Consider the following 114,406-nt stretch of genomic DNA (forward strand, 5'->3'; position numbering starts at 1 on the left):
CACCTCAAATCCACTATAGAAATTTTAGTTTGTTACAACCAATTTAGAGACACTCACAAAACCTTTGTAGTAGCTAAACTTGGCTTGCAACACCACGAGTGACCCACTCGATCTCTACACGCATGTAGTGTCGGAACTCCGACTTTCCTATAGCTTCCCACGAGAACCTCTCGATCTCTGCATCAACGGCAGCTCTAGACTCTTCCGGCCAACAAAAATGTCCACTTCAATGGACTCAAATAAGAGTTGATTTTGAATGTGTTGTGGTGGAGAAATGTTTATCCAAGAGATAATCAAACAAATGGGGGAGAGTTTGCTCTAAGAAGATCTTGGAGGCCCTTAGGGTTTTTGTTTTGATTCTCCACACATAGAACAGAAGTTAACCTGTTCTATTTATAGTTCCCATCAAATGAGGCGTTCAAAACTCTACATTGTAAGTGATCTGGAATATTGGCTCGAGCGAAGTGTCAAGCGAAGGTCGAGTGGTTGAATCTGCCTGAGTTCGCTCGAGCTGTATGTCGAGCGAAGGCCGAGCGATGCAATCCGCCCAAGTTCGTCGAGCGCTCTGTCGAGCGAGGGTCGAGCGAAGTCACTTTCTTTGACCAATCTTCAAGCCTTTCCGCAACAACACTTGTTACAACACTATTTTACACAGGTTTTCACAAGAATATGCCAATACGCTCATTTTTCCCTCAACAATCTCCCACTTTGGCATTTTTGTGACAAAACCTCTATCCTATACATATGACTTAATCCTAGCACACCCAACTAAATCCATATTCTTGAACATGTTGAAATATTTATGCACACGCTTAGCAAACGGTTAAACATACCCATTCACATATGCACAAAAACGTGTTTGCAATTCTTAAATCATAGTTCATGAATAGTCATGTCAAGTACAGGTTTTAGAAAAGAAATATTTCATTAGGCAACAAATCAGAGATTGAGTTCAAGAAACATTAGTCAAACAACAGCAGCTAACAAGAGATATAATTCAACAGACATAACCAAAAGCTGCTGTTCCCCCAAAAAAATGTGTTAGTACAAGTAACACTCCCCCTGAGTTAATACTACTGTACTACTCCCCCTCAACTATATCTCCCCCTTTTTGTCACAAGAGGCCAAGGGTCTCAATCATCACCATCGGCATCCTTATCATCCTTATTGAGCTGCCTCTCGATGTCGTTGAAGCGTTGAGTCACAAGTTGTTGCAAGTTATCAACTTTCACATTAAGGCTGTCGAGCCGGGCGTCAAGGCGAGCTAGATACTCAAGTACCTGCTGAAGACTGGGCTCCGACGAACCAGGGGCTGAGAAAGATGGCTGAGAGCTGGATGGGGCCGAGGTAGACGGCTGAGAACTAAATGGTCAGGAGCTCAAATGCTGAGAGGAGGGAGCGGGAGGGTGCTCAACACGGAGAGGGTGTAGAGTTGTGTGAGCACGACTCAGCTGGACCGTCCTATGACCAATAGGAGCCTTAAGTGCAATTCTAGGCTCCTGAGGATGTAAAGCAATAGATTGGGAGAGAGCTAGTCGGGTGATTAAACACGGTAAGGGCAAACCAGTCCGTGTTTTGGAGGACCGATACGCCTCAATAATAACCCGACACAAAAGACTTCCTAGATCAATAGAGGCACCATTGATCAAGGCATATAGCAGAAGGACACGGTCAAGATCCACATCACTATTATGACCAGTAGGATCTAAGTTCGTAAGAACAATCCTACTGAGAATGAGGTGATCAGGGGTAAAACGAGCAGTTGAAATAGGGGCTGTCCCTTCCCAACTACTAGGCCGACCACAAAGACAACTAGCAATGACTTGTGGACTGAGAGGAGATGTCCATGAGTAGGGAAACTCGAGATAGGACACACGAGGGGCATTTAGCAGAGTCGCTATCATGCCCGGAGTTACTCGGAAAACAACGTTCCGGAGACTGACTTCAAACGAGTCATCAACAGACACGTCATGAATATTGGAGTAAAACTCCCTAATCAACTCCATAGAAGGAGTGGGATGACCAGTGGTCAATGCCTGCCACTGACAAGACTCAAAAATGCGGGGAATGATAGTCTCGGTAAGCTCACCTAAGGCCACTTCACGCTCGACTATGGGAGTATGATGCGAGAAGTTCTGAGAATACAACTTCTGGGCTCTGGCACTATGGAAGTGAGCTTGAGCGGGTGCAGGGGGGTTTTGGCGAGGACGAACACGTCGAGACATGGTTTCGGCTGTAGACATAGTCAAAGACGTTAGACAAGGCTAAGGCAATGCAAAGACGTGATGAATGCATGCATGCTGACACAACAATGCCAACCGATAATGTAGGACTTGGTGCATGCCCTATGCCACTCTTCATTTTTCAAAACAATGATAAATGTCTAGTCCAAAGTGTCTCATATGCATGCCAATGCCAACTCATGTGAATGACCAACATGCATGCTAATGCCAACCATTTGCAACCCAATGCCACTTCTAAATTAAAATATCTTCAAACCCAATGCAAGCTTAGTTAAACGATGTCCCAAACTTAAGATAGACATGAAATAGATATGGGGACAATGCTATGCCAATGCATGATGAAAAAGAGAATCCAAACTTCATTTAGGCATTTTATCGAACACTTGGAGTGCATCCAAGTGGGAAACTCAGGCATAAGCCCATGGGAGTTCCAAAAACCGCCTAAATACACTCAAAAACCCAACAATGGCTCCACAATAGCCTCAATAAACCAAAAAAAATGGAAAACAATCGAAAAAAATCTCAAAACCGAATCCGAAACCCCTATGCACAACACATGAAAAACAACCAAAATACAAGCACCAAATCATGAAAATACAAAAGAGAAAGGGATTTACCTTGATTTGGAGATGATTTCAGAAGGAAAACACTCGATTAAATGAAGAAATTTGAGAAAAGAAGGAAGATAATCGCACGGGAGGGGGAAAAAGCACGAAACAGAACAGTCATCTCGAGCGGCTCGAGCGGTGCTCGAGTTTTATAACAGGCGTTCGCTCGAGCGAACTTAAAACCCTCGAGCGGCTATCGAGCGGTTTTCGCTTGAGCAGAGTCGAGCGAGGGTCGAGCGAGACCACCAGAAAATCACATTTTGCCCAGTTTTGAAGCACACAACACTCACATGACTTGGACAAATACTGGGAATGTCAATTTTCACACCAAGAGTACATGTCAAATGTAGATGAGCATCATATTCTCATAAAACATGCAGTTAAAAACAAAGTATCACAAGTAATATAGATGTGCGTGTTTAAAGCGGTCCTTGCTCAATCAAGAAATTTCAACCATAAGGCGTGAGCGGGGTTGGGCTGAACATGAAACCATAAGCGCTTGAGAAGCTCATTCAAGATATAGAAAGTCAAACCCAATGCTGCTAGGACCTGAATCTTTTTGTTTAAATACTTATTTCAGTATGTTCAAGAAAACAGAAAACTTATTCTATTTTTCACCCTTTTTTTTATATATATATTTATTACAAGTTCACTTTTTCTTTTCCTTTTGAGATACATATTTTTGCACAAACGAACTATAATGAGGTCATCTAGCTCGTGGTCAATTCTGTATGAAGATAGAGCTTCCTACCACTTTTGATTGCCTCCCCAATAAACTCACAAGTGGTGAAATGTCAATTGACTGAATTTGGAGTGAAGTGTGTGATGCCAGTCACAGATTACATGAGATACTCATGTTCCAAACCTTTGTAAAACATAGGTATATGATACAAATCTTAAAAGATACATGCATCTAGATTTTCGAATTAACAACCCCACTATTATATAGCGCAATCATGGAGTGCATGTAGGGGCAGCAATCAATGACAATGAAACTAAACAACTAACAAATACAACCCAAACATCAACAAAAAAAAAATGAAAGTGTATGAACAACATGTAATGCATGTTATGTATGTAATGCATACCTGTCAGTCTACCGCACCAAAACCATGTGTGGCTTGCGTCTTTCCCTTTTGGATGATCCACCTTGGTATCCATTTTCTTGAGAATGGCTTTTCAATTCTCTTGGTATGCCTCCTAAGCTCAAAACAGTTTGGTCGAATGTGACCAATCTTACCACAATGATGACACACGGGGCTTGCTTTGTGAACTCTTCGTCTCAAGAAGGTTGAGACATTCTTGGGATCATTCATGTAATTCTTACCCCTTCCAGAAGGATAAGCAGTTCTACTGTTAACGAATGCAGGAGCATGCACAAAGTGACTCATTAATTTAAAACAGTTTGGTCTAATATGGCCTAACTTCCCACAGTGATGACATATGGGGTTCATGTTGTAAGCACCTTGTCTTTTGGGAGGAGAAACAGACTTTTGCACTTGCATAGGCTTCTTACCCTTTTCAGATGGATGAGCCTTCCTTTTCTCAGTCATTTCAGGAACAAACACTGTGGTTCTCACATTTTTACAAAAGGCTTTTGAGTTTGAAGGAGCATCAGGATTCTCTTCAAAATAGCCTAAACCACTCTTATCACTAGAGGACTTTCCTAAACTTAGGAGTTTGTCAAGCTGGTTTGTCCCAATGGAGAATTTCTGCAAAATTAGCTCATTTTCATGAGTTGTCACTTTATCCTCCAAAGTCACATTCCTCTTTTGTAACTCATCTGTTAGACCAATGGCTTCTCTTAATTTGCCTTGAAGTCCTTCATTTTCTCTTTTGCATAAATTTATTTCCTCAATATGTGCTTTATTGAGTTTTCTTAATTTCACACATTCCTTATACAACTTTTCATAGATTTCCTGCAAATCATCTTCATCCCCAGATTCATTTTCAGAAACACTCTCAATTTCAACCACAGATTCACTGCTATGACTTTTCCCTAAAACAGAGGAAGTGAAAGCCATATAGTTGAGATTTTTCTTCCTGGGAGAACTCTCTTATGAGTCACTTGACTCAGACTCACTATCAGTCAAGGAAGCAGCATTAGCTTTCTCTTTGGCCTTTTTGTAATTCACACACTCAAGTCGAATGTAACCAAAACCATGACATTCATGGCACTGAATATTGTCATTGACAGCTCTAGTTTCTCACTTATACCTCCCTTCTCGGTTTTCTGAACTAGAACTTCCATTGAAACCCTTGAACCTTCTCTTCTCCTGTCTTGGGTTTTTCTGGCAAATATCTTCCTGAATTTTTTAGTATAAAATGCTATCTCCTTGTCACTCATGGCAAGTTCGTCAGAAGATTCACCAGACTTCTCTCTAATAGCATTGAGGGCTATGGACTTGTTTTTCTTATCCATAGGAAGAGTATGTTCATAGGTTTGTAAGGAACCCACCAACTCTTCAATTCTCATGTTGTCCAAGTCTTTGCTTTCTTCTATTGCAGTGACTTTGGGACGAAACCTCTCAGGAAGAGATCTAAGGACATTTCTCACAATTGTCCTCAGGAATTCTATCCCCTAAATTAAAATAAGAATTGACAATATCATTAAGTTTGCTATAAAAGCCATCAAAAGTTTCATCATCCTTCATCCTAAGTTCTTCAAAGTTGGTGGTCAGCATTTGAAGTTTAAAATTCTTTACAGCATTGGTACCTTCATGGGTAACCTCAAGAATGTCCCATGCCTCTTTGCAATTTTCACACATGGAGATTCTCTTGAACTCCTCCTAGGACACGGCCATGAACATTGCATTCAAGCCTTTGCTATTCCAACTACACTCATTGACTTCATTCCTAGAGTAATTTTCCACACTCTTGGGGGTTTGGACTCCTTCAATGACTACAACCGGTTCTTTCCATTCCTTTGTTACAGAAGCCCACACTCGTTCATCCACAGACTTAAGGAAAGCTCTCATTCGAACTTTCCAATACGCATAGTTGCTTCCATCAAAAAATGATGGAGATGTGAGTGATTGAGACCTATCCATTTAAACCACTACAGCAGGATCACACTCAGGAACTAAATCCTAGCGGAGTGAACCCGCTCTAATACCAATTGAAAAAGTAGTGGTTCTACCCAACACTACACCTAGAGGGGGTGAATAGGTGTAATCCAATTTTTATGACCTTTTGAAAATTATACAAACAAGCATTTAATAAATAAATCAAATAACACAAATAATCAACACATGATTTTGATCACCGAGTGGAAACTCATTTAAAGAAAATCTTCAAAATCTAAAACCACTCCGGGTGTAAGGCACCACCTCAAATCCACTATAGAAATTTTAGTTTGTTACAACCAATTTAGAGACACTCACAAAACCTTTGTAGTAGCTAAACTTGACTTGCAACACCACGAGTGACCCACTCGATCTCTACACGCATGTAATGTCGGAACTCCGACCTTCCTATAGCTTCCCACGAGAACCTCTCGATCTCTGCATCAACGGCAGCTCCGGACTCTTCCGGCCAACAAAAATGTCCACTTCAATGGTCTCAAATAAGAGTTGATTTTGAATGTGTTGTAGTGGAGAAATGTTTATCCAAGAAATAATCAAACAAATGGGGGAGAGTTTGCTCTAAGAAGCTCTTGGAGGCCCTTAGGGTTTTTGCTTTGATTCTCCACACATAAAACAGAAGTTAACCTGTTCTATTTATAGTTCCTATCAAATGAAGCGTTCAAAACCCTACATTGTAAGTGATCTGGAACATTGGCTCGAGCTGTATGTCAAGCGAAGGTCGAGCAGTTGAATCTGCCTGAGTTCGCTCGAGCTGTATGTCGAGCAAAGGTCGAGTGATGCAATTTGTCCAAGTTCGCTCGAGCGCTCTGTCGAGCGAGGGTCGAGCGAAGTCACTTTCTTTGACCAATTTTCAAGCCTTTCCGCAACAACACTTGTTACAACACTATTTTACACAGGTTTTCACAAAAATATGCCAATACGCTCATTTTTCCCTCAACAGATATCACTACAGATAGTGAAAAGGAATGTCGTGTCTCTCTTTACTGATCTCTGAACAATACCTCTGTGCAAACATTGTTGAGGTCACATGTCCATAAATAATGATGGACCACCTTGAACCTAAGGAAACCGATAGGTCGGACAAGAAGAAAGGTGAACATGGCATGAGCACGAATAAAATTATTTCTATTATAAATTATATTTAACTTATTATATGTTGTAATGTCAATTTATGTATTTATTTTTATGATATTTATTTATCAAGGTCACATGGACCACCTCGAGCCTAAGGAAACTAATAGATCAGACAAGAAGAAAGGTGAGGTGACATCTCATAAGCAAACTTTACGATCAAAATAATTAATAGAAATGCTCTATTTACTAAATTAAATTTATCAGATATGTAATATTATTAAATTATTTTTATTATAAAATAGATTTAAAATATACTATAAAATAATTTCAATTTATGTATTTATTTTTATAGTATTTGTTTTTAGTAATTATAGCACTTTTTATGAATTAATTGTATATTTACATAATTCAAACTACGACATACTTTTATTAAGAAAAATGATACACGTATAGTTCTTTTTACAACTCTTTATATAATCATATTTTGAAAGAAAATTATTTTTATAAAATAACTTACCAAATTAATTTCGTTTTACAAAATTATCCTCAATTTAAAACATGATTGTATAAAATATTATAAAACAATTTACATGTATTATTACTTTTTACTAAGTTATTAAAAATCATATTTACATTAATAATTTTAATAATGTACTCTTTATGTTAATAAAAGATACTAACTTACTTTTGTTTTATAACTCTTTAGAAAATGGATGCTAATTTTTTAAAATTGAAATTTATTTTAATGAATTATTATAATTCCATAATCCATTAATTTATAGCCTAATTAGTTGTAAAAAAAGTCGTGGATATATCATTATTAAAAAGTAATAAACTATAATCTTTTTACAACTCTTTAAAATGGAAATTAGTTAAGTTATGCGAAACTAAAATTATTTTTTCATGAAGTAACCATTAATCGATTGTAAAATAATTAAAAATGTATTATTGCCCACAAGTTTTTCAGAAAGTCAATGTGGCATAAGGCATTACAATTTAAGATAAAGAACTCTTATAAAATGTAAAAAGTTTCATTTTTATACTTTGGAAAAGGTAGCAAGTGAAAGATAGTCTCTTAAATTTCGTTTTTTCTAAGTCATAAAAGATAGGAAAGAAAAGGTCGGTCAGTGTGGGAAATTGGGAATAAATTCACGCACTCAAATGTTGCAAGTTCTTAGGATAAACTTGGGAGTATGATGCGACTATATAAAAAGTTTATAAATAGTAATAAAATAGTTTGTAAATAATAGTAAAATAATTTAAATATTTTATGAAATTTTAAAAAATGATAGATAAAAGTTGAATAAAAAATATTATAAATCTAAAATATTATTATAATATATTTTTTAACTATAATTTTTATTTAAGTATTTGAAAAAATTGAATTATTTTTTATTTTTTATTTAAAAGTTTAGGAAAGTTATAATGATTAGTTTAAAAAAGTTGTAATGATTATTTTAAAAATATTTGTATTTGAATAATATTTAAGAATGAGATAAAATGAGAATTTTAAAATGCAAATTTTTTTCAAATAAGCCCCTTTTTTTTAAGCCAAACAAACCCTTAGAAAGATATAAACTAATGCCAATGGTGATGTTACACCTACCGAGCATTCGTCACCGATCATGTAAATTTTTTTTCTATTTTTCAAACCTTTTTTGAAACACCTTAAATATTTAATTACTTCTTTAATCATTAAATAAAAAAAAAAAGTAAAATCAATACTCACTCTCTATAAATATTCTCGGACTAGCTGATTATGATTTTTCATAAACTTAAAAAGTTGTTTAGATTAAGAAATATTATTAATTTAAAAATAATAATATTATTAAAAATAATATTTTTTTCATCTTATATCTAAAATTATCTCACCTGGGTAATAGACGCCCACGTGCATATACACATCTCTCTCCAAGAAAATCTGCACGGCGTTGGTGACGGTCATGGCGATTGTGCATTAATCATTTATTTCTGAGAGGCCCAGGGCCAGGGGACTGAATTTATGGCGTTCAACCCCATTACCAACCAATGGATAAGAACAGAGAAGTTCATAACCATTGCTGTCATGTCCATCATTAAATTTCTGATTAAATGGATAGGCTTCCTCAAGAATTAATTAAGGAGTTTCAAATCTAGATTCAAATATGCCACCACTTGGATTGAAATCTGCTTTTCATCTAAAACGTGAAGAAGTGACCTGAAACTGACATTGTTCCCAATTTTGGTAAAAGAAAATGGAGTACGATGAACAGTAGTCTCCAATATACATGGACATGACTGGCCCATCCCTCCACCCACCATGCTTGGAGACTGAAATTCCAAGTACTTACTACTTATGAACAACAATTGAAACGGCACATCCCCCTTTGAATTCCCACGTCACTAAGAGAATTGATAATGTTTTTTTTATCTTCATATATAAAATTACATATTTTAAAGATTAATTTAAATATAAAGAAAAATTTTTATATTAAATTATGTATTTTTTGATCAAATAATAATAAAATAATAAAGAGAGAAGAAAAAAAAGAAAAGGGAGAAAAAGAGAGAAAAGAGAGAGTTGGGAAGAGAGAAAAAAAATAATAAAATAATATTTAAAGAAGGAAAATGACATCTTCAAACATGAATAACAACTGTTTATAATTATTTAAAATTATGAAGATAAATAAACTAATGTAGATGAAATTATGACAAGTTTATTCAAATTTAATTTTAAAAATAAAGATAAATAAACTATTACTAATACTCTAATGACTTATTAATCTCTTCTTTCAAGTTCGTCAAATCACTGGTGTGGCTTAGTTGTTATGTGTATAATTAGTAACAGATTCTGAACTCTTTGGTTTCCCTTGTCTTCCCACCAGGCATGATGATGTCAAGTTTTTGTGGGAAATTATTGGGATCGTTATAGATGACACTCGATGTTCCCAATATTTCTTGATTTTGCATCGATCTTTTGTTTAAATATGCTGTAAATTGTAATCAGATCATCCCTTCCATAGACGTCGATGTGACCAAAACCAAGCAGGCTGGCTCTGCAACCATCGCAATAACTCGCACACCAATAAAGCAAACACCCAACTACCGCACTGTACGTTTGGCCATTTAATAAACGTAAATTTACAATCGTTTTATCTCTTCAACGTGTGAGCAACAAGAAATATCTCGAAACACACGCACAATCAACATAATTTCTACGGAAAGTTGGGGGTTGGTTTCAGTGCTGCTTTAACTTGTCATTTGACTTGAGAAGACATTCATTTAATGTGTGTTCTCAACTTGCATCTTTTTTCTTCCTTCATGGCCAGCTTGAACTAGGTTGTTAACTTTTTGGTATTCTTTATAAGGTCTATTCCCGGCTGAAAGACTGTCTTATACCAATGCAGCCACAGAAGATGACTATCTATTCCAAAAAAGTACTGCTTTTGGTGTTATCATGTGCGTTGTTAGGATTCGGAAATGGTCAAGAATCAACACAGATTGTACCAGCAATAATAACATTCGGGGACTCTGCCGTAGACGTGGGAAACAATAACAATCTCCATACTTTTTTCAAGGCTAATTACCCTCCATATGGGAGGGACTTTGTCAATCATCAGCCTACTGGGAGGTTTTGCAATGGTAAACTAGCCACTGATATGACTGGTGAGTACAAAGCATCTATGCTTTTAAAATGCCCGCACAGGGATCGGATTATCTAATTTAAATGAACTTTTTGCAGCTGAAGCTATGGGCTTTAAGACTTATCCTCCAGCATATCTTAGCCCACAGGCATCGGGGAAGAACCTTCTAATTGGAGCAAACTTTGCTTCAGCTGCCGCGGGTTTCGATGAGAAACCAACAATCCTTCACGTAAACAATTTCATGTTATGCCACTCATTTTGTATCTAAGCCCTTGGTTATAAGGTTATGATTTATTGAAACAAGTGAACTCTTGTGACAGCATGCAATCACGTTGTCTCAGCAGCTGGAGTACTTCAAAGAATACAAGACTAGGTTAACAAAGGTGGCTGGTAGTAAGAAAGCAGCAGCCATCCTCAAGGATGCAATATATATTTTGAGTGCAGGTAGTGGAGACTTTCTCCAGAATTACTACATCCATCCTTCAGTCAGAAGAGCTTACACTCCAGATGAGTATTCCTCGTTTCTTGTTGGCTCGTTCTCAAAATTTGTGAAGGTACATCATTGTTGTTACTGAACATTCATGTTCTGGACAAACTAAACAAAATAACTACGTAAATTTGAAAAATTTTACTCATCATCTTCACACCACACATTACACATAATTTTTTTTTTTTATCAAATATGTATAGTATATAAAAAAAAAATAGAAGAAATCAATTAATTTAGAAAGAATAAAAGTAATTAAAAAATAAAAATAAATGTATTAAATACGGTATGAAAATGATAAATAACAAATCTCGCATATATTTATATATGGGCTATGATGGAGCACAACACTCAGAAAGTTTTTTTATTTTTTTTATTCATTTTTTTTATATTCTTAAATATTTAAAAAAAAATTCACAATATTACTTAAAAAATATTTTTTAATCACTAAATTAAATTAAAAATAAATAAAAAATTATCTTGACCCAAATGTCGGTATACCGACATTTGGTTGGGATATAGTTGCTAAAGTGACCCGGCTGCTGTGATGAAAAACAGGAACTGTATGGCCTGGGAGCAAGGAAACTCGGTGCGACTTCACTCCCTCCATTGGGTTGCTTTCCTTTTGCACTCAACTTATTCAAATTTAATGGGAAGGGATGCGTCTCTACGATCAATAACGCTGCTCAAGGATTCAATAAGAAGATGAACTCCTCTGCAGCTAATCTCCAAAAGCAACTTCCTGGTCTGAAAATTGTCGTCTTTGACATTTTTACGCCTATCTATGATCTTGTTCGATCCCCTTCAAAATATGGTAAGGATCATGTTCTTCAACAGATTTGGAAGAGTCTAGATGGTGGGTAAATACATGGAATACTTTAAGAAATAAATGGTAATCGACTTCTGCTCTTATGTTTTTGCAGGTTTTGTGGAAGCAAGGAGAAGCTGCTGTGGAAAGGGAACATTAGAGACAACATCGGCCTTGTGCAATCCGAATTCACCAAGAACTTGTTCTAATGCGACTCAATATGTATTTTGGGATAACGTCCATCCGTCTCAGGCTGCTAATCAGGTTATTGCTGATGCAATGATTGTCCAAGGCATCGCCCTCATTTGACGATGATACGTGGTTTCGTTGTTTTTTCTATCTAAATCTAAAAGATTGTGCTGCTCTTCAATTCACAAGAAAAATTGCCACAATAAAATTGGACATTATTATTTGAGTAATGTTAGTCGTTATCTAAATTATCATCGTCTCGTGATGTGATGTTATCGTCTCGTGATGTTTATTTAACATCAAGATAATGAGAAAATAATAAGAAAATATATGATGAAAAGACATGTCCCCACAACAAACAAACCAAGCACGAGAGATGGAAAGAGAAACCTGAGCATGGTCGATACAGATCTGAATGTTCTGTTTCGCATAATAATACTAGGTTCAAAATGAGGTCCTGGATTATATTTTTCTTCTTCTATTTCGCATAATGATCAAAACCTAGTATATGCTCCTAAGTATACGTTCAGAATAAGATGCTTTTCGATTAAAAACTGGGAGAAGACCTGACTAGTCAATGTCACTCGCACAGGTTACCATTTGAATATTAATATTGTCCGAAAAAAATTTACATAAATATTAATAAATGAGTAATGTTACGATTGTCGTGGAATGCATAAGTATCATGTAGTCATTTTGAAAAAGAGTAAAATTTATTATTAAAAAAATTATTATGTAAATTTTGTATTTATTTATTTTTTTTAAAATATTATACAGCACTTATATAATCACGACCGTAACTATCATTTCTCTCGTAACTATCATTTCTCTTAATAAATATCATAGAGCCCACCATACTCCCTTAAATTTATTCAGGAATATGAGAGCATATCTGAGATCTTTTACTTTTCACTACTTACTGATTGGTGGGTAGGAGGCGAGAGGAATTATGGATGAGATACATAGTCCACAAAGAGAATCACGTAATAGAGAAAGTTTCGCAATCAAACTTACCCCATCAAAGCATGTCAGGTTGTAAAATAGTTTTTTGTGATTGGAAATCTTCCCCTAGAAAATAATGGGAGAAGGGGATATCAGTAAATGCCGTGATAGTATAGTGTTACTCAAGGCTGCATCAGAATAGTCGGAACTTGAGTCCGTTCTTGATGAGATTTCACGTCCTCAACAAAAACGAAATTCGTTTTGACATAATTTAAATAAACCAAAAAAGCTTGTTGCCAGAGAAATTTAGAGAAATGAAGCATCTCATGCATGATTTAACACATAGGAGGACCATTGTTCAGAAAATATACAGTGATCCTTTATGAAAGTTTTGCGTGAACAAGCACACATAGGCCCATCTATAGTAGGATAATTCCACACTACAAGCTTACGAATCACCCGAGCATGGGGTGCACTAGGTAGAACTACGATCAACATGCAGCCCAAAATTAAAGGAAAAAGGACAAAGGGAAGAGGGATACCCCAGAAAAACATACAAAACTCCAAATAAGCAGCTGTTCGAGTTGACATGTCCTGCTAGTTATTTTGCAAAGCCGTTGCTGCTGCTAAATGCTTGCTGGTCTCATTCATTCCCATTTATTGAAAGCATAGGTGTTTCTAGCTGTTTCTTATCCTCTGCGACATCATTGGGACCCCCAAGAGTAGTAGTTGTTGCCTGTAAATAGTTATTCCCATTTATTGGTTGGTTTTTTGGTGCTCCCTCTTTCTCATCCCCGAATACATCTTTATGGTCCAAGAAGCTGGGTTGATTAGTTGAAGCCAGTAGCCTTGCCCACATCCTGTCAGTTATCACAACTTTGTTCTGTTTCTCAGTCACACGCTGCACGTACAAGATGCATTCAACATATGGCTCCATGCACACAGCTAAACATGAATAAAAGACACCGTATTTTATTTGAGTAATGCTACTCTTCATCATGAATTTAGCATCTTTAGTCATAAGAGTTGATGTGGCACAATTAAGCGGCCTTTTATGTGAATCACTTAATTGAAATGCCACTCAAAATATGCCATATGAGCTGGCGAGATTGAAAATACAAAATTCACGATAAAGAATGTCATTTCCCTCTTTCTTTTCAAACCATGAAGGAACTTACGTAGAATGGTATGTAAGCATGTCTCCCGTTAACCTGGCCAACTGTGAAGCCCGTATAACCTGCCATTGCACCATGAACGACACTGTGCGAAAGGAGGGTGCAGTACACATTATCAGATGCATTGCTTGGAACAGCACGGATCATGTAAGTGGGATCTGCAAGATGAGCAAAAAAAAATCTGGTCACATCCTTTCCGGCAGATGGTAGGACAAATCGAAGAATGAACAAATAGTTTGACTGACAAAAATTTCAATAAACTGACCTATGTATTTGAGATTTATGGCCATCTTCTTAGTTTTCGAGAAATGATCCTAGAGCAACAAAAAGATACTTGATTAATATGGAAGAACTTAATGCTGCAATCTAGTCTGTAGAAATTGACAGTATTTCTCTGGGGAAAAAGCACTTTTAAACCGCCAAATGATGTTACTCTAATCAAATAAATGGAGCTTAGGATTGTTGTATAAGGGCAAACAATTCCTATATGCTTCCAAATGCAATCTGGTCATTTCTATTTGTCAAACTGAAAAGGGGACGTTAAGCAGTCGAATTACTTTATGCAACTGGCATAATGTCCAAAGCATAATGAAGGCTAAGTTGAAAAGCCTTGTGATAGAGCTAGTCACTATGCATCTCACAACTGCAAGGCATGGCAAACAAAGCATTTAACACCAAAGCGAGATAATACATCCTAGCATCTATACCTTAATCTTCTGAGATATCCAAAGACCCACATCTGGCAGTCGCTTATTTCCAGAAGCATCCTGCTGGTCTGTGGTTCGCATGCTTTCAGAACAAACCTCCTGTTCTGCACCTTCAGCTATTACTATAACCATGTGCCCATTTTCTTTCAGTCTTTTCTCAATGTATTCTAATAGCCCACCAGCTCCTTCAAGATAAAAGGGAGACTCTGGAATCAAGCAACAGTCCACATCTCGGCTAGCTAGAGTTGCATACATTGCTATGAATCCTGCATGAGAATATCTCAGATACAATTACTAGGTGAAGCTGGTTCAAGAAACATTTTTTTATTATTTATAATTGGCCAAGTTGACTAAGAATTAATGCAAGAGAAAGGCCTTAAAAAGATATAAGGCCCTGAATGAGAACATTAATTGACATGGTTGTTTGATATTAGATGGACATGTCGTATTCAGCTCCTTCGATTGAACAAAGATGATCATTCAAGGGACCTTTGGGATTAGATAAAAGTAAAGAAGACCAAGGAGAAAAGTGAATGAAGGTAGAACTGAAAGCACCTGTTTCAAGTTCACCCAACAATTTTGTGGTGTCACATCTCGTGTTAAAATACCTATTAGAGTTATGAAGCCTACCACTGTGCCGGCCCATTAACTTGACAAGACCGATACCATTCTCAAAGCTTTCTGATTCAATATGGGCTGCATTAATAGCTCGTTGAGCCTCTTCAACAGCAGTGTCAAAACCGAATGACTTGTCCATAACCTGAACCAGAACGAGAGCAGAAGATCCAATATGACCTTTTCAGTATCAAATCAAAGTTTGCATCAGGAGAGGGGTATCTATGTGATAAGAGTAATGTGGGTCAATTATGTGTCTGCCAGATTCCAGTAATTGAGTATGGCTTGAGGAGTACCGGAATGTCATTATCAATAGTCTTGGGTATTCCTGCTACTGCAACTTTAAGGCCACGCCTTCTAATTTCCTGCATTGTACAGTGATCTATGAATTACTAACCAATTTATTTGTATATCTTAGATAAATAACTAAATTTTAATTATATTTTATTGAATATATTATTTTCAGTTTGATAATAATTGTTAGAATTGTAAGAAAACTACTAGTACTTAAAAGGATCAAAGTAGTGCCTCTAATGCCATATTAGAATTGTATCGATCAATTCTATATATCAATTGTGCTATACAAGGTGGCCTATGTATAGGAGGCCAAAGGCTATACAAGAGCCTTAACCAACCAATGTGGGGACTCACATAACATATATACACTAACACCAACATATAAACTAACAATAATGTTATAAGATAGTTGACAAGATTCTATATAGGATGAGAACTCAATGCTCTCAGAATTCACGTTTCTAGCTCATTGTGAATATCATTTCTGCCAAAAAATAATAATAATAATCTCGTAATCCCATCACTCTCGAGACACAGGCCATTAAAAATCCTTCAGTCTAGAGCATCGCAGATCAGCATCAGTGCCACATGAAACTGCATTACCTCAAAAATTACGGAAGCCCCTTTTTGAGTTCCATCTCCTCCAATTATGTATACCTGACACAGCATGAAATGGTAAATAAGTTCCAAGCCCACAAATGGGAGTTGTTTGCAAAAGCAGATGCACCAATGTAGGAACTATGAAGGAAAATGGCAGACTTGTGAACCTGATTAATGCCTCGGTCCTGAATGCTGTCAACAATTTTAGAGGTATCTTGGCCCCCTCGCGATGTCCCAAGGATTGTGCCACCCCGTTTATGGATGTCATTCACCACCTTTGGTGTCAAAGGAATTGTATTTCGGGCATAGAAACCTCTGTATCCCCCCTATATGTACAAAGAGACCTCTTTAGTGTATATCATTTGACATTCTTTTAACATCCAATTTGGAATCCGCGTCAAACATTATTATGAATAAAACACAAACCAAAACCAGAGTGAGCAACGAGATCAAAGTGTAAGTCTCTTTATGGAGGTCTGAAAGTTTGAGAGGAAGGAAAGGAAAATAAGAAAGAATGTCAATGAGAACATTTCAAGTATCTTTATCATTCTAATTTTATTTTCCTTGCACATTCAAGTTTACGTTTCTTTGTACTTCCGATGATCTGAACGGAGCCCTAAAATGGGTTTGAATGAATGACAGATGCATTTGCTCACCTCTATCCCAAGAACCTTGTGGACACCATACATGTGGTATAAGCCACAAACTATTTCCCTGATCACTGTATTTAGACCAGGACATAGCCCTCCACATGTTACAATGCATGCATAGACTTCCTCTGGTTCAAAATACACCTGATAAATTTTCAATGAGCCAATATTCTGAATAACATGGACATAATAAAAATACATCAATGAAAAAGAAAGTAAAAGTCAAAAACCTTTTGACGAGGTCCAGCACGGCGAAAATGTATCCCTCTTGGACTATTCTTCTCAACAACAATCTATACATAGGAAACAGATTAGAAAATTGCACCCTAACATTTCAGCAAAGCCTTTAAACTACAACAATTCAGATCCAGAAATCCAATTTTGACAGGGGAAAAAAGGTCAGATAGTTACTAGCAAAATAATAGCTCAATCTGAAAGAAGAATCAGTGGAGATCATTACCTTTTGAGCAACAGTATCATCCATATTAACAAAATACTGCCTGATCAACCAAAAGACAGCTTTAATGAATCTGGAATTTGGATATACAAATGCCGCAAACAGCCAAAAAAAAAAAAAAGAAGACAAACTTACTTCACAACTGAGTATGCAGGATTGACTTGTAATGGATTCGAATATGTCTGCATGATGACATTTCATGAAGAATAAGCTGTATGTCACATAAAGACCCTTCCTCTTCAGGTCACGCTTATTACAGGCAATCTCAGTGTTTACAAGACTTCACAGTCTGACTATGTGTTGATCTCAAAGTCACAATCTTTTATAAAGTACTATTCTTTGAAAAGGAACGCTATTTTATGAAATTCAAATGTCTTACACTATTATTTGCAAGCACAAAAGCTTCTTTCCTTAATTGCTTCGTTCTCTCTGTTTCTGGCCCTTGGGCCTTATGTTCACTCTGTCGTTAAAACGAACATGTACCAGATTTATTTTCTCAGGAAAAATACTTTCTACACATTAAAACAAAAAAAAAGATAAGAAAAACTAGCTGAATCCCCTTTTTAGTGATTGACCTTTTTTCACGAGAAAAAAATGGATTCGCTCAAACTACTATTAGATACTAATTTAATTTACTCTACGGCGTTGAGTATTTTTCGTTTTGAGAAATAAACCAAAAATAGCACGTAAACCTTGTCAGTTCCCTTTCCTTCTCATTCAGTTGGTTCTCTCTGCAACGAAACTCGCCGTTATGAAAAACACGCATACATAGAGCAAGTCAAAGTTATAAACTGTTAGAAAAAAAACCATGAATCTCTTTTCATTTACTTCTATATGTTTTCTCTGCAACCAAAAAGAAAATCAAACAATATTAAAGCTCAAAGCGAGACCGGAAGTGTAAATTTCCTTTTGCATTTATTTTCCTCTGTTTTTCTCAACAACCAAACACCCACACACAGAGAGAGAGAGAGAATTACAGGGATTTCAGGTATGTAATCCGTCAAGTGCGGAACATCTTCGAGAACGTAACCAGAGGGGCCGGTGACGATTTTGGGCTCGGAATTGACCAAGTTCTCCATGGAGCCATTCATGGAAGTGGGAGAGAGGGCGGAGAAGTGTCGGCGGCTGTGATTGGGAGAGGAAGAGTAAAGGTTTGTGGGGTCGAAGCACCGGAACCTTGGAGTAGAAATGGAAACGGAGCTAGAGATGGTAGAGTGACGAGAGTCCATGGAACCAGATGGAACTTGCGACTTGCGAGTGTGAGCAGGGGACTTTGAACCCAACGCCAATATTTGTAGAAAACGGTCGATCTATTATTACCTGGCGCGGTGGCAGTTAGTGGACTTTTAACATTTTAATATGAATTTTAGCATGTACAAGTAAAGTTGGTACTAATTTATATATTAATATAAAAAAATTAAATATTAATATTAAATTTTTTATATTTAAAATTTAAATTAATACTATTTTTAATATATAATTATACTTATAATTAAATTTAAATTTTCTTTAAATTATAGTCATACGTCACCCCAAGCTTCCAACCCATAGGCCCTGCCACCTTGGGGTCTTCTCCCATTACCTTATTTTTTTTTTCTTCTTCTTCTTTTTTTATCCTTCTTTTTGAAGAAATATTTATTATATTTTCTAAATGATATTTGTTCCACTATTAGGCATAAAAATTGTTGCCATGTTGGGTATTTTTTTTCTAATTTTTGTTATTTATTTATTCTTTTAAAAAAATAATTTGTATAACCTTAAGATATATAAGTTTTGTTCATTCATTTTAAAAAGTGGAAAAATTTTAGACACATATAAAAAGAGAAATTCTATATAAAAGCCTTACACCATATACTTACACTTAATCAATATATAATTTGTCATTTTTATCCTTGTATCTTAATACTTAAATATGTGTATATTTAAATAGAATGATAAAATAGTAAGTCACATATTGATTAGGTAAAAGTGTATAATGTAAGACTTCCTTGTAGCATTTCTCAAAAAATATATTTTTTTTTATAGTAAACTTTACTTTATTTTAATAGGAGTGCGTAAAACTTATACACTCTAAAACTATATCTAGTGTTACTTTATCCTTTCATTAATCGATGATATCCTTCGAACCTCCTGAATGTCAATTATTTTTAATCATGCTTGGTAAGATATATACTAAATATGTGATATAATCTTAATATTTTTTTTGTGTTTGATAAAGGGTAATGATCTTAATGCTTGAAAGTATAATGTGTAATCAATATAACGATAGATTGATGAATATATAATAGTTTGCTTAAGTAGTTAAGTGTGTGACTCTTAATTTTTATATATTAATTCATGATGTATATATGAACCGTCCATTAACCACCATATTAGAATATTTATTGTATATATGAGGGTGACATGCATATTGAACCCATCATCCTCTCTTGCCAGTTGCCAAAAATAACTTCTCTTCCTACTCTTCGATTCCGGATGTACCGCCCAATGAAAGGTTATATGATTATTCATTGACATCCTCTTCAATTTAGTGGCCGAATCAAACCGTCAAATACAAAGAGAGAGTGAGAGAGAACGTCAAATTATTAAAATATTTGTACCTAGTTTACGGTTTATTCCGCCCAAAAATACCATACAAACAATATTAAATGATATAATATAAGACTTACATGATATATTTAAATCTGAGCATTGCTAGCCGGCCTGCTCGGCATGCTCGTTTGACGTGGGATGCCACATGGCCTGCTTTCAAAATAAATAAATAAAAAATCTAGCTCCAAATTGTCTCCCTCCCTTCATCACATTGCCAAACTTATTTTCAGTTAAAAATCTTGTTCCCTCTTGGCTCCTCCTATCGCCTCCCTCCCTCTCTCCCTCCCTCCCAAGCATTCTGTCAGTTGGGACGGTTCTCTTCGTCGTCGAGCATTCACATCAACCATTAAAGATCTATAGGGCAACCAGAACGGTGATAGCATAATAGCAAAATAGAGTTTTCTTTATGAAAACTTTTACTTGCAGTCTTAGTTGGAGATTGTATATGTAGACTCTTTATTAAAAGAGAAAAAATATCATTTTAAAATAGATATTTTAATAATTTTAAAAATTTTTAAAGATGAAATTACATATACTTATATTGCAGTCCCCAAATAAAGACTATACGTAACATTACTCTTTCTTTATATATAACTATATCAACCAACTCCATCAGACAAAGTCAAGCTCATGAATGATGTTGAAATTAAGAAACCAACATGTCAATACATTAAAAGTTCACCTAATAAATTTATGTAGTGTTGGACAAAGTTGAACTATGCTAAATTTGTCTATCAACTCTTATTTGTCTTCGTATAAAATCTAACAGTCTTCTACAAAATGGATATGGAATTTTATAAAAAATTTATGTGTAATTATTTTTGTGCACTCTATTAATATGATTGCTTATGTATTAAAAAAATTGATATAGTCAGTCACATCAGTAGAATGCGTACGAAGTATGTAAAAATGACTATATATAACATTATTCGAAATTATATATATATAATTAAACTATTACTAGTAGAAAGTGGCATGTAAATTACATATCTTAAATGAATGTTAATTACCTTCAACCTTGTTAACTTATTTGCGACTCCATACAATCAATATGTCTCCGTCCATCATATGAGGTCATGTTTCATGCTGTGATATTAATTAAATACAGGTTTTGACACAAAGTGAAATGATCTCATCGCACGCATACATTTGCATGCATTATTAAATATATGACGAACGATGATTTACTTTTTTTCTATTGCATAATTAACTCCTAATGATGTAATATTGATGCTGATGGCATTGCTATAGTCAGCACGCATACTAGAAAAGTCAACTTGCAAAAGTAAATAATTAAAAAATCTATCAGAAAAAAGCATGAATAACTCCCATTGCACATAAAACAAAGTCTTCTATGACTGCATGACATATGGTCCTGAATTCATTATTAGTATTATTAATATTATTATTATGGCTCACGCACGATTTGAATAGGCTATAAGAAGACATTTAATATTGCAGTCTATGTAAATCAGCAACTTATTATTATTATTATAAATCAAGAGTAGCCATAATATTATTAGATATAGTCATAGGTATTCAAGTCTTGCACTTTTTTTTTGAGAAAAAAAAAATATATATATATATATATATTCACTATCGTGTCTCGGATTTATCTATTGTTTTTAAATAGTAATGATACAATACAATCTTTTTTATAATCATTTTTTTTAAATTGATGATATTTATATAAAATGAAGCTATTTTTACAAGTTATCCTCTTTAAAATCAATAGATAAATCCAAGACACGATATTGAATTTTTTTAAAAGATTATTTTATAAAAATATCTCTCTTTTAAAAGAGTGTTGTATAAAGATTGTAAAAAATAATTATATATGTATCATTTTCTTTTTTTCAAATCGAGCACGCTAAACTTCTACACCCTTTAACTCTAGAAATCATTTTTCTTTGCAATAGTTGTCAGATTATAAGAGCAATGTTACTGTACTCCATAATTTATACAATTCACTTTGTTTTTGGATATGATAATATAGTGTCACGTGACTTATTAAAATATATATATAAAAAACAAAATAACATTAGAAAACATAAAAATAAAATAAAAAATAAAAAACGAAAATTCTAAATTTTCACTACCTATTTATAGTTGTGTTTTTTATTTTTTAATAAATTTCGTAACATCATATTATAATACCACAGCAAGAGAATAAAGTAGGTTGTATAAATTAGCTACATAGCTTATCATGATATTATCGCATTCGAATAATCAATGGCCGATAGCTTTTCCTCCCTTTTTTTCTTGGGCTCTTCAAATATCGACCTGGCCGGAACTCCAAGGAGATGTTTTTCACGGGCTCTTCAAATATCAACTAACTCTTCTCCACTATCAACAGTAAGACATGAAAATGAAGAATGGCGAGACATTAATTTATGAGTGAATCTTATAAATGGCCAAACTGTTTTTCCCCCATCAACAGCCTTTAATAGGTGACTTTCATGTAGACAACTCATTTTAACAAATATGTGCCCCCACTCCATGATATTACGCACGTTGCCCTCTCCCAATCTAGCCTCCCACGGAACCAAAATCACTCTCCTCGCCCACTGCCCAGATCCCTCACCCCTCTTTTGGTCTATTTGTGTTTTCGTTAATGGCTTCAATTTAAGAAACCAACAATTTCTCTTGCTTGCTCTGTTTTTCTCTCTCTTCCATGAAAATAACTAACTAGTTTTATATTTTTGGTGTTGACTCTTGAGTATTGTGTGAAAGGAAGTCCTACGAATTGTTCTTATTTTTCCTGATCCGAAATTTTCCTTTCTTCTAAAGCATGCCTTTTCGCCAAGTGGGCTTCTTGTTTCGTACAGAAGTCATTTGCCTTTTGATTGTTTAAAATGTTGCTCTGCAAAAGCCATTTGCCTTTTGGTTGTTGGAAAAGGTTGCTTTGTTTTCCCCTTTTCAAGCCCATAGGGTTAGGGTTAGTAGAAAATAAGGATTCTTTTTATTGTACCGTTTACTGCAAAAAAGTTTTGAAGGTCCTAAATAAGTGGCTTTGCAAATTATGGTTTGTTTCATGAGTCAAGTTGTCCAATTTTGACTGAAATGTTAGAGGCAGAGATGAAGATGGAGATAGATGGAGATAGAGATGAGAGAGATCGGCGATAGAGATAGGTGACGGCAGAAATGACGGACGGCAGGAGAAGATGAAAGGATTGAGAAATACATGAGGGGTCAAGGGTCTATTCAGATGAAAATTTAGTATGTTGTAGTCCATTGGCTTAATGTGAAATAATCAATATTTCAAAATCTAATTGGGGGCTGTTTATGTGTAAAGAGCAGATTGGCCACTCCAACAATTGACCGCTCCAAAGCGGTTCTGTTAATTTATCTATGAAAGTGATTCTCATTCATCACTAAAGCCATTTGAAAAAAAAATACTTTAACTACAAATTGATTTTATTAAAGTAAATTTATAAACTAGTGTAATTTGATATAATACGTCAAGTTATAAAATTAAATTTATTATGAAGTAGATATAATAGATTATATAAAATTATATCAGTTTATGAGTATATTTTTAATAATTGTTTTTGTGTTTATAGCAATATAGCAATTCTCCCATTTGAATTCCTTGTGCTGCAGTGCGATCCATGTATCTGTCAGACTAGCTGCTAGATTTATGCTTTTCATCTCTGGCAATGGATAAATTTCCTCTAAAGTTTGAGGTTCAAAACTCAAGAGATCAAGCCATCAAGGTTGCAGAATGGGCTCTTAATTTGTTTTCACATCTCCCGTTTGTAGTATGGATTGAAAAATTCTGCCCATTATTTCATGTAATTTATCATTTTTGTGCTGATGTGATGTATCCAATTCTTCTCCAAACATGATGACGTGGCCAAATCAGATTGAAAGACAAAATCCATTGCATCAATGTTAACCGCAGAGGATCCAACCCTCCCGAAAACCCAACCCAAAGCCTGTTCTCTTGTTCCTGTAGCACCGGTTCTTTCAGAAAACCTCAAAAAGACACGCAGACTGCGATCCTCACAAAGGTTTCCCAGGGCTTTATTGCTATCTACCTTAACATGTACCGAGCCGCAGCTTCCCGTCTTAGGTTTCTCAAGGTCAGTACAACTATCAAACTCCGCCCCCCTGAAAACCCTAACTTTTTGTTTGGTTTACTAGAAATCGCTGGAGAGAGAATAATTTGATTAATCAGCTTCTAACTCTTAGTTATCTGGGCCTCGTAGTAAAAGGGTCGAGAAACATTTATGTTTTATTTCTTCTTTTTCCCATTAAACTTCGAATTGTTATCTGTTAGATCTGATTTTATTGTCATGGGTTAGTCAGATAATGGTTGTTTTACTGATGATTGAGTATGATTTTTTCGAAGAGCTTGAATTGGAGGAGAGCTTAATACGAGACTTCTGTTTAGGCTACAAACCTGTGGAATGGGATTATCGTTGTGGGGGCAGGGGAAAATGTGTTGCAATGTTCGTTCTCTCTGTTTAGTTGCCGAGATATTCCATTAACACTTTTGCATTAGATTCAAATTTCGAATAAGCTTTTATTTCTCTCGTATGCCAGTTATTTTTTTCAAGCTTTTCATATTGTTTTTGGGTTTTAGTAGTGTAAAAAAAATTTAAACTAAAAATTCTATACTTCTGTTTTCTTGTTGTTTTAACAACTAAATGCGGCCTTAAAAATCTCACTATCTTGAGTCTTCAATTTTGTTTCAATCAATTGTGGTTGTTTTTTGGTTGTGGGTGGGTGTTTTTGGGGGTGGTGGGGGGAAGAATGACTGTTTCACTTGCAACTACTCTTCAATGTGAAATTGGGATACATATAGGGATCTTTGCTTTTATATGCCGGGAAAAAAATAGAACTGTTGCATTTGATTCTGATGGTAGCTTCTTTATACCGATGCGCCTTTTCATTTTTATCCAATAAAATTTGTTTTTTCCTCCATGTATTGAAATGTGCAACCCATTGGTAGAAAATCATCACAGAGTATTTCTACATTGTTGAATTACTAACTGGAAATGAATTGCCCCATGTGATGAAATTGCTTGAGTAGGATCATGTGGGCACTTTGGGTGCCACTAGGTTTGCAACTTCCAGCGCAGTTACTGAAAAGCAGTCTTCAGGGGGCCTCTTTAGCTGGCTGACGGGTCAACAGTCTAGAACTCTACCTTCTCTGGAGATCCCACTAGCAGGCGTGGCCCTCCCTCCTCCGCTACCCGATCATGTTGAACCAGATAAAACTAAAATTACAACTCTTTCTAATGGTGTCAAAATAGCTTCGGAAACATCGCCGGTATGGAAAAAAGTGTTGCATCCCTTGTATTTTTTTAAATGTGTTTAACTCCTTTCTCATTTTGATGGTTGGTCTTAATCAGAACCCTGCAGCATCCATAGGATTATACCTTGATTGTGGTTCCATTTATGAGACCCCAGAATCATTTGGGGCTTCGCACTTGTTAGAACGGATGGCCTTCAAGAGCACAACAAATAGAAGCCACTTACACATTGTGAGGGAAGTGGAGGCAATCGGAGGTAACATAGGAGCCTCAGCCTCTCGGGAGCAAATGGGGTACACTTTTGATGCACTAAAAACGTACGTTCCTCAAATGGTAGAGTTGCTTGTTGACTCTGTGAGGAACCCTGCCTTCTTGGATTGGGAAGTCAACGAAGAGGTAATATTTGTTATTTACCTGTTACTTTGTCACGTTGACTAGTTGTGATTACATATTGTCAGGATAAAGAACCCCCCAATTTACACCATCCATCGTAGCCTACTGGTAGTTATCCTCCTTAATCCTGCAGGGAGGGAGGGATTTGGAGGGTGGGAGAAGTGTATGGCTGTTATTTTTTGGCAGTATGGGAAAAAAGAAGAAGAAGAAGAGTTTATGTTTCCTTTCAGAATCTTCCCTTTCCACATTTATTTTGTATATTTTCTTTGGTTTTCTTAATTTTTGGACCTTGAGTGGCCATGGGTTTAAAGATAAGTCTACCATATTCAACTTGAAGGGTTGGACACTTCTCATATTTGACCAAGTGGCATGTTGAACTCTCTCTGTTACATAACTGCTGACATTTATGAAACCGGTTAGAATGCTTTACATACTTGCTTAGCTATTAATTAATAGATTGGGCACAGAAGTACTCTACTACTTTTCCTATAGGTTTTTGTTACGAACTTATCAAATTCTTTTGCCCATTGCTTTTGTTTCCATGTCATTTCATCATTCACATGTTTATTGCCCGTGGATCCTAGCCAATCCTTTTGTCTATACTTTTCGGCTGCACCAAATGTTCTGATCATTGTTCACTATATTTTTATATAGTTGCTAAAGGTGAAGGCAGAGCTCGGAGAACTTTCTAATAATCCTCAAGGCTTACTATTGGAGGCAATTCACTCAGCTGGTTACTCTGGTGCATTGGCAAATCCACTTTTGGCTTCGGAAGCCGCATTAAACAGATTGAATGGTACCATTTTGAAGGAATTTGTTGCTGTAAGGCCAAGAAACTTTATGACAAGTGTTTTGCACTATTAATTCTTAATTGAAATATAGAATGTTGGCAAGTCTTGTTTGAATTTCCTTGATTCTATTATTTTTATTTGCGTTTCTTCCATGTGTGTTTTTGCACTTAATAGATGAAGTTTCATTCTGGCATTTCAGGAGAATTATACTGCTCCTCGGATGGTTCTTGCAGCATCTGGGGTTGAACATGATGAGCTTCTGTCCATTGCAGACTCACTTCTCTCTGACTTACCAAGCACACGCCGTCTTGAAGAGCCAAGATCTGTATACGTTGGAGGGGATTATCGTCGTCAAGCTGATATAGGGGTGTGTATCACTAATCATCCTTAACCATTATTTTTTTTTCAAAGTTCCATCCTTCCCCCCCCCCCCCCCCCCCTCCCCTCCCCCCAGGTCTTAATGTGTTTTTACTTGTCTGTTAACTCTTTGCAAGAACAGAACACACATATTGCTCTTGCTTTTGAAGTTCCTGGTGGCTGGCGTAAAGAGAAAGAAGCTGTTCTTGTGACTGTTCTTCAGGTGCTGCATTTAACCTTGGCATCTTAATGAGATTTTATGGTTGGGATCATCCATGCGTCATATATCTGTTCTTGCATCCCCCCCCCCCCCCCCCCCCCCCCCCCCCCCCCCCCCCCAAAAAAAAAAAAACACACACACACACAATAAAAAAAGGCACCGCTTGTGTGGGGGAAAAAAAAAAAAGTCATTCTTAAATGGCTGTGAATTAACCGGCAAGAATTCTGCAGATGCTTATGGGAGGAGGTGGTTCATTCTCTGCTGGGGGCCCTGGAAAAGGGATGCACTCACGACTATGTAAGTTTTACCCAGGTTTTCTTGGTCAATTAAGCTGAATATATTTACTTCTATTTTGGTTCTGTTTAATTATGTTTGTATTAATTTTTTTCCCCTAAGACTGGCCTTTGATCTGGTTATGTTTACTTATATTTGATTTTCACAAGGTGTATGTATGCGAATCTTTCTAACATCTAAATTTTTTTGTGTATTTGAACACAGATCTGAATGTCTTGAATGAATACCAGCAGATCCAATCATTTTCTGCATTCAACAGCATCTTCAATGAGACAGGATTGTTTGGCATTTATGCTAGCACTGTAAGGCATATACCATCTAAACTTCACATCATTGTGTTGACTCCACATAAATTCATCTAGATGGTCTGTATCGAAGACTTTATTTTACTTCTTTTTTTTTGGCTTGACATTGCAATTTGATTTATTGTTATTTGTGGTATCTTCAGATATAGCATTTTTTTCAACAAAAAGATTAATGCTGTTCTAGATTTTTGGACATGATTTAATTTATTTTGATGATTAGATATTTAAAATTCTTATTGCTACCATTTTTATTTTCATTACTAAGCTCGTGGATGCTCAATTTGTGGACACAGGGCCCTGACTTCGCGCCAAAAGCAGTTGATATAGCAGCAGGAGAATTAATCTCAATTGCAACACCTGGAAAAGGTTAGCCTTGCATTCCTGTCATTGTGTCTTTTTCTTGGTGAGATTTATGTCATAAGTCCTATCCATTGTCTTTGATTTTCCTTTCTTCTTTCTTTTTATTCCTGTGTTGCAGTTACCGAGGTGCAGCTTAATCGTGCTAAAGAGTCCACAAAATCTGCTGTCTTGATGAATCTGGAATCTAGAGTAGCTCCCCAAACCCTCTCTCTCTCTCTCTCTCTCTCTCTCTCTCACACACACACACATATTAAGTTAATTTTGTTTATGTTTTGTGTTGCGCCTTTGCTGTCTGCCCCGGGGCACATTTTGATGAATTTATTATTTGGTTTTTGTTTCTCTGTTATTGCCTTTTAATTGGTGTATTACACAGATGATTGTATCAGAGGATATAGGGAGGCAGATTTTGACTTATGGAAAGAGGTATGTCGAGTAGCTGGACACACCCTTTCTCTTCTATATGCATACATGCACAAACATTTTTCTTGGAGCGATTTCTTAACACCTTTCTGCTTGTGCTATAGTAAAATCATATCATTGCAACTAGTCTAACAGACTTTAATTTTTTAGTACATGATATTTGTTGCAACAGTGACAAAAAATAAGACAAATAGAAGGAAGCGTCTTTCTTGTTTGTAGACTATCACAACATAAAAATTCTAGAGGAAAATATGCTTTGCACCCTTAAACTGATAACCTTATTTATTTTGTGGTACCTAAACCGTCAAAGTTGAGACATTACACACTTCAACTACCTTTTTTTAGTATATCAAATAACACCTCATCCTACTCTAGCTGTTAAGATGGCGAAAAACTGGTGATGATCTTGATCTAAATATTTTGTAACTTGATAGTTTTGAGAGCCAATTGTCTCAACTTTGATAGTTGAAGTACAACAACGGCTTTAGTTGTTTTCTGAAAGTCTTGCTGTGTGTCTTATGACATACTGAACAATGGTGATAATTGTTTCCTAAGATCAGAATATATCTGCTTTCTGCACTGTATTGATCTTGCGATCGCAAAATGTTTGTATAATTAGTTGTTATAACTGGTTTTGACCTTGCAGGTTGCCTGTGGAGCATTTCTTGAAGGCTGTGGATGAAATCACATTGAAGGATATTACTATCATATCACAGAAGATCATTTCTTCACCTCTGACAATGGCATCGTATGGGGATGGTAAATTTTTTTTTTTTTTTAAAGAATATCTTATCTCTCTTTTTCATCTCTCTCTCTCTCTTCTTTCATGTGGCATGGGTTAATAAGAATATTTCCCTTTTGTGCAGTTCTTAATGTCCCCAGCTACGAATCTGTTAGCAGCAAGTTCCATGCAAAATGAGTCTCTTTGTTTCCATAAAAATTTTTTTTAATAAAATATTGAAAGAAGAGATTTTTGGTGATTGTAACAATGTATCTCTTCGACAAATTAATGTTGTTTCTTCACGTTGTTGTCGTTCATGACAATGATAACATGTCATACCATTTGTTTTTGTTTCATGCTTATAATTTAAACAGCGTTGTGGATTATGCAATACGTATATTCAAATTAGTCGTAGCCGAAAGGACGAGAAACTTATCTTTAGAGCCTTGGTCATGGAGTCCCAACTTTGTTGCCGTCGGCCCAGTGAGCATCGTGAATAGTTGGCGAAACCAAACCGAATGCGTAAAATTCTACTTGAGATACAAAAACTTCAATGAGAACAATAAAAAATAATTAATATTAATAGGATTCAAAATATAGCAAAACAACCAAAAAAAAAAAAAAAAGATTTTAAAATGCCCTTTAAGGTTTTACAATAAGGGAAATATTTTAGACATAAATAGATATATAAAATAAATCTAAAAATTAATATAGTTTGATGTGATATATCAGATTATAAAATTATTTTTATTGTAAATTAGATTTAATAAATCTTATGAAATTATATGAATTTGTAGGTTTACTTTTGTGTAATATCTTTGTGTATGTAACGATTCTTTTCAAAGTTTTGAATACCATTTCGGTGATCATTTCAATTAAGGTATTGAAACAAAATATTTCAGTATTGCCATGTTTCGGTGTACCGTTTCGAGATTAATTATATATTATACATAAATATTTTATGTATATATAAACTAACAACTAATAAAATATATATATGTAAATGTGTATCATGTATGTGTATATATAGAAGAATTGAATATTTATAAAATGAATATATGTTGAAAAAAATCACAAACTTGAATTAAGACATAAAAATAAAGAAACAAAATAAAAGAATAGATAAATTATTAAAAATAATTATATTAAAAAAATATAGAATGAGGGGACACATTTAAAGTTATAAAAATTAAAATTATAGAAATATATTAATATTTTAGAATTAATTAAATATAGTTTGGATTTAAAATTTACAAAAATACCATCTAAGTATAAAAAAATTACAAAAATAACCCGAAACGGAATGGGGCCGAAACGTCAATTCCGACGAAAATAATCAGATTTTGATCAGAATGGCTGAAACAAGACTGAAATGACCGAAATTTGAATTGAAACAGAATGAGATAGTAGAGTGTACCGGACACTGTACCGAAACAGCAAATGGCCGGAACAGAACGGAATTCAAAACCTTGGTTCTCCTACAATAAATTGCATCAATTTCTCGTCTTCAAATTCTTCAATATTGCGTTACGTTTAGATGCTGAGATTAGTTAAATTAATTTGTGAATAATAATATTTTGTAGATTCTATTAAATTTAATTTAATTTTTTTAAGTTAAGAAGAGTTTAAATTTTTAAATTAAAATATATGAAATAAGTTGAAATGAATTTAATTTTTTTATAAAAATTAAACAAGTAATAAATTTTATTAATAATTATTTTAAAATAAATTAAAATAAATTGAGTTTAATTCAACAATAAAATACAACCGTATCTTGTTAGCTCTCAAAACTTACCATAAAGCCATAGCTCGTAGCTGTGTATTTTTTTTCCTCCGTTCGGCTCATCGGAGCTCATATCACCAGCCCATTATCAAAACGACGTCGATTACTACATTGGCCATTCCCACTCGATACTCTTCAAAAACTGCGGAGCCACCGAACCAGTAAACCCACGCACGTAGACGAACCGGCAAACGCCACCATGAAACCCCACCTCCACGCTTGCGCCACCGCGTTTAACAACACCCGCCGCCACTACGCCACGAAATACACGGCAAAGGTTACCTCCACCTCACCCACCGGACGCTCTCTCTCCGCTGAGGTCACCCCTATCCCTTCTCCATACCCCACCGATATCCGCGGCTACACGCTCCCCCGTCGCCACGTCATCTGCAAGGCAACTCAGATCCTCCTCCTCCAATCCCGTCCCTCCAAGTCGCATAACTCCGGCCGAAATCCCTTCCTCGATCTGTCCAACTATCTCCACTCCCTCCCTCTTCCCCTCACCGCCTCCGAGGCCTCCGAAATCCTCAAATCCCTAAACGACCCCTCCCTCGCTCTCAGGTTCTTCCAACTCTGCCCCACCATTTCGCCTAATTTCCAACACGACTCTTTCACCTACACCCGCCTCCTCCTCATCCTCTCCAAGTCCTCCTCCCCGGACCGCTTCGACCTCGTCCGCTCCGTCCTCTCCCAGATGGACCTGTCCAACACGCGTGGCACCATCTCCACCGTCAACATCCTCATCGGCTTCTTTGGCAACTCCGAGGACTTGGACCTCTGCACATCCTTGATCAAGAAATGGAACCTCACCATGAACGCCTACACCTACAAGTGCTTGCTCCAGGCGTATCTGCGCTCCCTCGATTCTGACAAGGCTTTCGACGCCTACAACGATATGCGTCGCCGAGGCTACAAATTGGACATTTTTGCGTACAACATGTTGTTGAATGCTCTAGCCAAAGATGAAAAGGTCTGCATTAATACATTCTCAATCGTATTATGTTGAGGAACATGTATTCGTTTAGTGTTATACTGTTATGTGCTAGTCATTAATTTTTATTTTTGATTTCGTGATTCGATTTTGCTATTTGAATGAAAGGAATATGAGTCAAGATTAACGAGTAACATCAAAGATTGAGTTGCTGCTAATATTTAGGAAGTGAACTTTTTCAGCAATTCTTGTGCCTTACTTTTTCAGTTTGATTGGTCCTGATTATCTGATCTGCAGAATTGTGACAGGTTGACCGGGCTTACAAGGTGTTTGAAGAAATGAAACGGAAGCACTGTGAGCCGGATGAGTTTACATTCACAATCATGATCAGAATGAATGGAAAGATTGGTAAAGCTGATGAAGCATTGTCTCTCTTTCAGGAAATGCTAGCAAAGGGCTTCGCCCCAAATTTAATTGCTTATAATACCATGATCCAGGCACTTGCTAAGGCTCGGATGGTTGACAAGGCCATTCATCTCTTCTCTAAAATGGTAGAGAATGAGTGTCGGCCTAACGAATTTACGTACAGTGTCATCTTGAATGTTCTGGCTACAGAAGGGCAGCTTGGTAGACTAGATGAGGTTGTGGAAATATCAAAGAAATACATGAATAAGTTGATATATGCATATCTTGTAAGGACACTGAGCAAGCTGGGCCACGCAGGTGAAGCTCACCGGCTATTTTGCAAGATGTGGAATTTCCATGATAGGGGGGATAGGGATGCTTACATGTCCATGTTAGAGAGTTTATGTAGTTCAGGTAAGACAACTGAGGCGATGGACCTGCTGGGCAAGATTCATGAAAAGGGAATCAACACCGATACAATCATGTATAATACCGTTTTCTCAGCTCTTGGCAAGTCGAAGCAAGTTTCGCATATTCATGATCTTTTCGAGAAGATGAAACAAGATGGTCCTTCGCCAGACACATTTACTTATAATATTCTGATCTCCAGCTTTGGTAGGGCTGGGAAGGTCGATGAGGCAGTTAGAATTTTTGAAGAACTTGAGAATAGCAATTGTACACCTGACATTGTCTCGTATAATTCCTTAATCAATTGCCTTGGGAAGAATGGTGATCTTGATGAAGCTCACATGAGGTTTAAGGAAATGCAGGAGAAAGGATTAAATCCCGACGTCGTCACATACAGCACACTCATAGAGTGTTTTGGCAAGACGGATAAGGTCGAGATGGCCTGCAGGTTGTTTGATGAGATGATTGCCGAGGGATGCTGTCCTAACATTGTAACGTACAATATTTTACTCGACTGCCTTGAGAGGTGCGGGAGAACTGCAGAAGCAGTGGATCTGTATGCAAAACTTAAACAGCAGGGGTTGGCACCAGATTCGATTACATATGCAGTGTTGGAACGGTTGCAAAGTGGTTCACACAGAAAATTCAGACTTCGCAGGCAAAGTCCGATTACTGGTTGGGTTGTTAGCCCTTTGAGATGATGAAAGCTTGAAATTTTTTTTGCAGTCTAGCTGACTAAATTGCTCTGCCTCTTAAGAGGCGCCGGCATCAAAAGATAAACAATCTTAAATCTTCTATACACATCCACAGGGAGGTTTTATGTTCAGGAAAGCGACCTAGTTTTGGGTTCGATTCAATTTATGATGCAAACTTCTTTTTTTCTTTCTTTCATAATGGCAGAGACAGTAGAGTTTGTATTGGTTACGTGTGGATTTCGAATCACCCAGGTTACTTTGAATTGAACACAACAGAGCATTAAGTGGTAGGTAAGCATGGTGTGCTGTTGCTCTAATGTAACTGTAAAGGAAGATTGCTGATTCAGTCCATGCATCAAATCTACTTTACTGGATGGTGTTTGAGATATGGTTATTATAGATGTGATTGAAGTGTTAGGTTTAAAATCAAACTTGAAAAAGATTCTTTTCAATACGACGCTAAGATGCATTGAATTAGATCTCCCTTTCGATAAAAGAAGTTTTACAAGTTGAGATTGGACGCCTCGTAGAAATTTCTCTATCCTGGACGGGGCAGTTCGGCCCCACAGCCCACTTTAATCCCATCCCATATTAAAGGCCCGCCCTACCAACTAAAATGACCCACATCCCAACTTGACCCAACAACCTTTATCCTACTCCATACCAGAAGCCCATAACCTAATTTCCTTCTCAACCATCACAATTCACAACCCCTTACCAAACTAGCAGACCCTCCGCTAAAACCACCACTCCCCATCACGTCCTTACCAACACGAAAAAGAAGAAAGCAACCACCAGGAAAAGATAAATAATATTCGCTCAAAATATTTTCTTATTTTATTAATATTGAACACTGTAAAATAGTTCGCCCGATAAAAATTTTCAAAATTATTGTCAGAGGATCTTTGCTTTTTTAAAAGAAGAAAACGACCAAACAAACACCTCATATGATCTGTTATAAGCTAATAAAAAATTAAACAAAAGTTGGCCAACCCATTTCTTTTTTCTTTTTCCCTTTCTATTGAATTATCGTTGTCATTACTCATGTAGGACCCTAAGCAAACACCAAAATCAAAAGAGCAACTCTGTCTAGAAGTCTCTTAAAATACATTACATTAATTAAAAATAATAAAATTAAGGATGAAAATAGCATTTCTGAAAAGAGAAAGCAATTGCATGAGTTCGATACGACGTCGCATGAGGATCATCCTCACTCAACTCCCGTAAGATCTAGTTTACAACTTTACACAGCGGAAAGAACAAGGTAATGAAAGCTACCACGTGTCTACTCGTACGGTCCGAGTTGTTACACATAAGCCACTCTCCACCTCCTCTCCTCTCCTCCCCCCGGTCCTTCCTTTTCCGAACGTGAACGGCACTCATTCAATCGTGTCTGAAATGTACGGCTCAGAGCACATCATCGAATCCTATTATAACGGTCCTGCCAACGGGCCCCAACACAATCCCTCTCCCGGCCACTATATATACCTCTCTTCTTTGAACCAGAATTTTTCATAGAGACGAATTCATATTATATCTGGATTGGATTGGGAAGAAAGTTTGGAAAGGTCAGGAAAAAAATATTTTTTAGAATAAGCGAAGAAAATCAAGATGTCGTGGCAAACATACGTTGATGAGCACCTGATGTGCGAGATCGACGGCCAGCATCTCACCGCCGCGGCCATCGTCGGCCACGATGGCAGTGTTTGGGCACAGAGCTCCAACTTCGCTCAGGTCCTCTATCCTTCTTGACTCCGTCTTAGATCTAGTTGTTTAGTTATTCGGTTTTCTTCTGCTAGATACTTTTCTGGTTGTTATTTTTATTATTTTCTTTAGCATGTCTGATTGATCTGTGCGGAGGATCGGTCCATTTGGCTCTCCCTGGAAAACTCTCTTCACGGAAATGTTCTATTCCGAGTCAAATACAGCCTTTCTTCTTCTTTTCGTTTCAAATGTTGTTTGATCCGTTCAATTTCTGATTATTTTTAAAGGATCCGTTGTTCAATGTGATATTCATATGATTTGAGTGCCATTATATAACTTCCTGCTGACTTTTTGGTTTTTGATTCAGATATTTCTGTGAAATTCGTTTGAGCTCCGTTTGGTTTCGGAGAATACTTAGAACGGAGAAGAAATTATTAGAGTTTCTGATAAATCATTTATTATTTTTTCATATTCTTCTGATAAATGAATAGATCGTCTTGACCAGGATAACCGCTGTATTAAGCTTAGTTGCATCGATGAACGCACTTGAATTATTGATACAGTTTGATGATTATCTTGCTTTGACATGAGAATAATAGGTTCGCTATTTAATGGCAGTGATTTGGTTTCTACTAATTATTAAAGGGAGAAGCAGTAGCCAATCCACCAAAACATTTTTTTCCCTAGATTCTCTATATGAATTGGATAACGACATTGGTTTACTGAGATCGATTTATGAGTCAAAATCTCATGCTGATTTGTAACATTTAAGCTTTCATGTTTTTATTGCCACATCAATTTCTTCGAGTAACTTTATGCATGATAGGGCTCTTGAACAGAGGCTGATTTTGCTGTCTGCATCTCAAAAACACTTTCAACTTTGAGATATACTTTTCTTTTCTGTTATTTGATATGCAAGATGTAATGGGGACCAGTGATAGTGATGTTAGTTTGCCGGTTTATATGCAGTTCAAGCCTGAAGAGATTGCAGCGATCATGAAAGATTTTGATGAACCCGGCTCTCTTGCCCCAACTGGGTTACACCTCGGAGGCATAAAGTACATGGTCATCCAGGGAGAGCCGGGAGCTGTTATTCGTGGAAAAAAGGTGTTTTAAACTCTTCAATCCTCATTTCATTCTGTCTAATAAATTGTTAATGGTTCACGAATCTTGATGGTAATGTTTATTTCTTATGTTGATCTGAGGTAGTAGGTCTTAATCATGATGGTATCATGGTAGTACACATTTTTTTCTTTACCGAAAAAAAACTGTATTAGGATCTCTTTCTTATAGCTTTGGGATTGGGCCTTTATAGTGTTCTCATACCTGTTGATGGTCTAGATTTCTACCTTTGCCCTGATATTAGTCGCTCTTTTAGTATATACTAGCTGTTCTTTTTTAGTATATGCTAGCTGCTCTTTTTTATGTGGTTGATGCCATAATAATTCTTATATGTACGTTGTCATGATTACTGGGTCTCGGCTAGCCATAGCTGTTCACCTTTTGACTTCCAAATTCTTAAATGAGAAACCCAACACCCTTAATTTTACTGAATGATGCAGTCAACAGCTTTATCTTTTCTCATTTAAAGGTTCATTATGGACCTTGTACCTGGCTAGCCTTTGAAAGATAAATAAAAGATCTTAAGCGTCTCATGTGTAGGACCGCATACAATAATCCTCTGTTATCTTTGCTTGCAATCTTCTAGTCCCCATCTGTGACGCCTCTTGTGTGCTGTGCTCAGACAAGGAAACCAACCCATGCAAATCAAATTCCCTTTACTTTTACTTTTACAAAGCTTATCACAAGTTTTTTCAAGAAATGAGCTGCCATTGTGCATTATTGGATCTAGAATCACGTCCTGACTGCCTTTTCATTTTCCCTTAGGACATGATTGCCTTCCCATCTTCCCTTCTGATGAAATTTGCTTAATCAGTCTAAAAGGTGGCCTGGTCCATTCACTAGTGGCTATCAAACCCCACATCTTCCACAAATTGGGCTCCTATTAAACAATGCAAGTTTCTAATGATACTGGGGAAAGTCGCAGAATAAAATCTTTATTATGATGGGCGAAAAAGTTGAGAATACAGAATTAACCTGGACTTTGTAAATATTGAAGTAAGGTTCTTGTGATATACTCATATTGCGGCTAGTTCAAAGTATGAATTTTCATATTTAGTTGAGGGAGTTCGCCTGGTAATTACACCTTTTGTATTGGTTCATGCCATAGAATTCGATTGTGGCGGTAGAACAAATCTCTATTATCGGTATTTCTTGCATGAGCACTGCTACTTATAAGCTGGTGTTTGAGCACACCACTTGACTGTGGCACATATTACAGCTTAAAACATATAATAAAATATGAACACCAATACCTTTTTATACTATCTGATGTAGGAGGCATCCATATAAGTGGCGTGTTGAATGTGTCCATAAGTGAACTTGCAAATAATTTATTCCTTTTTTTTATTATTATTGATTTGCCTCGCATGTTGCAGGGTGCTGGTGGCATCACGGTGAAGAAAACCAGCCAAGCCTTGATTTTTGGTATATACGACGAACCTCTGACTCCTGGACAGTGTAACATGATTGTTGAGAGGTTGGGGGATTATCTGGTTGATCAGGGCCTTTAGGTCGCAATATCATGGTTTTCATATTGTGATATTTGGTTTGGGCTTGCATCTCCTTACTTGAGAGTCATTCATGGACTGGCAGTGGCTCAATTGTTGCTGAGAATAACCGCGTGAGGACAGAAACAGTAAATTTTGGTGTTTTTTTTTTTTTTTGTTTCTATTTTTGTTTCGTAATTTATGTGTATCCCCTTCTGTTTTGGGTCCTATTGAGTCTACCTTTACAAGGTATTGAAAATTGAAATATCCTTTGATTTATTCTATTTGATTATATGATTTAATTTGATGATATGTGTATCCCTTCGATCCCGTTTAATTTGTACTTCAGCTTGTGATGAAAGGTTTCAGAAGTGGTATGCTTTAATGGGACAGCAATGAGGATTGGCATAGTCCAGTGAGTGCAAAAATGTAAATCCAATAACTACCGATATTGATCCTAGAATGGATGAATTATAATTTATCAGAAATCAAAACTAGTCTCTTTCATACTTCTGACTTTTCACGAAGTGTTAAATGCAAGAAAAACACATCTATAAAAAAAGTTTGAGAGTTAGGATATAAAATCACGATATCGTTCATAAGATAAGAAGAAAAATACCATTAAGTTTTCAATACCCAGTGTTTCATTCAGTAATGATGGTGAATGGGTTAAATATCAAAATTGTCGGTGCCGATATAAGATGGGATGGCGAGGGCTACCTAACTCTCTAAATCTAAACCTTCAATCCCCGAGTCGATCAACACCGGGTCAAGTCCTTCCAACCTCTATAATTACATCTTGTGTAACTTCTTAAAGACTCAACTATATATATAATATTTTTAAAGAGTCGTGCTAGCCCGACAAATTCTCCCAAGAAGGCAATGCTTTTTTTTTTTCACGCATCTTTTTTTTATATCCTTAAATATTTTTTTAAAAAATTACAACATTATTAAAATATATTTGTAAGTAAAAAAATAAAAGTGTCGGTAGATGCTCTCATTACCCAATCTTAGTAAACCAAGCATTTCTCATTTTTAAGAACACTTATAGGCAGTCAGTTATTTACAATAAAAATATTATTTTTTATTAAAAATGAATTAATTTTCATTATAAATAGTCATTTTCGTTACAAATATTTATTTATTTTTTTAACTAAAATTACGACCAATCACCACATCTTACAGTAAACCCTACAGTACCCATCATCATGTATGTATATATATATTCAAAGCTTATCTTTATCTTAAAGTAAGTAACAAGATAAGTTTCCCCCACTGGAAATCGAATTGATTCCAAAAGAGTACTAGATCGATAATGGAAAGATCTAGGTTTTTCTTTTCTTTTTCTAATCGGTAGATCAATTAGTTTTCGTACGTAGAACATGATTAGTCTGATGAACTCATGAACTGACTTATTTATTAATTTCTTAGAAAAAAATACTAATTGTCGGTTCAAATTTGACTAACGTATCTTGTCTCCTAAGATCCTTGCAAAGGCAACCCAATATGGCAATTCCTCCTAGTCTGCTAAGATCATATCCTGATAATGCATGCCACTAAATCTAGAAGAACTATTTAATTTGTCAAAAAACAAACAAAAAAAATTGACATGAAAATGACGTACGCCCACAGTACTAATACAGATAATATTATATAGGGTATAGATGATGGCTTCAACGCCATAGACCTTATCCTGATCTTTTGTCCAAGTACAATCAAAAACACAATGGGCAACGTCAATCTGGAACCTAAACCAGAAGATATCAGATAATGTCGAATATTCTTAAGATAAGGCTATGAATAATGCGGAAAGAAGAAGAACAAAATACAAACTACATGTTTATTTATATAATGAAATTGAGGATATCTTGCTATTCCAACATCCAAGTGCATTGATTTTGCATGGCCTGGTCCTCCCCATCCGACACGGCTGCATGGTGCTGATCATTATGATTCGATCTCTTTCTTTATTTATTTATTTTTTTGATACTTTTCTTTATCTTTCGTAAGCACCCTCTCTTTCTCTCTCTCCTTTTCTTTTTCCAATTTCGACCAAGTTCATTTATTGTGTTTTTTATGTTTTCCAATTGTGGGCGGCGGCCCGTCACCATCGCTGAACATATCCCCATACATGTGGTGCTGCTTCACCTTAAATTTACGGAATTTGTATGCACTAGGTGTCAAGGCTTTAAATTTCCTAAAAAGCAACCCAACCAATAAACGTTTATTAGTAATTCAGACATGAGTTGCGATCTATATATTTGTGTGTATGGTTCCCAAGAAGTCTCCCCCCAAGCTCAGGCGTGCAAGATACATGTAAAGGGCTTATCTTTTGAAACCATATATATTCACAAGCATCTTCTAAGACCTATGTATTTCTATCGTGTGTGAAGGTGAAATCCAAATGCTTTAGGGTCTAAACACGCCATACAATATTGATCAGCAAGCCGCGCGCAGCTAGAGATCATTGAGTGGTAAGTGATGATCATGGAACGTCATGATAATGGTGATGAAAATAATGATGAAAATAATGGCGAATTATCTGCATCCTCCCTTGAAGACTCGAGAGCTTCGAGTGAAGGATCAACATCATCATCCTCAGACATGGTGGACGATGCATCTTCACCAAATTCATTTTCTTTTTCATCCGCACATGCCAGTGGACCTCTGTTTGAATTGTCGGAGCTCATGGCCCAACTACCCATCAAGTAAGTATGGCTTCAACAACTCCAAGAAAAGTAAAAGCTAGATCTTTTTTGGATTGGCATGAATGCTTACTGAGATTTCTATGCATCTGTTCATCAAAATAGCTGATCGCTAGGATTTTGTAATAAAAAAATAAATGGATTTTTATGTTACCAAGCTAGACTTCCACAGGTAGCAGCCACTTTTTCCAGAAACCAAACAATATTTGCATACATTCTTAAAGGCTGAAGCATGAAACAAAGCCTCTTTCTAAACATTTGAGTCTGTATATATGCAGGAGAGGACTTTCCAGGTACTTTGAAGGCAAGTCTCAGTCTTTTACATCTCTTTCAAGGGTGATGAGCATAGAAGACCTAGCAAAGAAGGAAACTCCTTATAGAAGAAAAATGAAGCCGTGCAAGAGCTACGGGGGTGGCTTGGATAACCACAAACCATACACTACCCTTCCCAAGGCAACCATTTCTAAGAAGGCGTCTAGATCAGGCTCTTTGTCTTTTCCAAGTAGAAGAGGAAGTTTCTTGTCTATCAGTAGGCCCCCTCCAATCCCTGTTCAGAAGAACTTTTGATCTGTAATGAAACCTATTAAAAGCATGATCTGGCCGGAGAAATACAATGTTTTAACTCGAGGTTATATATTTAGGGTAAGGAGCAGATCATGTATTCAGAAAATTAGCTCCAGTCCTCATGTACAAAAAATAATTTTTTTTTTTTTTTTTTTGGCGATATGTACAAAAAATAATTAATGAGTGCCTTTGGCGCGGCTGTAATTTTTATTTTTATTTTTTGTAAGCGTATGCTAGTTAGTTTTCAGCTATATGATAATTCATTCAAAGTGAACCCAGGCTTACAAATGCACAACCAAAATTGAGCCACCCTAATAGCAAGGCTCTTGAGTTGCAGCAACGACGATTGATTCGGAGCATTCATAATAAGTTTCAATTGAATATCGCGAAAAATATAGATTATATTGTTGAACCCAAAATTTCAAGTTTTGTGTAATTATATATTTACACATGGATTTTGATGATAACAAATGAATTCAAAGAATAAAGAAATCTCAAGCTCAAGTTATCTACACAATGGAGTCAAGCACATCAAGGAAACAAGCATGAGTAAGAAGAGAACAAGTTCACATTAAAATTATAGAGTAATATTGTAAATCTCTTCAAAATTCGAAATTAGGATTAATGCTCAAAATTAATATTTTATCATAAAGCATTAAAATACATTTTCCACATGTGCATGAATTTTTTTGAAAATTAAATTTGAAAATTTTGAAAGATGATTGATTGTCATCTTTTGCATGTGCATGCCTTGATTAAAGGGTTGAACTTTGAAAATATTAAAGATGATTGATTGTCATCTTTCACATGTGCATGTTTTATTTGAATATTTTCAAAAGTGATTGATGCTTTTTTAGACTTATACAAAAGGTAGATGATTTTGTTTGAAAAATTTGAAAAGTAAAGTGTGCTCATTTTGTCATATGCAAAAAGTAAAAGATTAGGTTTGAATTTTTTGAAAAGGAAAATGTGCTCATTTTGTCATATGCCAAAAGTAAAAGATTAGGTTTGATTTTTTTTGAAAAAGTGAATGATGTTGTCTTTGACAATTGAAAAAGAAGAACCTTTTATTTGAATTTTTTGAAAAAAAGTGAATGATGTTGTCTTTGACATGTGAATCTTTTTAAATTTGAATATGAAGTCTCATATGCCTATAAATAGATCATTTGAGAGCTTCACATTTACAACACCAAGAGCATACAACATTCATTCAAAGCTTTCATTCTCTCTTCTCTAAGCATTGAGCCTTAATCTTTGTTCATTTTGAGAGATATAGTTTGCGCTGTATTGTTCTTATTTCACTCATTAAGGAGTGTTTTCTGATAACCTACCCACTATCAGCTTTTGTATCAGAAAAAAGGTGTGTATAACCCTTGTGTGTGTAAAAAGTATTCTACACGGGGAATAGTTGAATCACCACGTGTAAGGTGATTGCAAGTGTAGAGGGTGTTCTACACCGATCCTTTGTAGCGGTGTTGTTCAAAGGTGTAATAGGTTTCTATCTCCACCTGAAAGAGGTGAATAGTAAATTTGGGAATCCTCAAGGAGTAGATTGAGGCGAGGACATAGGCAGTGGGGCCGAACCTCGTTAACATACTGAGTTTGCTTCTCTCTTACCCTTACTCTTTATATTTATTGTTATTTCATATTTTGTTTATATTTTATATTATATATTTGATTTATAATTGTTATTTTTTTAATACAACTCAATTCACCCCCCCTCTTGTGTTAGTCATCTGGGCAACAATTGGTATCAGAGCTAAGAGCTCTATTATAAGATTAACTATCTTTTGAGTTAAGATCTTATGGCTAACATTGCAGCTTCATTTGGTGAAGGTCAATCTAGCAGTCGGCCTCCACTCTTTTGTGGAGATAATTACTCATTCTGAAAAGTTAGAATGAGAATATTTTTTCAAGCTCAAGGTAGAGAAATCTGGAAATGTATTGTAAATGGATCTTATATTCCAACAAAAGTGGTTGATGGAGTAAAGGTCAAAAAGGAAGAAGAAGAGTTTGATCGTGAAGACGATAGACTTTATACTTTAAATTTAACTGCTATGAATTTATTATATAATGCTCTTAATGGAAATGAGTTTAATAGAATAATGAATTGTGCTACGGCAAAGGAAATTTGAGATAACTTGGAAGTAACTTATGAAAGAACTTCGCAAGTAAAGGAATCAAAAATTTATATTCTTACTTATGAATATGAAATGTTTAAGATGAATGATGATGAATCTATTTCTAGTATGCACACTCGTTTTACTAACATCATAAACAGTTTAACAGCTCTTGGCAAAGTTTATTCCAAGGTGGAGATAGTAAGAAAAATTCTCAACTCTTTACCAAAACGTTGGGAATCAAAAGTTACAGCGATTCTTGAAGCTAGAGACCTCAAGAAGCTCGAAGTCAATGAACTCATCGGGTCACTTATCACCCACGAGTACACATTGAAAAGAGGAGAAGAAGAAGGAAAGCCAAAGAAGAGCTTAGCACTTAAAGCTGTTCCTCATGAAAGTGAAAGTGATGAAGATGAGGAAAATGACGATAAAGATGAAGAAGTTGCGATGATAACAAGAAGAATTCAGAGGTTCTTAAAGAAAAATAGAACTCCTCCGAGGAAATCTTTCAAAAAGTTTTCCAAGAAAGATTCAGGTAAAAACGACACTTTAATTTGTTATAAATGCAATAAACATGGTCATATCAAGCCAGATTGTCCTCTGCTAAAGAAAGATCGAAACAAGGGCAAGAAAGCAATGAAAGCTACATGGGATGATGATTCAAGCAGCTCAGATAGTGAAGCAAGCAATGAAGAATAAGCAAATCTTTGTCTTATGGCTAAAGATGACATTGAGGTAACAAATCTTGATAATATTGAAAATCCTTCATATGAAGAATTGCAAAATGTTTTAGAAGAGATTTATGAGGAATTTGAAAAATTGGGTATCAAGTATACTGCTTTGAAAAAGAAAAATTCTTCTTTAACAAACGAAATTGAAATTTTAAGAAAAGAAAGTATCATTTTGAAAGATGAAAATCTTGAATTGAATAAGAAGAAAACCGATTTAGAAAATATTGTTGAAAACTTTACGAATGGAAAAAGAAATTTTGAAAAACTTCTTGGTAGTCAAAGATGTGTTTTTGTCAAGGCAGGTTTGGGATATATGCCAAAACAAAAATACAAACCTTATAAAAATTTCTTTGATAATCATTCTACCTCAAAGACTAATATTCAAAATTCTTTTCATAAAAATAATTTTGTCAAAAAAGGATATTATTATAATCATTTAAGTTTTTCATATATGTCACATGCTATTTGTAATTTTTGTAATAGAAATAGTCATAATTATCATACTTGTCCTATTAGAAGAAATCATACAATGACTATTAGGGCCATATGGGTACCTAAAAATCTTGTTTCTTCTAATACTAATAAATAAAGGACCCAAAGAACTTGGGTACCAAGAAAAATCATTTTAATTGTTTTTATAGGAATGCATGAAATCATCCACAAGCAAAAATAAGTAGTTTTTAGATAGTGGATGTTCAAGACACATGACGGGAGACAAGACTAAGTTCTTTGATCTTAGATCTAAAGAAGAAGGACACGTGACATTTGGAGACAATTCGAAAGGGAAGATCGTGGGAATAGGTAAAATTGGTAATGAATCTTCTCTCATAATTGAAGATGTTCTACTTGTTGAAGGTTTAAAACATAATCTTTTGAACATAAGTCAATTATGTGATAGAGGATTTACAGTTACTTTTAAAATGGATAAATGCATTATTTTGAATGATCATGATTGTAATATTTGTTTTATTGCTTTTAGAAACAATAATATTTATACAATTGATTTTGAAGAAATTACCTCACAAGATGCTATTTGCTTGTCAGCTCAAAATGAAACTAGTTGGTTATGGCATAGAAGATTAGGTCATGCCAACATGGAACTTATTTCCAAACTTTCAAAAAATGATCTTATGAGAGGTTTACCAAAAACATATTTTCTTAAAGACAAAATTTGTGATGCATGTCAATTTGGTAAACAAACAAAAATTTCTTTTAAAACTAAGAAACATATTTCTACTACTAGACCATTTCAACTGATACACATGGATCTTTTTGGGCCAAATAGAGTTGCAAGTCTAGGAGGAAAATATTATGCATTTGTTATTGTTGATGATTTCTCTAGATATACTTGGGTCATCTTTCTTGCTCATAAAGATGAGGCACATAATGTCTTTACCAAGTTATGCAAGAGAATTCAAAATGAAAAGGGCTATACTATTTCAAGTATCCGAAGTGATAGGGGAAAAGAGTTTGTTAATAAAAATATTGAAACATTTTGTGATGAAAACGGTTTTGTACATAATTTTTCTGCTCCTCGAACTCCTCAACAAAATGGGGTAGTAGAGAGAAAAAATAAATCTCTTCAAGAAATGACAAGAACAATGCTCAATGAGAATAACTTGCCTAGTTATTTTTGGGCCGAAGCGGTAAGTACTGCATGTTATGTTATAAATAGAGTTATGCTAAGGTCTAAGTTAGATAAAACCCCCTATGAGCTTTGGAATGAGAAAAAGCCCAACATTGGTTACTTTCATGTATTTGGATGCAAATGTTTTATTTTGAATGACAGGGATAATTTAGGCAAGTTTGATGCAAAATCTGATGAAGGTATCTTTCTTGGGTATTCTACTAATAGTAAAGCTTATAGAGTATTCAACAAAAAGACTTTGACTGTACAAGAATCTATGCATGTAGTATTTGATGAATCTAATTCTCCACTCTCCAAGAAATCTATTGATGAAGAAACAGAAGGTATAAATAACACAGAAAGTCTCAATCTCAACAAAGAGAAAACAATAGAGGAAGTTCAATATGGAGCCATCAGGAAAGATCATCAAAATTTAATACAAGATGCAACCAAACAGTGGAAATTTGTGAAAGATCATCCAGTGGAACAAATTTTGGGAGAACCTTCACAAGGTGTACTCGATCATCTCTTAGAAATATTTACAATCATACTGCTTTTCTATCTCAAATTGAACCCAAAAATATTGATGACGCACTTCTTGATGAATCTTGGATTCTAGCTATGCAAGAAGAGTTGAATCAATTTGAAAGAAATGATGTTTGGACACTTGTTCCTAGACCCAAAAATCATACTATTATTGAAACAAAATGGGTTTTTAGAAATAAGAAAGATGAGTCCGGAGTCATTACTAGAAATAAGGCTCGACTTGTAGCCCAAGGTTTTAATCAAGAAGAAGGAATCGATTATGATGAGACATATGCACCTGTCGCAAGATTAGAAGCTATTCGAATGCTACTTGCATATGCTTGTTATAAAGATTTCAAACTTTTTCAAATGGATGTTAAAAGTGCTTTCTTAAATGGTTTTATAAATGAAGAGGTATATGTTGAGCAACCTCCAAGTTTTGAAAATCATATTTCCCAAAATCATGTTTTCAAACTCACAAAAGCATTATATGGACTTAAACAAGCTCCTAGAGCTTGGTACGAGAGACTCAGTGGTTTCTTGATTGAAAAAGGTTTTTCAAGAGGAAAAATCGACACAACTCTTTTCATTAAATATGAAAATGATGATATTCTTTTGATTCAGATTTATGTTGATGATATAATATTCGATGTTACTAATGAAAATATGTGTCAAGTTTTTGCTAAGACTATGCAGGAAGAATTTGAGATGAGCATGATGGGTGAACTTACATTCTTTCCCGGATTGCAAATTAAGCAAGCAAAAAGTGAAACATTCATCAATCAATCAAAATATATTAAGGAATTACTGAAAAAGTTTGGGATAGAAAATGTTAAGGAAATTGGAACACCAATGAGCCCATCAACTAAACTTGATAAAGATGAATCCGGTAAGCCAGTTGACTCGAAGATATATCGAGGTATGATTGGTAGCTTATTATATTTAACAGCCAGTAGACCAGATATTATGTTTAGTGTGTGCTTATGTGCACGCTTTCAATCATCTCCAAAAAAATCACATTTAATTGCAGTTAAGCGCATTCTTAGATATCTTAGTGGTACAATTAACCTAGGGTTATGGTACCCTAAGCACACATCTTTCGATCTAATCAGCTACACAGATGCAGATTATGCTGGCTGTAAAATAGATCAAAAAAGCACTAGTGGAGCATGCCATTTCTTAGGTCATGCATTAGTTTCCTGGTTCAGTAAAAAATAAAATTCTGTTGCACTATCTACTGCTGAGGCAGAATATGTTGCTGCGGGTAGTTGTTGTGCTCAAGTTCTCTACATGAAGCAACAACTTAAAGATTTTAAACTCAAGTATAATCACATTCCAATCAAATGTGATAATACAAGTGCTATAAATCTTTCAAAGAACCCAATACAACATTCTAGAACTAAGCATATTGAAATAAGATATCATTTTCTTCGAGATCATGTGCAGAAAGGCGATATAGTACTAGAATTCACAAACACACACGATCAGTTAGCAGATATTTTCACAAAGCCTTTACCAGAAGATAGATTATGTATGATCAGAAGAGAAATAGGTATGATGCATGCTATGAATATCTCTTAAAAGATAGACTAGAGTCAATAAAAATAGAGATAGATTTTTTAAATACTTTTACATAAACTTGAGATTCTTAGCCTCATGTTTGAGACGCTCATTCTCTTCATACAATATCATGTCATTCTTATCCATGGGAACCGGCAAGCGGAATGAAGAATCTAATAAAGATTTCAACTATTTATTCTTCTGCCGAATGATTCCTTCCCTTGTATGAGACTCTTGAACAATTCGTTGAAGAACAACAATTTGTTCTTTGAGCCTTTCAACTTCATGATTTTTGGCTTGTAGCCGCTGAGAAAAAGCAACAATAGAGGAAGAGTAGCGAGTCCCAAGACTCACAAAGTCATAAATAGCATCAGAATCTGACTTATTAGTCAGATTATTATTTTCTTGCTGCAACATGGCACCAATGGTAGCTGCAGAAAGGACAGGAGGTTGAGATGCAGAATGCCTCATGGATGGATCTAGAGAAATGTTATAAGAATGAGCCATTGAGAAGAGAATAGAAGGCTTAAAACGAGAATGCTGAAGGAATGCAGATGAGTTATAGAGATGAGATGAAAACTTGATGCGGATTGAATGAACTTCAGGACTGATTTTATAGAGATAGCATAAAGAATAAGACAAACTATTTTCTCTTCAAATCTTATTTAGTCAAAAGAAATACAAGATATGCTGGACACACATTGTCAAAAGTCTTCTTACTAAGCCAGCGAGATTAACAGTAGATTGTCCCTATTTTTCTAGTAAACGATGAACCTCTGCTGTTATCTGCCGATGTTGACCTTGTATCTGAACCATTTCTCGTTCCAGCTCCTCTATTCGTGGTTGCAGATCATGAGCATACCAATCTGCAAATTTTTTCAACTCTTGGTTTTCTTGCTTTAGCCTTTTATTCTCACTATCCTTATTAGCAAGTTTCTGTCGTAACTCAGATATTTGCATGTTAAGATGATCAATCTCACTCACCCTCGCCATTAACCTTCGAGACAAGATCGTAATAGAGGCAGCATATTGACTACTGAGCATTCTTGATTCTGCAATAATCTCAAAATCAGCCTTACTAGAAAAACGGTTCACTGCTCCTATCATGGTATTGACGGCCTCAGGAGAGAAGATTGATGATTGATGCGTCAAGGGTTCCTGATTCAAGTCTGGAACATTAGTGGAAGAGAATTGCTCAGCCATTCTATCTTTGTGGAAAAACAGAACTTAGGTCAAGAAGCGATTATTTTTTGGCAGCCGATAGATGAAAATGATCATTTTTTATAGAAACTCGGAACCTTCAATCCCGTTTGTCAACAACATCAAGCGATTGTTTAAATCTTCAGCCGTATTAAATTCATAGAGTTAGGGCTCGAGGCTTTGCAGCACTTGTCGGGTCACGGACGGCTCCATTTTTTCAACTATCTATAGTGTCTACTAACGCACCGTTTTCTTCAGCCTATTTACTTGTTGCGGATCCTTTTTAATGATGCCAAAAGGGGGAGAAGTGTTAGACTAGAACATTAACATTGTTTGAATTGCTAAACTTATTATATATACTTGGAATTATATTTATACTTTTGCTTGAAAAACTAACGCACATTCTCAGGGGGAGCTTAAGTATTAATACAGGTTTCAGGTTCTATCAAGTATTTGTCATCATCAAAAAGGGGGAGATTGTTGAACCCAAGATTTCAAGTTTTGTGTAATTATATATTTACACATGGATTTTGATGATAACAAATGAATTCAAAGAATAAAGAAGTCTCAAGCTCAAGTTATCTACACAATGGAGTCAAGCACATCAAGGAAACAAGCATGAGCAAGAAGAGAACAAGTTCACATTAAAATTATAGAGTAATGTTGTAAATCTCTTCAAAATTCGAAATTAGGATTAATGCTCAAAATTAATATTTTATCATAAAGCATTAAAATACATTTTCCACATGTGCATGAATTTTTTTGAAAATTAAATTTGAAAATTTTGAAAGATGATTGATTGTCATCTTTTGCATGTACATGCCTTGATTAAAGGGTTGAATTTTGAAAATATTAAAGATGATTGATTGTCATCTTTCACATGTGCATGTTTTATTTGAATATTTTCAAAAGTGATTGATGCTTTTTTAGACTTATACAAAAGGTAGATGATTTTGTTTGAAAAATTTGAAAAGTAAAGTGTGCTCATTTTGTCATATGCAAAAAGTAAAAGATTAGGTTTGAATTTTTTGAAAAGGAAAATGTGCTCATTTTGTCATATGCCAAAAGTAAAAAATTAGGTTTGATTTTTTTTGAAAAAGTGAATGATGTTGTCTTTGACAATTGAAAAAGAAGAACCTTTTATTTGAATTTTTTGAAAAAAAGTGAATGATGTTGTCTTTGACATGTGAATCTTTTTAAATTTGAATATGAAGTCTCATATGCCTATAAATAGATCATTTGAGAGCTTCACATTTACAACACCAAGAGCATACAACATTCATTCAAAGCTTTCATTCTCTCTTCTCTAAGCATTGAGCCTTAATCTTTGTTCATTTTGAGAGATATAGTTTGCGCTGTATTGTTCTTATTTCACTCATTGAGGAGTGTTTTCTAATAACCTACCCACTATCAGCTTTTATATCAGAAAAAGGGTGTGTATAACCTTGTGTGTGTAGAAAGTATTCTACACGGGGAATAGTTGAATCACCACGTGTAAGGTGATTGCAAGTGTAGAGGGTGTTCTACACGGATCCTTTGTAGCGGTATTGTTCAAAGGTGTAATAGGTTTCTATCTCCACCTGAAGGAGGTTGAATAGTGAATTTGAGAATCCTCAAGGGGTAGCTTGAGGCGAGGACGTAGGCAGTGGGGCCGAACCTCGTTAACATACTGAGTTTGCTTCTCTCTTACTCTTACTCTTTATATTTATTGTTATTTCATATTTTGTTTATATTTTATATTATATATTTGATTTATAATTGTTATTTTTTTAATACAACTCAATTCACCCCCCCTCTTGTATTAGTCATCTGGGCAACATAGATCATATCTAATTTTAAGTATTTTCTACATATTCGATCTGTTGAAGGGTAATCTTTAGAGTATGCTGAATCAACCCCCACAAATACTCTCCATGTACGCTAAAGCTTTTTCAATCATGACCTAAAAAAATCTTACTTCAGTGATGTGATGCCCCCATCCATATACGCGTACGCATTGCTTTTCAATGACAAAAGTCGGCCACATGCAGCATTTCATAATTCATATGCAGTGATGGTGATGATCTCTTACAAAAGTTTTTGCAGTCTCACCGCACATTTCATTGCAGCATCTCAATTATAGTTAAATGTTGATGGATTCCACTTCACCCAACATCTGCATCTTGTTCAAATATATAACCACCACTGGAAGAGGACAACCAATCTTCAATTTTTTAGTGGCAAATTGCCATTATAAGCATGTGGATAAGAGATGGAGGAAAAGAGAGGAATAAGAAACATACATATGACAGATTAGTCTGCCTCAGAGATGCATGAAAGTAGAGTCACATGTTCATTTTCGTTCAATTGTAACCCAAGTACAAAGAATCGGTTCCTAGGATTAGCAACTGCTCAATTCTACAACCAAAGATGTTAAATCCTACTCCCTGAAAGTTTCCAGTGCAAGTAGGTTGAAACTTGAAACAACAGAGGATGCTGTTCCAACTGCTGCCAGTGTCAGGGCACGTCATCTAAATAAAAAAAGGCGAGTCATTCATGGAGATGTGAGTGACCGATTTCGGATTCTGCTTGATCGCCTCACTGGAGTAGTTGTAATTACCTTCGCTTCTCCATCTTTGCCCCCCTATTTTGACCCAAAAACAACAAAAAATTATGTTTTGCGACTTTATCATAATGAGAATTTCAGTTCACCAAAACAAATAACAAGTCAACTTTGAGAATAAATGTGATATAGCATGTTTGTTTTAATAAAACATGTTAAAATCCACAGCAGCTTAAATTGACTAAACAATCGGTTGAGCAGATTATACGAGTAGCCTGGGGGTGATCTCACCTAGATCATGTGGATGTGATACATTGTGGTGTTGTTTTGATATATGAATGCACAAATGTATGCAAGAAACTCTGTAGTTATGTTAAACATGCATTTCAATGTGTTGTAAATGCCAGGGCTCACGCACGGAAAGAGAGAGATGGGGAGGAGGATACTGAACAAAGCGTTGAGAGCGATGGTGAATGCAGAGCGGAGAAGAAAAGCAACGGTGGAGTTGAAGCCCCCCATATCCACTGTCATGTGTTCTTTTCTAAAGATCATGAAAGATTGAGGGTACATCAAGAATTTTCAGGTCTATGATCCACACGGTGGGGAGGATAATAGTTGAACTTCAAGGCAGGATTAATGATTGTCGGGCACTCACTTACAGGCAGGATATCAAGGCAAGGGATATTGAAGGGTACAGAGTGCGAATGCTTCCAACACATCGGTGGGGTTATGTTGTAATCACAACACCAGAACGTGTTTTGGATCATGAGAAGATGCTATTAAAAGGAATGTGGGTGGACCCAAACCTTGACTATGCAGGCAAGAATTGTTTGTTATCTTCCTTCTAATTCAGTCTATCTAAATTTTTTATGTACCGATGAAGGAGATGATGGACAAACTTCTGTTTCTTCCTCTTCATAAGTTTGTTGTTTGTTCAGTTATGGAACTAGGACATATCAAATTAGATCTATGTAGAACATTTGGTCTTATTGTTTCAGAAAATATTTCTTAATTTGACAGTTCATATATGGTGGAAAAAAAATGCTAACATGCATTTCATAAAATAAATGCCAGCACTAAGTTATGCAAAGATGCAATTAATCTAAACCAAAAACCAATTACCTCCTCTCTTTTCACAACTTTCTTCTCGGTAGTATATCTTGCACATGAATGAGAATCCATGGAAGAGAACTCTGGGAAAGTTGGCTGGGACTGTAGAGAAACGGAATGGACCTTGCTTCCTGACTTCTTCTCTGTGGAAACGGAATAATTGCCCTCTTCACGTCCTATCCTCCTATTTTTCGTACCACAGCTTCTCAGAGAGCTGCTTATCTCTCCAACCACAAACTCACCAAGCAACTCAATTGTTGGTGCTCGGCTTTCATAATCATCCTTGGAAGATTCCTCCACTGGATGAAAAGATGAATGAATCACAAAAGAGTCAGCACGTTCCATGTGCACCCCTTCCCCATTGGGAAGCACTGAGCAATGCTTCTGTGCTGCGACAGATTCAACAAAAGGCTTTACAAGACCCTTTTTGATAGTTTTGCTCTGGCCTATTCTCAAAGATTCAGAAGAAGGCTTCGGGATCAGAGATGAATATATTCCAACAGTTTTCTCCTGCTCTACTCTCAGAGATTCAGAGCAACGCTTTGCGATTAGGGAAGAATCCTTTCCTGAAGTTTTCTTATGCTTAAAGTGAAAACCCAAGACCAAGGAGGCCAAAATCATAGAAAATACTGAGATCCCGATAACAGCTCTCTGTAACAACAATTCGGTTTCAAAGTGCTTCCGCAGGGCCTCCTCCAAATTTCCTTCTGCTTCAAGATTGAGAATTTCGAAGTCTTTATCCTTGCCCATTCCGTCCAAATTTACTTCTTCATCTCCATCTGACTCATTGTGAACTTCTTCGGCTGGCTCCATCAAAATATCATTTTCTTCTATAAAAATATTTGTAATATCAAACTCTATAATTTGGTGATCCCTCACATCAAACGTGCATGGTGCCTGATAATCCTGAAAAGCTTCAAAATTTTGTGTTGTTTCACCATTTTTCAACTCAGAATTCTTAGCCATCCGGCTAGAAACACCCGCTATCTTCACTGTTTCATGTTCACGACATTCGTCAATATCTACAGATTGTGGCTCCGCCAATTCGCGCAACTCATCAACTGCTCCCTTCTTTTCATCCTCCACCACCTCTAAAGTTTCGCTTTCTCCACCATTTCCATATACCACTTCATTTAGCACCTCAGAAATTTTAACTCTTCCTGTTTTCAAATCTTCCATCATTTTTTCTTCCTGAATCCTCTCCTCATTCGCTCTGCGGCGTCCTCGATCCAAACCCATTTGTATTTCTTGTACTTGATCCCAAATGTTAGTTCCACTCTCAAGTCTCATAGCCAAGAAAGCTTCCTCCGATGTGTGGTTCTGAATGTTATAGCACTCACCTTTAAGATCATCCAAAGATTGCAAACTTGGTGAAGGAGCCATAGAAACTGAAGATATATATAAGGTAGAAAGAACGAGAAGAACAAAGCAAAACAGAGATTCCAACACCCTTTTCAAACCCCGACCTTTCTCCTCCTCAATTTCCTCGTCACTGTCCTCAATGTCCTCATCACTGTCCTCAATTTCTTCATCTTCTTTCTGTACAGAACCTTCGTCAGATGAAGCCAAAGAGCCCCGAATCGAATCATCCTCTTCATCACTACCTTTCCCGAATTCAAAAGAACCAGCTGTATTGATATACAGCTCGTCTCCTTCTCTGATTTCTTTTTCTCGGCGAAGAAAAACCTCACGGCGCCTATGCGGCATGTACCGGAGAAACTTAGGCCTTGGAGAAAGAAAATTCGTTAACGGGTCATAGGGCCTCAAAGAACCATTAGCAACATAAGCATTCGGTTCATTGTCGTCAGATGCAAAACCCTCTGGTGATGGTACATCAGAAACATCGGTTCCAGGATTCACAAAATTAAGTTTTGATTCAAAAACTGGAGCCTTTGGGACATGGGTTTTGGAGAAAAATGGTTCTGGGGCCTCGTTCCTTTCGGCAAAGATTTTCTTTCTTGGGACAGCAACCTTGGCAGCGGCAGAGATGGTTTGAGACATGTTATGCTTTGGGGGAAATTTCTGGGTGTTCTGAATGTTAGAACCCATTTCTTGGTGGGGTTGATCGTTCTCGTCTGAAATTAAAAAGAAACAATTTCTTGGTTCAAGTTTAAAACAGTTCAACGAGTCTCTGTCTCTAATGCATGTTTATTTAATTGAAAAGTTACACATACACATATAAAACCAGTTTGTGATTTCAAAAATCTAACTTTAACCCAACCAGTTACCACACTACATATTCTGTTTCTTTGAATTTCTTATGATTCTTGAATTCGAATTCTATAAAATAGAGAAGAGATAGCGTTACCAGAAGCTGAGACTTTCGGAAATTTAGAGGCTTTAGTAGGCATCGACGATGACAGACCCTTATCATGAGCATCCATTTCTCTTGTATCACCCGAGAATATTTCCCGATCTCAATCGAAAAAAATGGCAATGTTTCGGAGGGAGTGAGTAAAAGTGGCGTGCTGACGCTGTCACGAAGAAAGAAGAGATTGGAGATATGACCGTTGGGAAACGCATGACTAATATCGCTCGCGACTATTAAATAAAAATTCAAATTTTGAAAATTGTTACTTATCCGTTGGAGAAGCCCGCTGCTCTAACGTTATTTAAAAAAAAAAAAAAAAAAAAAGCATTAATTGCGCGCTACGCCTCTATATACGACAAAGTTATAATTTAATCTTTATTCTTTTAAAAAAATCTTATATTTCTTATTTTTTACAATATTAATTAGGGGTGGGCAGCGGGGCCCCGGAGCCCGCTGCCCCGCCCCGTTCGCCCCGCCCCCGCATAGGGCGGGGCGGGGCGCCCCGGCCCGTATCCCAACCCCCAGCGGAGGCGGGGGACGGAAACGGACCCCCCCCGGTCCGTGTTTCCCCCGCCCCACACCTATATATATATATAATATAAATATATAATATATTATATATTATATATATATATAAGTTATATAAGAGAAACGGCGCCGTTTTGTGGTGGAAACGGCACAAATTTTGAATTAGGGGTTGAAACCCCAATCCGAAACCCTAATTTGATTTAGGGGTTGAAACCCCTAAATCAAAATTAAATTTTCATTAAAAAAAAAGTCACGAAGTTTATATATTCTAATTGAAAAGTTTTAAATGTATTTTTATCGGAGTTGCATTTTTTGAGTTGTTACTTGTTATGAATGTTGCTTTTATTTATATATTTTTTAGACGTTGGAATAGAGATAAATGATTGGACAAAAATTAAGAGATGAAAATATTATAATATTTAAAATAAATTTTCTTATTAAAGTGAAAATTTAATAAGATAGTTTTTTTAGTAAGATAGTAAATTTCGGAAAAATATATATTTTTCTGTCATAAATTATTATTTCTTTTGTCATGTGGTAAATAAACTATTTTTTTAACATATATCTCATTTTCATATTTTTTTTAACATCTTTCAAGATTTTAAAAAATTAAAAAATATACCAATATACTAATATTAATGTCAGTAACTATTAAGAAATGAATTTTATAAAATTAAATATATGAAAAGTAAAAATGAGAGAACAAAACTATGAAGCATATTATCAAGCACTTTTTGTTTTATTTAAAAGTTTTAAATAATTATAACTATTAGATAATTAAAATTGTTTAAAAAAAAATCAATTTGAAAATTATATAAAATCAAAAAGAGAAAAGAGAGAAGAATATAATGCCTATTAAAAAATGTATTTTAAAGTGGCCTATTAAAATAATGTAGGGTTAGTTTTTGCTGATTGTGTTGGATTGTACTTTGAATTTTTTTTTTTTTTGTTGGAAAATCAGGAATGTCTTCGGATTTCAGTGATAGCTCGCCTTCCCCAGCCAACACCCCTACCCCAGAAACTAACCCTACTCCTACCCCTATAACGAGTACACCTTGCCCTGCTCCGAAGCCCACACAGGGCAAGAAACCTGTATCTATAGTTTGACAACACTTTACCAAACTAGAGGGTGGGGACCCCAACAACCCACAAGCTAAATGTAATCACTGTGGGAAAATGTATGGATGTCACTATAGGAAACATGGTACATCCCAGCTGAAGGTCCATCTAGAGGAACAATGCAAGAAGAGTCCAATATTAAAATCCTTAGTAGAGAAGGGCCAATCTAGACTAGATATTAAAATGGCTGATGGGAGTAGTGGGGCCGGGGGGCCAACATTGAAGGGGTATACGAAGTATAACCCCGATGAGTGTAGAAGGAAGTTAGCTCGTATGATTATCATGGACGAGCTGCCTTTTCAGTTTGTGGAGGGTAAAGGGTTCCAAGAATTTGTCCAAGAGTTGGAACCCAGATTTGTACTTCCTTCTCGTCACACCGTGGCAAAGGATATTAAAAAGATGTACCTTCGTGATAAAGATGTTTTGAGGGGCCAACTCGCGGGTTTGGTAGTTTGCCTCACTACCGATACTTGGACTTCTATCCAAAATATGAATTACATGTCGTTGACTGTGCATTTTGTTGATGCTGATTGGGTTCTGCACAAAAAGATTATTAAATTTTGTCAAATAACTGATCATAAGGGTGAGACGATTGGGAAGACATTGGAGGCCGCAATAAAGGAGTGGGGGTTGGAAAAGGTTTTGTCTGTGTCAGTTGATAATGCGTCATCTAATGATGTCGCATTGGGATATCTAAAGAATTATCTTAAAGATGCAAATAAGACATTCTTGGGTGGTGAATACTTGCATGTTAGATATGCTGCACATATTTTGAATTTAATTGTGACTGAGGGGTTGAAAGATGTTGATGACTCGGTTGCCCGAGTTAGAATGACTGTGAAATGGGTGAGGTCTTCTCCTTCAAGATTGGAGAAATTCAAAGTTGCTGCAAAGGCTGCGGGCATAACATCGAAGAAGGGTCTTTGTACTGATGTTCCTACCAGATGGAACTCAACCTTCTTGATGTTGGAGGCGGCCCAGGAATATAAGGCAGCCTTTCAATTATTGGGTGATGAAGACATCCAATATGTCAAATACTTTGATGAGCACGGGAGATCACGAAAGCCTAATGATGATGATTGGGTGGTAGTTTCTACTTTTGTTGATTTTCTTGGATTATTTTATGATGTCACGTTGAATATATCTGGTTCTTTGTACCCTACATCCCATGGGTTTTGTCAACAAATATGTAGGGTAAAAGAAGAATTAGAAGATATGCGTAGGGGTTCCAATGAAAGGATGAGGGGGATGGCAAGTTCCATGATGCTAAAATATGACAAGTATTGGGGAGATTTGACTAGAATGAATATTTTCTTATATGTGGCTGTTATTCTTGATCCCCGTCTGAAGGTTTCAGGCTTGTTATATGGGTTGGGACTTGTTCACGATCAGGTATGGACTGACATTATTGATGAATTGGCCCGAGATATCCTGAAAAAATTGTATGACGAGTTTATGGCAATTAAGGGTGGTACTACATCGAAGACACATACATCGACCCCAACTCCTTCTACAGACATCGTGACCGGGCCTCCTACAAAGAAGCGCAGAATGCCGTGGACTAAGACCCTCGCACAGAATCCCACACTAGTCCATCAATCTACGGAGGTCATTTCTGAGTTAGACAACTATTTGTCAGTGGATATGGTCCAAGATGATGATGATCATTTCGATATATTAGGATGGTGGAAGAATGCCTCAAAGAAATATCCCATCATTTCTGAGATTGCCCGCTGTATTTTGGTCATCCCTATTAGCACCGTTGCCTCAGAGTCAGCCTTTAGTACCGGAGGTCGTATATTGGATCCTTTCCGTAGTTCATTGTCTCCTACAACTGTAGAGGCATTGATATGCACACAGAGTTGGACGATAGGAAAGGATATTCATGTTCCGGATATTTTAGATTTTAAGGAGACCGATGAGGGTGGTGATCAGTCTGGATTTGGACCACCTGGTAATTATTTTTTATTTTATTATTTTAATTTTTTTATATTCATTTCCATTTCATCGTTATTAATTTTAATATTAATTTTTGTAGTAACACATAAGACGTCTAGCACCTCTGCAACATAAAAATGTGTTCAAGCCCGGGTCGCCCCAACTGTCACACCTCTTGATTCAAAGACAAGCCACAGCTGACAAGCCTCTTTAGAATGATCAATTTTTAATGATTTGTAAAAATTTTGTATTCAATAATTTGTAATGTTGATACAATGTCCTTTGGACACTTTTATGTTTGTAATTTTGTAATTGTTTAACCTTTCATTTTTGTAATAGCTTAGTTATTATTATTAGTTTATTACGTATTAGACTCTTAGACATAACACTTTTTTTTTTCTTTTAAATTTCGGAAATTTTTTTTTTTTTTTTTACTTATAATTTTATGGGTCCAAAATGGCCCATTGCTGAGATTTCTAGGTCCAAAATGGCCCAGAAATTGCTTCTGGGCCCAAAATGGCCCAGAAATTGCGTCTGGGCCATTTTCGGCCCAGAAATTGTCTCTGGGCCCAAGGCCCAGAAGGGGGGTGCGGGGGGCCGGACGAACTGGCCCCCCACCCCGTACCCCGTCATGCGGGACGGGGTACCCCGCCCCCGCACACCAGAGGCAGGGGACGGGGTGGATTTTCCCCATCCGCCCCATGCGGGGGCGGGGGGCGGGGGGGGGGCTACCCCGCACCGTATGGTGCGGGTAGCACCCCTAATATTAATCTACGGGTCCACGAGGAGAGATGAATTTTAGAAGAATTCATAAACAATATAAATTTTTTAATTGTAGACAGAGCTGATGTGACCCTCCGACGTTTGATTATTTGATTTACAAGATAAATTTAAAAAATTTCATATTTTACAAATTTAATATCACCATGTCAATGATTTAGAATATATATTAAATTAATCTTTTATTTATTCATGCTTTAGATATGAATCTTACAACAACGTTGCCATGTAATTAAGATTATAAACTTAACAATATTTATTAGTATTTAAATTAAATATCTACTCTATTACATCTATCATTTGATACTCTCGTCGAGTTATTGGATGTTATATTATATTTTATTTATAAATTTATAATTTAATATCACACATGAAAAAATTAAAACGTGTACTATGTGATATGTGACGTAGAGACTGTGTAGCAAAATCCTTGCATCGAATCCACGCACTGACAGGATCCAATCCTAGGACAGGAACCAATCCTTACCCAAGATTTGCATAATTTTAATCGGTGTTTGAATTAAAATAATATTATTATTTGATTACACGAGAGATGACGAAAGCATAAGCGGCTCGACCAAAAAATTTCATTTTCCATTAAAAAAAGAAAATGTGTTTTCAGTGTTGAGAGAGGGAGTAACGAGAAATGATATTTGTAGTCGTGGTTGTGTAAGTGTTATATAGTTATTTTAAAAAAAATAAATTAATATGAAATCTATATAAAAAAAAAATTAACTTTTTAATCGTAGATTTTACCTTTTTTTAAAATAATTGTGTAATATTTATAATTTTACGATTATATGTAAAATTATTCATAACTGTAATTTTATGATGATCGCAGCCTCACCTGTAATTTTACTCAGAGCTAGACATACCTGTTAGCGGACTTATATGTAATTACAGGTGAGAGGCTGCGATCATCATAATTATTGTCGAAGACAGGACTGTGGAGGGAACTGAAGAACTTATCCGACAAGCAGCGCGAGAACGGCATTCCCAAATTGCCCCCTTATTATGATATTTACCCTTTTTTATTTTATTTTTGTTAATACAGAGAGTTGTGAGGCATCCAAGTTGAATGCGTATTATTTTATTTTATTTTATTTTTTAATGCGTATTAACTTTTTTTTTTACTTAATGATTAAAAAAGTATTTTTAAATAATATTTTATTTTGTTAAAATGTTTATAATGATTAAAAAAATGTATAAAAAAGAAAAAAAATGAAATATACTGTTTGGACCTGTAGAAGAGCTCTATTCTAAAACTTGTACATGTACGAATCATTCTGTTATGACTCAAAAATATGAACTGCAACTGTTTTGGATGTTCCACACTAGGCAGACAGCAATGTGCCAATGGCTGAACAAGTTTGTTACCTGTCAGTCACTGGCTTTTGAGTACTCATTTGTTGCATTCAGATTTGAACTGAAATTTGAAAGCATAAATGATAGAACCGTTTTTGAAATTGTTGTTCTAGCTATTTATAACAATTAAATGGGATAAATCAGAGGAGAATCAAATAATTTAAAGATTAAAAAAATCCAGATTCTCTGTTCTTTCTGATTTCTTTAGCATTATCAAACAAACGAATCTGTTAAAAAGTATTCTTTACAATTAGAGAAAAATTGTATTAAATTTAGTGAGGAAAGAATAACCATTCTCACCGCCATTGTCGATCAGGCTGGACAGAACTTGATCGGTGGAACCTACAAAGGAAACTTTGTGGGGACTTGAATTGGTGGGGAAGCCAATGGCATTCAAAAGAGGGGAGAAGACAAACAACATCTACCCGAGTTGTGCCGGCAAAAAGAGAAAAAGAAAGCGCTTTTTCATTTCCATAAGGCATAATTCAGTAAGAACATGTTATAGGAGAAATTTACAGGACTTTTTTCGCTCTAACCATCGTAAATCTTCCTCGTCAACCTGGAAACTGGGAAGAAGACAACTGCATTCTAACACTGCTAGTGCTATATCTTGCTTCCATAATTTCATTCAGTGAAAACCTCTTCTTGGGCAGGGGCTCAGGTCTTTGCCTTTGTGCACTTTGAGACCTCAATTTGGCCTTGAATGACTGCGTATTGGACATGTAGTTAGGGAAGTTTGCGTAAGGTCTGAAGAAGCTGTCTCCGCAGACGCTCTTGGCCGGTGCTGCCAGGACATTAGACCGGATGGAAGTACCACACCGAGGAGTGCTCTGAGCAGTAGAGCACCTGCATTCTTCCCCACTGAAGTACCATTCAAAATCTTGAAAGTTACGAGCAGGAATTGGACATGGAAGAGGTGATGAGATTGTCTGATAAGGCAAATCTTCGACACACTCGGACAACCCCGTCTTGACTCTCCGAGATCTTGATCTGGGTTTGTATGTGTCGATTTCCACAATTTTTGGGGTTTCATCGAATGTACTTAGCACTGAGGCTTCATGAGATGCTGAAAACATTTTGCCGCGATATTCACTTCTTGCTTCATCAAACCTTTCCTGAAAATCAGACATGCATCAGATTAGAGACTAAATTAACTTCCAAAACCATGTAGATAATATTACCATTTGTGAGGAGTTTGGTCTTACTATAGATTTTCGGTGTCGATTTTCAGGATGAAATCTGTTATCTTTATTGAGAAAACGACGGGCACGCTGAGATCGAACTACTGCTTGAGCTCTTATGAGAGCTTGCATACTATGCAGGGTTGCAGTAGCCCGTTTTCGAACAAGACAGCCTCTAACAACAGCCTGTAACTTAACCAGTCCCTTTAGAGCTCGGAGTGCTTTCCGGGCCTGACAGTGATAGAAAATTTTCGGTAGAAGATTACAAAACTTTTGCACCAAAAATAAAGGGCAATCTCTGCATAAATTTCCTGGACGTTATAGTTTCATGTATATCTTCAAATGTGTGGATGAGGGAAAAGGCACCAAAAAAGCATCAGACTTTGGTAGTAACCCAAGAAGGACATCGTGGAAAACGCAAAAAGAAGCAATTCTAAGTACAGAAGAGAGAGCACAAGAAACAGGAAGACCCATGTCGGAGAAACAAACTTTCAAATTTCAAAATCAGATTCCCAACGTAGAGTACAAAGTGAGGAAAAGGTAAAAGGAGAAGCAGAGTGATTAGCCAAGTCAACGATAACGAGAAAAACAAACGTGCCATCTTATTGACCGCCACAAACGCTTGTACTGTTCTATTGGCATTTTGAAGATAGCTTTGCAACTTTTGAGATGAGACACAAATGTAAAACTACGAAAAAAGTACTCAAAACAGTTGTTCCAGTAACACTGTGTGATACTGCAACAGAAATGTCTAAAACATTTCATCACATCACAATGTCAAAGGTCCAAATAAGCAAACCGAAAGGAGTGAGTATTTGTATATTTGATTAGGCCAATATGTTGGTCCAAATATGAAAAATGAGATAGACAAAACCTACTCACCAAACAACCCCTAAAAACAGTTTGAATCTTCACAGCAGCCCACCTCTCCCTCCCTCCTGCAAACAAAGTTCCCCTGCCCTGGCTTGTCAACCTGACAACTGCTGCAGCCGCCTGGGCAGCAGCCACAGCAGCATCAGCCGCGGCTGCTGTGGCGGCAGCCAGCGCTATTGCGTGCTTGTTCTGCTCCTTCTCTGACTCATTGATGTAGTATCTGAAACAAGCAGCATCGGTGACTGGCATTTTACTCGAAGTGCTCGATGGAGACTGAGCAACTGCGCTAGAATCTCTTAGAGACTTGCCAAAGCTCCAATTTTTCTTCTCTCTGCGGTCTCCGGCCAATGGACCTGAATTCTCCAGATTATTCTCCTTCATCCCCAACAAACCCTTCAACCATCTTGTAACCTTCCCCATACTGTTTCTTTGGTCTAGCAAGTCACAAACCAGACACAGAAGAATAAACAGCCAAAAAGTCTTGGAAAATTAAAATGTTAGGTACGAAGTCAAAACCCGGGTGGGGGTTTTTCAAGGCAAATACACCCTAACGCCGCAACAAACTCTCAAGCCTTCTCATCTTTCCCTCTCAAAAATTTGAACTGAAACCAGAGAGAAGAACAAAAACGAAGCATATTCCAGAGAAACAAAGAAGCACTACAACAACAAACAGAAGAAACAGTGTCCGAGGAATAAAAATGCGAGAGTGACCAAAACTCAAGTGCTGTCAGCTGGGAAGAAACAATCTCTACTCAAACAAGAGAAACAGAGAAGAAACCATTCGTAAGTTCTTTGGAACTTTAAGGTTCGAAGCAGAGAAGTGATGTGGATGAAGATTGTTTTTTTTTAATATGTTTTGAAAAGAAATTCTGACAGCACCTCGTGAAGAACTGCATACAAGACAAAGAAGATGTCACAGACTCACAGAAAGATATAGGGCTGAAACCCGTTTATATTAGAGCTGCAGAATCTAACCCAAGTAAACAAAAAAAAAATTACAGACAGAAGGCATAAACAATTAAAAAGTGAAACCTTTTTAGAAAGAAAGTAATAATTGGAAGAGAGGATAACTCACCCGGCCACCACCTAAAATTCAAAAGCAGCGCCGAATTCCCACTCCACCTCCTTCAGCGCCAAAACTCGGCTATGCCAAAAAAACACTCACAAACATCTCCCTTTCCTCCTCTTCCTCAATTCTCTCTCGAGGAGAGTTCTTACCTTATTCTCTATCTTAGCTCTCTGGAGAAAGGCGTACTACTCCGGACGAGAGATACGCACTGACAATCCCGGCAATCTCTTCACTTTTTATGCTTCACTTTCAAGCACCTATTAAGTATCTCTGTCTGACTTTTTGCTATCTTCTACGACTCAATGACAGTTTCAAAGCCATAATTTTCTCTCAGCTCTCTCTCTCTCTCTCTCTCTCTCTCTCTCTCTCTCTCTCTCTCTCTCTCTCTCTCTCTCTCGTGTACGAGTGCACTGAACAGCCATTAAAGCTTACAGCCATAAAAGCGCTATTTTATTAGCTTCTCTTTGTTTCAAGTAATGAGCCCAAAAAGACGCCGAGATTTCGCTTCTTTTTTGGGTTGGAGAATTCTTTCAGTCTCCGTATCACTCACAGTGATTCCAACAAAATTTCCCCCCGTAACTTCCATGATTCAAACCTCAATCTCCCTGCCAATGTTTCTGCAGGAAGTCACTGAAAGTCTGAAACAATGCTTGGGCTGCAAAAGGTTCTCTCCCTTGGTAGGCGCAATTAAATGTAGGGCTTTCAATCTTTCTTAACGCGTGAAATCTCCAAGTTTCTCGTTACCCTATCAATATAATGAAGACGACGTTACACATGGTAAGTGGGGAATGTATTAATTAGTAGATTTGAAAATCATTAATCTTTATCGTTTTTCAACGAAGATCTTGCGCGCCACTGTGTCTTAACAATGGAGATGACAGAAATTTAGTGACGTACAGCCATCATCTCTACTTAACGCGTTAGTGTTCAATATTTTCCAAGTTTGCCTTTTAAAATTTATCATCTTTACACTTTATATATTATATTTATTTTAATTTTTTTTTAATTTTTTATAATAAACATATAATATGTGAATAATAAATAAAATAATTTTATTAATTTAATAAGAATAAAATAAAATAAAAAATAATATTTTAATATATAAAATGTGTGATATAAGATGATCTGTAACATTTCTCTTAAAATTTTATCATCTTATCGTTAAACATAATTTTTTTTTATCATCTCTAATAGTTAAATAAGTGATTATTAATTTACGGGTGCTATTAAACACAATTATATATATATATTTTAAATATTTAAAACAAATACACTATTTCACTAATAATCACTTATTTAATTATTAAAAAAAATATTGAGAACTTTGCGGGGACAAAATCACATGACCAAGTATCATTATCCTTAATTTGCTGTTTGGGTTTTGTTTCTTCTCTCTCATAGCTGATAGCAGGTTGAATTTTTACGACTTCGGCATGTAAAGATCAGAAGTTGGATCAATGCCACTCTTTGGCTGCGAAGACACGTTGATCATAACACAGAAAGAAAGGCAGCAGCTCTGTCAAGTAATATTTTAGTTGCCGGCTTTCAGGCATGCGTATATAATACATATACAGTTTCCAACACTATGGATAATGCGCTTAGAAAAAAAAAACATTATGGATAATGCAAAAGGAATGCATTGGACCCTTTTAAAACTTTTAATCCTCGTTTGGAGGCGAGGTGATAATGAAAATTTTATAAATAATAATAAAATAATTTTTAAATAATAATAAAATAATTTATGAATAAAAATAAAATAATTTAAGTTAAATATTTTTTAGATTTTAAAAAATGAAAAGAAAAAAGTTAAATAAAAAAATATTATTAAATTAAAATATTATTAAAATATAATTTAATAATATTTTTTTTTAAATTTAAAAAAAATTGAATTATTTTCTAGTTTTTGTTTGAAAGTTTAAAAAATTGTAATAGTTAATTTAAAAATTTTATATTTGAATTATATTTGGGAATGAAATGGAATGAAAATAAAATTTTAGAATTATATTTCTAAACAAGGCCTTAGTTATTTGGAAATGATGGATTCCATAATGGTATATATAATCCATGAACACTACTAGCATTGAGGCAGCTGCCTCAGCTTTGCAGAGTCTAAAAAGCATTTCATTAATGGAATAATTGACTTGGGATTTCTAGACTAGCTTTTGCTGTGATTTAATTCACCAGAAAACCAAATACAAACCGATAATATCGGAAGTTCACTCGTTTCTTAATAATAACGTATTCTCAGAACATTTTGTCTGGCTGTTTTGATACATTACTTCTGACTTTTGAGCTGAAGATTCTTCTGTTCTTCCCCACCGAAAAATATGCACCAAAATGTCAAACCGACACAAACCAAATATCTCCTTCAAACAACAGCAGCGATCAAGGGATTGATTAACAGAAAGGTTTATTCACTTCATCGGTGAGTCTAGTGGCGTACCTTTTCTTGCTTACTGCTCCCAACTGAAAGCAAGTAAATGATAATACTGATCATGACAATAATAATTCAAAGCAGCTAGCTATACACGTGAAATCACAGGATGAACTTACGGCTAAGTGCTGAGAGTTCAGATCTCTTCAACACGCGCAGCCTCTTCACCGTAGATATAAACATGCTACAAACCACACATTAAGATATTAAAGACAAAATACCTGAGTCAATAGGAAATACTAGATGCAAGAACAGGAATAACCAAATTTAATGATTGTATTGAGATTTTGAAATGCAAGAACCAGGATAGACAGTTCTAGTGATGGGTATTGAGATTTTTGGCTGTGGGAACGGTACAATTGAGTAAACAATTATGGGATACATTTATAACAAAATAGCTAAAAAGTATCATGCTTAAAGGATATGAAATATCAGAGATTAGGAAACAAATACGTTTAACCAAGTGTTAGATCCAAGAGAGATAATATGCTTACTGCCATGGGACATCGCCAACAAGCATCCTGTCTCCTTCATTATCCTCATAAACAAGAGTATATTCGCCACTTGAATCCAATAAACCGGTAAGAGCTTTCTCTTCCTCTTGCTTGTTCTGGATTCCAGCAGGGCAGGAATCTTTTTGAGCTAGACAATTGAGCAGATGACAAACAAAATGAAATAGTTAGATCTCTGTGTTTTTAAGTCAACGGTGAAAGAAGAAAAACCCTGAATGTTCAATTCCTCATTTCCCTCAACCACCCCGCCCCCTATTCTAACTACAAGCAGATAAAAAGCTCCTTTTATTGCATCTAGGTGCCACATGACAACCCTATGCATTGAAATTGTTTGGTTTTGAGAATTTGACCATATGGCGTTAGCTATGGAACAGAATTTCTAGTGACGTACATACTATGAATACCATATCTTTAATATAAAGGACTGACTATATCGACATCAGTAACCATCACACCAAACTTATGTTGAATAAGCGGAAATTGCCGCATAGCAAAGGAAGAAATTCATTTAAAAACCCGCACGAATGGACACAAACATTGACTGAAAAGATATAAGTTGAAAAAATGAAAAAGAGACAATGTAGATAACCTGCAATTAGACCTCTAAAGAGCTCATCAACAGCAGAGGAGAGTTTCTCATAACTATCGTAGGCTTTAAGATCCACTTTCCGCCCAATGGGCAATCCATCCATATTAATCTTCACGAATAGGCCTTTTCGACAAGTTTCAACCGGTGTTCGACTGGTAACCTTGTCTGGGACCCCATTTTGAGAAACAGGAGCTGGTTTTGAAGAGCTGCTACTCGCAAGATTCTTCCTGAAAGATCGAACTGGAGGCCAGCCCACCACTGGTCCAGGAGCAGTCCTATGATTGGTAGAGGAGGTAGGAAAGCAAAGGATAAGGAAAAAAATTGCAATCAAATCAATAGAAAGTTAGAATACAGAGCTTAAGCACCTTTCACCACCGTGATACCAAAATTCTAAGTACCGTTAAATTTATTTTACTTAAGTAGCCACAAGACTACAACTGCAAATACAGTGAAATGTGTCGAATGCAAACATAATACAGAACTCCAAAACAACTTCGTGTACCATATTTTTCTTGTTTAGCACTACAATATAGTTTTTTTTTTCTTTCACTAAATGCATGAGAAGGTACGTTTATATTTCAAAAAGAGAAAAACTGGGGAAGAAAAACAAAGAGGGAAGAAATGATGGTCAAAGTAACATGATGAAGGCAAGATATATATATATATATATATAGACTTATAGTTAAAAACAATGGATCAATTTTTTATGTAGAAAACATAAAGAATTGGAGTAATCATGCATGGACCACAGCTCCAACAACGTGACCTGGGAGCGAATATCCTGTGTCCAAAATCGAAAGATGTAAAAAAAAAACAGGAAAATGCATGAGAGGAAAAGCTGAAGTACCTTTTCTGAGAGCTGTTTGGCACAGCTGTCGTTGCAGAAGATGGCGAAAATGCTTTCTTCTCTGCACTCTGTATGTCTACCGCTTCAGTGCAACAGCGCTGCGATGCTTCCTGAGTCATAACGGGCAGACCCTGAAGGGGAGAATTTAGCTGAAGAAAAGATGGAACTTTTGTCTGCTGTTGGTTGTGCTGGGTCTTTCCTCGGTAACCGTAAGCCGAAGAAGAGCACGAAGATGAAATAACAGCCCCTACTGGGTTCTTAGAGGCAGAGAACATCTGGGTTTGGCTTCCATTGCTTATGTTTTGGGTCATGGAAGACATGGAAGAGAAGTACCCAAGAGAGAGTAGAGACTCACTTTTATCTCCTGGGTTTTTCCTTGCGCTATCTCTCATAGACCAGTCCTGATTGCCTGGGGGACCAAGCCTAAGTTCCAACTCTTTCTCCTCTGAGGGACCATGCCGCCTTTGCCCATCTCTGTTCACAAGCCACTCTCTTTCTTTGGGAACGAAATCTAGAAACTGGGGGCAGACCTCGTGATTTCCTGCAGATCCCTCCATCTCTAAGAAGGAAGGAGTGTACTGGATACAAATCGGATGGAAAATGACCTTGTCTCTACCTGTGTGTCGATTAGAAGCAAGAAGATTTGAGCACCTCCATGAAAATGCAAAATATTCAAAGATCATAAACTTGACATACCTTGAGAAGACCAACATCCTCAAATCAACAAGGAAACAGTTATTTTGACATCTGAACCGAAAACTTGGGGGTATTGAAGTGTCTGAAAGATTTCGATTTCTCAGCTACCAAAGCAATAAAACAAGGAGAACCCATCAAAAACCCAAAAAACGCTAGGACCTTCAACCCAAAAAAAAAAAAAAAACATTAAAACAAACGCAAGAGACTTACACCTATACAGCACGATATTATAATAGCCCAAGAGAAACCTTACCAAAGAGAGAGAAACCGCAATGAGAAATAATAACAAAAAGCAAAGATAGGGAGTCGAGGGAGCTATTATAGCATGGAATTGATATCTAGCTTTACTCTTTTCACAACTTTTTCTTTACTGGTTTCCTCTCTCTCTCTCTCGGTATGTAGAAGTTCCAGAGGACGATAAACCAAGTGAGATTCTCAAGAACCCAAAAAAGGAAAAGGAATTAGAGCATAAAGCACGCAACCAAAATACGTAAGGTTGTTCAGCTCAAGAAGCAAAACAACGCGTGCTGTGCTGACCTCCCCCTAAAGATACCTCCCCTTTGGGCCTAGCACATTTCACCAACAAACATATATACGCTCACACACACAGACACACTAACCTCTGTTGTTAGCACACTATCCCAAACATCGATCTCCCGCCTTTATTATTAAGGTCTCGTCCAAGAGAGAAAGTCACTTAGACAAAGACTTGCATGCGTATGACGATAATATTGCTACGAAAGTCACTCCACTAATTAAAACAGTCTTAGGACCATGCCAATTAAGTTGATTTTTGTTACACCCGATAGAAAGAGAGAGACAGAGACTCATAGGGACCCTGTCCGCACACAGTCCCTAAACATCTAGATCCCTTCAATTTATCAGTGTCAAAGTCAGTGCATGCTTAAGTAGGATATAATTAATTAAGGTAACTTTAATTAGCAAAGACGCTTGACACCTAATTCAAATATTCGCCTCCTTGATTTCCATGGGCTCAAAAACTGATAGATGGGATGGCTCTTATAATCTATTTGTAATTTAGCTTCTATCATGCAATGGAAGCCGGACGTCAGCTCTGCGTTTCCCTTACCTCGGAGAGGAGGATCATGTCGAAGGATATTCATCGTATAAACCTCTCCAATATTCTGAAAGTGTGTTATTTCCATAGCTCATAATATAAACCAATTTTGTTGGGTACGTAAACTCTCTCAATAGGTCGTCTTCACCATCTTTGATGGATGCATTTCTGTCAATAACCCCATCTTTCATCTTCTAACCGACCATCTCTATAAGCCCCGTGAATCCCATGTTTCCACTCTTCTAATGTTGTATATCTTTATCAAATAATAAAATCTTGAGAGAGAGAAAAAAACGAACATAAACTATTTCACCACACCACACCACAATTGATAATTAAAATCCCGGCTTCTGTATCATGTTTGATCATTTTGTTTTCAAAAATTTTATATATAGTCACTTTTACGTATTCTTTTGTACATTCCATTAATTATATATTAAAAAAATTGATAGAGCTAATCACATTAGTAATTAATATTACATACAATCATTTTTATGTACTCAATATGCACTCTGTTGATATGATTAATTAGATCAATTTTTTTAATACATAACTAATCACATCAATGAAATATATAAAAAAAAAAACATAAAAATAACTATATATAAAATTTGTATTTTCAATTTTATCATGTATAACGTTGCTTATTAAACTAGTCACCAGTGCGTGGAGTGCTTAGGTCACCCCTAATTAACTGCACATCCGTTCGAAACTGTATTTCATATTATGATCACTTATCAATTATCATTTTTTTTTTAATTTATAATTATTATTATTATTTTTTTATTTATTTATTTTGCATTTCGTATATTATCGTCTAACTTTATGCTAAAACAATCGTCTTTTAAAAGCCTCGTATATCATATCAATGCAAAATCCTCACTATAATAAAAACGGATTCTTGTAATTAATTTATTGTAATGAAAATATTATTTATAATTAAAATTAATTTTAAATAATCTTTTATTACAATAAGTTAGTCACAAAAATTTATTTTTCTTGTAATACCTAATGCTGATCGAAACGTAAATGAAAAACATCTACAGATCATAGAGGTATATATTTTTAACAAAAAATTTATGTATAATTATTTTTCCTTGTGATTGGTTCAATCACTTTTTTTTTAAAATAATAATTATTTTAACTAATTAAATTAGCACACAAAAAAATATACAAGAATAAATATATCTAAAATTCAAGACGAATTCATTGGAAACATAACCAGCGGGCCATTAGTCAAAATTTACAGGTGAATCAACCTAACATGCCGCATTTCTTAAATGAAGTACTATTTTCGGTCAACATAATGTTGCACGGCTGGCTTCATATTCATATTATTATATGATCTTGATCTCATTTCGTTTATTTTGAATATAAGTCAAATGAGCAAACCCACCTCTCCCACGTGTTAAAAAGTGAACAAAGGAATTAGTTTGGAATGTGTTATTTTCAGCATGCGCGCATGAGGATCGATGCAGATCATATAAATATTAGTGATTAATGAAGCATATATATATTCAACGACACATGATTAATTTCACTATTTTCCAACACGTAAGTACACAAGATTCATGGGCGGTCGATCGGGTTATGGCCAGCTTCCCTTTTGTTGTGTTTAATATATATTTTATTATGGGTCAGAGAAATCATGTACGTTTTAATTTATGGCATATGTTTTTTTTTTTATATGATCATAGTATATTAACAAAGTAGTTGTTACGTATTTTTATTTTTTTAATTTAGAATATAGTTTAATTAATAAACAACTCTACATGTTTTTATCAGCTACCTAATTCTAACATTTTAATTAATGTTGAAATATAATAGTATGCCTTAGAACAAAAAAATATAACATTTTAAGCCCGATTTGAATACAAGAGTGATCTCAACCCATTTCATCTAATCATTATAACTTTTTCAAATTTCTAAATAAAATATAATAAACTATTTAATTTTTTTTAAAACTCAAAACAATAATAATATTAATTAAAAAATAATATTATAATAATTTTTCATTCAACCTTCAATATTTTATCTTAACTCACCATCCAAACCTCACCTAAAACTAAAATAGTATGTTAAATATAATTTTAAGGTAGGCATGTTTCAAATATATTTTTTAAAAATTATGTAACTTTAACATAAAATATAATAAATATTTGAAAGGGAAGATATTGAAACATATTTTCAATACAGAAACTGCGATTCTACCCGGCCGATCACCTCCATCAAACATCCATGCAACAAGACAACGATAATTGAACCACATAATTCTAACGAAGGTGCTCCACACGCATATATACTTTCAAAGCCGTCAATTAAACAGTACACGATCACTATAAGAAAAATTATTATTTATGATAAGTTATTTACGACAAGTTGAATGATGATTTGTGATAAAAATATATTTATTTTAATAAAAACGCTGTAAATACAATCGAGATTATACCGATTTATCATCCACCGCAAACTGTAATTGAACGTGATAATCCTCAACTGATGATAACTGTAAATTTTTCGATAGCTTAATATAGAGATATATACATATAACCTGTTCTTTGTTTTAAACATATATAACCTGTTCTAATCGGTGCAATAACATGGGAAAGATCTTCAACGTCGGCATTGGATATTTATCAAGACTCAGGAGCAGCCGTAGATTTGAGAATGGATCGCTGGCTATCGAACAGCTCGTGTCATAAATGTCATATCGAAGTTTTATCTCTATGAGATAAAGGGGTCGTACGTGTAATGATGCCTTGTCGCTCCCTGAGTATGAGATCGACATGTATCGTATTGGAAGTCAGACACGGCGCACTGAATCCTCCCCGCGGTCCTGTCATGGAAGCTTGCAATTGATGGCAATCTACCGACTGTCTGATTGAATATTATAATTTTGTTTAATGTTTTTTTTTTTTTGTTTATGCTTTTGGCTTTTATATTGTTTTTTTTTTTTTTTTTTAAGTGAAGTGGTGCTTGGATTGGATTCGTTGTCAGACAGCTTGTCGGAAATGCATCGAAAAGTAAAATATTTTTCCACCGCTTCTAGTATTTTATTTTATTTTTTATTTTTTTTAACGTCCGGTAATATAGATATATAAAACAGATATAAAATATAAGAGATAACTGAAGGTTACAACATTTATCTCAAATCAACTGGTTTAACATAAAAATTAAAAAATTAAAAATAAATTTAGGATCAAGGACTTGACTCACACTAATTTCGAATCCATTTTGATACAATTTGATAAACAGATTATAATATAAGAATCTGAGCTGCATATCAGTGGTTTAGACGGATTAAAAAAGACTTTCATTATCTTTTTCTAATGATCTTTAGTCAGGATGAATAGTAACATAGGAAGATAATAAGTTGGAGAAGCGTTGAATCCCATTATAGTAGCACCTGACGACCACACGCCATTCTAAGAGACTGGACGTTGATTGGATCTAAGAAATTTGAGACCACTAGCCCCAAAAATGCTGCGCATGTTGGCAGCAGACTCACCGTGCTTCTAGTGCTTTTTTAATTGGAAAGAAATGAGAGAAATTAATTAATAGGCTAATAACGATATAAATGTAAGAGAAATAGTTTACATAAGTCTATAAGTTTATAAGTTTTTGTAAAAAAAATATACTTCACTTAAAAAAAAAGAGTATAAAAAATTATTTTTTATTAATGAGATCAATTTTTTTACAAATAATTTATATGAAATTTATTTATTTAAAATTTGTATATAACATTATTCTAAATATAAAGCCAGTGATAAAAAATCTTATATGTTGATAAAGTTCTCAATATATAAATATATATATATATAATATGACTAATATTTCCTAAGAAAATTTGTTTTAAGATATAAACTTAAAAAAACGTGCATTAAACGTGTTTTCTTTTCCACTTTTAACCCTAGAACGAACCAAAATTATGAAAGAACTAGTGAAAAACATGATAGGTAGGGGTGTCAAATCGTATTAACGGGTCGTATTCGTGTCGTGTCAAAGCATGTATATTATACTATAGAGGTAAACCCTAACCCGATCCGTTAAGTTTATTGTGTCAAAATCTCAAACCCTAACACAACCCATTAACATAACGTGTCGTGTCGTGTCAACCCGTTTTGACCTATTAGTAAATATTACTAAATAGGTTAACACGAAAGAATATGACCCGTTTCAAAATATTTATGTAAATAGGTTAAATATACCTGAAATTAACATGTTTGACTTGATTAAATTAAATATAATTTTCTATAAATGTTAAAATTACAATATCTATAAAAATTATAAAACTAACTACAAATCTAAAATTACAATCTAAACAATAAAAATATCACAATTAAAATTCTAACAATTTTACTTTTGGGTAAAGGATATAATTGTAATTTCAACTTTCTTAACCTGTCAAACGGGTTATAACGTGTTAAAATGGGTTAACCCGTTATCAACCCGTTAAGCAATCGTATCTTAACGGGTCAATCCGTTTTGACTCGAGCCCGTTAAGACTAAAGCCTAACCCGCTATTATCGTGTCGTGTTCGTGTTGGGTTAACGGGTCGTGTAACATATTGTCATCCCTAATGGTAGTCTAGGTTTTTGATTGTAAATCCAGTTTCCTAAAGGATTTTGGATCTTCGAAAGACATTATTAATGTTTCCAAAATATAAATTGACGCAGATATATTTTATATATGTGTGTGTGCTCTTCGCTGTTGGATTTTATAATATATAGTGAAAATATCATGGGATGCAAAGTGGGTAAACAGGACCGGGCATGCATATTTGTGATATGCTTATAACTTTATACAAAAGAAAGAGTACTCAGACAACATTAACCCTTATAATCGCCATGGTCAAATGATGATGATGCTATGGGCAGTACTGGACTCTCACATGGTTTGCCGGATTGCTGGCGGATATATGCATGACTTGCATGCATGGGAGATGTCACGAAGATGTTTTGCTAAGGTGGCATATATGCACGAGCTTAACCGGGTTTAATAATAATTTATTATCACGTTTAATTATAATATATAGAAAGATGATAATTGAAAAAAAATGATTTTTTTTAATAATAATCACGTGTTAAAATATTTTTGATTAAGACGTATCGGCGACGTTTTACGATATTCACACAATGCTTGATTGCAAGATTTTCTAATTGCACACATGCATGGCTAGCTTACAAATGTCTTCCTATGCAGCAAAGAATACCGAAAGCATTTATTTATTTTTATAGTATATATATATATCCATTTAACTTGGAATTTATCCTACTGTACGTGAAACTATCACAGATTAATTGGCTGGAATTCCATGAAAATATATACAGGTTATCTGTCAATCGATAACTTCCATCCAAACAAGAACCAGAAATCATTATGAAATTCCTGAGAGCCAAGACTATTCCGATTTCCCGATTCCCGGGTAGGCTTATAAAACTTTCATCCATGTCCTGATCTCTGTCTGGTCGATTCGAGCTCTCTACATCAATGTTTCTGTCTGATCTTTCACGCCCTTGACGCTTTGTTCGCAGCAGCGTGCGAAGGAAAGGGCAGCTAGCTTAAACCCATCTGCGCGCGATAACCCCTAATTTCTTTTCCCACGTTTTTAACATCAAATCATCCACACCACTACCAACTATATAGCAACAAGAAACGACTACAGCCATACAACATCAATGCATATTCCCAACTTTGTTCGTGGCAGAGACCCCACCTTATCATCAGCTTGAGAGATAGATAGATCGACACATAATTTCCCAGATACAGATCCCCTTTTATCGGCTTTTTCTCTCGCTAGCAAGTTTTCTTCACTGTGTTCATTGCCTCCATCACTGTCCTTTTTTATGTTTTCTTCGTGGCCCCCTTTGGTGTCTTTTTTACAAGAAGTTGTCCCCATGCGCCGCTGTTATACCCAATTATATGACAAATAGTGGGATCCTCTCCATTGCCCTCAACCGATTCTTTTTCCTCTCTTTTGCATCGAATGATTTCACAGGTGAAAAACCTGCCTTATAATCATCACACTCGCTGAATCTTATTCATCAACTTCTCCACTTTCTACATGGTTTTTCTTTTTCTTTTTTGGTCTTGCCGAGTACTGGTACGCGTACAACTCTCGTGGTATGAAAGATCTGAAAATGCATTACATATTATATAAACCACAGTTTTATGACAATATGGGATGATAATGCACTAAATTTGTTTGGCCAGATCTTGATCTTTGGATAATGCATGCTCAATTAACGCACGCCCAAGAAAGTACATATAATTATTACTTTTGAACATGTGATCCTTATCCAAAGCTTATGGTGAAAGTAATTAACAATATCTTCACGATCATCTTCTGCTTACTTTGAATATGATGATGATGATTTATTCTTTAGTTTTGGTTCTGGATTAGATTACATTGAGATTATACTTAGAAAACAACTCTCTTTTAATTCTCTCTCTGTCTCTCCTCAAAAGGCGACAAAAGGAAATGTTGAACAGATTTCAGAGCCATATATGCTAAGCAAGACATAGGTTGTGCACTTGGGAATAATCCTTTCTAAAATTTTAAGAGATAGCTAGTAGTACATATAATTAACTCATTATAATTTATATTTTGGATTGCCGGATTAGAAAGAAAGGCCTTATTCGCCACTCCAATCTAAGGTGGGAAAATGGGACCCTTTTCTAAAATTTGAATTCCCTATAATTCTTGACTGAACTCTTAAGACCTAAATTGCTAGAACGTATGATAGACATAACAAGTAGTCATTATAATATTTAAGGATGGTGCTAGAGCCACAATACAAGAAATATTAAGGTTCCCCAAGGGGACTATTCTTGGCAAAAAGGTATTTTTTGTGGGAATATACTTTTTCCCACGGGCAGAGGAGTCTCGTGGCATATAATTCCCCGCAAATGCTCACATTTCCCATGATAACTCTAATTGGTGAGGACTGAATGTTTTTAACCACGGAATATTCCGTAGTTAAATCCTCTACTCGTTATCATAAAAGCCAATTAATTTGCTATCAATCTCATGGGTAAAAGAGATAATGCCACTAGATTCACCCGTGGGTAAATGTATAATTCCCACCAGTACAACTCATAGGCAATGGAGTAAGTCCAGAGGTACCCTTGGGCAACGGTATAATTCCCATCAATGGTACTCGTGGATAATGAAGCAAGTCCCACCTTAAAAACTCATGGGTAATTAAAGGAGCAACACTGACTAGAGGATTTTGTGGGTATACTTATTAGCCACTACTTAGTTGGTGGCAAATAAGCCCTGCTCCAAACATATATTTGTTGATTACCCATGATTGTGACGGTGGGAAAAATCTAGCTGAAAGATATATAAATTTCTGATTTCAGAGCCAGTTATATTTTGTAATGGAGAGAAAAATATAAACATCTAAGAGTTTGGTGCTTGAAGGTTGATGGATAACATGTGAAATACATGCTATGCATCCAAAGTGCTCGGACTTCCAAAAAATCTAAAGACAACCATTTGTCATGGACCAATAACATGACATATATATTGCTATCAACAAAAGTTTCATGACATGGTGTGTAGGTAACAAAATTTACCTACATGCATATACCGTGATTCCCAATGCTATATCCAATCGGTCAACATATGACACTATCCAACTTATATTTTACATGATCATTTCCAATGAAAAGTTTATACACATTTCCTATTATTTCTGATAACAATATAAATATTTGCATATGGGATGATAAAAGTTATATGGTTTAGTTTATGCATTGCAACATAGTCAAAAAAATATATATTCCGAAAGAAAAAAAATATATATGGCATAGATAACTCATCAATCATAGTGCAAAAAACTTGAAACAAAGTTTATTCAATAAAGATACTAACCTTTGTGTTTAGCCAATAAAGCGGATGTGCTACAGCAACACCCTGTAAAGTCAAAAAATGGCAAAAAGAAATGACAAGGCAAGAATATATGAGTGGATAATCGATGGAAAAACCATAAAACTATATCAACACCAAGGGAAAATATCAACAATCAGTTGTAATCATTTTAGCTTAATATCATGTGTTAAGTAAAAAATAAATCATCGGATAAATTACCAAATTTATCCATCATTCAGCCTACTGAGATGCTATCAGTTAGAGAGCAAAACTTGAAGCAAATACAAAATTTTGTGATGAGCAAAACTTCTAACAAATCATCACAATGAAGTTTGTGGTTGCTAGAGATAGGAAAATATGATAATATGGTCCAACATCAAGTTTCGTGACATAAAGTAACGTTATGTAGCTGACTATTAAGCAGGCAAAACTGTGATATCACTTTATTCATGGACCAATCTAATTACCACCCGATTTGCTATAGAATAACATAGAGCAACTAACCACGCATTTATACTAGTTTAAAAGCTTTCTGTCAGATGAAAGTTTGAATGTAAAAAACATCTAAAGACACCCGTAGTTCATGGACCAATAATATGACTCCAATATTGCTATCAACTTCAGTTTCATGTCTATACCTAGATAGAGGCCATTTACGAATGATTGAGAACAGTATAATAAACAGTCATGGAGAATAGACACTAGACAGATGTGAATAAATCAGACATTAAAATAAAACCAGTACGTTAGAAACATTCAAATATAAGCAACTGAGATGGACAATATAGAACCAATATAGCAAGTATTTACACAATTAACATAGTTTGACTCAATTTAAAGTGGTTCAAAATATAATTTCCTAACCAACACTAGTTCTGTGTAGACCTCAAAATTTCATACAACTCGTGGGTAACAATGAGGTGGTTATAGAAAAGAGATTTAATATAAAATCTCTGGATACAATTGTCAGAATTTTGACATGTCATTTCGATTAAAAATCAAAGACAAGCATATGCATGTATATCACGTTTTGCTATAACAGAGACTTTCAGCATGCAAACCAAAGTTTCATATTGTGTTGTGTTCTATTTGAGGCAATATTAAACCCAAAATGCAAGAACACCCAATTTTTTACAGTAATTTAATCCAGTGGTACAGGTGTAATTAAAACAGGATGTAGTGCGTCTTCGACAAACTAAACTCATCAATTTATAAACCCAAATACTAAGGAAAGACCATTGTATATCCAACTCAGATAATGATATAGATAGATATTTTAACATATCTACAATATACATGCACTAGACACACCTGATAGTGACATGCACCCACATTATAAAGTTAAACTATATTCATAATCAGACGGTTAGAAAATATGTTCACGCTCACATTTCTAAATTTTCCTTGCAAAATACCCAAAATTCTGCTGCATCACACAAGCATTCATGGTTAAGTCTTTCTCATGCATAGATATGTATAGGATCCTGTGAGGCATATGATATTTACCAAGATAGCCAACCTACTGCCTCTCCATGGCGAGCTATTGATGAGTTAAATATTTAATTTAACTCATCTGACTAGAGCATGTATTCTCGTGGCAGTGAAATAGCCAAATGCTTAGAATGCATGAACATGTTTGTGTAATCTTCCTATGAGGAGATTTTTCTCAATTCTAGATCCAGTGATGGTTAATCGAACTCATCATGTTTTGGAGAGTAAAGTTTCTATTAATGTTTTATTTTCTTAATATTGGTATGACATATCTATCTCTTACTCCCTACGTACAATACTTAACCAACTAACACTCCGACCCAACTCTATTGATTGTTGGTCCTTCGGCTACTTGTAGGTCAGTTTGGCCTTCCTCGTAAAGGAACAGAAACCCATGAGCAGTGCCTCATTTTTTTAAAAGAAGCACTGCTCATAATTTGGTACTAGGCTAGCTGCTCATATTGATAAATCAGCACACCTCCCCTATCTTTTTCTACACTAATTAAATTGGAACTCAACCTCCAAGTCAGGAATACATAACTTGCTGCTTTCTTTCTTTATATTTTACATTTCAAATTCCTTATGTAGTTTTATTTTGGCTCTTGAGAGAGAGAGAGAGAGAGAGAGATATATATATATATATATATATCATGCTATATAGGGTTTGAACTCATTAATGGAAGTAAAGCCCAGCAGAGGTCAGGAAGCTCTGCTGGGATTCATCAGAAAAGGAAGCTTCCTTTTCATTAAAAGAGTGTCAAGAGGGGCTTTTCTTATGAGGATGGCAAACAACATCAAGTGCATCACAGTTGGTCATCAAGCCGTCGGAAATACATGCATGCTCATAACTTATACAAGCAATGCATTCAACAATATGTTAGTTTTATGTTAATTAATTACTTGATACTATCTTAATTTACACATCCAGCTTGCAAAAGAAAGTCAGAAATTAAACAATATCATATATATAAATATAATTTAAGATGATGTTTTCTATTTCTCAATCCTAATCCTTTATGTGCCTACCGTATTCGATAACTACTTAGTGCTAATGTGGTGGTTGCTGGAACCACAGTTAACCTTGGACTATGGGATACTGTGGGTAATTAGTACTATGTCATTGTAACAAGAAATTTTTTCAAGTAAGGGGTACAAAATTATCTGCGATTGACGGTGGTAACAAACTATTTTAATTAATTACACAGCTGGGTGAACACGGGGCAGGACAATTATAAGAGGTTGAGGACTTTGAGTAACAACAACTACCCTGTTTTCTTACTGGCTTACTCACTCATCAGAAAATATAGATAAGCCAATATATGTAAGAAGGAATCCCATATTTAAAACCCCCACTGAATAATTGTGTTGGACTAGAGAAAAATTTATTCATTAATGCTTTATGATTCAAGTTCTACATTTAGATTTCAGTCAACTAATTACAAGTGATCGATTTCATGGCTCCCATGCATTGGAATATATCTGAGTTGAGGCATTATGGTGCAAAAACTGTGCCAGTAGTCCGTGTTGTAACCCAACTTGGTACGAATTAATCCTTACATATATATATATGTATGTATGTATGTTTATGTAATAACTTCATGTTAATGCTACAAATGTAAACATGTAAGTTAATTTCCATCAACATCTAATAGATCTAAGGGAAGACAAGTAGTGGTTAATTGATCCCCAAGGAGCTGCATCAGTCTCAATAGGGGGGGAAATCTCCATATTTCCCATGTTTCACTTCTCTTTTCCTAGAATTTGATAATTAATTCTATAAGTCTCCTCTTACACATGGAATTTAGGGTAATTAGAATATAAAATAACACCGTAGGGTGAAGAGCTCAAGAAAGCCATCGGCAGCAGGTTTACGTTCTCGTGCATAGCCAAGGTGCCACCAAGTAATTTACCTAATTAATTAGCTCATCATCTTGTCATGTATGAAAGGTTTCTAGCATGTGCATAGATCTACCTAAAGAAAGGAAATTAAATTTTGGATTTGGCATTAAACCTCAAACCTAATCATGTATATTCGTGGCTAAACATAATACAATGAAAAATTGTGAAGAAGAAACCGGACTCATGAACCAGAGATAGACAGACATAGAGAAGAGGCACTAATAGGTGAGAGATTTACCAGGGGGAGAGGGAGAGATAGTCGATTTGAGAAGAGAAACAGCCGCGCTAGTCATGTGTGGCGTCAACTGGCGGCAATGAGATTGAATAGGGCGGCAACTGTCGGCAACGACTGGACGTCGAAGGGGGCTGACGCAAGGAAACCATCAGCGTTGATTCCACCAGATGAGAGTATTCGAAGGTAGTGGGTGATTTTGCAAGTTGGGGCTCAGGGAGTATATGGTAAACGAAGCAATATTGGTATGACAGTGGAATAAGCAACGGATTAATGGGCACTGCTAATTCCCAAAACCTTTTAACACGACATATATGTCGTCGTTGAAGGCTGCATTTACCCACGGCTTATGACTCACCGCACGCAATCTGGTGACATTTGGAAAAACTTTATGTGTTGGTGACTTTTTGTGCCATAAGCTCCATATTTACCACTAGTGGTAGTCATGGGATAACAAAATCGTGGCTAAATCCCATATTTCTTGTAGTGTCACCGTTGCGTTGGAAGCCACAGCGGGAGCTACCAGCAGTGGCCAAAGCATTTTCCAATATTTAAAGTTCTCCAAGTAAATTTTTTAGACAATATCAAATGCTTAATATATGTTATGGATCCATTTCACGTAAGTATCCCTCATTGCACTCTAGAGCCTAGAGTTCAATCAAGATTTTTAGGGAATTTTTATCCCCTTCCGCAACCTAAGATGGCTGCAATTTAGTGTAACTTGGGTTGGGTTCCACAAGTTTTAATCCCTTAGTGTTCAAAATAAAATCACAGAGAATTAAGGCTACGTTTGGATATTGAGTTAAGTTGAGATTAATTGAGTTCTTCATGAATAGTAGTGAGTTGAGATGGTGTGTGATTTTTGTGAGGCTCACCTAAAATGAGTTTAAATGTATTTGAATGTTAAGATGAGTTTAGATTTTTTTTTTTTAGATTTGTTTATTGAAAATTGAAAAAGGTTTTAGGTCTTCCATGTAAAAATGTGTTTAGTTGAAAAATGTTATGGGTCTAATGTGTAAGGATGTTTTGAATTAGAATGAATTTAATGATTTGATAGTCTTGTATTTAAATATTAAACTTAATTTAAAATTAGACTGATTGAATTAATTTCTATGGACTCTAACAACAAAACGGGGCCTAAATAAATGTTGGACGCATTCGCAATTACAAGGTCACGATCACGATTTGCCCATGCATAAAGAGCAGTCGGGCTTTCAGTCATGGGTTTGGCTAATAACTAAATAGAATGGATGGACCCGATTTATAACATAAAGAGCACATAGAAAAACATGGGCCTGGATTCTCTCCAATTACTCTGTCTCCGCAGAAGTTTCTTCGGCGCATGGGATGTGTTTAAAATATGGATCCGGATGTGCGAACCAATTAAAATATGCTGTGGGGCCTGGTGCATCAAATTAAAGAGAGCAGTGGGCCTTTTAGCATATCCTCCGCGGCAGGCATGTATGTCCTGATTACATTACCTACTACATTAACAATAGGAAAATAAACATAAGCAATACTATGCAACTGTGTCTCTCATCATATCACTAAGATCCCTATACACACGATTAATTATGTGACAAATTTAATGTTACTTTACCCTAAAGTCAGGTCATCGAAATTTCCATGTGCCGTGCAGCTGCTATCTATGTCCCATCTTTCCGGTACGAAGAGAGTCAGCCCCAAGACCCATCTGTCTTAAAAGATTGAAGAATGATTACGCCGTACGTTTTATTTTTTTAAATTGGCGTGATAAATAATTTTTTAAATATATAATTATTGTATTTATGGCTTGGTTAGAGAGGATCTCTAGGCGTTTGGTGGGTGCAGGTTAGATCTCAGTGTCCTCTGGATAACATATTTTTACAGTTGTCTCCTGCTCACGTGCGGTCCCACCCCACTGGGCCACTCTATTTTAGGTCGTCTTGTTTTCTACATCGGCATGCCTAGGGCTGTTATTCTCTGCATCTTGCACTATTGCAGTAACTAAACACCAGAAACTTCTGCTCAATGAATCAGTGACACGTTTATTCAATGAAAATAAAATGCTGGTTATAAAATAAAACAAAAAATAGAAATTTTTTTTAGATAAATTCTACTTATTTCAAAAAATTTGTATAAAATTTGCATAATTTATAATTGCACCAATAATTTTACAAGAAATTAGGTCAACTGATGCAGCTCCATATTAATTACCCACAAACGTAATACAATAACTCCAATGAGTGGGTGTCGGTTACTTCGTGTTAAAGGGTTAAAGCCATGCAGTCAACGAAGTTTTTACGAGTCGGTGGTTACTCGTCAATTCATCGGCGAGTTTTTGGAAATGTTCATCGGCGGGACCAAGCAAAATGTCGCTGTCTTTGCCAGCTCTTCGCAACTTGTGCCAACCTTTTTTCCCAAAAAAACCAACCCTTTGTTCCAATGCCGTGAACTTCTTTTCCTGATTTAGCCCTTACGATTAGTGATGGTGAAAATCTGCTATTTTTTTTTTTTAATCTGATTTCGGATTTATATATAACTCACTAACATATACAAAGAGGATGCAAACAAGAAAAAGTGGATCGTATAAAAAAGATTAAATTTTTTTACGGGAAATTTCACTTTTTTTTTTAAAGAGTTTTATCAAGTTTGAACATCTTAAATCTGTATGAATTATTTTTTTTATGATTAAATTCAAAATGAAGAATGATCATCCATTATACCATGTATTGGTAATACGAGATTATCTAATAATAAGCATGTATGTATCCGTGCTCGCATAATTGTCTGAATGAAATAATGGAGTAGCTTGAATGTGAGTTGAATTGAGAAAGGGATGATTTGGTAAAACAAGAAAATTAAAGAAGGGTGCAGCAATTATCTGCAGGTGGGTGGCTCTGCAAGTGCAAGCTCTGTGCGTCCCTTCTCTTTTCTATGGTCACAGCAGGTCGCTTTCTCTTTTTGTTGTGTTGCGTAACAAGCAGTTTACCCAGATCAAACCAACTGCTGCCAAACAAAACCAGAACAAAACAAAAGCAATGCTCTGTTTTCAGTCCTCTTTTTCCATTCCATCCTTAATTCCTTTCTCTTGTCCATCAAATCCAGCTCTTCCTCATCCGTATTCAGCTATCGTCTTTTCCTTAAAAAAATAGGATTTTTCCCCTCTCTCTTTGACGTTGTTCTTTCTATTTTTCTCTAAATTCAGCCCAACTTCATTCATTAAACTCACATTTCTATCTCTGTTTTTCAGCTAAAGTTTTTGGCTGCTGAACCATGAGTTTTGTACGGGCATCTCTTTTATTTCATTTCATTCGCTGTCGTCTTCTGCTGCTGCTTCTTCTGCTTCTCGTTCAAAGTCACTCTCTCTTTTCGTACTCAACCCCGATGGTATGTACGGACACGACGCGCCTCTGCACGTCGTTCTTGGCCTTCAAGCCTCAACCGAACCAGACCCTGAACCTGATCCAGTCCATGTTCGATGTCCTCGCCAATGACGTAACCATCGAACAGAGCAGCAACGGCCTTAACTACCTCTTCATTAGGAAGAATTGCTCGTGCTTGCACACCCCTATGCAGTACGCGACAGACACCACGTTCACGGTGCGATCCAACGAGGGCTTCGTGAACGACTTGGCGTTTCGCGCATACGATGGGTTGGCTTTCTTGTTGCCCAATACGTCAAGGGTGGCCAGGGTCGGAGCTGTCGTTTCGTTGAGGCTCTTCTGCGGGTGCTCCAGTGGATTGTGGAATTACTTGATGAGCTATGTGATGAAAGATGGGGATAGTGTGCAGTCGTTGGCGAGCAGGTTTGGGGTGAGCATGGATAGCATTGAGCAAGTGAATGGGATTGACGATCCAGATAATATCACCGTCGGTGCTGTCTATTATATTCCTTTGAATTCAGGTTAGTCTGTTGCTATCCTTTTATCTTATGTGTTGCATTTGAATTTTTTTATGGGTTCGGGCTTATATTTGCCGATTAAGTATTTGCGTTCATCGGGGACAAATTGCAGCGTTCATATCCTGTTTTGCATGAACAATTTTTAGGTAATGCCATTTTAAATTAACGGGCCAATAACTGAATTTTGGGTTGTGAGTCAATTCGTTGAGAGATCACATTATTTACAAGTTGCTGGACACCTTTGATTTATTTATGATATATTTTTTGAAACATCAAATTTATTCATTTTCTTATAAATATTGGAGTTACAAACTAGACTTGATATCCCATGATTGTTATAATAATATGATTAATGTTGACCTTTTCCCATACAATTTTCAGTTCCTGGTGAACCATATCCCCTCGAGAGTGATATTCCTCCCACTCCCGCTCCATCTGTTAACAGTTTCACAGGTATGGAGTGAAGTCTTCTGATCAAACAAATTCAAATGATTCTACAAGAACTGTGAAAAGCATTTGTTCTATATCTTCATGAACACAAAAACAATTAATTGTATAAACTATAATAATAGTATTTTGTGGTATCCACTAAAGTGAATCAAGTTATAGCTGGAAATTCTAAAGGATGTTAAACCGTTTCAGTCTAAATGTAAATGGAAAATAATACACTGAGATGTGCCAAAGAAATTTACGTTCAAGTATGCATTGCATATATTTAAATTAAATAAAGTTGCTTGCCCTGCTAACTGTTTGGCAATGAGGTGAAGTTGTTCGTGCAAGATTGCATCTTTACTCGGTTTTGATGTTTCAATTACGGCAGAGAGCATCATGTTATTGATACTCAACAAAGGAATTCCCTTCTGAGATTGTGGTTAGAAGTTACTTGGTTGTGTGAATTCTTAATTTCCTATTTTGATCTACTTCATTTTTTCCAGCTTGTTTTTATCTATTCCTGGGGTACTTCCAATCATGCTCAACCTAGGTGCTATGCTGTTGCAGTTATTTCTTATAAGAAACATAATGAATTGTATATGATTTTTTCACAGGTAATCAAGAGAATCGTAAGGCTCATCTGCCTTATAAATGGATTTTTGGAGGTTCACTGATTGGTCTTGCATTGATTATATTATTAAGCATACTTGTTTGTGTTTCCTTGAGGTCATCAAACTGCTTTACTGAAGCCCAAAGGAGTCGCACAAAAGATCACGATGAAAAAGTTTCTCATAAGTTTCAGATCCTTCGAAGGCCCAGTTTCTGTTGTGCTTCAGGAAGGTATGTCTGCTGCAAGTCTCAGGATCTGAAGCAAACCAATGGGGAATCTAGCAACCATCAGATTACTGTTCCAAAAGGTATTGTGTCCAAAAACACCTTAGACCCAAAGTTTTATCAGTTTCCGAGATTTGAGTTACTCTAAATGTTTGTACTGTGAACTCTACAGAGATAAATATATTCCATTGATTAGCATAATGAGGGAAGTATAGACCTGCTCCATAGGGTTTGTAAGAATGATGTAAGGAAACTAATTGCAAAAGCACCAATAGGGCATAGCCAAAGTCTTGTAGATTTGAATTTCTTATTTTTTGTATGTTTGCTTCCGTTGCTTAGGAATTAGGAGTAAAAATGACTATAAGCCATTTTCTTCTTATGACATGGATAATGCGTAATTGTAAATTATTGAGGATAATGATTAAGTTTAACCATAAACTTATAGCAATTGGGAAGCCTTAAGCTGCTTCTATGAATATGGTAATTTCCTTATCATCTTTATGCTTGGACTGTCTGATTGATATTCTTATTTTATTTTTTTCAGCTCTAGGGACTGATGTGTTTGATATGGATAAGCCTGTGGTATTCACTTACGATGAAATTTTTTCTGCTACTGATGGGTTCTCTGAGTCAAGTCTTCTTGGACATGGAATATATGGCTCCATGTATCATGCCCTCATTCAAGAGCAGGTTAGCAGCTGTGTACTTTTATTATGATAACTTGGATTTCCTGATCTAAATGAAGCTTCCACAATGAACAATCAGTAATAGATGATAATATTTCTAGGAAGTTGCGATTAAAAGAATGGCTGCTACAAAAACTAAAGAATTTATGGTGGAGATGAAAGTCTTGTGCAAGGTTCATCACACAAATCTGGTAAATCTCTTTGTGGATTGAATAATGACTGCTAGTCTTTTAACTTTGGAATTTGTAGCTTTCAGCAATTTAGAGCTTTGACTCTGGCTTTGGATTAATTTTGTCAAGGTAGAATTGATTGGCTATGCTGCTACTGATGATGAGCTCTTCCTTATATATGAATATGCCCAGAAGGGTTCCCTTGGAAGCCATTTACATGATCCTCATGTCAAGGGTACGCTTACATGTTAATGCTTTGCCTAGAATATATTTTATTGTTCATTTGTAACAATTTATTTGTTCTGATTTTACTAATTTTAAAGGTTTATCTTTCTAAAATTTGATGAAGTGATTCCTTATAAATATTTGGATCTTTATTAATCAGAAGGATTTTGTTTATTGTGGCTATGATGTATAGAACTTTAAAATGAGACACTAACACAAGTCTAGCCTTCTAATGGAGATACAAAAAACTCAAAAGGAAAAAAATATGTTTTTAGGTAGTTTCTGTTACAAGTACTTAACTTCAAGTCTTTTTGCTCCATATGTTGAGCAATTATAATAAATAAGTCAGTGTAGAAGTAATATCAAATAAAGGTGATGTTAAATATTGTAGCTTATCATGAATTTGAAACATGAGAAAATTCCATTTGCATTTGTTCTAGGTTTTGATGTCCACAATATTGATGTTGTAATTAGTGGTGGCAAATTCTGGCTCTGGGCATCTGGCTAGCTAATTAGACCCGGTTTTAGAATGAGGCTTAGCCTTGGGTTAAAGGCCTATTGGATCAAGCAAACCAATATACTGGCCTTGCTTTGGCTGGCTTAGTTTAGCCTAAGCTAGGATGTTTTTGTGGTCTTTTTGTTTTTCCCTGAAATATGTTATTGCGAATTAACTAAAAAAATAACCTGGTAGTGGACTGATAACCAGTGTATTTTGCTTTTAGGTAATATAAAATGTCTTTATATTGTAAAACTTGACGTGAATTACATTTTATTGCCCTGAGGTATGGTGTAATTGCAATTTCTTTCTAAACTTGAGGTAAATTTGAGCTACCAGCACCTAGACTTGGTGACTAGTTGCAATGTCCATCCCATTCTTACTATTGTGGTTTCTCCAATTTCCGTTATACTGGCCTTGGTAATAAACACATGATCACAAAGTTTCTGTTTTCGTTTATTTAACCAGCTTTGGGCTAGGTTCGAGCCTATTAGAAGTTGCCCTGTGCTAGGCTAATTAAGGTGTTAGTGTTATTGTTTTTTCTTGATACGCATTTTTTTCCTAATAGCTGAAGTGTATGATAGTTGGTAGTAGTACAGTCTAGTCTGTGCAGTCCTTGTTTCAAGTCTGGGTTAACCCCATCCCGTTAATTTCTTCTCTCTGCATGTATGAGGCCTGCAACTGGTTCAATTTTATTTGAGACATCATATTTGGGACTCCACTTTCTAGTTGCTTAAGATTTTGGATTTAAAGGTTACTTAACGATCAGCAAAGCCTAACACTAGGTGGGAGCTAGATCAATTGCGCTCGAAGTTGTTCAAGCTTGTGCATGCCTGGCCCTCAATAAAATCGCAAGTGAAGATGCATTGAATAAGTTCACAATTTTTGTCATTCAATTTCCTGGTCTTCACACACCGTCAGTAACTCTGGCATTTTTAAATGGTCAAGGCATTGATCTTGGTGTTTGGACCTTCAAATCTACAATATGATGCCTTGTATGCATGAGATATGTATAGTTCTACCTATTAAAATCTGGGAATGATTTAATTTTCTTGTAGATCACACACCACTTTCTTGGATCACGAGGGTTCAGATTGCCCTAGATGCTGCTAGAGGTCTTGAATACATCCATGAGCACACTAAAAATCATTATGTACATCGTGATATCAAGACAAGCAACATCTTACTTGATGGTTCCTTCAGGGCAAAGGTTTGAACAATTACACCTTTTTGTTATCACGTGTATAATCCTTCTGTGCATGTAGTCCATCCCGCTAAATATGTTCTACCCTATAGATTTCAGATTTTGGTTTGGCAAAACTTGTTGGAAAAACAGGCGAGGTAGAAGCTACAACAACCAAAGTTGTCAGTGCATATGGTTACCTGGCTCCAGAGTAAGCAGCTACTTATAGTTGACTACTGTGGTCCTTGACAAGTATTTATCTGGCTCAATTGTTTTCCTGTTTCAATGCAGATACTTGAGTAATGGTCTTGCCACCACCAAAAGCGATGTCTATGCATTTGGTGTTGTTCTTTTTGAAATTATATCGGGGAAGGAGGCAATTATACGAACAGAAGGCTTGATGATGAAAAATCCCGAAAGACGCTCATTGGCATCAGTTGTAAGTTCTGCCAATGAGACATAACATCTTTCTGATAGAATCATGAATATTTTTTCCCCTTGTAAAATTAGTGTTACGCTCACATAGTTTGATCTGCTCATTACTTATTTGGAATCATTCAATGCCTAGCTCTCTAGATCAAAAACCCCAATGTCACTACAGTTTGTCGAGGTTCCAAATTTTGTAAGACTAAGGCTTGAGACAGGTGATTGTGAAGCTTCCAGAAAAAAATAAGTATTCCCTGATCGGAACATTCTTGTTCCAGGTACCTTTGGAACATGAAAAGATTAATTTCTTAAAGACACATAAATTCCAATTTGAGGGCTTAAATATGGTGTCAAATCTGGTGAGGAAGTAAATGATAAATTTGGGTAGTCATTCATGCATATTTGTGGTATGCTTAACTTTGATTCACATGCTATAAAGTTTAAGATTTGTGAATGATTCATTTTTTGCTTTAATTTTCTTGTACAACATTGCTCTCCCTATATTTTTTGTCAAAATTTGTAGTACCATAGATTTTTATGTTGGAATTGTTTCCTTGTGCAAGCATGCATGTTGAATGCTGCTTTTTCTAATACTTTCATGCAATTGCAGATGTTAGCAGTTCTAAGGAACTCACCCGATTCCATGAGCATGTCAAGCTTGAAGGACTACATTGATCCAAACATGATGGATTTGTATCCTCATGATTGTGTATTCAAGGTAATCTATAGTCATCTTTTGATCTCTGTTTGTGTATGATTCTGTTTGACACCTTGATCTGTACAAGAAAGATTGCTCTTATTCTCTCCATGGACAGCAGCAAGGGGAAGCATAATCTAGAGAAACATTGATCTGTAAATATATCTACTTCAATTCTTTGGAGTGTGATATCTGGTGTAATGTTTTCAACCGATGCTCCACCCAAACCCAAGACCAAGAAAGAGACCCCATCCTATTTCCCCCGTTAAATGGTGATTTAAAATATCTTCTATAGCTTGGAACCATTCCTATAAGTAGTTATCACGCTGGGGAAAGTTGGGTGTGGATGATTTATATTACCAGCTTGGTGTCAAGGAAATCTTATTATTTTCTGTGATAGGAAATAAAGCACTTTTACTGATTTTTGAACTACATGAGAAGTATGCTATGGTGATTTACCTCTTCATTTCTATTTGTGCTTTTCTCTGTATAGATGGCCGTGCTGGCGAAGCATTGTGTGGATGAGGATCCCATCCTACGTCCTGACATGAAGCAAGTAGTGATTTCCTTGTCTCAGATTCTCCTGTCCTCTGTGGAGTGGGAAGCAACTCTTGCAGGGAACAGCCAAGTGTTCAGTGGCCTTGTCCAGGGAAGGTAGTGGTGAAGTTTCATTTTAACTCACTACTACTTTGAAGTCTTCCATTTTCTCTAGCTTGTACCTTATTTATCTTTATAGTTGTGTACGTATAGTAGTTCAGGTACTCCTCTAAAGTGGCAAGGTATTGGTGTGCTTTATCCCTTTTACCCTCATTTTTCCTATTTTAAATGTTTTATTCTTTTTTAAGTCAGCGTGGTAAAATTTCAATGTCGATGTCATGATATAGACAAGGGATAATGATGTTTTATAATACTATTATATTTTTTTTTAAGATTGACCATGTCATTGAAAACACCCTTGCTTTATGGCGGGGAAAATCCTCAAAATAGATATGAAAAGGACTAAAGAAAATGCAGGTATGAATCAACAAACTTATGTCGCAAACATGGAATTCCAGTTCTATCAAGTGCATATATATATATATATATATATATATATATCCATAGAACTTAGAAGATGCTTCCGAATCTCAGAAATGGATGAGAAAAAAGGTATTTAATCCTAGCTGCACCATGATTATCCATGCCATCAGCAAAATTACGGGATCTCGCCCTCCTAAAATATTACGTTTAGCTAGTCAAAAATCAGCAATCCATACTTCAAAGCAGGGAGTTCTTCACCATGGCTCAAGAAATGAGAAAAACTAAGCAGTTTCTGAGAATTTCTCCACAAGCAGTAGGACCTGGGAGGCCTTAGGTGCATCATCAAAGTTCAGTTTAATGGTAGGGCTAGGGCCTGGAGGGGTCATCCCTTTTACCAAAGAGGCTTGTTCGTTAAAACAAAAAGCAAGGTTCCTGCAACCAGGTGGCAATTTTTGAATGATAGATTTGCAGGCTTTCAAAATTCAAAAAGCATCGTGCCCAGCTGCATTTCTGACAAGCCAAAGCTCCCCGTAGAATAAGGGAAGGGACAAGCTGTGCAAGGAGGTTGACTTGATCAGAACTGACAAATACAGACCACCGCACGGAGAGTTCTTCCGACTATGAGAAACAATGTGTAAAACACCAAAAAGGGAGACAAAATGCATCCACACAGCAGCAGCAGAACTGCCAAGAAAGACACGATCCACGCCTTCTAAATATTCATTAATACGGCAGCCACATTTAGATACCGAAGGAATTCCGCACTGCTGTATTTTCTCATCAACAGGTTCTCTCATTATTCCGTAGCTTCCACACAAACACAGCAGTCTTTGTAGTAAGGACAGAGTTTCCATGATAAACTTACCAACGAACAATTTGATTAACTTATCAATTTTTGTTTATCTTCACCTGAGTCTTGCATGCTATCCTTTCTCTGCATTGTTATTTTTCACAAGAAGTTAACGATCAATGTTGGCTTTAACATATGGATGTGGAAGCACCACAACTTCAAAATGCTGCCTCATAGATGCTTGATATTGCCAGTTCACGTTTCATTCATCCTGAACGTTGTGCGTCTCCATAATATTTAATTGGCAGAATGTTTAACGCTTCAAATGTTGCTATCTCCTATTCTCTTTGAGAAAAAGAAAAAAGCTCTTGCTTTAGTCTTAGTTATCATTAATTTTAATTTGAATGAATAATCCATTTAAACTTATCCTAATCTTCAATCCCTCTGTGAGCTCGATTCCTCCTCTGTGCTGTGGGAAACCCATCTAGAAATGGAACCTAACCGATTATGCGGCCTGGGTTTATAAACAATATGTGCATTTAAAGTGGTTACATGCATGGCTTGGGTCGTCTGATCATACAGGTGACTAAAACTTTCAACCAAATTTGTAATGTTGATGTATATGGCTTAAATTGCACGTATTTGGTGTGCGATCGTAACCCTTTTATTTATACACTTCTTCATTACATGGCCCAAAAGGAGCATATTATTTCATACAACCAAAAAACCTACTTGCAAAGTGAAGCTAGTATACGGCGAGGTGGATTGAATGATCTTCGAGAGTGAAGAACAGCCCAATTGTCAAGCAAAAGAACATCACCTCTCTGCCAAGGAAAGACTACAGATTCCTCTTCAAGGATGTTAAGACAGTCGTAGATGATATCGGCAGGCAAAGGCTTGCCATCCCCAAAGGTAACAGCTTTCACAGGATCATTCCTTGCGTCCTCCCAGCCTGTATAAGCGGCAACCATGCTGTTAAACCAAATCTTGCGCTGTCTTGTCTTGTCATATTTGATAGCTGGAATTGGACCCATTATTGTCTTCACTGCATCCTCTAGCCATTCCATCTTCATTCCCAACTTTGCAGCCCTGTCAAATGTGTTTATAGAGCCATATTATATATAAGCAGATGACAAGAACTATAGCTGGGAAGCCCTACAATAGAGGGTGTGCAGCATTTCAATTCCTCGTATGAGTTTGTTCAAAGAAGTTGCAACATTTTACCTGTACTGATCGTATATTTCAGTGAAACAGAGACCTCGGTAAAAATAATAAAAATTAAAGCGTTTGTGGACAAGTGTATTTTTAATTTGTTCCTCCAATCTCATTGCGTGAATTTCCGATCAAATTAAACAAACGTAAAAAAGTTCCACGGGCTGTGTCAGGATTGATTCTTGCAACTTGCAATGCAAGAATCCCGAGAATAAAATCACTTCAGAGTATCAACAATGGTTAAAATCGCATACCTTTGCTCAGCCACACTCTTGTCTTTGGTCAAGAAAGTAGACTTCCACCCACGTCCGATTGGAGATGAAGGGTCATCGTCTTCGCCCAATACCCGCGTATACAACAAGCCATGCTCTTCCAGTCGTTCAACGAATTCTGGGTATCTCTCCTTCATTCTTTCGTAGACAATGTGGCTAAGTACTATAGGAGTTTCTCCACCACTTCCAGGCTCTACTTCACAGAAGAAAAACAATTTGGAGGGGAACTCCGGAACCTGTTCAGAAATCCCAATTGATCTTGATTCCTAATTCTTAAACGAGCATCGAATATTTGATCTTGTTACCCATTTCCTCAAAAAGAAACAAATGTGTGACTAAATTACAGAACATACCTGAGCCATTTCGTGGTGAAAAGGAATCTTCTGGTCCGGAGGGGACTCATTAGCCGTGAAAACACGACCCACGATGTTGGTACGAGGGGCGGCTCCCCCCACGTAGGGAAGCTCCTCGAAGCCAAAGGCCTCAACGAATTCGTTGAAGTCCGAGGCTGTTTTCACCGGGAATCCCCTGAAGAGTAAAGCGCCGGAGTTGCGGAGCAAAGAGTCGAGTAGCGGTTTCTCGTTTCTGACGGCTTGGGCCGAAAGAGGGAGAGGCAAGGGATTTCTGGGGTTCGGAGAGAGAACTGACGGGAATTGAACTCCTCCGTAAAACTTCTGTTGCGGGATTTGGGTTTCTACGAAGGTCTCCGACATGTTTCACCCCCTTAGTTTGCTCTGGTCAGCATCTCAGAGGACGCGAGAGACCGTGGAAGTTTATTGGGTGGGGGGAAGGAAGAGAGTTCCATATTGCGTCCAGGTTCATTAATGAGAGGGTCGTTCTACTTTTATTAGGCTACGATATGGTAGTGGGCTGTGTTGGATGCAATTACGGGAGCCCAGACTAGCCCAGCCCGCCCGTCCGCCCGCCAAGCATTATCCGAATTTCAAGGTTTGAGGCGAAAATAAAAATAGATATTTAAATGACTCGATTTCATAGCCGTTACCATGGCACAAACTATGGTGGATGTGTGAATATTTTTGCAATACGCCGTCATAACTACACTTTGTTTTGTATATCAATCTCTGAATTAAGCAATCTTATTATTATTATTTAAGACAAAAGAGACTTGGATGCCTCGAGTGATTGAATTGCCATGAAGAGCGCAAGATTTTGCTTTTGATTACATAATTGTCTTGAAGAGAAAGAATTAGGTTTGTCTACTTTCAACTTGTCACAAAACATGTTTTTGCATCATAGAATGTATGTATGCATGTCAACTGCTGGCGGCTAGAATACGGAAGTATTATAGCAATTTCCAATCATTTCTCAAGAACAGTAGTTTTGAGTAATGAGTCCACAAAAATCTTTGTTCAAATATGAAAAGCAAAGAACATAATAGTATATAATAAACAATAAAGGCTTCAATTGCCATACCAAGCACCTTCAAAATGATTTGAATGAACACGGCAGAGAACTCAACAAAATTCTATTATGTCTGGTTTCCTTCTACAGGACAGGACCTATTTTCACTTTTTTTGTTCCATGGTATTAAAGGAAAAAAGGCTATATATCAACCATAACCAGCTACAATCTGAAAATATGTTTATACATATAATTGAAAGCTGGAATGAACATACATTTAGATATATTACTACTTTACCTCACATCTTTGCGGCATTAGCACAATAAAACACCAGTCCGCCCACCACCAGTCTACCTGCTTGAAAAAATTGGGAACTTTTTACTTCAAGGCAGCAGAATTTGGATTAGAATAAATCAATCAGACATTTCATCTTCAGCTCCACTAGATTGATCAATGTCCTGATGCCGGGCAACCTTCTGTGGTCTTCCAAGGCCATCTTCAATGTCTAACCCTCCCCTCTTCGAATTTGAAAAACTCCCCTTTGAATTTGAATAAACCTAGAAGCGCAAAAAACTCAGTGATATCTCATAGGTCCTTTACTACTAGTTAAGTCTTCAATAGATGGCTCCATGGTCATACCTCTGAATCCCTCAGTTCAACTGCAGCAACAGCTGATCTCCGCCTTACAGTAACTCTGGAAGGTACAGGAAAATATTCGACCTCGTCGCTAGATCTTCCTTCTTTGGCCCTCTTTTTTCTTAAAACGAGTTTTGTTGGAAGAGGCTACATTAAAAGAAAAGTCACTAAATAACAACCAAAATGTGTGCATGCACACTGGGAAAATGATATGAAATCAAGGTTCAAGTGGATACCACATAGCGTGCTTCTGCTTCATCAAATGAAACAAGGTATGTTGTGGGGTCATCCACATCATCCAGACGAAACTGTTGAGGAGTGAAAAGAAAAATTCAGTATGAAATGAAATGCTTGCTAGATGAAGTAGCATGTCAGAGATGTAGAGGCATACATCATAATGGTACTCGCGAACCCAAGAGTATGAGATGTCTTCACGTTCGTCATAAATATTTTTGGATAGCTGCCACCATTCGACATGTACAGACCAATAAATTAATAAGTTGCCCAATCATAGTATGTATGATAAAACTTATAACTTTACATATTGGCAATTATCACCTCATCTGGAGCAGGGACCATGTATGCCAAAAATGATTTGTCTGTATCAGAGCTCATTGCCACATAACTTTTCATAATGGCCTGAATGGATCAAAATAGATGAGGTCCAACACATACACATCACTAGCATAGATAGATATACATAATATTTCTTGAAAAAATAAAATGGTCTAATAAGTATTACTTCAAGTCTATGCATTACTTGAGCATAATAGCTTCTAATCAATAACCGATATGAGGGGTTGGTCAATAAATGTATGGACTTTAAGATGATTAAAACTTTCACTTTTAGCTTTTCAAATTTAGGACCACTAAGGAAGAAAGACCACCAAAGATGGATTGATGAGAACTATATTATCCTCTCTTTTTTTCCACAGGCAGGGGTTGCTGTAGGTTGGAAACAGCATTCTACTAAGAATTGGGTGGGAGGAAATTACTGAATATGTTATCACGCTTATAAAATTTTGGGGAAGGCAACAGAAGGCAAACATATCTCCACTGACACAGCGTAGGCATGGGAAGGTCACAGTGCTCAGACAACAAGTACAGGTGTCAGATAGCTAACTCTATAAAATTAAATTTTAATGAAAATAGGCTAAAATTAAAATCAGTACCAATTTTTCGGAGTCTTTCATATGCCCATGATGGACCTATTGCATTCACACAACATAACAAACTATACTTGCAAAAAAAATGTAAAATAACACACTCAAATCACCTGTGATTCGTAGGCATCACGAACAGTTTGATCCAGCTTGCTATGGACTTCTGAATCAGCTGTAGGAGCACTATCAAATGCCGAAACAACAAATTGGTCGTCATACCTGTTCCATAGCATCATATACAACATACAAATCCGTATGAATATTGTTGAATGCAATATGATACTTAATGACTAAACAGTAAAGTTCTTCTAAATAATCCATCAGCAGCAAAAACCCTTCATCTGCATTATTCTGCTAAGAGACAGAATTTCAAGTAGAGGACCACCAATAAGTATACGTGTGTTTGTGCGAGCAGGTTTTTAATCGACAAAAGCATAGCTCAGCAAAATAATGGGCTATTAGGGACAACTCAGACATGACTCAGGCTACTTCAGTTTTCAGCAACACATTTTTAATCAGTTAAACAAGGATTTTATTTTTTTTTATAAGTAAGAGAAAAATATTTTTAATCAGAAAATAGGCAATGCCCGTGTACACAGGAAGTATACATAACACCTAAGGACGTTCTATGTGTGATGAATTAAAGACAGGAACTCCTGAACACTGTCCCCGTTTAACAAGGATTTTATTGATGATATGAATTGGCATAGTCAGTTTTCAGCAGCGCACACATGATAAACCCATAGAATTGAGTTGATGTGTCAACACCAACAATACACAATATAATAATCTGTGGCTATAAACAGATAAACAAAAAAAAAATTCCATAACTAATTAACTAATAAACAAACATGAGACAGACAAGAAGAAGCTATTGCTTTTTTTTTTTTTTTTGCAATGTAGTAACACAGAGAAAGGTCTCTGAGTGAGAGCCAACTGAATTTTTTTTTTTTTCCGGTAAGAGCCAATCTGATTAAGCATTTTTTTTTTTTTATAGGAAATCAAGAAGTTTTATTCATAGGAGAAAAAGGACTAGCCCAAGTACACAGGAGCCAATCTGATTAAGCATTATATGTACAGAACCAAAAATAAATAATAGCATTGAAAAAATACATACTTATAAAAAAAAAAACCTTCAAAAAATACATACCGATCAAAATCGGGCAACAAAGGCAGAACCTCTAAAGGATATAAATCTTTGTTAGTCGCATGAACAGGGTGTGACTTGCATGCCACAAATGAGGATTCTATTTCCTTGATTTGTCTTTCCCTGAAAACAAATAATTATATAACCAATAAGTATAAATCAAGGCTCTCACACAGTGTGAAATTCTCTACATACTAAGAGGTTAGAGTAAGAACAAACCTATTGTTACGGTTCTCCAAAATGTTACGGCCTCCCTTCATTTCTCTCAGGTCTTTTGCTTGTTTCTCAGTTAAAGACTGAAAACACCAACATAGTTAGCCATGATAATGAACCAATCTGTTTCAAGAAAGCATTGCTCTCTAAGAGTAGTTTATGTAATCAATTACCTGCTTTGTTGATTCCATGCTAAGAGGAGATATATACTGTGTTTTCACCAGCCAGGTAACACCTTTATCAGTAGGCCTTTCTTTTCGTCTAATGCCATTATTCTTTACAGGGGTCACTGCTACATCATCATGCAACAATTCCTCGTCTTCTGGAGCAAGGGGTGGTCTAGCACTAGGAGGACTAATTAAAAGAATACATGAAGATGATGAGATTTCTTTTTGCTAAAAATAACTGTTGCAGTTATAAAAAAAAAAAAAAGGTTAAAATCTATCCGAGACATACTTGTATACACTGAGGTCAAGAAGGTCAAGAGGTATCCCCAGATCTGGCTCGACAAAAAGTTTGGGCTTGTAAGTTTTCTCCAAAGACGTGATCGTGTATTTTGTATATCTGAAAAAATAAAGCATACAAATTACACCACAACATTACTTATCCAAAAATAAAATAAAATAAATGTAACTGTTTCTAGTTCCTAAATGTATTCACATGTATACTTCCAGTGTACCTGAGCTATCCCTATCTTTACATCAATAAAATACCTTATTACTTATAAATATATATATATTATCAAAAAAATTACCACAACATTGCAGAATGCATTAGATCATAATTCTTTAGACATATGAACACAAGAAAGCAAAATAATAATACCCAGAAGCTTAACAAACAAAACCCTTAGGATACATTTGGTCTGACCACCCCCTTGGTTACTTGGCCAAGCCACCCTGCTATGGCTACCCCCTCCTCTTGGCCGGGGGATGGTTGCAACACCCCCCAGAATTCACCCACGGAATGACATTCCGGGGTGGCATGACCACTCCCATGTCCTTTGAGGATGGTCCAGCCACCACCAATGAGAGTGGCCTAGCCACTCCTGAATATCATTGTTTGCCACCCCTGTGGATTCTTAGGATGGCCGGTCACCCATAATGGCTTCTTTTTTTTAACTTTTTTTTATCGGTAAACAAGATTTTCTTGATCATAAAAATAGGCAAAAGCCCAAGCGCACGGCAAATATACCCAAAGTATATTTTTACTATTTTGATATTTTATTTTTTAGAAGACATTTTAATAAACTGAATAATCACTCTTGCTTCTATTTCCTTTTTTCTAGGCCTCTCCTTAGCACTTCTACATCACTTTTCACCACCAATTCCAAGATGACAAGTAGCACAAAGATATTAGAATCATAGCAGCACCCCAAAAGATGTGGCAGATATTCTTCTTGGTATAAATACATACTAGAAGCCTCATTGCTCAGCTTCATTTTTCTAAACTCCCTTGAAACTGGTACTATTTCCTTTTGATGAACCTTGAGTTCTACAAGTTATGCTAATTATTATTGTTTGATTGTGATTATTACTTTGGAATTGAGTATAAGTAATTTTCCACTTAATAAAATTCACATAAAAATTTAATTACAAAAATTAAATGTAAAGGTTCGTAACTCCTTGAAGATTTTGATTTTCATCGCAACACCTAAACATGGAAAATTACCATCATAAAGAGTGCTACTACATCATCAATTAATTTTCAACAGCTTAGAAGTATGTGCATGCCAATGAAAATACCACTGCATGAATGTTAACATGCTGAGTTGACACATATAGAGATATATAGATGCTTATAGAATTGGTCCTCTGAGAGAGAGAGAGAGAGAGAGAGAGAGAGAGAGAGAGAGACATACTGATCTTTCTCATTCTTCATAGCCATGAGCTTTGGTTGTGCACTAGGATCTGGGAGCTCGTTACGGAATCTTAAAGAAGCAAACAAAGGAAATTGCATAGAGAAAGGATGTCAGTAACTGAAGTCAACAATGTAAACATTGTTGAACTGGAAAATGCAAGCGCCAATTCTGACCAAAAAGGTTTGTAATATCCGACGCACATATATGGCAGGTATAGAAAGTAATCAAAAGAAAGATCCAAAAGTCTTCTCTCACACAGTCACCTCTCCCATCTGCATCTTCACAAATTTATTATAATTTAGCACCCACTTTGTCCCCAAAATGCCAAATGAAAAATTAGTGAGGAATAAAGAATGATCAAAACCATAGACCAGAACCTCCCGCCCACCAGGAAAACAAAAACAAATATACATGCTCCTAGCCAAGCCACTAAATTAATTATCAATTACACCACTTACATGAAAACTCCAGTATCAGCTATCTAGTTGTAGTTACAGTCCTACTTCCATACTTCTTTGATAAGTCGGAGCGAGGAAACAAATAAGCAAAATTGAAACCAAGGATAGTCATCAACATACTCACTTCAACTTGCACAAGAATGTTGTTGGCTTCTTCAATCTATTCTCAACCCTCTCACCACTCAACAATGGAGTAGCTCTCCTATCCCCCATCCGTGACCCCACAATCGACCCATGCACCTTCGCAGAAGACAATATCTGGGTCTTTTGTAGAACCGTGTTCTGGGACTCCTTCAACTGCTGCCTTTGTTTCTCTTCCTGTTTTTGCTTTTCAAATTCCCTCTTCTTCCTCAACCTCCTCTCTTCCTCCGTTTCCACCCTCCCGGGTGGCCCATTAGATTTCTTCACCGGCACAGGAGGCGCCGGGGGCTTCTGCTGCTGTTTAGCAGGAACAAGGTTTAAAAGCCCATGCCTTCCAGAAGCCGTTAACTCCTTGGAAGACCCTTTATCACGCTCATGAGACCCCCTATCTACTCCACCCTCCTTGTTCTGCAGAGGAGGCGGTGGTGAACTTGGGGGTGGTGGTGGTGGAATTGATGAATTTGGGGGTGAAGATGGAGGTGGTGGTGGAGGCGGTGGTCGCATTGGCTGTATTGGCGGATGACTATACTGACTGTACTGATTAGACGGATAATAAATAGGAGCTTGTGGGGGCTGCACATTCATCGAGTTTTGTGCCATAGAAGGAGCGGCTGGTGGTGGTGGTGGTGGTGGGTAAGATGACTCCGGAGGGGGCGGTGGTGGCGGATACGGATACTGCTGGTGAGGAGGAGGTGGAGGAGGTTGTTGACCCCTCGGCGGAACGTAATGTTGGTGGTGGTAATTCGAATTCGGGTGCATTTGGCTGGCGTTGTAGTTTTGGGGATATGAAGAAGGTGGAGGAGGAGCCGAGGATATAGACCCATCAGCACCACCACCACCACCACCATATCCACCCCAATTCTGATTGTACTGAGCTCGCTGGTGAGGTGGATGTAGCGGCGGCGGAGGTTGTGGTTGTGGTGGTGGAAGGGGGTTCTGAATAGGGGCGGGCGCGAATGAAGTTTGCGGAGGAAAGGGCCTGTACGAGGCCATGGCGGATTTTCAATCCGAATAAACCCCGGAAGAGAGGGAATTCAGTTCCTAACTCTCGGTTCTCTTGGTTTAGTTGTAGAAACTGATGAAAACCCAAGAACAGAAGCTCTGGAGTTCCAATTATTATAATTTCTAATGAACACTTCAGAAACTGATCAAAACCCTAGCATAGAACGCTATGGATTTCGAATTATTGTAATTTCAAAATCGACAGAGCAAGTCAAACTCTAGTACAGAGAGCTTCCAATATCTAATCCCTGGACTTTAGGGATGAACAGAGATAGAATTCTCGGAGATAAAAAGAAAATCAAAACCCTAAAAATGAATTGCAGATTTAGGAATCACTTATAGAGGACAACAATTAATGGACAAGCTCTTGTAACAAACCCTAGCTGGGACAAAAAAAATTGAAACCCGAATTCCAGTTCTTACACTCCAAGAGACGGAGACCCTAGGAAAGAGAAATCACAAATTACGATCCCAAATCTTTTAATTCTCTCAAAGAACGGACTCAAACCCTAAGTGGAGTCCCCCAATCCCCCTAAAGCCCTGAATTGCAAGAATGTACGTAACTAGCACATATACGTACATATAAAAATGTATAGAAAGACAGAGAGAGCTCAGAGCGACCGGAGAGATTGTTGAGGGCAACTGAGAGGAATCAAAGAACGTCGGCAGGCGTGTGTGAGATACAGAGAGTCAGTGTAATTAGATTTCTCAATGGAGAAAAAAAAAAATTATAGTTTTCAAGTTTCCTTTTTGTTTTTATATTCGGATTATATATTTTCCCAACTTATCCTAAAAACATACTCGTTTTTCTTTTTGTTTTCAGAATAAAGTTTATTTTTAATTATGCAGGATGGGTTAGCTAGAATTAATATAATCTTGTTTAGATATTGAGATGATAACAAAATTTTATAAAATAATTTAAAAATAATAGTAAAATAATTTAAATTTAGATTTTTTATAAAATTTTTAAAAAATATAGAAAATAATTAAATTAAAATATCATTTGAATATAATTTATAATATTATTTTTATTTTTAGATTTTAAAATTTTAAATTATTTTTTGAGTTTTGTTTAGAAATTTAAGAAAATTATAATAATTCTATGAACAAATTAAAAATAAAAATTAAAAAATATTTATATTTATAGTATTTATATATTGATATAAAATTAGATCATCATACAGTCCAAATGGACGTTAATAGTTAAAAAATCATTATATCTTTTGTTTTGACCTTAGATTTTTTATTTTTAAGAATATCATATTCCAAGTACAACTTTGGTCTCCTTAACATTTTTCATGTTGATATCTCAATTTACTTCTAAATATAGATAAATAACTAAATAAAGACAAAAAAAAAACAAAAAAATAAAAGAGGAAGAAGAAGAAGAAGATTCATTAAAAAAAAGGAAACAACCTAGATCACAAACTAAGACCACGATTCCTTACTTCGACAACATACAAATATATATGTTAAGGACGTGTTTCGTACACCTTTAGGCCGGACTACTCAGAAATTCGAGTCTTTATATTTCTGTATACACAAAACTACTCTCAACTTTAGCAGCCTAGTGGGTCGCTGAATGGAGCTTTCGATACTTAAGTTAGTTTCGTTTATAAGAAAACTCTTCGAATATGGATAGTATTGTCTAGGTTCCTTTTCTATAGTGGTAGAAGGGGGATACTATTGAGTGCAACTTGGGTCACAACCCACCTAGCCCGTCGGCCTGACCCGCATCCTCTTGAGCTAGGGGCACCTGTAATTATGTGGCCTGGAGTTGGATAAGCTTAGGTTTGGCCTTGGGTCAGATGGCATCATTTCCTAGGTTGGACTTAATTCATTAGGATAAGTTTTCCCATAACAATATAAATTGGATACTTTTAAATATTTTTTCAAACTTATTGTTCATGGAAGTGTTATATTTACATAAAAAATTTATAAAAATAAATTTAAACAAATTTTTTTTAGAAATAAATTTATACAAATATATTAGTTAATGCGATACATTAAATTTATTTTATAATAAATAGTTATATACAATATGACGTACCATTTTAGATTCCTTATTTCGACAACATATAAATATATATGTTAAGGACGTGTTTCGTACGCCTTTGGGCCAGACTACTCATGAGCTCGAGTCTTCACATTTTTGCACATACAAAACCACTTCCAACTTCAGCAATCTAGTGGGTTGTTGGATGGAGATTTCGATGCCTAAATTAGTTTCATTTATAGGAAAACTCTCCGAATATGGGTAGTATTGTCTAGATTCATTTTCTATGATGGTGGAATGGGGATGCTGCTAAGTGCCTCTTGGGTCACGACCCACCCGGCCGTCGGCCTGACCCATGTCCTCTTGAGCTAGGGGCACCTGTAATTATGTGGCTTAGAGTTGGATGGGTTTAAATTTGGCCTTGAGTCGGATGACATCATTTCCTAGGTTGGGTTGAACTCCTTAGGAGAAGTTTTCCCATAACAAATATAAATTGGATACTTCTAAATATTTGTTCAAACTTATTGTTCATGGAAGTGTTAGATTTACATAAAAATTTTATAAAAATAAATTTAAACAATTATTTTTTATGGAAATAAATTTATACAAATATATGAGTTAATGCGATACGTTAAATTTACTTTATAATAAATAATTATATACAATCTGACGTACCATTTCAAAATACGTCAGTTTGTAAGCTAAGTTTTTGTTAAATTTATATATAGATCAAACATTTCTCATTGCTAAGTCATTGAGTATATTTCATGAGAGAGTAAAAATATAAGACTTAAAGTAATGGATATTATTTAAAAAAATAGAAAATGATAATATAATAATTAATTAATAAATCCAAATAGTATTCATGGTAGTAAGCTATAAAAAAATTAAAAATAAGAATGAGATAACAATATTTCATTTTTACAACATTGATTCCTAAATTAAAAAAGAAAAACTCACAATCTAATACTTTAATCAACCTAGACACGAATGAGAAACCACATATCAATTGAATATCAACAAAGGGGAGGGCGGTGAGACCCCGCCCCCCACCACTCCGCTTGGGCCGAGCGGGCAACCCCATCCGCCCATACAAGGGTGGGGGCCCCATACACAAGGAGAAATCTCAACGGGGTCCGTTAGGATATATATTTATATAAATACATGTAGATTTATACATATTTATGAATGAAATATTCTTCGGAGCAGTCACTGTTTGGGTGAATATATCGCACACATTACGTGTTGACCGAGTTCACTAAAATACTGAACCTGTTTCAAGGATCATTCCCCCCCCCCCCCCGAATATATCGCACACATTACGTGTTGACCGAGTTCACTAAAATACTGAACCTGTTTCAAGGATCATTCCCCCCCCCCCCCCCCCCCCCCCCCCCCCCCCCAACAAAACCTGACAGCCCATCAATGCCCTCCCGAAATCAACCCCTTCCCCTTTGCGCTCAGTCCCCTTCATCTTCTTTTACAGTTGGCGGTGCAAAGGAAAGGTGCGGCTGAGATCCACAGAGAGAAAGTGATGGGAGAGAAAACAGAACACGGAGAGAGAGGGAATGAAGCTCATCGTGCGACAGTGAGGAGGCGTGCGACGGTCTGGGGTGGCGTGAGGTGCCCGGCGACCCTTTCTGTGCAGGTGGTGATGACGTGGAGGGGCTAGAGACATGGCTCACGTTGGGAAACACTTCCCCTGTTTCGGTGTGGTGCAAACAGAGCACCCTTTCCAAGGCTTTTCGATGGCTGGACATGGAGGTGTACTTGGAGGTTGTGTGAAGGAGTCTTGGCAGTGGGTGGCTCTCAGTTTGGCTCCAGTGTGACATGGTGGTGAGTGTCTAAATGAGTATGGGTCAACGAATGTGGGGTTGGGCTGTTTTCATGGTGTTTTCGAAGTGAGGCAATGCCTTGTAAGGTGGTTGGAGTTGCCGTGTCTGAAGGGATTCACGTGCGGTGGCTTTGGACGGCAGTATGGTTGATGCGAACAGCAAACTGGAAAAGAACTAAAGAAATTGAAAGCTAATGCCCAATTCCCATGGGGGTTGTTTATGATGCTGTATGCACGAGAGACGTTGATTGTGGTGTACAGTTTGAAAATACAAAACAGGAAATACATGGCAATGGAAAAGAAACCGAATTTCAAATCCGCTCAAAACGCACGTTTTGGGTGTTAAAAGGAAAAGACAGAAGCATACACATAGTGAATGCACTGAGTGTGCTGCTACAATGGCTGCCCGGTAGAAGAACTCTTTCTTTATAAATACATGTTATTCATTTTGTTAAAATTGTATTTACAAAATTGTATTGCCATAAAAAAAAGAAATCAAAACAATACAAGAGTCTTACTTAAGTAATATGAGACTCACTGTATATTACATTGACTTCCTATGTAAAGGAGGCCAAGAATTGAAACTCTTGTATTGCTATGACCTTATAAAGGCCACATTAGATTGCATTAACATGCACATTATATATACTAACAAATTTAAAAACTAATAACATTATGGTTATATTTACAAAGAAAAAATATAGCATGACTACCAAATATGCCGACCCATATATTCTTATTTTCATTTTATTTTTTCTTAATAGTTAAGAAAGTGACTATTAGTGAATTTATATTTTTTTTTTGTTAAGAATGTTTAAAAAATGATTAAAAAAACTTATTTGTACTAGTGGTGCACATTTGGAGTCACCTTAACATTGTCCTATTTACCAACTTAAATTATGTAACAATTTAGGTCTATAAATGTGTTTTTGATCACCTTTTTTTTTTTAAATGTAGAAACAATTTTTGGACCCAAGGATCCATGGGTACTACTAGAGCGGGCGGATGAAGGGTCAGCATCCGTACCCGAATTCTCTTACCACATTCAACTGCCGCAGCTGGTAGAGAGAGAGAGTGGGGATTATTAACGTTGGAGTGCCACAAAGTGACTCCAACTCCAAGTAAGAGGGGGACGTTCTAAAGGAAAACTATCGTCAAGATTGAACATAGAAAACAGCGTCAGGAAATGTTCCAACAGAGATCATGGGGAATGATACTAAGAATTCAACAGACTTGCACTTGCACTATAATATATATTTTTTCACGGGCCACAATCAATAAAGAACAAAAACAAAACATCCTCGAAAGAAATTTTTTATTGATTTTTGGGTGGGTGGTCCCCTGATCCGTCTCTCAACTGACCTATTTTGCTGTCGAATAAAACCGGCACGGGAAACTATAAGGTATAATCTACAAGCGGAAATATTAATTAGAGTTCATCTGCAAAAACCACAACTGTTCTGCCAAATCGATTCGATTATTTCAACTGCTAGCTGTTTACAGTTAGAAAGAATAGATATTACCTACGAAATTGATCTAATCCAACGTTATAACGACTGCAATTCTTCATACTATATAACAAACAAACCAAGATGACTTAGTAAGAATATACTAATGCAAAATCAAGAAAATGGGAAAGAAAAATAAAAGATTGTAGTAATATTTCTCACTTTACCCCTATTTCAAACTGCTTCGATTACACTACTCTCACCCTTGTTTAAGTCCGACCCGCTCACCGGAGCATTTGCATGAAATGCTGATTGCCTCGACGGCTCTCCTATCAATTTTAAGGATAGGGGTGAAGGCTCTCTATGGCCTCTCTCAGCCTCTCCAAGACTCAGCTGAGACATGCCAACAAGTTCATCAACATTTACAGGTTGCTTTGGAAGGATTGGGATTGGCTTCAACACCTGATGATATGACGATTCTGCACCCTTCTCTTCTTCCATAAGATCCGTATTGGGTGGCCATATTGGGAAAGGGAGAGGTAGATAAGCAGGGAAGAATTGGGGAATCATTGGTGCAAGTCCACTTGATGTGGCAACACTTTCATTCGGTCCTTCAACTTCTTCTTGAGGTGTGGCTTCCATAGGTTCAAATTCCGAGTTGAGGGAGAGATTTAAAGAAGGCAACAAGTTTGCAGTATCAGTTGCTCTCACCTGAGCAGAAGACAGCAATACTTGTTCTTCTGGAACAGGGGGTGTATCTGTGGCCTGAGAAAAGTAACAAATTTAATAAGCCTAAAAGATCCAACGAAATAATATATACGACCACTATCAAACTAAGAAAATGCATGATACGTATGCTTAAAAAACGATAACCACCAGTGGGAAAAAGAAAAATTACAAGAAACGAACCTATTCTATGCTTTGTTCCAGCAAGTGACGAGCAGGGTATTCAATACTTTTCTCTTAATGGGTTGATTTTCAGTGAAGTGATGCATGATGACTGTGCATGAAAATTCAATTGCCTTTATTTGTGAAACACCTAAAATAATGTAAGAAGCAAGACAAACCGTATCTGGAACCATGTCAAAAAGACTGGAACGTCTCTTTTTTCGGTTAGCATTACTTTGCCGGATAAAGTACTTCTGTGCATGGCTTGCCACTTGTGTAGGAGTCCTTGATGTGACAAAATTTCTTGCTATCCCACGCCAGTCCCCTTTCCCCAATTTCTGAAGACCAACTAAAAACAGCCGATGTTCTTCTTCTGTCCATGGTACACCTGAAAGCCAAATCCAGCACAAGGAAAAGAATGCAAATTCTCCATTCAGTACAACATGTATATCTGATAGATTCCTGATTACAACATGAACAGTAACTATCCTTTTCTATATAAAAAATTCCATGACTAACATTTGATATCTTTCAAGACTCAAAATAAGCAAGATAAATTCATGAAGTAAAACCAGCCAACTAGAGCTCTAACTGTTAAGTAGATATGTGAAAAAGACGCAAAATGATATCTTTCATATGTGAAGGTTTGTCAGGTTTCAAAGACTATAATGAGACCCCATGTGTGAACTAAGTGTCTTAAGTATTAGGAGTAATAGCAGTCATTATTTCTCTTTCTTGTCCTTCCGAACTCAAAAGTAAAATATAAGAGCCTGGAATGTGGAAAATGTACAAAGAGAGGTCAGAGGTTTTGCAAAAGAGTAATGCTATACACCACACCACCCTCTCACTTGCATCCTACTATATATGATATAGCGCATTTATCACCATTTGATGATAAAAAAGTATGTGATAAATGATTATTCAATAGTGGTAAGTGGGATGGTAGTATGATATATAGAATTTTCCTTTGCGAAAACATGATTTAGGCAAAGAATCAAAAGGCTGTTGTTTTAAGTACATTATTATTATTTTTTTTATAAGTAAAACTTCCTAAAGTAGAGTATTGAACAGGTAAAAGTTCAATCCACCTAATCTCTTTTTATTTGTCACCTAGAGAGATACCACCTAAAACTAAGTGAAAAGACTGCAGTTTCACATAAACTTTAGCAAGATGATACATTGAAAACTATAGCAGTTACAATGCTAACAATGATGATATGTAACAATAAGCAACTAGTCCATTGTGTGTATTGAGACAAATGCTATGCTTTTATCCATTCAGTCAAAAACTACATTATATAAGAAACACACCAAGAACCTGCAATCCAAATATTTTAAATGCTATCTGCTAGGTATATCCACTGTTGTTTGATAATGTATCACCTAATCTTGGACATAAGGAAAATAAGTGCTTTGTCATAATACCGGTACTAATGAATTGTGTCTATCACAAGGATTATAGCATGTGTGCCAATTTAATAAAGTAGGAACATAACAGAGAATTTAAGGTCACGTAATGCAAATATGTGGGTGTGAGTGTAATGGATTGGAACATAAGTAATGTTCACTGATGTTAGTATCAGGACAGAACAATTTGCAAAAACAAGCTTAGGGTACTTTTTAAAAAGTTAACACATTATTTCTTTGTAAACTAATATGTCTTAATTCAGAAAATAAAAATTACCAAACTTAACCATAAAAACAATATTCAACTTTCCTTTAAGAGGTTCAAAACTTGTTTTTCCAATGGGTTGCTGCAGGCATGCATCTCAAACTCCTCTTATAGATTTCTAGCCATCAATCGTGAGAAGGTGTTATTTGCCTACAGGCTAACATATTAATAAGGACAACTTATTGTATTAATTCCTGAGGTTTGGCCTTATAGCGAACTGGTCCCTGCAATTAAAAAAGGTACAACGATTCCTTGGATAATACTTATATACCAAAGTGGCTCTTCCATTTCCATCCAAATGTTGTTAGTTTGTTGACGGAAAACGTTGATATGGCAATCACTTTCCAAGTCAGGACCAATCAAATGATAACAAGTGTCACAAATACACAATCCGCTTTAAAAATCCCTTGTCAACATGGTACATCAGTAGAAAAATATTAAAAAATAGAAAACAAATCACAAATAAAATAAAAAGCACAAACTTACAACGGTAATCTTCCCTATAATAATATAGAAATACTACAATCAATAAAAAAGAAAAGTCTTCCTCTACAATTTTGTTTTTTTGAGTCTCCCTCGACAACTGCAGACGAGATCTCCAACCAAATACAACAAGAATGCATAGCATAATGCTTGAAGTTCCAAATCATAAAGGAACAAATTCCTTGTTTCAAAAAGACAAAAATATATATTAAAAAAAAAAACAATGCACGGTATTTAATACCCTTTGTCATATCCAAAGCATTGTCTAGAATTTCCCAGAAAAGAAAAAATCTCGAGTACCACTTTTCGTTATTAATCAAATGCATTGAAAAAATAAGTCATAAAAAAAAAAAACCACACAGAAATTAAGGTTATTCAAAAATTTAGAATCAAGTCCGGCTCATCGCCAAAGCTGTGAATTGTACTGAACAATATAATAGCACAAAGGGTTAAGAAAATGGAAAATCTAATTTCCTTCAAATGGAAAATCTTCCAAAACAAAAAGGTTAAGAAAATGACGAAGTCAAACTGAGAACTAAAAGAATTAAAACCAAGTTACCAACTCATCCACCGAAAGAGCAAACGATCATTTAAAGGCGAAATCAAAATATTTTTATTTTTTAAAAGATAGGAAACAATTTATCTAATCAGTTCGATAATAAATCATAAAAACCAGAACTCGAAAATATTATCCAGAATCACTACAACCCGATCCAAAGAAAACCAACCTTCCTAGCACCCACAAAAAATAACTGAATTAAACTAACCTGACTAATTAAATGATGATGATGATGAGAAGTTTTAATTACCTTTCTTACGGTCGCCACGCCCGTTGGAGGAGCAGGAGGCGTGGGCGGGATCATCGGACAAGTAACCGTCTGACACGTGGACGGGGTCGGAGGTGGGGGAGTCTTGGTAATTGGGTGAAGCGGCGGCGGACGAGGAGGAATGGTAGTGGGCCGATAGGTTCCCCATGCTGGCGCTCTTCTTGATGATCGAGCCATCGGTTAGCTTCACGCCGAATAGCTTCACGCATCCTCCGCCCCCGCCGCGGTTCGGACACGTCCGCGAGTTGTGGCCATTGTTACTGCAGTGCGAGCACCGCCGAGTCATGCCGGTTCCACTCGGCCGTGTCACTGCCGAGTTGGTCGGAGTCAGAGCGAGAGAGAGATTTATGTGGGTGAGAGCTAGCGGAACGATTGGGGTTGGGGAGCGAGGAGGGGCTCTTTATTTCTGGGACATGAATTATTTTAGCGGGGAATGGATCAAGGGATAGAGGAATGCGGGGGTTCGTTCTTTGGTACTCTTACCGTAATAACCCTTTTTCTCTTTTCTAGAAAGGATAATGCCCTTATCTTTTGTTTATTTTTCAATAATAATTATTAATAATTTTATTTAAAAATTATTATAATCACCAAAAATCTTATAAAAATAAATTTATAAATTAACATGATTATATTATAGATTATATTATAAAAATATTTTTATTATAAGATAAATTTAACTTATCATATAAAACAAAATCAATTTATTTTTATAAAATTTCCTTGTAGTAGTAAGATTTCTCATTTGTTTAATCAACAACAACCATAATAATAATAATGCAATTGTTACTATTTTCTCTCCTTTAATTTTATTAATTTATTTTTTATATTTTTGTGATAAACTATTCTATTAAAATTATTATAAAAAGGTAGTCACATGATTTTGATATTCGAAAATCTTCTCGATTTATCTCATCTCATTATTATAACTTTTTAAAATTTCTATATAAAATATAATAAATAATTTAACTTTTTTAAATTTTAATTTAATATTTTTAAATCTTAAAATAAAAATAAAAATATTTTATTTAATTTATCTAAAATAATCTTATCTCATATCGAAATTTAAATTAAACTTTTGACTCGAGTCTTTTTTCTATTTCTTATTTTTCAACTTCAAATGTTTTATGTACTCATTTGGGGTATGTAAAACACATTATCAGGATGACCAAAGCTGTAACTAGTTAAATGTAAATGATAAACTTGAGAAATTAATAATAATTATTTTGAGATATTCTTCATCTTTAATTTCAAATGATCATTACCATGATCCTTCAAATATAACAACGAGGGAGCTATTATCCAAATATCAGCGTTGTATGTCGAGAGGTAACAAATCATGAAAGAGAGTTTTGAGTGAAATTAATAAATGATATTTTAAATATTATTATTATATTTAAAATAATATTTAATTAATATTATGAATAATTCACGCAAATAATAATGCTTGTTATTCTATACCTCTTATCCTGTCCTAAATCTTCAATATCTTAAAAGAAAAAAATACAATATCTAGGAAGTGTTTCAAATTAATGGGACTTCCCCTAAAAGTACTTATCCGTGAAAAAAGGGAATAAAAAAATCCCTGCCTCCAGCCTCCAGCCTCCAGCCTCCAGCCTCCAGCGTCCAGCCAGACACATGCTGCGACGTGTGAATTGGAGGTGGCCCACATCTGCTACATTTTGGGGTTGAACCACTTTTTGAGGATGGGATATTTTTCACGCATAAAGCTCGTGACGCACTTGGGAATTTTTTTTAATTATTTAATAATTAAAGAAGTAATTTTAAATATATTAATATATTTTTTTATTTTTTAAAAATATATAAATAAATTTAAAAAAGTTAAAAAAAATTAAAACTGGATGACATGCTTAACGATAATAGCTGGACGATACAGATAATAGTTGGACGATACAGTAACCCGGTCGAATAATTTTTTTTATTACGTGATATTAAATAAATATTTATTTAAAAAATAATAATAATAAAATAACATTTTTTCTTCTGACAATCAGCCTACCTAATTAATCACAGGGAATATCTACCAATTGTGATTTGTCACGAGAAAATCTTTTGCTTAAAATGCTTAATTATAAATATCTGAGTTATAGTCATGACATAAACCACATATCATATAATTTTTTATATTTTATATATTTTTTTAAATTTTTAATTTTTTTTGATTTTATTTTTTTTAAAATAATTGAATTATTTTATCTATTATCCATATAATACATATTTGATAAATTTTTTATTTTTTTAAAAAAAAAGAGTGGTATATATAAGTTAATAGAGCTTATAAATGAAATTTTTTAATAATAGGTCTGGAGGTCACGTCAGGTAACAGCCCCATCCAAAAGCCGGTTTTGTTCATTTCTAAATCAAATCAAAGATATTTTGGTCATAACCGTTGCATTCTTATTGAAAGTATGAGGGCTTACTAATTGAAGGGATGTACATATATTATATATATATATATGTATGAGATTGGACCAGCTTACCAAATGTAAGAAATATAAACCAGAGCTAGCTTTGGATGCTTTAGATCCAAGTAACAGGAAGAAAAATGGTCATCATCTAAGCAATATTTACTCCTATAATGGTAGACCTACTTTCAATGTGCTTTCTCAAAAACCTGATCTCATTTTTATCCATCCAAAGATAAACACACCGCAGCTGCACGCTAATATTAATTCATTTGACTGTAATCCACGATAGGGACTTCCCTTCAAAATAGTCAAAATAATATGACACCATCTGAATGGTCTCTTTCAAATTCAGATTCAATTAATGATAGAGATAATCCTTTTTATGTTTTTTTTTTTTCAAGTATAATTTTATATGGAATTTGTTTTTGTAAAATAATATTGTAGAATGTCTTCCATTAGGTATATATACAACATGTATTTAGAGGTTGTTTGGACTGAGTGACACTTTCAAGTATTTTATCTAATCATTAATTATAATTTTTTCAAGTTCTCACACAAAATACAATAAATAATTTAATTTTTTTAAATTAAAAAAAATAATAATATATTTTATTTAACTTTCAACTTTCATTTCATCTTAACTTATTATCCAAACATCCTTAATGTTGAAACGTAGATTCTCCACAAATATGTATATTTCTTTTTTCTAAATTATAAAAAGTGTTTGGATCGAAATATTATAGAAGGTGTTGATCTATATTACATATACTGCGGATGGGAGGGGAGGAGCCGGATTCATGCAAATAGCCTTGAACCTTCAAAGAAGAGGCATCATGTGTGGTAAGCAAAGGCGGTCACGACTCTCACCCTCCATTTCCACAAGGGAGGCATCCATACCCGGTATCCCGGAAAATGACCAATAATGGAATCCAGAATATATCTCAATTTCCTCGCAATCTCCCATCGATCAGAGAACAATGGCATGACTATTATGGAGGAGTACTAGTGGTCTTTTTGCCAAACCAGACAACCTTATCTCAATCCACCCTTAGGGTTAAGGCCGGCTGAGGGGACGAACACATGATTCCCATCCGTTTTAGATATGTAATATAAAAACCCTCTGATAATCGTACTATCATTTTCCATATATATAACTACCTTATAATCTGCCATTTCATTGCAACAGTACTCGACCCTACCACACGTTATC

General features: G+C 35.9%; 13 protein-coding genes and 1 pseudogene across 16 annotated transcripts; 7 read left to right on the forward strand and 7 right to left on the reverse strand.

Annotated features, from left to right (window-relative positions):
- The first annotated feature begins 10,266 nt into the window (after positions 1 to 10,266).
- LOC122295359 (GDSL esterase/lipase APG-like) lies at positions 10,267 to 12,348 on the forward strand. The gene is made up of 5 exons (XM_043104367.1): positions 10,267 to 10,656; positions 10,733 to 10,863; positions 10,955 to 11,188; positions 11,680 to 11,935; positions 12,045 to 12,348. The coding sequence occupies exons 1-5, from the start codon at positions 10,392 to 10,394 to the stop codon at positions 12,236 to 12,238; spliced, it is 1,080 nt and encodes a 359-aa protein (XP_042960301.1). The 5' UTR covers positions 10,267 to 10,391; the 3' UTR covers positions 12,239 to 12,348.
- A 1,017-nt stretch (positions 12,349 to 13,365) lies between these two features.
- LOC122300998 (ATP-dependent 6-phosphofructokinase 6-like) lies at positions 13,366 to 18,863 on the reverse strand. Of its 2 annotated transcripts, none has more exons than XM_043112047.1 (13): positions 18,539 to 18,863; positions 17,697 to 17,743; positions 17,565 to 17,604; positions 17,335 to 17,397; positions 17,111 to 17,248; positions 16,622 to 16,780; positions 16,458 to 16,511; positions 15,854 to 15,922; positions 15,498 to 15,702; positions 14,943 to 15,208; positions 14,501 to 14,549; positions 14,239 to 14,393; positions 13,366 to 13,961 (listed from the first exon to the last, which is right to left on the reverse strand). In XM_043112047.1, the coding sequence occupies exons 1-13, from the start codon at positions 18,788 to 18,790 to the stop codon at positions 13,704 to 13,706; spliced, it is 1,755 nt and encodes a 584-aa protein (XP_042967981.1). In that variant the 5' UTR covers positions 18,791 to 18,863; the 3' UTR covers positions 13,366 to 13,703. The 2 variants fall into 2 exon arrangements, with proteins under 2 accessions (XP_042967981.1, XP_042967982.1); XM_043112048.1 differs by having other exon boundaries at positions 15,573 to 15,702; positions 18,539 to 18,859.
- A 5,204-nt stretch (positions 18,864 to 24,067) lies between these two features.
- On the forward strand, positions 24,068 to 29,666 carry LOC122301000 (mitochondrial-processing peptidase subunit alpha-like). Its single transcript, XM_043112050.1, has 13 exons — positions 24,068 to 24,238; positions 25,192 to 25,431; positions 25,514 to 25,810; positions 26,462 to 26,629; positions 26,798 to 26,965; positions 27,098 to 27,178; positions 27,406 to 27,472; positions 27,674 to 27,771; positions 28,068 to 28,140; positions 28,253 to 28,323; positions 28,508 to 28,557; positions 29,201 to 29,313; positions 29,421 to 29,666. The coding sequence occupies exons 1-13, from the start codon at positions 24,200 to 24,202 to the stop codon at positions 29,471 to 29,473; spliced, it is 1,518 nt and encodes a 505-aa protein (XP_042967984.1). The 5' UTR covers positions 24,068 to 24,199; the 3' UTR covers positions 29,474 to 29,666.
- A 1,398-nt stretch (positions 29,667 to 31,064) lies between these two features.
- Positions 31,065 to 33,881, forward strand: LOC122300999 (pentatricopeptide repeat-containing protein At1g51965, mitochondrial). The gene is made up of 2 exons (XM_043112049.1): positions 31,065 to 32,028; positions 32,298 to 33,881. Exons 1-2 carry the CDS (start codon positions 31,258 to 31,260, stop codon positions 33,501 to 33,503), a joined length of 1,977 nt encoding a protein of 658 aa, XP_042967983.1. The 5' UTR covers positions 31,065 to 31,257; the 3' UTR covers positions 33,504 to 33,881.
- A 977-nt stretch (positions 33,882 to 34,858) lies between these two features.
- LOC122301001 (profilin) lies at positions 34,859 to 38,120 on the forward strand. The gene is made up of 3 exons (XM_043112051.1): positions 34,859 to 35,231; positions 36,171 to 36,308; positions 37,700 to 38,120. Exons 1-3 carry the CDS (start codon positions 35,109 to 35,111, stop codon positions 37,832 to 37,834), a joined length of 396 nt encoding a protein of 131 aa, XP_042967985.1. The 5' UTR covers positions 34,859 to 35,108; the 3' UTR covers positions 37,835 to 38,120.
- A 1,815-nt stretch (positions 38,121 to 39,935) lies between these two features.
- On the forward strand, positions 39,936 to 41,353 carry LOC122301002. The gene is made up of 2 exons (XM_043112052.1): positions 39,936 to 40,518; positions 40,794 to 41,353. The coding sequence occupies exons 1-2, from the start codon at positions 40,292 to 40,294 to the stop codon at positions 41,080 to 41,082; spliced, it is 516 nt and encodes a 171-aa protein (XP_042967986.1). The 5' UTR covers positions 39,936 to 40,291; the 3' UTR covers positions 41,083 to 41,353.
- Positions 41,354 to 51,017: 9,664 nt separating this feature from the next.
- LOC122301003 lies at positions 51,018 to 55,024 on the reverse strand. The gene is made up of 3 exons (XM_043112053.1): positions 54,803 to 55,024; positions 52,507 to 54,569; positions 51,018 to 51,465 (listed from the first exon to the last, which is right to left on the reverse strand). Exons 1-3 carry the CDS (start codon positions 54,876 to 54,878, stop codon positions 51,376 to 51,378), a joined length of 2,229 nt encoding a protein of 742 aa, XP_042967987.1. The 5' UTR covers positions 54,879 to 55,024; the 3' UTR covers positions 51,018 to 51,375.
- LOC122301004 lies at positions 51,465 to 52,410 on the forward strand (annotated as a pseudogene).
- Positions 55,025 to 60,983: 5,959 nt separating the features above from the next.
- Positions 60,984 to 64,353, reverse strand: LOC122301005 (protein IQ-domain 26-like). Of its 2 annotated transcripts, none has more exons than XM_043112055.1 (4): positions 63,665 to 64,353; positions 62,599 to 63,023; positions 61,741 to 61,947; positions 60,984 to 61,650 (listed from the first exon to the last, which is right to left on the reverse strand). In XM_043112055.1, the coding sequence occupies exons 2-4, from the start codon at positions 63,007 to 63,009 to the stop codon at positions 61,090 to 61,092; spliced, it is 1,179 nt and encodes a 392-aa protein (XP_042967989.1). In that variant the 5' UTR covers positions 63,010 to 63,023; positions 63,665 to 64,353; the 3' UTR covers positions 60,984 to 61,089. The 2 variants fall into 2 exon arrangements, with proteins under 2 accessions (XP_042967989.1, XP_042967988.1); XM_043112054.1 differs by having other exon boundaries at positions 62,599 to 63,479; positions 63,665 to 64,351.
- A 1,441-nt stretch (positions 64,354 to 65,794) lies between these two features.
- On the reverse strand, positions 65,795 to 69,338 carry LOC122301006 (auxin-responsive protein IAA26-like). The gene is given in 8 exon segments (XM_043112056.1): positions 65,795 to 66,099; positions 66,102 to 66,124; positions 66,212 to 66,276; positions 66,587 to 66,734; positions 67,194 to 67,468; positions 68,041 to 68,656; positions 68,737 to 68,840; positions 68,990 to 69,338. Coding segments are annotated over 6 exon segments (1,095 nt in total). The 5' UTR covers positions 68,598 to 68,656; positions 68,737 to 68,840; positions 68,990 to 69,338; the 3' UTR covers positions 65,795 to 66,072.
- A 14,823-nt stretch (positions 69,339 to 84,161) lies between these two features.
- Positions 84,162 to 91,270, forward strand: LOC122301008 (lysM domain receptor-like kinase 3). 2 transcript variants are annotated; one of them, XM_043112058.1, is made up of 11 exons: positions 84,165 to 85,198; positions 85,577 to 85,648; positions 86,242 to 86,544; positions 87,006 to 87,151; positions 87,249 to 87,338; positions 87,447 to 87,552; positions 89,097 to 89,248; positions 89,335 to 89,432; positions 89,513 to 89,660; positions 90,258 to 90,365; positions 90,838 to 91,270. In XM_043112058.1, exons 1-11 carry the CDS (start codon positions 84,568 to 84,570, stop codon positions 91,000 to 91,002), a joined length of 2,019 nt encoding a protein of 672 aa, XP_042967992.1. In that variant the 5' UTR covers positions 84,165 to 84,567; the 3' UTR covers positions 91,003 to 91,270. The 2 variants fall into 2 exon arrangements, with proteins under 2 accessions (XP_042967993.1, XP_042967992.1); XM_043112059.1 differs by lacking the exon at positions 85,577 to 85,648 and having other exon boundaries at positions 84,162 to 85,198.
- Positions 91,271 to 92,777: 1,507 nt separating this feature from the next.
- LOC122301009 (clavaminate synthase-like protein At3g21360) lies at positions 92,778 to 94,948 on the reverse strand. The gene is made up of 3 exons (XM_043112060.1): positions 93,992 to 94,948; positions 93,621 to 93,874; positions 92,778 to 93,243 (listed from the first exon to the last, which is right to left on the reverse strand). Exons 1-3 carry the CDS (start codon positions 94,349 to 94,351, stop codon positions 92,883 to 92,885), a joined length of 975 nt encoding a protein of 324 aa, XP_042967994.1. The 5' UTR covers positions 94,352 to 94,948; the 3' UTR covers positions 92,778 to 92,882.
- Positions 94,949 to 95,096: 148 nt separating this feature from the next.
- Positions 95,097 to 102,356, reverse strand: LOC122301007 (protein PAF1 homolog). Its single transcript, XM_043112057.1, has 12 exons — positions 100,604 to 102,356; positions 100,022 to 100,090; positions 98,617 to 98,724; positions 98,334 to 98,514; positions 98,167 to 98,243; positions 97,951 to 98,070; positions 96,914 to 97,019; positions 96,196 to 96,276; positions 96,029 to 96,097; positions 95,874 to 95,945; positions 95,641 to 95,784; positions 95,097 to 95,558 (listed from the first exon to the last, which is right to left on the reverse strand). Exons 1-12 carry the CDS (start codon positions 101,611 to 101,613, stop codon positions 95,415 to 95,417), a joined length of 2,181 nt encoding a protein of 726 aa, XP_042967991.1. The 5' UTR covers positions 101,614 to 102,356; the 3' UTR covers positions 95,097 to 95,414.
- Positions 102,357 to 106,893: 4,537 nt separating this feature from the next.
- On the reverse strand, positions 106,894 to 111,241 carry LOC122301010 (transcription factor MYBS3-like). The gene is made up of 3 exons (XM_043112061.1): positions 110,753 to 111,241; positions 107,968 to 108,176; positions 106,894 to 107,665 (listed from the first exon to the last, which is right to left on the reverse strand). The coding sequence occupies exons 1-3, from the start codon at positions 111,054 to 111,056 to the stop codon at positions 107,135 to 107,137; spliced, it is 1,044 nt and encodes a 347-aa protein (XP_042967995.1). The 5' UTR covers positions 111,057 to 111,241; the 3' UTR covers positions 106,894 to 107,134.
- Between the last annotated feature and the right edge of the window lie 3,165 nt (positions 111,242 to 114,406).

The sequence above is a fragment of the Carya illinoinensis genome, chromosome 2, assembly GCF_018687715.1.
Source record: "Carya illinoinensis cultivar Pawnee chromosome 2, C.illinoinensisPawnee_v1, whole genome shotgun sequence".
Classification (NCBI taxonomy): Eukaryota; Viridiplantae; Streptophyta; class Magnoliopsida; order Fagales; family Juglandaceae; genus Carya; species Carya illinoinensis.

Coding starts and splice junctions, on each gene's coding strand:
- LOC122295359 (XM_043104367.1), top strand. CDS start 10,392: ATGCAGCCACAGAAGATGACTATCTATTCCAAAAAAGTACTGCTTTTG. Junction 10,864..10,954: donor AGAAACCAACAATCCTTCAC/GTAAACAATTTC, acceptor CTCTTGTGACAG/CATGCAATCACGTTGTCTCA. Junction 11,936..12,044: donor TCGATCCCCTTCAAAATATG/GTAAGGATCATG, acceptor ATGTTTTTGCAG/GTTTTGTGGAAGCAAGGAGA.
- LOC122300998 (XM_043112047.1), bottom strand. CDS start 18,790: ATGGACTCTCGTCACTCTACCATCTCTAGCTCCGTTTCCATTTCTACT. Junction 15,923..16,457: donor GGGCTTCCGTAATTTTTGAG/GTAATGCAGTTT, acceptor TGTACAATGCAG/GAAATTAGAAGGCGTGGCCT. Junction 14,394..14,500: donor CATAAATCTCAAATACATAG/GTCAGTTTATTG, acceptor CTCATCTTGCAG/ATCCCACTTACATGATCCGT.
- LOC122301000 (XM_043112050.1), top strand. CDS start 24,200: ATGTACCGAGCCGCAGCTTCCCGTCTTAGGTTTCTCAAG. Junction 26,966..27,097: donor GTCGTCAAGCTGATATAGGG/GTGTGTATCACT, acceptor TTGCAAGAACAG/AACACACATATTGCTCTTGC. Junction 28,558..29,200: donor ATTTTGACTTATGGAAAGAG/GTATGTCGAGTA, acceptor TTGACCTTGCAG/GTTGCCTGTGGAGCATTTCT.
- LOC122300999 (XM_043112049.1), top strand. CDS start 31,258: ATGAAACCCCACCTCCACGCTTGCGCCACCGCGTTTAACAACACCCGC. Junction 32,029..32,297: donor CTCTAGCCAAAGATGAAAAG/GTCTGCATTAAT, acceptor GAATTGTGACAG/GTTGACCGGGCTTACAAGGT.
- LOC122301001 (XM_043112051.1), top strand. CDS start 35,109: ATGTCGTGGCAAACATACGTTGATGAGCACCTGATGTGCGAGATCGAC. Junction 35,232..36,170: donor AGAGCTCCAACTTCGCTCAG/GTCCTCTATCCT, acceptor GTTTATATGCAG/TTCAAGCCTGAAGAGATTGC. Junction 36,309..37,699: donor CTGTTATTCGTGGAAAAAAG/GTGTTTTAAACT, acceptor CGCATGTTGCAG/GGTGCTGGTGGCATCACGGT.
- LOC122301002 (XM_043112052.1), top strand. CDS start 40,292: ATGATCATGGAACGTCATGATAATGGTGATGAAAATAATGATGAAAAT. Junction 40,519..40,793: donor ATGGCCCAACTACCCATCAA/GTAAGTATGGCT, acceptor GTATATATGCAG/GAGAGGACTTTCCAGGTACT.
- LOC122301003 (XM_043112053.1), bottom strand. CDS start 54,878: ATGGATGCTCATGATAAGGGTCTGTCATCGTCGATGCCTACTAAAGCC. Junction 54,570..54,802: donor TCCGAAAGTCTCAGCTTCTG/GTAACGCTATCT, acceptor TTTTAATTTCAG/ACGAGAACGATCAACCCCAC. Junction 51,466..52,506: donor AAGTTGTGAAAAGAGAGGAG/GTAATTGGTTTT, acceptor GGGTCAAAATAG/GGGGGCAAAGATGGAGAAGC.
- LOC122301005 (XM_043112055.1), bottom strand. CDS start 63,009: ATGGGGAAGGTTACAAGATGGTTGAAGGGTTTGTTGGGGATGAAGGAG. Junction 61,948..62,598: donor CTGTTTTTAGGGGTTGTTTG/GTGAGTAGGTTT, acceptor TATCACTGTCAG/GCCCGGAAAGCACTCCGAGC. Junction 61,651..61,740: donor ATCGACACCGAAAATCTATA/GTAAGACCAAAC, acceptor TCTGATTTTCAG/GAAAGGTTTGATGAAGCAAG.
- LOC122301008 (XM_043112058.1), top strand. CDS start 84,568: ATGAGTTTTGTACGGGCATCTCTTTTATTTCATTTCATTCGCTGTCGT. Junction 89,249..89,334: donor ATGGTTCCTTCAGGGCAAAG/GTTTGAACAATT, acceptor TCTACCCTATAG/ATTTCAGATTTTGGTTTGGC. Junction 89,661..90,257: donor GACGCTCATTGGCATCAGTT/GTAAGTTCTGCC, acceptor ATGCAATTGCAG/ATGTTAGCAGTTCTAAGGAA.
- LOC122301009 (XM_043112060.1), bottom strand. CDS start 94,351: ATGTCGGAGACCTTCGTAGAAACCCAAATCCCGCAACAGAAGTTTTAC. Junction 93,875..93,991: donor TTCACCACGAAATGGCTCAG/GTATGTTCTGTA, acceptor ATTTCTGAACAG/GTTCCGGAGTTCCCCTCCAA. Junction 93,244..93,620: donor AAGAGTGTGGCTGAGCAAAG/GTATGCGATTTT, acceptor CACATTTGACAG/GGCTGCAAAGTTGGGAATGA.
- LOC122301007 (XM_043112057.1), bottom strand. CDS start 101,613: ATGGCCTCGTACAGGCCCTTTCCTCCGCAAACTTCATTCGCGCCCGCC. Junction 98,244..98,333: donor GCATGGAATCAACAAAGCAG/GTAATTGATTAC, acceptor TGGTGTTTTCAG/TCTTTAACTGAGAAACAAGC. Junction 97,020..97,950: donor TTGTTGCCCGATTTTGATCG/GTATGTATTTTT, acceptor GCTATGGAACAG/GTATGACGACCAATTTGTTG.
- LOC122301010 (XM_043112061.1), bottom strand. CDS start 111,056: ATGACTCGGCGGTGCTCGCACTGCAGTAACAATGGCCACAACTCGCGG. Junction 108,177..110,752: donor GCGTGGCGACCGTAAGAAAG/GTAATTAAAACT, acceptor TTTGGCTTTCAG/GTGTACCATGGACAGAAGAA. Junction 107,666..107,967: donor TTGACATGGTTCCAGATACG/GTTTGTCTTGCT, acceptor TACTTTTCTCAG/GCCACAGATACACCCCCTGT.